Genomic DNA, 144,179 nt, shown 5'->3' on the forward strand with positions numbered 1-144,179 from the left:
AGGTCCTGTACCATCTTGGTTTCCCCAGGTTCACTTATCCAAATCCTTACCTGGCAGATCCCTGCTTAGCTATAAGAGCTGATGAGATGCCCACAGGTGCTATGACTGAGCTTGCAGAATAGAAGGCAAACCCTTCCAATGCCAAGGCTTCACCATAGTGTTGTTAGAAACTGCAACCCATCTCTCCCATAGTCTGCACCCCAGGTGTTAAAAGGGCAAGTGGACCCTTGGCAAGGGCTTTTTTACTATGAAGGCCTACATGGTTTTGAACAGGATACTGGGCACAACAGAAGGAGTATTATATCTATTTCTAAATGGTGATGGGCTGTGAGCTGGAGAGGGAAAGGAAACTGTACGCAAGGTACAGGTGCTAGCAGGAACTTCATTCACCAAGACCTTCTACCTCAGGGCTAAAGAGTTGGGGTTTTTTTTAATTATTATTGAGCCAAGTTTTCCTGGAACTTTGTGGCTTATGGGCTTGTTTACAAAGGGAAAGTTACCGGCAGAGCTATATAATTATACCAGTATAGCTCTGCTTGTAATTTTCCCTGCGTACACGAGCCCTCAAAGTTCCTGTTTTTCAACCTACTCTGAATGATGGGTGTAATGGTACCCACCTGCGTGTTAAAGTAATTTTTTCTTGCTAGTCAACTGGCAGGGCTACAATATGCTTTTATAGGTATAATTAGGTTGCTGTGTCCTTGTAGGAAGGATGGTGTGTGTTTTAAAGGTGCTGCAGGCTCCAGTCAGACAAATACTGGTTTACAAATGCCATTCAGGTGAACAGGCTGAAAGAAAAGGAATGGATGACTCAGCCATGGCACAAATTTGAGGAAGTTTATGGGCTTCAGTCCCACTCAGCAGCAGAAACTGAGAAGTTGAGATTTTCAAAGAAGTGCAGGGAATTCAGGCTAAGTCTGCAAAAGAAACTTTTGCGGGTTAGGAGTGTGATATATGTATCTTTTTGATACATTACTGTAAGGGCAGAAGTTTCTAGTGTAGATGCAGTTATAGCAGTATAAACATTCTTTTATCCTGGCACAGGAACTGGCATAAACTATACTGGCAAAAAGCACTTCCTTGCTGGTATAAGCTGCACTTACAATAGGAGGGTTTGCTGGTGTAGCTAAACAGGAATTTTCTAGTGTAGACCTCACCTTAGTCCTTTTAATGGCAAATGTTCCTAAACCCCCCAAGGAATGTAACTGTGCTTAGAGGATCAGAATTAGTCCAGGCTGACAAATGGCAAGTATTTTCCATGGAAAGTTATAAATGAAACAAGAATTTTTCATTTTGTTTAAAAAAAAAAGTCAAACAAAAGTGTTCCATTTTGGTTTGGATTTAATTTTTTTTGTTTCTTTTTTTTGTCATTTTTCCTTTCTCTCCTTTAAAAAGGGAAAAGGGGAGAAAGATGGGGAAAATGTTTTAAAAATAAACTGAAAAAAATTCATTTTTGAAAAATTAAAGAAAAAAGTGGAAGTATTTGTTTCCTTCAAAAGCCATTTTAATTAAAAATTGATAAAATTTTCAACCAGCTCTGATCAGAATTAAAATAGTGCTCGGTGGACAATTCCTAAAAGGTTGTTTATATATAAAGCTGTCACCTTCTCTTTGTTCAAGCTGTTCATGAAAAGATTGCATTTTTTTCCAAGCTTATTCACTGGAATTTAGCTGGAATGTCTGAAGGAACTAAAAAACATCTTGTTTTCTTGAATTTCCCCAGAAAGGGAACACACAGGGGTGTGGGTACACTTGAAACAATTAGTCATAATTATTTTTTGAAGTCTCATTTAATATTGGAGGGGGGCTATTTCCTTTTTTGTGGTTTTGGATGGTGGGGGGAGTATTGGCTAGAAAGGCACAGGCCAGAATGCAACATTTGCTGGGTGAAAAGAAAAGATATCCTGGATACATAGGAGTTGTCCTAACCTTATCACAAGGTTACTAGAGCCTCTTAGTCTATGCCAGTCGTTTTTTCTGTAAGGGGTAACACATCCTCTTTCTTGGATATATCACAATGCAAGCTGGTGTAACTTTATTTGTGGTCATAGGAGCAGCAAGACTTGCAGCCCTGCAAAAAAATTTCCCTTATTTATCTTGAAAACAAGAACAGCGCAAGAGTGGCTGCAGCGTATTACAGAAGAAACACAAAGACTGTGCTCTCTTGTGGAGACTTTACTTTTGTTCTCTCTCTTCTATCTGATGTAAAGCTATTTTAGACTTACTGTGTACAGTCACTCTTTTTATGGAAAAGCATATGTAACTCAAATTAACACAGTGTGGGTCCTCACTTCCCCTTAGTGGCTAGACTATATAAGTTTATGAGTAATATGTCCAATACTTCAGCTCAAGCTGCAGAGGTTAAATCTTTTTAGATCCAGGAGTCATGGGTTCAACCCCTGCAAACCATCCAGCTCCAGCCATCACTGCATTTGAAAGGATACAGCTCCAATGCCTCACATCATTCCCCTTTCAGGATCAGGAATTGCTTGGCACGCACCATGTTTTATTGAGTACACAAACTCTGCACTCACATTGCTCTTGAAATAAATCAACGTTTAATATTTTACAGTTTTCTTAAAAGTTCTTTGAACAATATTTTACAAATGATCACAGACGCACAAACTTGCTGATGTTCAACATATATACAGTTCAACCTGAAACAAACTTCTATCATTAAAAAAAAGCATCGTAGGCCCAAAATCCTTAATGGGGTTATACATTCCTAGAGTTTTGTGCTTGTTTTAATTTATCACAGGGAAATTCTGCTCTCCAATATTTTTGTGTGGTCAGCGAAAGCATCAGTGTTTACAATGTTAACAGGGCGGAATCTACTTAGCCATGGATGTCAAGATCACAGATTACACTGTTGTGACAGGATAAGGTGCAGCGATCCCCTTCTGGACTGGCAAAAGGGCGTTTTAGCCAGTGATTGAGCCTACCCTGGTGTTCAGAACCGCCTGCACACGTGAGGCAGCAGAAGCATGAGTGCTTTGGCGTGCTAGTAACAGGGCAGTAAGCCAACCAACACTAATAAATAGCTTTGTGGTGAAGAGTAGCAAACAAGGCTGTTCTACCTTCCCTTGCTTCTGTGGTCAGATTGCACCCACAGCCATTGCACCTTCTTGGCACCTTGCACCTACAGCCTTTTAACAAGAAGGGAGTTAACTGTCTCCTGCTGGAGAGAGAGGTTCTCTCAGGGAGCTCGGCATCCTATAACCGCTGTGTTACTAGTGTTTTTGGTTCCAGGGCCTTTCGCAGCAAAGCTGTCTCTCTGGTATATTTAAAATTGACTCCACTCAATAACGTGGCCTCCCCAGTACTCGGCTCCCCCCCTGCCCTGAACTGTGAGTGCAATTCCATCAGCACTATACATTCACCTCTCCAGGGTGTTTCTAACCCAGCATTCAGTGCAGGTAAGCTGGCCACGGGAGCATTAACTGAACAAGGGAGTTTGTGTCTCCCCCAGAATTTGTGCTTTCAGAGACTTAGCAGGACACAGAGGTTGATCACTCTGGTGACCTAGCTTTACAGTAAATGTAACATGATGCATAGACCAATGTATGCCCAGAAGTTGCCTATTGCACTAGATCACTGGCACCCAAGCCATGGTTTGCAAGCCACATTCAACTCCTTGCCCTAAACGCAGCCCTCATCTTTGTGCCTGTAGGACAAATAAGCCCCCAAATAATTCAGAGTAAACTTGTCCCTTGACTCCGAAGAATTTGTAACATTAACAGAGATCTTCAAATTTGCTTTGGGTGAAGCATCATCAGGATATTGTCTGGAGGTTAGTTTGAAACTCTCCAGCTGTTTAAGGAGACTCGTTATCTTTGTGTGTCCCCAAAACCGCCTATCACAATCTCTCCAGTATCTACACTGGCTGCAAGTACAGCTGATCAGGACAGTGGTACTCCTCTCCCTGCCCCACCCTGCTAACAGCAGCGCCATCTAGAGATGGCAAGGAACCCACTTCCCTCCCAGAGGCCATGAACTGTGACAGCTACCAGAGCTTTGAAGTGAGGCCTCCATTTCTCAAGGGCATGCTAAACGCAGGCCGGGGGTAGCTCATTCATTGTACTAATGCTTCACATTGCAAGATGGTTGGGTGCAGGAAGGTCTAGTTCCCTGACTCAAGGGAGTGCAATACATTTCCTCTTCCAGGGGCTGCTCTGGCAATTATCAGGATTGGCTGGAGGCAAGTCTGGTCTGAGGCGGCATGGGGCCTGGGAGGTTACCCTAGCCTTGCTGGTTCTTCTATGGCAGTGCGCCGCTGAAGGTGGCAATGGGCAAGCACAGAAGAGAACAAAGCTCAGGCTGGTCTTGAGGGAGGTGATCCAAAGGGGATGTCCTCAGTGTGCAGGGTTCACCATCCCTGGGTTTGTAGCACGCGGAGACCTCACACCTGCAGATAAAATGAGCAATGGAAATCACAGGGCTGGGACAGGCTGGGAGTGCAATAAGAACGTATGCCATGGAATTCAAGTTACAGGGACCATATGCGCCCTCAGAGAGGGGCCCGATTGGCAGAAGTGCTGAGCACCTGCCCAACCAACCCTTTTAAGGTTGTTCAGACTGGGGACCCAGAAGCAGAGGCATCCGAAATCAACAGGCACTTCTGAAAATATACACCCTAAAAAAAACCACAACACAAAACTTTTGCATTTCCTGGATTGAAGTGTGGAACACTTTTTCTTTTGCAGTCTCTGTGTCAAAGTTTTAAATGATTGCCTTTGGATCTTGCAGCAGTAAAAAGAATTAAGAGACGAGCTGGAGCATAAGTAGTTGAGGAAGAGCTTTGAGTAGCTCAAAAACTTGTCTCTCTCAGCAACAGAAATTGGTGCAGTAAAAGATCTTACCTCAATCACCTTGTCTCTCTAATATCCTGGGACTGCCACGGCTACAACACTGCTTACAGTCAATTTAAATGTTCATAGATTCCATTCATCTAGGCTGACCTCCTGCCCACACAGGCCAGAGAATTTCACCCAGTTACCCCGGTATTGAGCCCAAGTGAAAATGCACTACTCTGTGTCATGTCATCCGATCTCATCCCTGGTAATGCAGCTTGGTTCTCTCTGAGAAGGAGAAATACCCCACTGGAAACGATACCCTAGGCTATACTCATGGACAGACAGTCATTTGTCTTTTCCCCTTCCCCCTCATAACCTCCCCACTGAAGGGCATGTGGACTATCTGGGATGAGTGTACCAATACCAGGACAGAATCCCTGCAAGGTCTGGAAGCTGTCTGCTCCGTTTATATGCTCAGCACAGTCACTAGTCACAGTATTCATTGCGCCTTGAATTCCCCTGGTTGACTGATTAGTCCTGCTGGAAGATCTCTTTCTGCTTGGAGATCCTTGACTGCATTGTATCCCTAGGTGGGTGACTGAACGTTAGGAACTGGAGATCTTATTTCAAACCTTCAACCTCTTGGTAAAAGTTCAGTCTCCCAGTGTTCCAGCCTGGAGCAGAATTAGAAAGGAGCAGCAGAAGGACTGAGACCTTGGTGCTGAATCCATCCTGGGACTGAGGTTCCGCTCCTGCTTGGCTGTATTAGTTGTACCCACATCTGCACATGGCTGTCGTGATCTGAATGATACCGTGGCTCCTGCCAGGTCTCACGATCTGCAGCGCTGCTATGCAGTGCAGAGCGCCATTTAGGCCATCTAGCCTCTCAAATGCATGTTTACTGGAGCGTTGGCCACTGACAGTCCACACAGGTTCAGAAGGGTAAGCACCACATTTGGGTCTGGGAGGCCTGGCGGGTTAGTCCCCTCAGGGCTCACGTGACTTGTTGGGGGCACCTTACCCTACAGCACATGTCCCCAGAGGAAGGCTGGCCACAGCCGCAGAAAGACATACTGGCAATTTCCTACCTTGTGACGCTCTGCAGGATTTTCTGCTCATCCTGATCCAGGCACACAGCAAAGGAACAGTTGACCCCAATGATCTGGACCTTGTCTGCTTTTATTTGGGACACACTGATCTGCTGTGAGAGACAGAGAGAAACATCGCGAGTCTGGCACAGAATGCTCTCCAGCCAGCATAGCTTGGCCTCGTGGCGTGTGCAGCCAGGGGCCAGGATCCCATTCACTGTATGCTGCATCTTCTAGGGTATGTCTACACTCAGAGCTTGCCTAGACGTACTCGGGCTAGCTCTCCTTGAGCTACTGGTGTAGCCGCGGCAGCTCAGGCAGCAGCGACCAGAGTCATGGGCTCACTGTGCCAAACATAAAGCTGCCTGAAACCGGTAGGTATGCACTGGGGTGGCTAGCCCATGCCACTGCTCACTGTAGCCCTGATACCCCACGATGAGAACTAACCCGAGTACGTCTCTGCAAGTTGGGGAATCACAGCCCCAGCTCCAAATGTAGACATGGCCTTAGTGTTAGGGCTTGGCCCAGGGAGGGGCAGGGCTATGAAGCAATTCAAGAGGGAGGGTTTCACGGGCAAGAGACTCACACTGGACGTTCACGTACGCAAGGAGATATTTGTCTTCCTTACCGTAAAATAACATACTAGACTGGGTGTCCATGCTGGTGTAACCCACCACTGGGGGGTGGGCGAGGGGGTCCAGTCCATGAGGATACAAGTCTGTTAAGATGCCTGCTAGGGGACGTCATCCGTTAGCTCAAGCTGTAGCAGCTTGTTCTCTTAGCTCTGAGTCCCCAGTTACGAGAAAAGGCCTGGTCTCGGATTTAAACTGCTGGCCTCACACACTAACACAGAGGAACCTACCCAGCCTTGGAACAGGCTCTGAAAGCAGGATTTACACAGCTATCTACTTATACAGCTGGATTTGGGTGCTAGAGGCACAGCGGGCTCAGAGTCTCCCATCCAGGCTGTTAAAGTAACCAATCAGTTTTAAAATACAGTGGCCAAGATTTTCAGAGAGGGGCCCCATAATAAAGTCCCTCAGTCATATTTAGGTATCTGCGTACGTGATCTGTTCTTAAATGTGCTGAACGCTCGATAGCTTCCATGGACTTCAACAGGAGCTGTGAGGTGCTCAGGCCACATCTGCCAGAGACAGCACCAAATCCCAGTCCCCCAACACACGACTGCTCACAAGCTTAGGTACCAGTGCTGGCCGGAGCCAGCAGTGCATTGCTTCCTGAACACCCGCTGTGCTGGCAGGACGCATATGCCACCTGACTTCCAGGTGCAGATACAGCCCTGGGTACACAACAGGGAACTTTTCCAGCTCCAGCTTTGCCTGGCATTTTCCCTCTGCCTCTTGGCATCCTAGTTCTCATTATGCTGGTGCTACCACAAGCAGGACTCCCTAAGCCACGAGACTCAGCTACGGCTGCACAGGCTTGCTTGGCACAGTGAACACAGGCCAAGGGCAGGCACACGCAAGGCCTTCCTGCCAGTCTGGAAGTGAGGGCCCCAGAGTTCATGGAGATGGCAACTGTGATGGGATCCTCCGGGTGCAAGTTACTGGCCTCTCCGAAGCTCTCAAACCTTCTCCTCCCCCAACAGCGAACGAGCCACAGTTACTCCCTCCTTGCCAGCCTAGAGGAGGCTACAAATATGGCCAATCCAATTTACCTGATTGAAGCTTTTCTTTGACTTGGAGTTTTGCCTCTTGACGACCTCGGTTATGGTTAAAGTCAGACACTCTGTTTTCAAGTCTGGAACACAGGAGGGAGGCGTTTGCTTGGGTTACTCGAAAGGATTTGGATTTTAATTGAAATCGTCTCTCTGGCACCCGAGGCATAGAACTGCCATGCCTCTGGCTTTGTTTGGTCAGTGGCAGGTAGTAAAGTTCAGAGTCTCTGAAGGGAATTGGGGGGAGGGGAGACAGAGTCAAGAAGGGATCTCTTGACCCCATTCTCCACCAAGTATCTCTAACAAGGATCCGTCATGCTATCAGGATGGATATTGCACGAGAACAATATCCAAAATACACCTGCAACTCAAAGCAGTGTAGACGTTAGCCCATACCAGAGAGTCGGAGGGCTACCCTCATTCTGATAACCCCTTTGAATGGGCCAGTCCAGGGGTCCCCATACAACCCTGGAGCCTTAAAATGCCATCTGACTGTTGGAAAGGGAGATTATTACAGGAGTTTAGTATTATTATTGTTATTGTTTGTTTGTATTGGAAATCCCCAGCTAGACACCACAGCATTCCAGGACTGTTGTGAGCCACAAGATCCCAAATCTCAGCTCTACAGAGTTAATTATCTATCTTTGAATAAAGGGCACAAAAAAAGAGATTGTTCTGCTGCCACCTACAACAGCCTTAAGGTATACACTCTGAGCTAAATCAAACAGATGTTCCTTCCAGCCTTCCTCTTCCCCCGTCCGCCTCCCGACAGACAGAGAGAGAAAACCAGAAAAGCAGAAAGAAATACTTATCATTATCCAGCCTCAAATATGACCCACCTTTATAAACGTTACCCCGAAAGCCAATTAACTTAATTAAGGGCTAAAAAAAATTGGATCTACAAAAGCAACAATTGCAATATTGGCTGGAAGAAATTCTAGCTCCCTCCAGAGCTGGTGCAGGCCAAGTGACCTAAAAACTTTCATGTCTTCACTAGGAGGACAGATAGCTCAGTGGTTTGAGCATTGGCCTGCTAAACCCAGGGCTGTGAGTTCAATCCTTGAGGGGGTCATTTGGGGATTGGTGCTGCTTTGAGCAAGGGGTTGGACTAGATGATCTTCTGAGGTCCCTTCCAACCCCAATAATCTATGATTCTAAAGGCCTGACACCTTTCAGCTATTTTGTGAGCAGCTGGGTCTGCTTTGAGCTATTTTGTGAGCAGCTTTTGTCTGGAGCTGCAGTGACATCCTGTGGCCAAACCAGTGAATGTGAAAGATAATCCCAAATTTCTGTGGCATGTAGGGAATTCGAGTGCAGTGGGAAAACCTCTCCCTAGACATCTCATAGCCTGTAGAAAGACACCCAGAATTAAATCAGCTTGCAGGCAGACCAGAAAGTTAAGCTCCAGAAATAGAACAGAAATATATAGCTTTGTAATAGCTGCAGCCTGCAACATGATGCTGGTGAACAAAAACTAAGCAATAGCAACGCTTCAGCTTTTCCAGAGGGAGAGAGGGAAAGAGGGAGGTGTCTGAGCTGATGGGAGAGTTTTAGATAGAGAGGCTCCGAGAAGCGCCAGTTCATTGGCTATTGCTCCATCTGAATGGTTGGTCCCAATTGTTGTCTCTATAGCAAATTTACATGTGCCAGGCGCATCACATGGAGCATTTTAGTGAAACAGAATACTACAAGATCTTCTCAAGTGAATCTGCTGAAGCAGCTCTGTGCTCAAGCAAAAGAGCCATAACCTCTCATTAAGAAGACTACAGTGCTGAAACATTTATCATGGAAGCTCAGGGCACATTGTACTACCAGGGATCTAAAGAAAGGAAGAAATTTAACCAACAAAACAAACACACAGACCCAACTGCTGTGGGGGACCAGCAAGGAAATGAGAGGACTGGCCTACTGTGAGTTCAGTTATTAACTCTACTAGAGAGCGCACATTTCCCTGGTTCTTACATTGCACCTACAAGAGCATTATTTTCTGTGGTGCTTCTACCAAGGTGTTGTGCAGCCTCCAATGGCCACCTCTCTACCGCAGCCAATTCCTGCTCTGATCATCTTTGGCGAAGACCCCAAACAAGGGCAAACCCACCAAGACTCACACGTTTGGTACAACCCCAAAACTCAGGCTGGGTTCATCCATTCACAAGCCCAGCTCTTGGCAAAATATCAGAGAAGCTCTGGATTCAAACACCTCCCAAAGCTCTGGGTTGATTGGACCAGGCCTCATCTCCACCTTTGGTGAACCAGAGCACAGCTCTGCCTAATGGGAATTGCTAGACTAGGTCAGACTACTGGTCCGAGTCCAACATACTGCCTTCAGCAGTGGCTAGTGCCAGCTGCTTCAAAGGATGGCACAAGAAATTCTGGAATAGAGAACGTTATGTGAACTTCCACAGGAGAGGTTCTCCCTAGCCCCAGATAGCAGGCTGTTGCTTCTATAGCCATAATGTTACTATTCATATTATTTATTGGAGAGATCCAGGTCCGATACAGTTTGAATCCTGCTAAACTCTGGCTTCAGCATCCTCTGGCAGCGAGTGTTACAGGCTAGCTACTGTCAGCGTAAGGTGCAGATGGATTTACCGTTCCGTCTGGCTTTGAAAACGGGACAGAGCTGTGTTATAATCCCCAGTACGTTATATTTCATACCCTGCACTGAACAGGTCAGACAGGCTGTCCAATGGTCCCGGCACTGAGAGTTTCCGCTATAGCTCTTGTGGAAGTGATCCTGTTCAGCCCAATTAGCTGCTATAACCAGCGGGGCAGATCCCAAAGCTTGGCATGATCTATATCTTTTCCCCCTGCATCAGCAACACTTTCATGTTCCCAGGGCAAAAAAGCTGCTTCAGTAACATGGAGTCTGAGCCTTGGCCTGAAGGGACCTGACCCATATCGGAGGAGCAGTTCAGTAACGCGGCACCAAGTCTGCTAGGTTGGCTGTCCCTTAAGTGGGCTGGGATGAACAGCCGCACAAGAGGAACTCAATGGCAACACCAAGAGCACGTTCTCCTTGGAATGGGCATCGTCGCACCAGCCACAATAGTGGGCTGAGGTGTGAGCTGGGACACCCGGCAGTAAAACGGAACAGGCGCAGGCCACCCCATTGCTGTAGGGCTGCTGCCATGAAGGGGGGCAATGTTAGACTGCACAGGAAGCTCACAGAAACGACTATGCATTCAGGGACACCGTGCCCCTCTGCTAATTTGGCAGGTCCCAATTTCCCCTCTGGCAGCCCACCTGAGTGACAGGCAGTGTGGCAGGCTCTGGACTGCGTCACTGAATTGCTCCTTCTCAGACATGGGTCAGGTCCCTTCAGAGCAAGCGAGGCAGGGATGGCGAGGAGATGGCTACTAGGCAGATTTCACCCCCGCAACATCTCCACCCGGCAGTCTCTCAGCCAGCCCTGGGCCTCCCTCGGGACACAGAAGAGGTCTAGTTCATTCCAAGGACCCTATATAAAGTTATTGCAGGGCCAGGCAGAGCTTTGGGTCGAGTGCTTTAGCCAACAGGCCTGCATCTTCTCCCCAGGTTTCCACAGGCTTTTCCTGCCAGCCGGGCAGAGGGTCCGAATCCAGGGCTTTTACTAAGGGACTAACGTAACAATTCTCAGCACAACATTTCAACTAACAAAACATGCAGAAAAAAAAAACCCGCTTAGGGAAATCAATGCCCCGATCCTGTACACCATCCCATTCCTGGCCTTTGTTGCCTGTCCTAGGCATGCGGTATGTTTATCCCATGTACACCTGTCCGCCATGCAGAATAGTTTTGGAAACAATATTTAAGCCCTGGCTCTGAGGTTTGTTAACGGGACACAGAAGCTTTCACCTCTGTGACCCATTTCATCCCAGATCAGGTCAGCACAGACTGAAGGTCGCCACCCTCTGATGGCTGTTCTGCTGCCTGCATGAGAGGAGTTGCTGGTCTCAATAGAGAGACATTCATATCTCAGAGCCACATATGGCACCTTTTGGGGGAAGGCTCAGGGCAGTGAACAGAGTGCAGTGCCCTTTCATCCTTGAAGAAGGCCTTAAAGGTGGAGGGGACCTGAACCAGGATGGCATGGCTTGTTTTGCCCCAAAGCACATAGGCCATCTCTAATATCTTCTCCTGCACCACCGCTGTCTACTTTCCATCCTCTCCCACTGCCCCTGCGCAAAGGTTTAAGGGCACCAGCACTCACCTAGGTCTTCGTACTTTTTACAGGTCTTGCTGAGGTTGACAGAGGTGCAGACCTTTTCAATATCATTCCAGCGGCTCCTTCCACTGATTGCTGTCTGCAGAGACCAGGCACAAGTCAGAGAGACGGGTCACATTCCACCCTGATATTGCTCTGCTCATCTCTGACCTTCTGGCTGACATAGCTAGAGAACTGGATTTACACTGAGCTGGATGGTCCTGGTACCTTTAGCTAAATGTACTTGCTGCGTACTCACATTACCAGATGCCCAAGCTTCCCATCCATTCCAATAGTAGGTTAACACTCGATAGCTAAACAGGGTGCTGAATCGGCAACAACAAAAGGAGTGGTATAAGCAGGCGGAGATTGTTCTCAGGAGTTTTACTACTTTAGTACGGAAATCTACCAGCATGAAATAAGAGCCAGTATTTCTATAGGGCCTACCATACTTCCTGCTTACTTGGAGGCCACCATTGGTTATGCCAATAAATGAAGCAGAAAGTAGAGGAGAGGGAGCCAAAGTGCTTTCAGCTCATTTAGGCTGTGATCCAGCAAGGCATTTAAGTCCACAGTTAACTGTAAGCACCAGACTAGATCATTGAAGCCAACTCATGGGCTTTAATGTCAAGCAAGGGTCAAAGTAATTTGCTGGATCTATTGAAATGCAGCAAACACTATTAGTATTTGCCAAGTGCCAGAAGAGTACAAACTGCAACTATCCTTCAGAAATTCAGAGCCTCACATATCACCTTACTTTGGTTTCTTTCGGTCTCACATGAGGTTCCTTTCATATTCCAGAAACAAACACATGGAGGAGATGAGAGTGAGATATGAGCAGCGATTGGTAATTAATTTTTCCTCTTGGGGATTAAACTCTTGTCATTTAAATAGCCACCAATCCCATTCAGAAAGGGCCCAACAAGGAGAATCAATTAACTCAAAGAATTCCCCTTATCAGGCAACATGGCCATAAAGAACCTCTCTGCATTGCAAGTAGAAGAATATGTGGAGACCTGGTTACAGCACAGACTCTCCAGGGCTGCACCACAGCTCAGTATTAAGTTTAAAGTCCTGTCTACACTTCAAAATGTATTCATGTTGTAACCAGGTTCCCTGACATGATAGCCTGTCAGATCTCCCTCTCCATGCACGACCTATACCTGAAGGCAAACCCCCCCACGATGCACTTGGTTGTTCAGCAATATGGTATGAGGGACTCCTTCCCTACTCTGCAGAGAGGAAAGATCAGCTTCCACTCTGAATCACAAGATATTCTCCCTATCCTCCCTCAACGGATATTAACACACTCTCCTAATCATAGAAATGTAGGGCTGGAAGGGACCTCAAGAGGTCATCTCGTCCATCCTCCAATGCTGAGGCAGGACAAAAGCTAGACCATCCCAGACAGGTATTTGTCCAACCTGTTTGTAAAAACCTCCAGTGATGAGGATTCCACAGTCTCCCTAGGGAACCTGCTCCAGTGCTTAAAGTTAGAAATTTTTCTTAATATCTAACCTAAATCTCCCTTGCTGCAAATGATGCCAATCATGTCTTGTCCTGCCCTTGGTGGACATGGAGAACATTTGAGCAATTTCTCTTTGTTGTCTTTAGAACAGCACTTTGAAGACTGTTATCAGGTTCCCCCTCAGCTTTGTCTTCTTCAGACTAAACATGCCCATTGTAGCTCTCAGTTGTGTTTATTTCTCTCTCCACTTAAAGAGATTTCCTTCATATACCCTACTAAAATCTCTGACTCAGTGGAGGTCAACACAATGCTGAAGAAGTTCCTGCAGCCTCTGTCCCCATGGGACTACCACCCAGTTACCTTGCTATGGACGATTTGTAGTGTTAGAGGGATTGCTTCTCTGTCGCCGTCGATTCCCAGCCTTTTGCTGCCTGGACCTTTGTAATACAAAAAGAAGCTAAAGTCACACAACAGCCTTTTCTCTCCCTGCCCTTCAATACATGTTCACACCAATCTCTCCCACCTTAGGAAAAGCTTCCCCGTTTCTGAGGAGTTCAGCTTCTCGCTCTCTCTCAAGTCATGCGTCCTGCTGACAGCAGAACAAGTGGCCTTAGAGTACCTCAGCTTGCTACAAAGCAGAATGGGGCATCACTACAGATGGATGAACAAGTTCAGAGGAAAGACCAGCCATTCCTCCCGCTGCGTGTGGTGGTTTAGTTGATAAAGACTGCTGCCTATTAAGGACAGAGCTAACACCACCAAATACTTTACTTCAGACCGTCATCAGGACTCGAACCCTGGTCTTATGGGGCTCCACTATTCCATCCCAAGCCAGACATCCATTCCCACTTCCAGAAATCATTTCTGTGTCAAAACATGCTGTTCAGTATACCCAGGACAGCCAAGCAATGTCAAGGGGATCAGTGTTAACCTGTTTGTTATACTGAATCAAACGCCTTCCACTTGTTTTGTTGGAATGTGACAGAGGAGCAAAAAGGAAAATTACAGTTCGCTTAAAAGCTGCTTCACATGACTAAGCTAATGGGGGATTTTCAGCATAAATCACAATAAGTAGCCAGAGACCTCTCCACAGAATGAAAAAAAATTAAATTAAATTAGCAGGAGCTGTTGGGTAAGTGTTGTGTCTTGGGGAAAATACAAAGCTGTAAAGGGCTGGTTTACCAGCTGGGCTTCCTTTTTGGGGGGGGGGGGCATATTTTGTACCAATCATAAATTGGGCTTTAAATTTTGTGCCTGAAGTTCACTGATGCTTTTTCCAGACAAAATTATTGCAGGTGCAAAAGGGTGGGTGCAAAACTGCATCATCGAAACCCAGTTCAAAACTATGCCCTAACTGTTTAAAGATGAAAATTGTTGATGGGTTTCACTATTGAAGCATAACGTGGTTAAATCCATAGTTATGGGGATATGGCCAACCAGTTAAATGGAGAGAACTTTGTAAGTTTTGCTTGGAGACAGTAAGAGGAAGTTAGGGCACAGAAAAGGAATCAGTGCCAAAAGAAAAAAACAAATTAATAATGTGTTCGCTTGCAGTATATAATTTAGCCACTAGAGTCTGTGTGTGCTGCACAGAGCTCCAAACAGAATGTGGTCTCTGGTAAACAAGTGAGACAAAATTGGAACTGAAGCTGTGTGGATGCTTGCGTGTGTGTCCGTGGTTGTAGCTGTTTTCTATTAAATAATATTTCCTGTTTTAAAAGATCTATGAATCTATCCGTTTCTTTCCTTTGCCTAATTAAGTCTTACGAGACTATAACCAAGAGATTTTATAACTGAAGTATCAAGACAGAAAAAGAAACTGTGAGTAAAGACCAAAAAAAAAAAAACAAAAAGGAAGTGCTGGCTTCCAAGACACTGTACTGTGCCAGGACCTGACGAAGGGGAAAGGACCTGTTTTTAGCTATGCTAAAATAAATTAACTTTGGATCAAGGGGAAAGTTACAAAAAACTTCTTTGAGAAACAGAAATCGTAAAGACTGTTACAGAAGGGAAAATGTAGGTTTCTTGATGCTTTAGTTTCCAGGTTTGTAAAAATCCCTTTCTACATCCCAGCTCACTGACCACAGAGTTTATTGGAGAAACACTCTCCCCAGCCACCTGCAATCCAACCCAAATGTGAATCCGATTTCTCTGTGCAGTTCATCTGGGTTTTTCTAGCTCCCCTAAGGAGCTGGTTATTAAGCGTTCACCATCAAATCTATTTGTGCCCCAATTTCTAAAGCTGCCATTGTTTCACTACAGAACCTGTAATGCATGAGACTTTAGGAAAGCAAGGAAATACGTGTGTCCAGATCTGATACCTACCCGACGCCCTGATGGCCCGTGTGGCAGCGGAGTGGCCCAGTTCGAGGGAGTGAATGAAGACCTCAGTCGTCTTCTCACCACCAGTGAAGGTTAGCTGTTGGGGGAGGGGGAGAAGAGAGAGATGCGCAATGAATGCGCTGCACAATGAGGGAGCCGGGCATATTCCTAATAGCATAATGCCTTCAAATGAAGCAGTGCAAGGAGAGAGAACCCCTCAAGCTACAAAATCCTAGCAGGACAAGTCACAGCAACCTGATAGCAGCATTCCTACTCTCAGAAATGCTTGCTACCATTACTACCTATGTATTCATCCCACACTCATCACCTTGTTATCAGAGCACAGGATGACAAGAACCTTCCTCTCAATCTCTACATGTTGGACAGAGCAGGCTTTGGGGAACAGGCTCATGGCAGGGATTTCAGAAGGCAAAGCGTGTGTGTAATTGTTAGCACTGGTAAGAGCCACATATATATGGGGAAAGGAAGACAAGTTAGCTGAGAAGTTGTTCACGGGACATCCATCCTCTCTTAGGGACCAGGATATCGGGAGAGAGCAGTGGGGAGGTTGGAGACTTTATGGTGTGATCTGAACTATGCTTCAAGCCATCCCCAGGGATCTGAGAACCACTGCATTCTACAATGGCAGCAACTCAGTTTCTCTGGAGGTCGCTGTTGGTTAACAGGTGCTCCTGAAATAGCTTTATCACCCAGAAGCCTCCTACACCAGCTCTATCACCAGGATCAGCAGGGGCATCAGTCCATCATGAGCCATTAGCTAATGCAGGAAGGGGCAATTGTATACCAGGCTCTACCATGGTGATAAAGCAGAAGGAGATGGACTTGACTAATGGAAGCACACAGGGGCATGCACAAGGGGGGTGCGAGCAGGGGCACCTCTGCCCCCCCAAATCTCTGTGTGTTCCTGAAGCCCGGTGAGGGAGGAAGCAACAGGGCGGCTGCTGGCTGAGCTCCTCCTCCCCACACCCCTACAGCTGCAGCTTCTGCTTCCCTGCTGCTGGAGTCCCACGCATTGCCTCTGCCTCCAGCCCCTGACTCAACTCAGTGGGCATCTGCAGAGCAGGCAGCAGCGCTGGGACTCCCGCAACAGGGAAGGAGAAGCAGCAGGCTGCAGCTGTAGGGGTGGGGGCAAGGACCCTGCAGCCAGCTGCCTGGCTGCTTCCTCCTTGCTGGGGTTGGAGGGAATGGAGAGTTCCTCCTGCAGGGGGAGCTGCTGATGCCTCCTCACTGCTGGGCATCCTGCCAGAGGCGTCCCGAGAAACAGTGTGTGGGGAGGCGGGGCAGGTCACATGAACCTTTCATTTGTGTGTGTTTAACGTGCCCCTCCAAAAGCATTCAAATTTAAATTCCTGCACACGCCCCTGGAAGCATAGGTGCGGGGAGAAACTGGCCAAACCCTTGAGCATCATGGACGTATCAGTCCTGAGGAAACCTTTGCCTCGCAGAGGATGGTACTGGAGTCCTTAGTTGACCTATGTAAAGACAGAAGTTCTCACAAAGCCCAGTGCAAGGTGGGATGGAAAGGCCCAGTCCTGCATACCTCTGTCTGGTAGAGCTGCAGCAGCACCGGGCGAGCGGCGAACCGGCAGTAGTAAAGCACCATGTCAGCCAAGATGGGCAGCTGCTCCCTGGACTCCTCTGTAGGCTCCACCTCGGGTTTGGCAGATTGCTGGCATAGGCACAAGGAGGTGAAATGAAAACCCGCTCTGTACCTGCTGTTCAGCAAAGGGCTGGGAGGTCGTCGGTGCTGGGGAAAGGTGCTAGAGTCGCAGCCCTGGAGACTAAAACCCTTTGAGCAGATGCAGCGGCTGGGCGAGTTCCCCCCCAGACATACCTCCACCCCACCTTGCTGGGACCAGGTCAGCCTCCTTGGCCTCTCCGCTGAGAATGGCGCCCAGGGGATGACCAATGTGGGAAGTAACAGCAAGAACACAATTTGCGACCCAGAGTTTCCCCCAATGTCTCCCTATTGGCCAGTTAGTCTCCTAATGCACAGTCTCCTGTGCATTATCCTGTGAACAGACTCACAGAAGAGGCAGAGCAACAGGGTGGGTCAGGCTGGAACCAACCGCTCCCCAGAGGCTGGCAATGTTCACCCCCAGGAGAGCCTCAAGCTGACTCCCAACCTGGATCTCACAGGACAGCTCAAAACTAGACCCATCCTGGAGCAGACCATTGGCCCAGCTGATGGTCGATACTCCAGATGAAGGGAAGAGACACCCCCCCACCCTCGCCCCATGTCAACACCCGGAAAGGGACAGTGGAGTAATGACCCAAAGCCAAGCTCATTTCCTCCTGAGCTCCCGGACATACCTGACACAGGACATCCGTGGGCAAGTTAATCAGCCCGAAAACATTGCGTTCGTACCATGGGTCCAACATCCCAATGTAGTGGGAGATGTCGTTGGTGCTGCTTTGTGCCCCAGCTGAGCTGGACTCCTGAAACCAGACAGACAGTCACTCAGGGGATGTCTACATTGCAAACAAACACCTGCAGCTGGCCCACGTCAGCTGATTGTGGTGCATGGGGCTCAGGCTATTGGGCTGTTTAACTGTGGCGTAGACGTTCAGGCTCAGGTTGGAGCCCAGATTCTGGGACCTCGGGAGGCGGGATGGTCCCAGAGCTCAGCAGTTAAACAGCCCTGTAGCCCGAGCCCAAGTCAGCGGACATGGGCCAGCCACAGGTGTTCAGTTGCGGTGTAGACATACCCTCACAGACCAGTTTATTTCACTTATTTCACTTACTGCGGGTGGATTTTGAGCTGGCAGAAGATATTGCACTAATGGCCATCGAGAAGGCAGGCTGCCTACAGAACAGCTAGGGACAGGAAAAGCTTCCCTCCCTGCCCCAACCCTGCCAGCCTCAGGTGCCCTTGGCCTGTTCAGTACTTGGCCTCTCTGCTGAGTTAGCCATGAGGAGAACCAGTGAGGACCAAGTGTGGCGCTGCTTGTGAGATGCAGGCAGGTCTCTACACTAGGAGCTGGTCCGACAGCAGGCACAGCACATACCGTTTGTCCTGAGGCTCTCAGGTGAGGCTCTCCTGGAGAAGGAGGAGGATGTGTCAGTGGTGCATATGAGGTAAGGCAGCTCCTCTTCACTGGGATGTAGAAAAACTGCAACTTGAAGTACCTTGTCAGTAACGGGCAATCAATTTCTTGTAGTCTAGAACGGGGAAGGGAAGGAGAGAACTGCAGAGAGCCCATTGTGTTAGCACGAACGAGGTGTGGCTAGTGTCAGGTATGTAAGGCACGCGCGTGATCCCTACCCACACACAAACAGTTGTGTGCAGAGTGAGGAAACAGCGCAGAAGCAGCCCAACTCTTTACTTAGCTCATAAGCTCTCTGGGGCAGGGACCGGCCTTCTGTCAGATGTTCACACAGTGCATCACACGAGGAGATCTGCACAACACCACAGTACAAGGCACTGCCGCGTGCACCACGAAGGGACAGCACTGAGTGTGATGAAGGGAACGTCACTAGGCCTCAGTCCTGGAGGCTAACAGTGGGACCCCAATCCCTCATCATTGCCTCACAGCACAGTCTGCACTGGAGTACAGCCAGGGGATCTGGACCTACCTTTCATGGATATTAACAGAGCTACATCCATTGACACCATCAGAGGCCTGGCCCTTGGACTCCGTAAAGTGACGTGCGGTGGGAGGGCTGGGTAAATGCACACAAGGAATGGGAGCCAGGTTCCTCTGGCGCCATCCCACTCACCTAAGGTTCCTGTATGCCCGGGCCACTTTCCCTGAGATGCGGTCTGACCCAAAGACCACGACGCGCAGCGTGGAGATCTTGGTGTCCTCGTCGTAGCTCAGGAAGGGCCTGCGCTGGATGCACACGTTCGGCGTTGCATGGGGCTGCGGGAGCCGCTGACTCAGCACGTGCTGGGGCAAGGAAAGAGCCCTCCGGGAGCGCGCTGGGATACGGTGCTTGGCCTCCGGGTTGCACAGGCTCTCGGCCCGGCGCAGAGGCAGGGAGAGCAAACCAGTGTCGGGATAGTCCCTTACGTCTCTCCGCAAGACCAGATGGCTTTTGCTCTTGAACAGCTTGCAGATTTTGCTGGCCAGTCTCTGCCTCTGCTTGTGAACAGTTATCTCCTCTTTCAGGTCTGGCCTCCCCACCAGATCGAGAGAGCTTTCGTCGCTGTCTTCGACATAGCCACTGTCCATGCAGTCCTTGAGGCTAGACACAAAGGACTTCAAGGACCTTCTGGAGACCACCGACAGCTCCGAAATGGAGTCCTTGGAAGTGGTGAAGAGAGACATCCGCGAATGCTTCGACGCCTCCTCTGATAACTCCGAGTATACAGAGTCCTTGGAAACTGCCGAAATGGAGGAAAGGAGTGAGTCTCTTTGTGGAGAGCAGCCATCTGTTTCTGTCTCCTCTTCCTCCTCATCCTCCAAGAGCACCGGCTTGAGAACATCGCACTCCTTGTCAAGTATGTCTCTGAGGATATCTGAAAGAATCAGAGCCAGCACAGAAGCCTAAGCACCACAACATGGGAGATGGGAGAGGTATATCAGGCCTCTCAGCCCGTTCACCCTAGAGCCAGTGAAGAACTATCCTCTACAGTGTTGTTCTCCAGTACTTTGTCCAGCCTCATATGACCCCAGTGGTGGAACTTTCATCCCTTCCTTTCTGAGCCATCCCACATTAATACCAAATGTACTTGTGTCCAGAAGTTGACTTGTCAGACGTTGTCAATGTTTTCTGACCAAAAAAGCGTTTTTGGTGTGTGGGGGGGGAGTGGGGGGGGGGCGGAGGGAAGCAGTTTTGTCAAAATCTGAACACTTTCATGAAAACTGTTTGATTTCAATAACATTTGTTATGCAAAAAAAGTTTGAAACAAAAGTCAGTTTTCTTTCAAATGGAAGTTTTTGTTTTGTTTGTTTTCAAACACAAAAGTAAACTAACATTTGTTTCGCTTCCTTTTAACTTGGATTGTCAACTAGTTCTACTACTTACACCCACACCTCATTAAAATGTATTTTAATACTATTCAAGATAACCAGCCAGGTCGGAAAGTGATAATGCCACCTACAGGTGACTGGCTCCCTGACAAAAATGTACTCAGTGAGAAGAATGAAACAGGGGAGGAGAAGGTGGACCAACAGTTTTTCAGAGCGACAGAATTGATGTAGCTTTTTGGGGCCTGCTGCCATTGACTGCACAGAAACACAGAGATTTGCCATAAGCAGGGATTGGGAGTAAAAGAGAGGTAGCAGCTTTGCTTGCAAAATTGCCCTGCGCAGGAGGGGGGAGGAAATTACCAGGCCAGGCACAAAAACACCCTGCTCACTTGACCCTACCCTGAGGACAATGGAAACTCCCAGTATTTTGGTGCTCAAAGGGTATGCCCACACTGGAGCTGGAGGTGACATTCCCAGCTCGGGTGGACATACCCACACTAGTTTTCATCGAGCTAGTGTGCTAAAAACAGAGCATGGCCACTGCAGGGCGAGGGGCTAATCACTCTGTGTATGTACCCTTCCTAGAGCACAGGCACCGACTCAGCAGGGCTAGCCCTCCTGCTGCTCCAGCTATGGTGGCTGAACATCTGTTTTTAGAAGAGTTCTCAAACTGGGACTTGCACCTCCACCTCCGGTGTAGCCTTCTGCCGAGGGAGCTAAACTTACCCCCAAGCGGGCCACTACAATTTGGCAAAGTTGCTGTAGGACAGCTGGCCTGTCCAGCCTGGAAGGGCTGAAGCCATGCCCCAGGCCTCTTTCAGACTCTTGCGTTGTGCTGTGGTTTAGTCACTTGAACACAAAACTCACCAAGTGACACAGAGTTATTTCCCAGACCCAAGCAGGTGGCAGGGACCCAGGGGCCTTTCCCCTTGTGTCTCTCCCCACTACTCCGGGACCTGTCAGGAGCCAACTTCCTTCCTGCAGGCTCCCTCCTCAACTGAGCCCTTTCAGCACTTTACGGTAATCCCTGACCTCTCCGCAGCTGGCCACAAGCTCCCCGACTCTTAAAGGGGCACACCACCCTATTATAGTTGTATTATTATTAATTCTCTGTATAGTGGTCGTACCTAGGACCCCCGTCACGGACCAGGTCCCCATTGTACTGGGCACTGTACAGAGACAGAACCGAAAGGCAGACCCTGTCGCAGAGAACGTTCCATCCAAGTACTAGGTAGGTTCCAATAACGTATATTTTCAACATCAAGGGCCATTATTTCTCTTCACATTATCCACATTCTAGGAACACAGGAGGGTCCCAGATCAGCACAGGGCCAGGTCTCAGTTCTGCAAACACCCACATACATGCTTAACTTGAATCCTGCGAGGAGCACCAATGACTTCAACACATTTCAAATTAAGCACGTGCGTGTTTGCAAGATCGGGGCTTGAGAGCCTCTCTGGTCTAGGATACTGCCTCTGCCACTGGCCCCGTGCTTCTGAGGAAGTCAAACACGATACAGCTCTCTTTGCATGCCAGTGCCGTGGGAGGCAGGGGAGTTCTTCCTCAGTCAAGCTGGCAATCCACTGTAGGTGAGTTTTAGCCTTACCGAAATTATCCTTGTCCCAGCTGTAAGTGTAGCATCGAGCAACAGGGATGGGGACATTGTGGAGTTTATGTGACTGGGCCACCCCTGAGAAGAGAGAAGAGAAAGTGGCAAGTTAGGACCATACAGTGAGAAGGCATCTCCTCTCTGACTGAATCCAGTCCCTTGCTATTGCAGGCCCCTCCATATCATAATCCAATTCATATTCATTTATCTAGCTTCATCTCAAAACCATTTAGATTGTTCGCCTCCCCTCCCATTGGAAGGGCCATTACAGAACCTCTCTCCTCTGATGGTTAGAAACCATCTTTCATTTCCAGCCTAAATTTATTCAGGGCCAGTTTAAGTCAGCACAGGCAAGCGTTGACTGAAGTGAAAAGTTCCAACATCAAGGCCCCTCTTCCACTTGTGGGCCCCATCCCCCACTCCTCTCCAGCAAGTGATGCCACCAGCGATTCACTCTAACAGCCAGGGATGAATGTGGGGAGAGGAGGAAGCAGTGAATTCTCACTAGCTCCTCCCACAAAGTGAGCTCCACCTACGTAGGACAGCAACATGAGAATCTTCTCACCACAGACGGTGCACATGTTAAACAAAACAGCCTCTGCCAAACTCAGCTGAGGGGGCTCCTTGGGCTCTGTCCCCCCTCAATGGGGCTAAGATGCTGCTTTGTGCTCCATTCCGCCCCTCTGCCTTGCTGGGTCCAGAGATCAGGTTGGAATGGAACTCGCAAACTCCGCCCACAACCCACACCACACTCTGGCATGACATCACAACGAGCCATTGCTCACAGCCGATCACGCAGACCTTCACCATACAGTCAGGCATTCTCCTTGTGAGAGAGCTTTCAGCAGCAGCAAAAAAGGTTCAGAACATTGACATCTAAAGCGATCCATGCTAGGCATGAGTGGGGCAGTTCAGAGCTCTCAGAGCTATAATTTCAGGCTGTCTGCAGACCCAGGCAGGGGTCACTGTTACAATCGGTTTGTGTTATGAAAGTTTTCTTCCTAACCATAAGGGTTAGAGACTTTTTTTTTTTAATAAAAGTTGAGATTCTGGAGCAGAAAAAGAAACAACCAAGAAGAAAGCCCCAAGGACCAGCTCATCATGAGGGAGTGAGCCAGAACAGATTTTTTGTTCTGCTTTTGAAACGTAGTCCAATCAAGGATTTCATGCTTCATAGCATTCACTCCTTATCTCTCAAAACAGAGCAGCTAATGTATATGACAGACCAGGCTAGAGAAAGAAAAGTAGAACATTGTATAAATTAGAACAGGGGTCAGCAACCTTTCAGAAGTGGTGTGCCGAGTCTTCATTTATTCACTCTAATTTAAGGTTTCGTGTGCCAGTAATACATTCTAACGTTTTCAGAAGGTCTCTTTCTATAAGTCTATAATATATAACTAAACTATTGTTGTATGTAAAGTAAATAAGGTTTTCTAAATGTTTAAAAAGATTCATTTAAAACTAAATTAAAATGCAGCGTCCCTGGACCAGTGGCCAGGACCTGGGCAGTGTGAGTGCCACTGAAAAATCAGCTCGCGTGCCGCCTTTGGCACCTGTGCCATAGGTTGCCTCCCCCTAAATGAGAACAACCCCACTCACTCTCATACCTGTGATATTAGGAAAGCCTGATTCAGCCGCAATGTCCTGCAGCATGGACTTCAGCTGTTCCCTGGCTGCGACAGGGTCGCTGGTAACGACTGCCAGCTCCTGAGCTTCTGTGGTGTGAGAATGGATCTCTGAGAGCTCTTCTAAGGTCTTGGACTAAAGAGAGCACAGAGATTCAGAGACAGCTTGTCAACGTGTGGGTGTCTCTCCATGAAGCATCACTCATTTCTTCCAGAAATACTCCTGGGCAGAGGTAAGTGAATCCCCCATGAAAATTTTTTGGGGAAAATGTCTTAATTTCATTCAAATAAATCCATTTTTTTTTGTTTGGAGGGGAAATTTAAACTATTTAAAAAAAAAGAAAATGGGAATTTTTGTTAACTTTGAATTTTAGATCTCTTCTCTTCCCTCCCTCCTTTTTTGCCTTCTGACCCCTTTTTTCCAGTGGGTTAAAAAAATGAAAAGGCAGGGCAGGGCAGGGCAAAGAACTAAAGTAGTGAGAAAAAAGTGGGACTTCCCCCCAACCACAAAAAAGTTTCAAAAAATACTTTTAAATGTTTCATTATAAATTTAACAAAAAAAGTACAACAACACACTTTTTTCCTTGAGAAATCATTGCTGAAACCGTGTTCTGTTTGGTTTTAAATTTTGAATGACAACTCAACCAGCTCTATTCATCACTGTTTCCCATTGTTTCACTGTAAAATAATGGGCATGAAAAGTTGTTTCTACCTTCTGAATTGAACTGCTGCGAGATCTCACCTCCCTCTTGCAACTCACGAGACAATTTACATTCATGCAGCATCCCCAGAAGCACTGTGCAACCAAACTGATCCGTGAATTGCACAAGGGTCAGCATGGAAATGCAGCCATCTCTGGGATGGAGACCACCGCTTAACAGCACAGAAAAAAATCACCCTGTGCATCGGGGATAGAACTGCTCTCGTTCAAAGGCCTCCAAGCAGAATGTAGGACTCACTCTACCTTCAAGATGTTCTGTAAGCTGCCCAAATCGCACTTGGTCCCAAAAGTGGCCTGGTAGATGTGTCCAATTAGCATGACGAAGGTGCTGTGCTGGGTGTGCTCCATGGTGCTCATCTTCTTGGCGACAGACAGATATTCGCTCTGAACCTCAGAGGGGTTGAGCAGCAGAACCGTGCTAAAGGCAACACGAGATGGTGGTTCGTGAGCGTAAAATAAAATCAACCCACTGCAGCTTCAGGGTTAATTAAACAGCACTTTGCAAACTGAACCCTGACATGGGAATAGATATCATAAATAATAGTTGCACTGTTAGCGAGACCTGAGGAGCAGAGGAACTTGGGAGCTTTGTGTGGCATTTGATCAATTCCAAACTATTCCACCTATCAGATGGTGAAATCCTTCCAAGTTACAGGAACACGAGCCTGAGAGAAGCCCTTCACCTCATTATCCCAGTTTACTGTACACGCACAGCACTGCCGAGCTCCCCCCACCCTGCACCCTTATGCACTGTCAGCAATGGCATCTATAGACCAGCTTTGCTCTGTCAGTGCTTGGCAGATGGGCCCCAGCACTCTGGTCCCTGGGCTTCCCATCAGCACAAACTGCCAACTGTGCCAGGCCACAGGCTGTTTTACCAAAGCACAGGCTGGGCACGGAGCAGGAAGTGTATGTTGACAGTGGCCTAAATCTAGACCGTTGTGATTGCACACAGTGCTACGGCCCTTTCATCAGACAGACACCAGGTCCCTTCCGCAAACAGCCTGCAGTCTAAATGAGACAGATCACACACGACGGGGGAAGGACAGAAAGGACAATGGAGTAAGAGAAGAAAAACAAAACTTGCACTTGGGAGAGCATCTTGGTTAATGGGGCTGGCTACCGGATCCACATGAGATCTTGGCAGATGCACCAGATCCTTGCTAGCTTCCAGGTGTGACTGAACGTATCCAGGGCATGAGAGGGTATAGACCATACAAGACCTATCTCTCTCCCAATGTGCAGTTGCTGCTGCAGAGATTGACCAAGGTGCTCAAACTAAGAGTCCCTAGATTTAAATACCTGGGGTGGATGGTCTCAGAGGAAAGCCCCTGCCTTCGGAACTGGACTCCCAGCTATTTCACCGGAGGCGGAGGTTGCTAACCTCCAGGACACAGCACACAGTCTGAAGCAGAGCGGTGGGGAATAGAGGCACTCCTTAAGCACAGCAATGGAGTTTCTTCTCCATACTAACAGCAGCCTCTAGTTGCATATTAATTGCTAAGGCCCTGGTGCAGCAAGGTGCTTAAGCAGGTGATTAACTTTAACCAGGTGAGCAGTCCCGGTGTAATCAACAGGACTTGCTTAAAGCTGAGCACATGCTGCAGGGTTTGCAGGACCAGGGCCTCAATAGGCCCACAGTCTCAGGTAATGGGCACAAGCTTTGTATAATGCCCAGGCCTAGTCTATACACAGATTTTGTACTGGTAGAAATATGTGGGTTATGGGGTATGATTTTTTTTTTTTACCTACATAGTTATACTGGTACAACTGCTAGCGTGGGTACACTGGTATTAACACACCAAATATCAGTATAACTTAGTTCCTTTCCCATAAAGGGATAGCTAGCCTAGTATAAAACACCTTTATGCTTTTATCACTGCATCCTCACTGGGAGATGTGTTGTTGTACCATTTTAACCACACTGGTATATTTAAAGCAGTCCAACTTGCATACCGACAAGCCTGAAATAAAAAATGCGCACAGCAGGGGCACATGAGCCAGCAGTGGTTGCTAATAGCAGGCTAGAGAGAGATCAGCTCCATGTTCACACTTCCATATTTACAGATGAGGGTGATAGCAAAGGGAGAAAGGGATCGAAGGCCCAGATAAGTGCCCCACCTTCCTCCTCTGTCTCAGTCACATACTCCTGGCTATGTGCTGGCTTCTTTATTTGTCAAGAGACGGTGCTTTTATTGATCAAGCATGAACCCTGTCAAACTTCCTGCCTGGGATGGGATGAAGCTGTTCCCCTCCCTCCAACCTTTGCCCCGCACCCCTTCTGGCTAAGGCACGTCACCTTGGATTTTCTCTGCTCTCCAACTCATGGAAATTGGACCAAGTATTCTCTGGGCACGAGGCATGGATCAGCCCCTTCTTTTCCCCATCCTGTTCTCCTCAAGACCATGCATTTCCCACCATGGGGTGTCAGCAAACACATACGCACACACCAGATGTGGGGAGGGCCCAGGACGGTCACTATGGGAATGCTGTGATTTCTACTTTATCCCTATGCCTTTACCATTAGTTCGGTGCTGTTCTCCACTGCCCCTTCTCCCCCTGAACTCATACCCAGCTGCATCTAGGGTGACGTTCCAGGGGCTGCTTGCCCTAGCTTGGCATCTGCCCCTTGATTATGAGCACTTTGGAAAGAGCAGTGGTGGTTCCAGGGAGACCTGCTGCTAGACCACACTAAGCTGCCCCCATCTCCCCATAGCAGCACTCACATGGTGGAGCTCTGGCAGCTCTTCATGGACAGTCCCTGCTCCGCCCTCACCAGCCTTTGGTACGAAATCCCTGTGGGGAAAGAGAAAAGCAATTCACTGATGGCAACTTGGATCACACAGGAGCAAGAGAAGCCAGTAAATTGCTGCCATCAAGGCTGTCTCTTTAACATTTGCTGAACTGGCTGAGGTAAAGACCAGGAGGGCACCTGATCTTTTAAAATGCATTAGCTACCATATGCTAATGTCACATCTTCAGTCCTCATCTAGACAAGACCTGAGAGGTAACTTGCATTCAGAGGCTCACTCAACTCTCCAAGTGGAACCGACTGTACCTGGGTAGGTGTGTGGGGGGGGTGAGAACAAAGCCTATGGCGAAGTGATAGGAGATGACATGCTGGCGGTGAGTTACCAGCCCTACTTCAACTGTGCAAGAGCTATGGAGCGGGAATGGAGGGGTGGTCAGGACCAAGCAAGGATGAATGTGGGCAAGAGGCTGGAGCGATGGGATAGAAACCAAAGGAGATGGAGACAAGGTCAACCGTAAGCATGGAGCAGGTTGGGGAGCTCACACCAGGGGTGCCCAGAGGAGGGGGCAAGAGGGGCAATTTGCCCCAGGCCCCATGCTCTGCAGGGGCCCCCATGCGAGTTTTTTGGGGTCCCTGGAGCAGGGTCCTTCACTCACTCCGGGAGGCCCGGAAAACCCTTGCGGGACCGGGCCCCGGAGCTTCTTCCGCTCCCGGTCTTCGCCGGCGGGGGGGGTCCTTCCGCTCCGGGGCGGAAGGACCCCCCCGCCAGCGAATTACCGCCGAAGCGGGACCTGCCGCCGAAGTGCAACCTGGTCTTCGGCGGTAATTCGGCGGCGGGGGGCCCTTCCATTCCGGGACCCGCCGCCGAAGTGCCCCGAAGACCCGCGGCGGGGACCCCCCGCCAACAAATTACGGCCAAAGAGTGGGCTGCACTTCGGCGGCTGATCCCGCTTCGGTGGTAATTCGCCGGTGGGGGGCCCCCGCTGCGGGTCCCAGAACAGAAGGGCCCCTCGCTGCCGAACAGGGCCGGCTCTAGACATTTCGCCATGCGAGGGACGCCCTGCTGCTTGCCAGTCCCACGACTCCGGTGGACCTCCTGCAGGCGTGCCTGCGGATGCTCCACCGGAGCCGCGGGACCAGCAGACCCTCCGCAGGCACGACTGCGGGAGGTCCACCAGAGCCGCCTGCCGCCGACGGCCCCAGGCCCCCGGAATCCTCTGGGCGGCCTGGGCTCACACAGAGCAGAGGGGAGAAGTGTGAGGCGTATGGCAGTCAGAGCAGTGGGTTGCGTGTGAGGTGAGTATGAGATAGGAGAGATGGAGGTGAGAAGCAGGAGGCTGAGGGAGAAATCCCAGGAGCAGAGTGCAAGGGCACGTTGGGAAAAGACGAGGACACAAGATCTGAAAGACTGGTTGGCAAGCAGAAGAGCCGGAAGCAGATGCAGGGAGGAGGGGGCTATGAAGCCGGAGCAACTCCAGGGAGATTTGAAGGCAAGTCTAAACGACGTTCAGCTAACGAGAGAAAGTAAAGGAATGTGATGGAGAGCTGGGGCAGGGAGCAGGAGAGTACAAGAAGCACACAACAGAGAAAAACCAGTAGGTCACATCCCTCTGCCAGTGCCAGACTGTGCCCTGTGCTGTTTTCTACTGTTCTGTCCAATCTTCATTTACAGTGCCCCAGGATCCCCTCCAGCTGAGCAGACAGAGACCAGGAAGGTGAGTCACTGCTAAGGCGTAAGTTGTGTGGCCTCAGCCGGGTAGCTGCCGAGGCCATCAGGATCACATGATCATGTATTTCATCAATTTCATCCCATTGCACTGTCTATGCTCTAGCCTACACCAGTTCAGAGAAGCCACATTCAGCCCAGCAGTGCTGAGCAGCTCTGGATATCAGTGTCAAGAACAGTCTCTAGGCTGGTGGAGAACAGTCAGGTACCAAGGTCAGTGGGTTTCACTGTTCACCAGGTCTCTAAAGCACCATGGAGGGACTTGGGCACATGATTCCCAAAAGCAACCTCCACAGTCAGGAGAGGGAGAATTAAAGAAAACGAGCTCTTGATCTCCAGGCTTCAGGGCACCAGCTGATCAGCAGCAGGGAACCAGGATAAAATAAGGGGCTTTACACCAGGGTACAGTTCTGTCTCTGACACCTCTGATATGGGCCACTGCTGTGGGCAGGACGTTGTCCATTCCGGTGAGGCAATCCCATTGGCTTTAATAGGACCAGTCATGGGGAAAAATAAGCAGGGAAAGTTTTCCTACACCAATAAGATTCACACTACTGAACTACAACCAGCAACTACCTGCGGCTTCCACTTGCTTCCCCAGGACATCCACGAGGCCTCACTAGACGGAGAAGACTTTGCAATGATTTTCACTCATTTATTTCATTCAGTGTCTGTAACTTTAGGAACTAGGGGTCCCAGGTGCTGGGGGGAGGAGAGGGGACAAAATTCTCTCTCTTACCTGCATCCGATTCCCCCCTTCCCCAACATGACTTCTGAAGTCTTCTCAGGTTGTATGAGCAAATTCAGCACCTATCCGCCTGCGTTCTCAGCACTGGGAATAGGCTTTTTATTTGTCCATAGAACAAGTTGCCGTGCAGGCAGCAGTCGTGCAAGCTTCCCCTCTCCCACACAGCTTCCCCCCTGAACCAGAAGCACCAGACGGGCACTCAGTCCATGTGGCATGCTCATGCCCGGCCACCCCCAATGAGCCTCAAGCATGCTGACAGCTTTGTCGATCTGGATTTGTGGCTCCTGGGAAGTGGGCTGAGACTTATCAAATCCATTTCAGACAGGACACTAATCAGCTACCAGACATGGGCCTCGGAAAGCCCTTGCAGCAGCGTCCCCTGTTTGAGTGGTGCCTTCCTGTGCAATTTCCTGGGGCAGCCTGTGCGATCCAAGCTGATGTTTTGTTCATCGATTCATTTAATGATCGTGCTTTGCAGAACAATCCACCACCCAGGCTCTCAGACAATACCAAGGTTTATTGTACTCTTGGCAAATATTGACAGCAGCTTTGTCTTGGTTAATCTTTATCTCTTGGCTTTGACCTCATAAGAGATTCCCAGGAAAGCAGAAGCATTTGGACAGTATCTGGTGATACTGAACCACAAACAGCTCCGGAAGTGCCTGGAAAACAGAATGAGTCTATAAGGTCTTGATTGGATTTCCAATGGACAAATGTCATCTCCACAAAGCCATCACTGTTACTGGTGCAAACTGAAAGTGGAAAGGCCAAGGATCGGATGTGCCATGGAGAGAGAACGAGGCTCTGATCCCTGAAGGCGGTCCTTCCAGCTCCCGATCGGGGCACATCAGCACTGTCCTGTGCTTTATCTGTTTCCATGGCTGTCGAACCATCTGCCTTCTTGTAGGGTGTAAAGAGCAATTTGGCTCTAAGCCCCCAGCCAAGTTATTCTTGGGCATCAGTAGTGTAATGATGAGAGCAGGATTCACTGAAGGCTCCTGGGGATCTCCAGGGGTTTGCAGTTGTGTTTAAAACAGGCTTCCTGAACTGGTGTCACAGCGATAACGGACCACGGAGATGAGGCTGGGAGATTCCACAGAAGTTCAGGAACAGCATCATCAATAGCATCACCAGATCAGCCACATGGTACTTCTAGGGCCCATCCACACTACAGATACTGGAAGGTTCCCATCTGGTTTCAGCACAAAGTAGTCCAGAGGACAAAGTGCACCCAAACCTGGTTCAGATGGGAGGCTTTTTATCAAGACTGGGACTAGACCTGAAATTGATTTCCAACCACCTTCTCCTGTTCCATATTACACTGCCATGTTTCCCACAAACCACCCTCCCCAACATCTCCCACAACCTGGGGGTCAGGTCTGCAGGACAAACATCCCAGTCTGAACCTCATTCTGCAATCTGACTCTCACTGGCACCATGTCCCCCGCACCTGCCAGTCCAGGGTGCAGGAGAGACCCCTGTGAATGAAAGAAACTAGATTTCTCATCACAGCAAACCCAGTTTCCTGGTGAGCACCGTACAGTTCAGAGGGGGAAACATTAACCCTCTGGATACTGCACACACCACTCGGCAGCTTTCATCTGGCTGGCAGCATGGAAGAGGCAGAGCCCAGAAGATGAAGGAGGCAACTGGTGGGGGAGGGCATGTCAAACTGACATTTTAAAACAGAACTCATCATTTCGAGGAGGAGGTTATCACTAAGTCCTGCCTTCCTGCACGCCTTTGTCCCCCTACACACTCCCCACACAAAGGTAGCCCTGAGAAATCAGCATAATCTCCATCCCAACACCACGGCTTTCACGACAGGATACTGGGACTTGTGCTGCCGTTAAATGGGGTCAGAATAACACCATCTCCAGACAGGAACATGTAGCCCAGCCCGGCTGTCAATCAGAAAAAGGCATTCCCAAAACACACTGCTCCCTGGAGAATACTGCAGTTTCCTCCCTTGCCAGAATTTAGCATTGAGCCATGCATTCCATCACTGCTCCCACGCAACTGAGCGTCACGCCGCAGAAAACAGGAACTGGCCAACAGCCTGCACGGAGTTACAGAAGACTTCCCTGTTTTGCTGGTGCCGTTTCCCAGCTGTCACTGTCTGGCCTCATGCTTTTTCCTTTTATCCCTCCAGAGTCCTCAATCACTTGCTTTCATGGGAGCAGCGCCCATTATGGGGACCAGCAGGTCTGGCCAGTGCAGCCTGCTCTGTCGGGTTTGGTTCTCATTACAGGCAGTGCAGGAAACACCCTGGCCACAGAGATGTGCACAGCAGAGGGGCCAAGGCGGATTGATCATGATAAGAACGCCGGAGCCAGGCAGCTTTCTTTGGGGACCTTCGCAGTTTCTCTCGGGCCAAATCCAGAGCAGTTTCCCATCTGCTCGCCCTCATTTTAGGGGTCTGGATAAAATGGGACCCAGTTCTGAACCATCCTTGGTTCTGAAATTGCAGAATTGCAGCCCAGCTGTATGTGGCTTTGCCATTCCAGAGACCAGGCCCTTGCAGATGAGAGGGAAGAGCTGAAGAAGACCCCTTGGAAAGGTGGGGAATGCTTGGCCGGGTTTACCACTGCAGCGGTACCCAGGAGGGGCTGAACCCACTGGAGCTGGTTGCCCATTTAAGGTAAACAGATGTAAGCTGCCTTGCATCGACCTGACTCCATAATGTAAACCAGAGCCAATCCCAGCCACTGGGCTGCTTCACTGGAAACCCTGTTTGGGAGGGCCTGAGACCTCGGACTGGTGAAACGTATCCAGGCCCCCTTGCTGGCTGGGCCTCATTTGCCACCTCACTTAATACAATCAGTGCACTATTCGTAACATTATAGCCACAAGCCAGGAAAGGGCCTGAGGGCCTCCGGGCAGCTCTGAGTTGGGATGTGGTTTAGATGGAAGATTTTTTTTTTTAATCCTTTTCCTTCCCTCAAAAGCATCTTCTATTCACCCCCACTTCTGGTACCTCAGATTTCACCCCCACTTAATACCTGGTTAATCTCTACTTAACCCCTTGGCACTGGCTGATAATTTGCTGATAATTAGCCTGCAGTTGTTGCCAGTCACTATCACCAGCAGAAATTGGATCCCTGGGTAACATCACAGTTAAGAAGCACACAGTGTATTCCCGCACTGCCCCCCCAGAGAGCTTCCGCTCTGGAGTACGGGGCCTCCTCTTGGCTCTGTCTGAGCTAGCACATAGGGTGTTAGCTATGATGGGTGCCTCAGGGCTCATCTACACTACAGAACCTTTGCCAGTACACCTAGGATGGCAGAGACATCAAGTGGAGATGCAGCAGAGGCAGACAAGAAGGAGTTCTTCTGCCGCCAATAGCTACACCACTTCCTCAAACAACATTAGCTAAACCAACAGATGCATTCTTCTGTCGTCTCTATACTGGGAGTTTTGCCAGCAGAGTTATGCTGGGTGTGATTTATTCATAGCTATGCCAGTAAAACTTTGCTGTGCAGACTACTGTGTCCACATTACCACTTACATTGGCAAAATGTATGTAGCTCAGGGGTGTGAAAAAACACCCCCCAAGAGACCTAAGTGGTAGTGTGCACAGAACTATGTCAGTCGGAGAGCTTCTCCTGCTGACATTGCTACCACCACTCATTGGGGGTGGTTTACTTATGTCGACGGAAGAGCTCTCTCCCATCGGCATAGAGTGGCTACACAGGAAATCTTACAGCGCCGTAGCTGCATCGGGACAGCTGTGCCACTGTAAGGTCTCTAGTGTAGACATGGCCTGAGCATTGCCAACACAGGTTTTCAACAGCATGTCCCCTAACCCTGCTTAGAGCTTATCTAATCCTGCATCAGCAATCAAATGGTGCCAAGGGGCGATGTGGCGATTAACCAGATGTTAAATGGGTGTGAAATTCTACATCTGTTCTAATACAGTACTGAAGAAAAATGATTCTCTGTGTCCCATCCTAATGCGTAAGATTCTTTTTAAATGACCTCTTCTTTTAATTGGAATCAGGCCATCCACCAGCATAGCCTAATTAAGACGATTCTACTGCATAAAGATAGATACGATTACATGCTGCAGGTCTCGGCTGCAGCTGATCCCAAAGTCCAATTACACAGAGACAGCACCTCAGCCACAAAGCAGTAGCTGGGAGTTCCAGGGAACTGTATGAAAATTTTTTTACAAAGCAGCACTCAAAGACTAACGCCACCTTGATGGGAATGAATGGATTCACTGTTATAATCAAATTGTGCCGCGGAGTCACTTTTCCTTCTCAAAGCAAAGTTCAGGGCTAGCTGGAATAGCAGCAAGGAGCAACCAGAGCTGTTTTGCCATGCAAAAGATACCCCAGAATGAAGAGGCTGCAGTGGGAATGCTCATCTGCTTCGTTAATCCACCAAGATCACCATGTCTGTCTGAATTAAACATTCATGGAGACATGTCCGATGCCATGCAATACGGTTCCTCTACATTACAGCATTAATGCTAAACACATGCCCCTGGACACACAACTGTGTCAATTCAGCTTTTCACCTCTGGAGGAGAGTTGGCTTCCAATCTGTGTTAGGGCACCAGTGAAATGAGTTCATCAGTCTCAGCCCGCTCCTCCCAGAAGACAAAAGCCCATTCACAATTGTATTGGAAAACATAGAGCAGACTGCAGCAAATGGACCCACAGTTTGCTGCATGGCTGCTGGTCCTGAGCTTTGCATGATTTATTTAAACGCAACGTGTGCATATGAGAGCAACACTGGGAGAATTTCAGAGAGAACATTGTGCATGCCTGGCCATTGTGGTGAGCATTTCTGGTTTGGCATGAACAACAGTCAAAGTACTTCACCCAGACTCTCTGAGGCTAAGTTAGCTGCACCCAGCACCACAAAGACTACAGGTCAGAGGGACCTGTAAAACAAAGGACCGTTTGGATTCCTACCTGGTGCCTTGAGTTCATCGCTGATGAAGGTCAGTAGCTCCCGGTAGATGTTGCAATAGGGCATAGGCCAGGTAAGGAAGGTGTGGTAGGTGCTAATGGCCTTCAGAAGCAGGTCAGAGTCTGGTGGGAAGTGAGGAGTCTATAGGGGAAAAAGAAATAGCATGAGGATTACAATCCAAGGCGGGCCAAGGACACAATCATGGAGGCCTGTCCTTCCTCTTTGGCCTTGCCCCCCCCCGACACCACTCAGACAGATTCAGATCCTCCCAGGTCCCAAACTAGGCTCCCAAACTGAGCTGCTTGATAGCCTAAGTAAAAGAGGAGGAGGTTTCAGCGGCCATTAGCATCACGGGAAAGCAGGTATGTGGGCTGGCACTAGGAGGATAATAAAAAAAACCTCTCAGTCTCGATCAAACCAGAGGTCGTACAATCTACTCCCTGACTGTAGCTAGCACTGGATGCTTCTGAGGAAGGTTCAAGAAACCCTTCCCTGGACAACTACAGAATAACCTGCCTGTTGGGGTTGTTTCTTCCTAAGTGCCATCAGTTAGTGGCTTATTCTCCAAAGCAGGAGAGTTTCTCTCTTACTAAAGAAAACATATTCTTAGCAACCATGGATGTTCTCATCCTTTCAGATGCCTAACCCTTTTATGAATCCTGCTTAGTTCTCAGCCTCCATGAGATCCTGGAGCAATGAACTGCACAGGATAATTATATGTTGTGTGAAAAAAACGTATTTCCTTTTATCTGTTTTAAATGTGTTGCCTTTGGGTTTCATTAGAAGTTTCCTTGATTTGATTTATTATGAGAAAGAGCAAATGGGGCAGATTCACCTTCTATACAGATGTAATTTTGTACACTTCTATCATGTCCCCTCTTATTTGTCCCCTCTCTAAACATAAATGGACCCAAACTTCTCAGTCTCTCTGACCTATGCTATTTGGTTGCTTTTTCTGATCCCTTTCCACTTCTGCTAGATCTTTTTCCAGATGAGAAGACCAGGGCAGAGGACAGTACTTCAGGTGAGGTTATCCCAAAAGTATAACTGGGTTATAAAAAGAACTAGATACGTTCCTGGAGGACAGGTCCATCAATGGCTATTAGCCATGATGGTCAGAGATGGAACCCCATGCTCAGGGCAACCCTAAACCTCTGACTGCCAGAAGTGGGACAAGAAGCCGGAGTGGATCTATCCAAAACTGACCTGTTCTGTACACTCCCCTGAAAACCTGGTACTGGCCAATGTCAGATACAGGAAACTGGGCTAGATGGACACAGTATGGCAGCTCTTATGTCTTACATAACGACATTATTCTTCTTTCAGCTAGGGCAGTGCTCCAATTCTCAGCCTGTCCTTGAAGCTGAAGTTACAATCAGTTAAAAACTTTAGGACTTACACACAGAGCTGCAGAATAGAACAGCAGAGCCAATGGCGTGAGGAGGTCATAGTTGCCTGTCTCTTGGACCTGCAGGAAATACACAAGAGACGAGGAGGATCAGCTGTGCTACTTGGTTACAGAAATATCCAAAAGCTATCAGGAGATGGAAGGAAGCTTTGTAGGAAACCATGTGATCGCAAGATCCTGTCCAGCACCCCACTCAACGACATCAATGCTAAGATTCCCATTGACTTCAACAGGCACTGTACAGGTATAACAGGATTTTTCAGACCCCTGAGAGTGACATAGTTATACTGATATATGTCTGTAGAGTAGACCTGGCCTTAGGTTGGCTTAACTACACCGCGTCTACGCTAGGGATTAGGTTGCCGTACCTATGCTGGTCAGGAGCATGGATTTTTTTACATCCCTAACCAATGCAGCTATACCAACCCAGCTTTGTAAGTACAGACTATACCATTGGCACAGCTCATCCCATCTTTGTCTACTCCAGGAAAGTGAGGAACATTAGAAAATGTGTTACCTGCAATCTTTAAATTAACACTCTGTTAAATGCTACTTAGCGCCCAGCGAGGACAAAGATAGTCATGTTTAAAAATGTACATTAGCTGGTGCCAGTCAATCTTAGATTTCCCCTTGGAGGAATGAGCACCACATGAGTGCATAATGGAAAATATTTTTGCAACTATTCAAATTCAAAAGGGAATTTCTATTCAGCCAAGTTTGTGACCCTTTACATTTTCTGTGTGAGGGAACTTTATTCACACTTGTTGCAATGTGTGCTGTGCATTGAATGTAAATCATGCAACCAGATAACAGAAACAACACCAGCTAACTTATGTCACTAGGCAACATTGCGGAATTCTGTAACAAAACTAATTATGGCAATCTGCAGACTAAGAATTCACTGAGGAAATTCACCAATAATTATGAATCCATACAGGAATAGCATGAGGTGTTCCTGAACAATTGGACAAAAGGAGGGAAAAGAGTAAAGATTAAAACTAATCAACTTATTAGTTGCCATATTGCCAACCCCAGCCATTTAAAAATCACGAATCAGGCCAGGAAAAAAAAAAGAGACATTTTTGGTTCATTTTAGTTCTTTTGGTTGAGTCTTTAAGGGTAGGTACATTTGGGTCACGTTTTCAAGATTTTCTCCTTAACTAGAAAGGCTAGAAACTTGTTACAAAATGAAAGCTGAGATTCTCACTTACTCACATGAGTCTAGGAGCTGGGGCTGTAAGAAAAACATTAAATATTGCCAGACTCATGATAACATTGTGAGGGTTGGCAACACTGCAATGTGAATTATTTGCTCACTTGAACTCCAGAGTCCCTAGCACCACCTCCTACCAGGCTAAGGTCTCCCATCCAAGTCTTAAGGATACTTAACTTGGGAGAGTTGATGGCCTCACATCAGAAGACAGACTTGCTGAAAGTTAACAGTTCAGCAACTCTGATTCTTCACTTACCATACTTAGCTGGACATAGCAAACTCTAGCAGCCTGCTGCTTACTACAGCTGATAGCATTTGCTCAGTCCCTATGTTCCAAATGTATTTTTGGTTGCAAAGCAAACCAGAATAGCCCAGGCAAAGCTTCCATTAAAATAGCAGGAAGCCATCAATTCATTCTGAATTGGACAGGATAAAAAAGAAAAGCTTGCAACAAGGGAGGGTTTCAGGAAGTCAAGCCTCATAAATCCTAGCGCACCAAACCAACTTCAGCCCTGCCCCTAGAAACATGCATGCCTAGGACTCCTGGAACTGTATGGCTGGGATCTCCCTTCCCCGGCTTCCCTCCGCACAATGGCCAGCACACAATGGAGAATGAGACTGGAATCTGTGCTTCTCCCCAAGTGCATAGGAGGGCGGTCGCTATTGTGGGACTGGAGGTCATGCACATAGAAGCACTTCAGGAAGTAGGAAACCTCTCCTTGTGTCTTGTGATGCTATTCAAAGTGCAGATGTTCAGGCTTGCTCTTTTCTCAGTGCACTGCCATATCCCTTTTCTCTACAGTTCCCACATGCCAGAAGCTGCTCTCCAGAGGTCTGAGCTCAGATCAGCTCGATAATCTCCAGGCTCTGATGCTCAGTCACGTGTTATTACAACATCTGCTAAAAACTGAAAAATTCAAATAGTTTTGGCCACAGAGGCTGACACCTTTGCACACTGACTGCAGCGGGACAAGCTGGAATGGGGCCAACTCACGGCAAATCAGATTCACATTTGGGGGTCCGCACGCAGAGCTGGGTGTCTCTGGTGCTGAGAGAGAGAACACGGCCAACTGACCAGCAAGCCTGCAGGCCAGACACCAGCTTCTCTTTCACTGGGCATAACCTTCAGACTTCCTCCTGCTCACAGGCTTCCTTCCTCCACGGAAAGCAAGAGACCTAGCCGCGAGGGCTCATGGGAAAGGTGTCAGGTTGAGCTACAGGCTCCATTCTTCCCAAGCACTGACACCCTGTTCATGCTATTGTGGCCGACCTCGCTGGAGGAACGCGATGCTGCTTGGCATTTGGTAGCACATGTGGACTCTGTGCAGTCCACAAGTAAAGATGGGGCAAACCTCTCAGCTCAGGTGGATTGATTTATTTCACTGACAAGCATCTACCTCTTTGCAGGTGGTCTGTGAATAGCTTATGGTGTGACTGAATTTGTTGTTTGAATTATTTGCCAGTTCCTGTCAGTAATTCTTAGTGTAGTCATAGAGTTTCAGGCCAGCTGGGACGACCAGACCACCTACTCCGATCTCCTGTATACTGCAGGCCACCTGCACCCGCACACTATGCCCAACAACTGAAATCACCGAAGTCTTACAGCCCTCAGGAGACTAGATTATTCCATGACACACAGAGAGAACAGGCGGGACCAAGGCGCACCAGGCCCAACAGCTCTTAGTCATATTTCAGTTTTCTTTCCATCTTCATCTCCACAGTCACCCGGAGCTTGCTCATGCGCGCCTTACTAAGGCCTCACCACTCGTGTGCGATATTTGAAATTCAAGCTGTGTTGGTAAATTCTGATTGGGCACAAGTCACATGGTATGTCTCCATTGCCTGGCTGGATGTGCATAATTCTTAGAATCAGGTGCAGGATTTATTAGGAATTCAACGTTCATATTCTGCAAATGTTTTCCAACATTCACTTAAAATTCCCTGTTTCCAGGAACTTTCCTACCAGCGACTGTTTGAGAGAACTTTCACGGAGAAACACCACAAGAAGGACACAAAAGCCTTTGAAGGGATTTATCAGCACCGTGGGAACTGTGTTTTACAGCATCAACCACCCAGCTCCAGTCTCAAGCCATGCTACTAACTTGTTCCTACTAAAGGCAGGGAGGGATCTGTGAACATGGTTCTAACTGTTTGCTTCTGCTCCACTAGGCACTATGCTGAAAGCCCTATGGCCCAGGTTCTCAAAGGGATTTAGGCACCTAACTTCAAGGGGAATTAGGCACCTGGATACCTGTGAGGATCTGGGCCCAGCCTCTTGTCTAAGAAGGTGGGTGTACTCAACCTGGTTTGGAAGGGGTTTCACTAACACAGTCGCCTCTCACGCCTGTGAAGTCACCTAGCACAAGCAGGACTATAATATGGAAAAGAACTAGTACCAGAAATGATGCAAATGCCCTCAAATTCCTAGACTTCAAGTGCTCACTGAGATTATCATCGATATCACAACAGTGCCCAAAGATTCCAGTCAGGCTCAGGGCCCCCATTGTGTTAGGTGCTGTACATGCATGCGCATGTGCTCTCTCTCTCTCTCTCTCTCTCACACACACACACACTCCCTGTTTTGAGGAGCTTACTGTTAAAGATAAAAAGACAAAGTGTGGGGGAAGAGGATACAAGATATAAGTAAAGTGCCTTTTGCAAAACCCACTCCAATCCAACAGGAATGTTTCCATTGATTTCAGCGGGATTTGGATCAGGTTCCAAAGTGATGGTAGGGAACATCATGCTAGTGCAATAGTCCCAATGCTAGTACAACAGCCCTCACCTTGAACCTGGGCCATCCAGCTCTAAAAGCACCAGCTGCTACATCTTGAGCTACAGAGCCAGGGCTCCCTTGTGTGGCCTGTAACAGATTCAGATCCCCTGCAGACTGGGCACAGAGGGAATCTTGTAACATACTCACCAGTGGGTTACCCTAGCATTTCAGGTAACCCTAGCCTAAAACCCTTCACACATGCATCCAAATTATAAAGTATCTGGGGGAAGGGGCTTCTTTACAGACTTCAGAGCAGGACTCCCTGCCAGACTCCACCCTAATGACAACAAAGCACCCGTTGCCCCCTTCGCAGAAGACCTCCACCTCCTCCCTGCTGGGGCATCCTTCATCCTTGCTGGCAGGGCCTTACCTCTTTGGTTTTCTGCAGGATTTTCTCCAGGAGGATGAGGTAGTTTCCTGCATCTCGGCTGACCAACTCCTGCAGGCTCCAGCAGTTCAGACACAGCCCAGCTATCAGAGAGAGAAAGGAAAACCACATATCAAATGCACTAGGAATTCCAGAGCCGGCAGTAGCAGTGCACAGAAGGAACTGCTAACACGTGGAGTATGGGGCTAGCACTTTGTGTCAGTGAGAGCTAGAAACCCAGAATGTTCATTCTATTCTGTTCTACAAGGTTCTTATCCTTCCCTCATTGACACAGTATCTGAGTACCTTCCACTCACGCATTAAGTGACATGACTAATGTCTGTCACATGTGATTCATTGGGAATTGTTTTGGCAGTGTCCACGCTACTCTGTGGTGATATCAGGGAAGGCAAGTCAGGGAAGTGCACCTGGCACTTGGGAGGTTTGGGATGGTCCTCAGTTCCTGGAGGAGTCTGTTCCACAGTCTGGGACCGGCCCCGCGAAATCTCCATCTCCTGCACAGATGTGCTGTACATTTGTGGTAGAGAGCTCCACTGTACCAGAGCAACAGTGGTGTCACCCACACTCCTCATCCAGGAACTTTAGGCTCTTTCAAATGCTCTGGGCCCTGGCCCCTGAGCACCTTGAAGGACTTGAACTTGGCCTGATCACGATGGTATGTATGTGGTACGAAGGTCATGAGGCAAGTAACTCCTATTGTGGCCACCCAGGTATTTAATATCCCTCAATTCCAAGTCTCACACCATTATCACCACTCACCTTCTCATGCACGCAGCTAGCAGGTAGGAAAGCAGAGACATTCGAGAGAGAAAAGACCCGGAGAGTGAGCTGAGGGCAGAGTCCTCAGACAGAGAAAGCCTCCAATACATGGATACTGCCACTAATCTTACCCAAGAGACCTAGAAAACCGTCTCAGATAACTACCTTCACAGAGGCCTGTACACAACTTATTTCTGCCCTGGTATTAAATGATTTCTGCAGGAGAAGATGCAAAATTTATGAGATGCTAAGGGAGTGGAGAAAGGTCACAGAGGGAGGATAAAGAAGCCTCTATCCAGACCAATTGCAACTGCATCACCAGTAGTATACATCTCCTGACACTCGCGTCCTTCGTTATCAATTCACAGCCCTAGCGCTGACAACGGCTCAAGGCATTTTCCAGTTCCTTAGTTCTTCCTGTGTCAGCAACCAATCAGGTGGTCACTCAGTCCCCAACTCCTCCCAGACAGTCGCTGAGGAAATGCTCGGTGCTAAGATAGCCCCTGACCCGCTCCTGCACTCCTAACTGAGCGGTCCCAAGAGAAGAGATTCACTTGCTGGCTCGGCTGGTTTTGTATTTCAGCAGAGCAAAGATGATTCCAAAGAAAGCGACTGGTGCAGCAAAACTGCTGTAGGAGGCCTGCCCTGTGACCTACAAGGACCTGTGTATCATTTACACAGCCTCATATAGTAAAGCCGCCCAGGGAACGGAAACACCATACACTAGAACAGCCTGCATGAACCCTTTCATTGCCAGTCCTCCCCACTCCTGCTCATACCATCAACCATTAACATTCAGTGGCTTCGCTACTTACCTGGGCCACTGAGCAGTGGAGCTGTTGTTACTAGCAAAGCTATTTTACTGAGAAATACTCATGGAATTTCAAAGCACAGTCTTGCTCTGAAAAGTTATTCCGAAAAGGGGTATGGTCGCCAGGCTCCTTATTTACTGGATCTCTGTGACTCTGGATCAAGTATGATCAGCTGGCAAAGAAAAGGTATTATTTTCCTAACTGCCACCTAGAGTGACCAGGCAGCAAATGTGAAAAATCGGGACAGGGGTGGGGAGTAATAGGAGCCTATATAAGAAAAGGACCCCAAAATCAGAACTGTTCCTATAAAATTGGGACATCTGGTCACCCTACAGCCAGCTCACCCTGCAAGTCTGAGTCAAGTCTGGTTCTTTCTATGTCATGCATCATTGCCAGGCATCTTGACTCAGCTGTGGTATATTATTACTCCCGTTAAGCTATGCATGTCTGCCCCTAGAAGGAAAAGATGCTGCCATAGGAACTGAATTAAACAATAGAGTAAATAATGTGCAAACCAAACAAAACTGCAGCTCCCTCCCCAGTAGCTGCAATGGCTTTACAATGTAAATGGCAGAGAACCATATTATGGGCTCTAACGTCAGCAGCAGGAGTCTGAACACAGCAAGAGAACAGGTTTGCAGAATAAAAGAGCCCCCCCAGTCATTGTTCTAACTAAAACCTTTGCAAGTTGCTTCAGGACTCAGAGGCTGAGATTTTCAAAGCCACCAAAGGTGTCCAGTTCCTATTGATTTTAATTTGAAAAGGGTGATCATAATGCTTCAATAGCCTGTTGTTTTGGAACTAGTCTACATGCTCAAACCAGACCCTCCTGTCTTAATGATGAGAAGAGCTTGAATAAATGGTTTAACATAAACACGGGTGTCAAACCAGGATACATTCGCTCACCTCTCCTGTTTGTCATTGCCACTAACTTCATGACGAGAAGCGTGGATGAATACAACACAAGCCTCATGGTTTAATTACAATATGTTCGAAAATTTAGGTTTTGCTGGCAACACAGCTCTTCTAAATGGCAGCTCCACCAATATGTAAGCAAAGGACACCCAGAAGCGCAAGAAAGATGGATTTAAAAATCAGTTATGAAAAAACAGATCTAATGAGAACCCCAGCAACTCCCAACTCCCAGATTACATTAGAAGGCAAAGGAAGGTAAGAGTTCACATGTTTTGGTAGTAACATGCAAGCCAGTGGGGATGTCCAGGAAGAAATAATGTCACAACCTGGCACTTAACCAGTATAAACAAGATTTGGTCGTCAAAAATCTATCACTTAAAGACGAAACTACGAATCTTCAACTCCAATGTCACTGCCACCTTAACATACAGATGTGCAAGCTAGAAATCCTCCCAAAGGTAACGACATCTCAATGCCTCAGAAAGCAAATGCCTTAGGTATTAAATACAAATACTAGGTATTCACTTGAATGAATTTATAATAAATGTCAAGATCCATGAGAGTGTTCAACAACCCCTTATCCCTGAAGTTACCCAGAAAAGATGGAAATAGTTCATGTTGAGAATGAAGCCAGAGAGTCTGCCATTGTGCAGGAAATGCGCAAAACAGGACGACTGAGAGAATCCCTGTGTCGAACAGAGTGGAAAAGCTTCAAGGACTTAATGTGGCGGACAAGCAAAGAGCAGCCCAGGATAGACAGGGAAGATGGTTTATGCCCTAAGTGACATGTGACAGCACAAAAAGGTTTTAGACTGGTATGCTGGGTGTAACTGGATTCTGACTGTCTGGCTGTCAATGAAGTTACAGTTAAAGTCCTATGCAGCACATTATGCAGTAGGAACCTATATGGCAGAAACCCTTGAATTATGCCACCATTTGCTCCACTAAGCCCTCTCCTCCTTACTGCTTTGCTAAGTCCCCAATACCCCTTTCTCCCTCAATATTAATTTAATTTGCAATTCAAGGTCAATTGGACATTGCCCCTAAATTGTCAGTGGCTGCAGATTTTTGCACTGAACACACTGGACTGCTTTGTAGAGGTTGCTGGGTAACGGGGGCAGACGTTTGAAGTTTCTTTGTACTGGAGAGGTAGATGCAGCTCTTCTTTCCCTCCCCTTTCTGGGTAGAGGTTACTCCGAATTTGGAAGTGGGAGGGTCCGAATTCCTTGTTTTCAACCCCCTTCAAAGCTGAATAGCAACCAATCATCCCATTGCTCCCCACTGGCAACAACTGGCAGACAAATATATTAGCTTAACCTTTTTAATAAAATGATCTACAGTGAAATATTTGAAATGCCAACATTATCTTTCATTAATGCCAACATTAGCCTTCAGGATTAACGTCCCTAAACTGAGATTATTGGGGCAGTTCCTACCTCTTAGCTCTTTTGTTTCAGAAGATTTGCACAGGCAGCACTACATCATTACCCACGGGTCACATTTTGAAGGTTTTCTTCACAACCTTTAGTGGTTAAACACATTTGAGAAGAAAGACAGAAAGAAAGAAAGCTGATTCTGGAAAAGAGTTCTGCATATCCAGTAAGGAAGACAATTATGTATTAATTAATGTGGCTGCACAATCACATTATAATATACAACAAGGAGTCTTGTGGCACCTTAAAGACTAACAGATTTATTTGGGGATAAGCTTTCGTGGCTAAAGAACCTCACTTCTTCCTTGTTGTTTTTATGGATACAGACTAACACGGCTCCCCCCGATACATGATTATAATATACAGTATCCCAGTTACGCTTATGTCAGTGAAGTTCCATAACTGCAGGAGCCAGACAGGTTTGTCCTGCTTTTAGGCACAAATTCCATGTGATAACAGTGATAAGACACTCCAGGCTGCGTATTTCAGGGAGGCTGCATCATCTTTTCGGTGGGCAGGATACCACACTGTGAAGACCCAGATTTAGGGGTGTTGCAAAACCCCAACTTTCTGACCAGCTTCAATCCATTTAGATCTGCTTTAAGGCTGACAGAGAGATTGACAGCGTGAGGAACTTCCCTCTTCTGATCTAAGAGGTGATTGACAAATAAATACCGAACAGCTGCCTCATTCAGCGAGCCCTGAATCAGGCAAGGGGCTGCAGAAACGACATACGATTTCAGGGCAAAAGCCCTGCCCACTAGGAAGATAAATAACGTTGCACTTGTAACCTGACCTTTGGCATTGCCCAACTTCTGCCTGGTTTGCTTACAACATTAGTGCTGTGGTAATAAATGTGGTATTATTTATGATCTGATCTGTGTACACAGGAGGCATAGCCAGCAACTCAATGGTTAATTCAACAATGTTTCGGTTTTTCATTCAACGGTACCTCTGACCAGCTTGTGTCTCAGAAGCCAATGTGATTTGAAGAACACATTTCCTGAACTTCACTACTCTCTTTGCTGGGCTTTGGTAAGTCGCTGTAATCAAATCTTTCACACAGTGGGGTTTCCCTCTGTCATCGTCACCCTAGACTGCAGCACCTTCCTGGGAAAGTCCCAGGACACAAAAGATTTTCAAGAAAGTTGCTGTCCCAAGAGTGGGGCCCAGAGCTGCCGGGAACCTGGCTGATTTTGACAAAGCAAGAAGGATGTTAGGATCAGGGGACAGGTTGGGGCAAAGGCTGGGCATGATCTGGATTGATCTGGATGCAAACCACCTTGCGTTCGGCTAGACTGATTTGGACAGTAGGGGTCAGGTGGGTTTGCCTATTGCTAAGGCAAATCAGGCTGTTTGGAACAGACGCCTTTGAGACCAGATGCCTCATTGCTGAGAAGGGAAAAATCCAAGGCAACAAAGTGGAATTTACAAAAGCAGCGAGGACTGAAATACACCTCGGTAAATTGCCGGATGAGGAGAACTCCATTTCCTGTGCGAGCACAGCCATAAGTACAAATAACCCAATGAGGTGCATGCTCTTTCCTTCCTCTCATCACTAGCAAGAGAGAAGGAAATCACAGTGCTGACTGGCTGCTTTATTCTGGACTGAATGAGATGGGGGCCAAGGGGCTGGATTCCTTCCAAAAGGAGAGAGACAACAAGCTCTTAGAAAATGGACAACAGGGAAGGTGAGGAAGGAGGGATGAGGGTGGGGGCTAAGGCAAGTATCAAAGATGCTGGTTTGAGATCACATGAGCCACTCTTGTAATCACAGGGTCTCCCAGAACATAGGGCCAAACCCACGATAATGCGGCAAAGCAATATTCAAATCCTGCCCCAGGAGATAGAGTGGAACCTGTTTGATACAGGGAGCTGGATAATCAAAGTTCCCTCGTTACAGCAGGAACACAGATGACTCAGGCAGAGGGGACAGCTGCTGCAGAGCTTAGGCCAGCATAACTCCATGGGACATCCGCAGCCTTCACTGACCAGTTTGGTAAGCCAGGGCAGTGCTGTGTCCCTGTTAAAAATATATTCAAGCAAAAGCATTCCAGCCCTGAAATCCACGGGAAGCCAGGAACATGTGCCCAATGAAGCAGTACTGGGCCAGCAGTGACCACCATGGATTCAGGGTTCCAGGCCTCTGCAGGAATTCTGGACTCCGACCACCATCACCATGTTACATCCACACCAGCTTTGCATCATGGGTATTCAGGACCTTTATATGAGTGCTGGAGAGTCCTGGATCTCTAACCCTGTCACCGCACGCTACGGCTACATTTAGACACGAACATGCTGCCTATGAGGATTGGTCAGAAGATCACAGGCTACCTTTAAAGCAAGCGGGACATTTAGTCACAAACTCCACTTCCTTCTACAGGTGTCATCGAGGGATGCAATGCAGTCTGCCGAGAAGGGAGAGCGGAGCACACCTCAGTTCTGCTGCGACAGGAGGGTATTTTTATGAAATACAGCATAAAGCAATTCAGTGTCCTGTAATTCGTGATGTATCTGCTGTAACATGTAGACAACACATCCCAGTCATGCCAATAGCAGCCCCTTTCTGCAACTCTTGTGAACAAGCCTTTAAAGTAAGGCCACAAGCACCCAGCACATGTGACCATTGCACCATCGCCACATAATTAATGAACTTGTTGGGTAAGGCTGAATTCTTGCCCTCATATCCCCCCATTATAATCCACTGTTCTCAGGCAGCTTTTTGCCTTTCCTGGTGTAATAAGTCCTAAGGGTTTTCTTTGGGGATTGAACCTGGGGGCTCTGGACCTAAAAGCAAAGGCCACCCCAGTCACAGACTTCAAGGCCAGAAAGGACCATTGTGATCATCTAGTCCAGGGATCAGCAACCTTACAGAAGTGGTGTGCTGAGTCTTCATTTATTCACTCTAATTTAAGATTTTGCGTGCCAGTAATACATTTTAACGTTTTTAGAAGGTCTCTTTCTATAAGTCTATAATATATAACTAAACTATTGTTATAAAGTAAAGAAGGTTTTTAAAATGTTTAAGCAGCATCAAATGCAGAGCCCCTCAGACTGGTGGCCAGGACCCGGGCAGTGCGAGTGCCACTGAAAATCAGCTCGTGTTCCGCCTTCGGCACACATGCCATAGGTTGCCTACCTCTGATCTAGTCTGACCTCCTGTATAGCACAGGCCAGAGACCCGCCCCCAAAATAATTCCTAAAGCTGAGTTTTTAGAAAAACCCTCCAATCTTGATTTAAAAATGGTCAGTGATGGAGAATCCACCATGACCCTTGGTAAATAGTTCCCATGGTTAATTACTCTCATTGTTAAAAAATTATGCCTTATTTCCAGTCTCAATTTGCCTAGCTTCAACTTCCAGCCAATGGATTGTGTTATACCTTCCTCTGCTAGATTAAGGAGACACTTTTAAACATTTGTTCACCATATAGCTACTTATAGACTGTGATCAAGCCACCCCTCCACCTTCTCTTCGTTAAGCTAAATAGATTGAGTTCCTTAAGTCTCTCACACTGTAAGGCAGGTTTTCTAAACTTATAATTATTCTTGTGGCTCTTCTCTGAGCCGTCTCCAATTTAAAACCGTCCTTCTTGAACTGTGGGTACCAAAACTGGACACAGTATTCCAGCAGTGGTCACACCAGTGCCAAATTGAAAGGTAAAAACCTCTCTACTATTACTCAAGACTCCCCCGTTTATGCATCCCAGAATTGTATTAGCTCTTTTGGCCTCAGCATCACAATGGGAGTTCACGTTCAGCTGATTATCCACCACAACCCCAAATCTTTTTCAGGGTCTCTGCTTGAGGATAGAGTCCCCCTCCTGTAAGCATGGCCTCTATTATTTTTTCCTAGATGGATACATTTACATTTAGCGGTATTAAAATGCATATTGTTTGCCTACATCCAGTTTACCAAGCGATCCAGATCATTCTGTATCAGTGACCTGTCCTCGTCATTATTTACCACTCCCACAGTTTGTGTGTCATTTGCAAACTTTATTGGAATGATTTTATCAGGTCACTGATAAAAATGTTAAATAACATAAGGCCAAGAACTGATCTCTGTGGAACCCAACTGGAAATATACCAAGAGGAGTAAATCACCTTAGGTGGGAGACCAAACCTGAAAATGTGATTTTCCCAGCAAAGCCACAAATGCATGAACATAATTTTATCAGTGACAATGTTTTGCAGCCAGTGGCGAAGGCTATAATCACACCTTAATTCACGGTTATTGCGCTCAATACAGGGGTAGCTGCTGGGTGAAATTCTACAACCTGTGTTATAAAGGAGGTTAGACTAGCTGATCTAATGGCCCCCTCTGGCCTTAAAAATCTTTGAATTTCAGCTTGCCGTGGTCCAAATGCACGACAGAGACCCACAGTGAGGGGCACAGAAATTATTCATGCAGGAAACTGACAATGCTCGGGGGCCCGTCCTTTTAGGGTATCTATCTGACTTTTGCACCATGATTCTTCATTTCAGATTTAAATAATTCTCAACATAATAAGTGAAGGAAGCCAGATGAGTGCAGTGTGTACTGAACTTTGGGTCTGTAATGAGGGACATCCCTAGAAATGAGGCACGCTGGTGATACATGTCTGCAATCAGTCAGTCATTCTTAATGAAGTGCTGTTCTCAGGTGAAGACCAGCCCAGGCAATGTGTGAGCACTGGAGTTGGTAGAGAGAACACTCCTGTCCTTACCAACCTAAGCCCATTAGTGAGGCAGGGCCTACCTAGCTCAGGTTCAGGCACTTGCCAGCTGAGGGCACTGGAAAGTTAAATACAAAATCTGTTTAAGATCCTAAAGGAAAACGTTCCTTCTTCTAGGGCATGCAGGTGGGCTGACTATTCTCTCAGTTGGATGAGATGTGCAATCTGAAGCAATGAGAGCCCGTTTACATTGTTCTACAGCACACTGATTCTGGGCTGACCTCAGTGCAGAAGCGATGAACGCATTGCAGAGAACAGACGCTATATATAAGCTCACACAGTGACTTAGGACTAGTCCTTCTGCTCCAAAACCACACATCTCTGCCACCTAAACTATAGAAGACCCCAAAACAGGGAAATTGGAATCATGGTGGAACATCCTATAGCCTGTCTATGGGCAGGTCATTAAAGGGTAACATCATCCACGCACACTGAGTTGGAGCATTGCAGTGCAGCCACTCCGGCACACACAAAGAATTAAGACAGGCAAGAAGGTGGTGAGGCCTGGAAGGGTATCCCAGTAGCTCTGTTCCCTCCTTGGACACACTATGCTGAGACAAATGCAGAGCAGCAGCAGGGTTCTGTAGAGAGCTGTCCATTACAAAGACAAGACCCTTGCAAGTTTAGTAGGCAGGTAAATATGAGAAAACAGAGACAGATTATTAACAGCCTTGTCTTCAGAAGTGCTGAGCACTCCTGAGTCCCACGGTAGTTCAGCATCTTTGAAAAAAGCCAAAGTCATCAGCCACTTGCTGAAGGACAGCAAGTCAGTGGAAGAAGTGGGATTAGACCACAACGATCCTCACTTTCTGACCCATGCTCCAACCAGCAGACCACACTGCCTCCAACACCAAGTCAGGATAGGCCGAGCTGTTTTTTGCAGCTAAGAAATTAACAAGAAAGTCCAACAACTTGTGACTGAACAGCCAGTCCCAGAGAAATCTCACTTTAGTACAGGAAACAGAGACTCACCAGCTGCTCTTTGGGGCAGAGACCATCATTTTGGTTTGTTTGTATAGCACCTAGCACAACCGGGTCCCAGTCCATGACCGAGGCTCCTAGGTGCTAGGATAATACAAATAAATATTACAAACACTGAGTTTGGACTAGCGCCTGAATCACGTTACATAGACTTGTACAGAATAGCACCTTGAAATGTTTCTGCTTTGATCTCCAGTGTCAACAAAGATTACAACATCACACCTCGAATCGAGCAACAGCCAGCCAATATCAGGGCCGGGGGAGGTGGCTAGGAAGGATGAGGCTTGAAGGTTTCTTTTCTCAGAATTACACTGCAATACTTGGCATCAGTATGCCTTCTCCAGCGGCTGCTACCTCCTGAATTCTGCAGCTGTGGTTAACACTTCCCCTTTGCTTCTTGTTAAAATGGACAACTGTCAACTTCAAAAAAAAATAATAAACCAAACTCGCCACATGACTCTGAGCCAGCTGGTACAAGTGACACCCAAGATCAGTAGAACAGACACAGGTTGCCAGAGTGAAAAACATTTGTCTATTTTTTCACTTTGTTTCCATTGTGCACTTGATATCTCATTGTGACTAAATCAATTCACTGTAATAATTTGCCTGTGTGTATGAATCTTTAAAGTCTTGTAAGTTAAAGGAACATTGGGAAAAATTTTCAAAATGTGTCTAAATCCCGCTGAAAAAAAATCAAGTCAGTCAATAGGACTTAGGTGCTTTTGAAGACTGTACTCATTGTCAGGGTTCACATCCCTAAAATGTGTCCCAGTCCCCTCCCTTGATTTTTGTTCCACTGAGTTCTAGGTACATCTCCCACTTCTCCTTACAAGTCAAATATTTCAGTGGGCTTTTTTCTTTGATCTAAACAAAAGAATAGCAGTAACCCTGTATCCAGGGGCAGCCCCATGCTAAGCCAGACACTCACTATGGAGCAAAGGCTTGCAAGCATAGTACTGGAAAATAAAATACAGTATTAAATATGCAGATATGCAGAAAATTATCTGTGATCATAGAATCAGGATCAGGTATACCTATGTTTCCAGCACAAACAGTAACTGCTTTCCTTTCAAGTCAGTTACTTATTTCAGATTAAGGAACACAGCAAAAGCAAGAAAGAGCCAAAATAAATTGGCAAAGCAATTAATAAAAGGATGCAAAAAGCATCAATGCAAAACTGTGGTCAGTAGGCTTAAGGTTAAGAAGGAATTCTTTAAATATATATTAGGAATAAACAATCTCCTTGCAATAGTATAGGTCTGATACTAGACAAGGATGGTAAAATTGTCACTCATGGTGCAGAAAAAGCAGAAGTGATTCAATAAATATTTCTGTTCTGTATTTGGAAAGACGCACGATGGTGAATTCATATACCACAGTGATAATGAAATGCTTTCTATTCCATCAGTAACTAGGGAGGATGTGAAAGAGTTGAGGATGTTAAAGTTAATTTTTTTTTAAATCGGCAGGACCAGAGAAGTTGCTCCCAGGAGTAGCAAAAGAATTGGCTAATGAGCCTTTGAAACCATTAATAGTAATTTTTAACAAATCTTGGAACACTGGGGAAGTTCCAGAGGACTGGAAAAAAAGTAAATGTTTTGTCAATATTTTAAAAAGTTAAACAGGAGGATCCAGGTAACTATAGGCCAGCTAGTCAGATACTAATGCTCACTAAAATCATGGAAAAACTGACGTGGGATGCAAATTAGTAAAGAATTAAGGAATAGTAATAAAATTAATGCCACTCAACATAGTTTTATGAAAACAAGACTTGTCAAATTTCTGGGTTTTTTTTAATGGGATCACAAATTTGGCTGGTGAAGATAACTGTGTTGATATAATAGATTTATACTTCTGGATGATGTTTTAGACCCGTGTGACATTCTGATAAAAACGTAGCCCAAATTAAATGGATTAAAAACCCGTTAAATGGGGAATCATCATTGAATGGGGGTGTTTCTAAGGGGGCCCCACAGGGGTCTGTTCTTGGCCCAATTAAGTTCAATATCTTTATTTGTGAATTGGAAAAAATATAAAATCAATACTAGTAAAATTTGCTGAAGGCACAAACATTGATAGAGTGGTAAATAATGATGAGGACAGGTCAGTTATACGGAGCAACCTGGATTGCTTGGCAAGGCAGGGTCATTTGAACAACGTGTTTTAATAGATATAGCCAAATGCAAGGCCATACAACCAGGAACAAGGAATGTAGGTCATATTTACAAGCTGAAGGTATATATCCGGGAATTCAGTGACACTAAATGACTTAATGGCCATGGTAAAAATCCATTTGAACATAAGCTAACAGCATGATGCTGTAGCTAAGAGGTTGCAAGCAATCACTAGATATATACGCAAAGGAATATTGAATAGAAGTAAGGGGTTGATATTACCTCTATATACAACATTATCAAGATCACTACTTCATGCCATGCCCAGTTCTTGTGTCCAAACTTGAAAAGGGATGTTGAAAAATTGGAAAGCATTCAGAAAAGAGCTACAGGTTGAACCTCTTTAATCTGGTACTCCCTGATCCGGCAACATCCATGGCCCGGCATGGGCACTGACTCCATGGCTGCTCCAGGGCTGAAGCACCCATGGGGAAAAATTACTAGGTGCCTTCTGTCCTCCTCTCTCCATGCCTCTCGTGCTTACCAACTCCTCCTACTCCCTCCCAGCGCTTCCAGAGCTCCGTGAACAGCTGATTCACAGTGTTCAAGCTCCAGGAGGGAGGGAGAGGGCCTGGGACCAGTGGCTAGAACCCCAGGCGAGGGGCTGGCGGCTGGGACCTGGGGCTGGCATCAGAGCCCCCGGGGGCGGGGAGCAGCAGCGGGGCTCCCAAGCAGGGGGCCACACTGGGTGCAAAGCAGGGGGGTGCTGCTGTAGCCCCCGTAACCTACTTCCTGTGCTTATGGAGACCTGCTGGCACTCTGCATTGACCTCCCATAGTTCGGCAAATTATCTGGTTTGCACCAGTCATGTCCCAAGGCTGCCGAACTAGAGAGGTTCAACCTGTACAAGAATGATTCAAGGTCGGGAAAACCTGCCTTCCAGTGTGAGATTAAAGCAGCTCAATCTATTCAGTTTATCCAAGAGGAGGTTAAAAAGTGACTTGATCAGAGCTTACAAGTATCTATGTGAGAAGAGATTTCTGACAGACTGGTCTTTAATCTAGCAGATAAAGGCTTGACAAGATCTAATAGCCGGAAGATGAAGCTAGACAAATTCAGATTAGAAATTAGGCACATTTTTTAACACGTGTCATTACTCAATTTATCTATGGTTTCTCCATCATTTGAAGTCTTTAATTCAAAATTAGATACATTTCTAAAAGATATGATATAGCTCAAACCAAAGATATGGGCTTTATGCCAAAGTTTCAAGGTGAGTGTTTTTGGCCAGGGTTTTGCAGGAGGTCAGACTAGATAATCATTATGATCCATCTGGCCTTAGAAACCTATGAATCTAAAGTCTCCACGAAAACGTGCAGCATTCAACTCCTTGATAGCATACTGTATTATCTCTGTCTTACAAAACAGCAGCTGCAGACAAGCACATATCTAGAAACATAAAGGTGCCAAGTACTGAAAACAACCCGTGACAGTTGCACACACCAACACAGCAAACCCAAAGCTGGGACACACCCATTCTTTTTCCATTCCCCGATTTAAAGATGGCTGACTCAGCTGGCTGAAAAAGGGCTGTATACTTTAGTCATCTCAGGGGAAAGGGAAGAAGGTTGGTAGTTATCTCAGGCTGAAACCTGGCTCTAAGATCTCAGTCCAGAGTTACTGATATCCAAGTTATAAAACCCTGAAAATAAGGGTAGCAAAGACAGACAGTCCCTGAACTGCAGTGACCAGCGAGTAAAGCACAGAGATACCAGTAGCAAGACAGAAATTCAGGGCCAGTTTCTGACGTGCTTACTCACACAGAGTAATACTTTACTCTATACACAGTCTCCATGTCTTCAGTGATGCTGCCTGACATGACTAAACGACAGACATGGGAGGGGGAATATTTTAATGAGACGATGTAAATGCAGTTCCATGGAACCGTTTAATCTCTGGTTAACAGAACACCCACTCCCCCAGTTAACTGAATGTTGTCACACACCCCGGCACTGAATGCTAGGTGAGACTGCCAGAATAGTCAGTGCTGAGCTAACTCTGCTCCCACTGCAATCTACAGGAACTTTACCATTGACTTTAATGGGACAGAGCAAGGCCAGCACTGAGTCCCTTGGCAAATGCCATCCACCATGTTTCATTGTCTCCCTTGTCCCAAAACTCCAGTGAACACCCCCTACCACTGCCCTGGCCCCAGAAATACAGGTTTGAGCTGCGTTTGCCTCAAAGCAAGACCACACCAGCTAGTCAAAGAACAGGTGTCATCCCTTGTAGTGAATGGAGGTTCCTATCCTTTTCAGCCAGTGCTCTGACCAGTTCGCATACACCATAGTACTTTTACTCACTGCCTTAAACTTAACAAGAATCTCTCAACATCTTGGCACATCTTTCAAACTAGGTGAAGGACTTGGGAAGGCACAAGTGGGTAAGTACAGCAGACCCACCTCTAACTCATGTATTGAAGGGAAGGTGATTCTGACCCCAAAGTTGCTAGAGGAATGGGGTGGTAGTTCCTTGCCACATTACCTTCCTGCTGCTTGGGCAGAATGTTACCAGGAAATGGACAAGACGTACAAATATCAACAGAAAGGGCAGGAAGAATCCCAGGACATTTATGACACAAGGTTTGGTGAGGATACCCTGGGCCTTCATGGGTCACCTACCCGTCCATGTGGTGGAGGAGGCTGTACTTCTGCTCAGCCCATGTAGACATCTTTCCAATGCATGATGGATCCTGTCCTCTGTGCAAGTTGTGTGCTGCATTTTAGTTCATCTCCTAAATGGGGAGAGAGAGAGAGAGAGAAGAGTTAATATCACCAGGCCGTACCCAGGAGCACTCTGCTGAGCAGAGAACACAAAAGAACTCCCTGAAGTCTTGACAAGCAACGAGATCCACTTTTAAATTTCACCCAGTTAAGAGTCTCTTCCTGACCTTTTCAACTACCTTGTAATCTTTTTTGCCAATCACCTGTCTTCCCAACTGTCAGCAAAGCAAGAGACATTGTCAACTCAATCAAGAGAAGCTGCAGGGTCTCTTTGCTGTGACCAGGGGGCGTAAGATCCTCCAGAACTGCAGTACACGCGCGTGCATTTTCTCGCAACTACCTTTCCCTGGAGAGAGCAAGACTGGCTCATGTGTTTGCAATGATGAAGAAGTCTAGTGGCTACAGGCTGGCAAAGAGTCTTAACATAACTGACAGCTAAGGTAGTCTCGTGGCTTAGATGGTAAAGGGAGCGGATGGTTCCGAGTTCTTTCCATCCCACAGTGAAGGCATGTAATTTAAATGGTGACCGGGATGGACATTGTTGGTGGCTATGGATTCATCCTATGGTGCCTCTGCTAACAGATCATAGTTCTAGCCTTAGACAACCTGTGGGACTGCAAAGGGGAGCTGGGACTGCTCCTTCTCCAGCCACTCCCTGCTGCTGACTGGCCAACTTAAGGCAAAGGCCAAAAGGCTATTGAGGTAACACAGGACACACATGGCCATGGAATCTGGGCTCTAGGATAGAGCACCTCGTCATGCAGGATGGTCACAGCCATGTTGAAATAGCACATTGCACGCACATTTCACCATTGATTTCACCGTATGGAAAATACCCTTCCACCCCTACTACTTAGGGATCAAACCCACTAGGCAGGTCATCACATGATGAGTTGCACATGACGTAGCATCCTCCCTCTTACAGCATGACATCCAACTGAAGGGAGCGGCGGGTGACACAATGGTGGTAAGAAAACTAGCCTTTCAGTTAAGCATCATGGCAGTGATCATGTATCTTCTCCTATTACAAATAATGAAGAGACTACTGAGTTAAGGCCACCACCCCTGCAATCAGAACTGAACATTCAGATGGCTACTGCTGAGTGTGCACCTTCCCCTCTCTAGCCAGGGGCCTTAGTGAGGTCTCAGAGCTTCCTTGCTTCTTGATTAAAAAAAAAAATAAAAAAAAAAAATCTAAAATCCATCTCTGCTGGGAGGAAGATTTAGCCAGTGCAGCCTTTGCCTGTGGATGGCTGGAGCAGCCTCCTATTCATTCTCTACACACACTAGGATCCTAGAAGAGCCTCGAAGTGTTGAACTTGAGTCTGGGGCATCCCAGCATTTCTCTTGGCTTGATTCTCCAATGTATCCAAGCAGAACTCGGCGATCATGACTCTTCAATTCACAGCCACTGTGGGCAGCTTACGTTCAGTGGAGAACCCAGTGTAACAGAGCTGTGCTCCACCCTATGCCTCCCTGCCCACCCACTACCTCCCTCACGTCAGTAGGCAGGGAGGAGGGTTCTGGCACGGCAGAGCTGGCCTAGCCACACCATCAGCTGTATGCTGGTGGAGATTGCCCTGCACAGGGGAAGATCTCTAATGGAGGCCTCTAGCTGCGTTGGGCTCCTAAGCAGGGCAAAATGAACTTGGCGAGTTAGAAAATCAAGCCCCTATTCCTACCTCATACACACTTCAGAGAATCCACACGTGGGTCCTTCCAGGGAAAAGTGGCACTGATGCACAGGCATGGCAGGTGAAAGCACTCTGCTTTACTGGGACGTGAAGAGCTTCTTCGGCATGTTGGCACCAGACTCTGCCATGGACTGGGTTGGTTTCCTGTCAGCGAGCATATGCACTCCCACCGACTGACTCTGCTATGGCAGTGTAGGGAGAAGAGATTCTGCCACAAAGTGTCTGAAGTGAACAGACAGAGAGTATGTGCTCATCTTCCGATCCACTTGGCATTTCACTCATGACTCGTGGCAAGCGTCAAAAGGAAAGCGGTGACTAAGAAGGCAATGACTCATGTATCACCCAGCACATTGCCACAGGGCACAAAAATCCTATATGTCAGCTTGTTCGAGAACATAGCTGGGTCATCTGAAGAAATGCTAATGTTAGTCTAGTGTTCAACAAAGAAAAACTAGGAAATGTCTCTTGCCTGTTGAGAACGCCTGATCCACTCGCAACGCACTGTCCCAGAACGGCAGAATTCCTTCCCTTATGCCCCTGGATTTTGAAATAGGAAGCTGATGTTGGGACCTTAAGGGAAAGTTGTTACCGTAATTTTCAAACCACAAAGTACAGATGCATCTGTCTGTTTCCTAATGTGTCTATGGTGACCACATACGTCTCCAAGGCTTGTCATATTCAACAAAGTCTGTTGAAAATTTAATGTAAAAAGGACTTTGGAATGTGTCCAGAATGGTGAACTAGCAACATTTCATTCCCCCTCACATCATCCCCCACCAAACAGATCCACAACTTGTGCAAAATTACGTTACAGGGGACAGTTGGGAAAGTGCAAGTCAGACTTTCCAAGCGGCCTTGCTAAGGGTCTGCCTACATCGCAGAGGGAGGTAGATGTATCCGAGCTAGCTTTATTCTACTTAGCTCAGGTACTGGAGCAGTGAAGCCACAGTGACCCAGGCTGTACAAGCCCACCTACTCGGGCAGTAATCAAGATGGCCCATTTCAAATAGCTGACAAGAAGGTGTGAGTATGAGCAGGGAGGAAGCTAGTTTTTGTAGTGACCCAGCCATTCCCAGTCTTTATTCAGGCCTAATTTGATGGCATCCAGTTTGCAAATTAATTCCAGCTCTGCAGTTTCTCATTGGAGTCTGTTTTTGAAGTTTTTTTTGTTGAAGAATTGCCACTTTTAAGTCTGTTATTTAGTATCCAGGGAGATTGATTAGATTCAACTCATTAGCAATACAAAAGTGATTTTTCTTCCCTTCCTGTCAACTGTTGAGAATAGCCCACTTCCACCTTAATTGAATTGGTTCATTAGCACTGACCCCCGCACTTGGTAAGGCAACTCCCATCTTTTCATATGCAGTGTATACCTCTCTACTGTATTTTCCACTCCATGAATCTGATGAAGTGGGTTTTAGCCAAGGACTCCTCGTTGTTTTTGCTGATACAGACCAATATAGCTACCCCTCTGAAACCTGAGTCTTCTGAAAAGAGACAGATAATCTCACTAGACAGAGTTTTCTAGTGCAACTCATCAGAATAGTAGATACTGATAGCTGATCAGATAGGACAGACTTCTACCGTTATACATGCTTCCATGAAGAACCAGCCTCTCTCTTCCCCACTCATGAGTGGCACTGCACAACTAGATTAATTAATGAAGCAGCTTCTTACTGATCAAGGGGAAGTGATTGAGAATGAGAGGACAACAGGAAAGCTTAGAATCACTGTCCGCCAACTATGTGAATTACAAAGAAGTAGCGTGATCAGTTCACAGAAAGCAAGTTTTGCTCGGCATTTTAAACGCCTTTAACAGCAGCAACAACAAAATAAAGCTACGCTGCCTCTCACAGCAGCATACGTTTTTTGAGTACCAATTATGCAATGTTTGCTAGATTTAGTTTGGTTTTTGAAAGATGGGGTGTGGAGGATACAAGCTTAGATGGGCCCAAAGCAGAGCCAGAGCTGATCTAAGCCCCACTAAGGAGAAGTCTGGATTTGAATAGAGCTGGTTGGGAATTTTCTGATTAAATGGGTTTTTCCCCCCCATCAGAAAATACTGATTGGTCGACACCAAAATGGTTGGCAGGAAAGAGTTGGATCTGACAAGTTTCCCAATTTGGAAAAAAAAAATCAACTTTTTCCGAACCAAAGAGCTGTGAGCTTTGGTACAAAACAACTTTTTGTTTCAAAATGTTAGTTAATTTATAGTAAAAAAAAAAAAAAAAAAAAAAAGTTCAGTTTTTTTAAAAGGCCAAAATTGAAAGGAAACTTTTTGACTGACCCATTCCAAATTTTTTTTTGGACTGGCTGTTCACAAAACAGAATCTGAGATTTCGACTTTTTGTCCCAGAGGCAGGGCAGATAAATTCTCAATATCTTGAAAATTCTCATGGGATAGTAAATCAATTTCCCACCCAGTTCTAGATCTGAACCATGCAATTTGAGGCCACCTTTCAGTTATTAGCGGAGGGTTTCATCTCTATTAGCCAGGCCAGAAAGCACTGCAGAAATAGTCAGGTGGGAATGCGCAGGTTAAACATTAGGTGAGGGCATGGATTCCTCTGTATCCATGGTTTGGTTTAGTTTAGTTTCCATCCTTTGGCTCAGATCACAGAGGAAGTCCTAGTTTCTGCCATTCTTAGCAGCCCAGCTTCTAGGATCTCCTCCTCCTCCTGTGCACACAATTCACTAGGAGGGTGATGAAGCACTGGAATGGGTTACCTAGGAAGGTGGTGGAATCTCCTTCCTTAGAGGTTTTTAAGGCCCGGTTTGACAAAACTCTGGCTGGGATGATTTAGTAGGGAATTGGTCCTGCTTTGAGCCGAGTGTTGGACTAGATGACCTGCTGAGGTCCCTTCCAACCCTGAGATTCTATGAATTCCTAAGTACCAGGGTCAAAAGGTGGAGTCCCGGAGCAGAAAGCAGCCGTAGGATGTTTCTTGTGGGATTCGGAGCACAGCAGGGAGAAACCCACAATTTCTTATGATCCTCACAGCTCAGACACAGTCATCATCTGTGTTTACGCTCAAGTATGAACAGAGCATCAAAGTGCAGGGAGATGAATAAGATAAGAAGTTCGTTCAAACCCTGCAAAGGTGGCATATCAAAGGATCCAGAAGGCAACAGGTTTGACAAACATCCGCTTGCAAAAGGCAAGTGAACCATCCAAACACCCAGGCTGTAAACATTATTTCCTTATTGGGTCACCAGTTCCTGGCCTACTGAGGTAGGAAGTGAGCTGATCGGACAGCGGGGCTGTTGGAAGACAGCAGCATACAAGCCGAAGTATGCGACTGGGAGCAATTCTCTCCACTCAGACTGTTGGAAGCCAAGTCCCCCTGGTGACATGGGGTACTCAAATTTCATCACTGATCTGAGAATCACCACTAGCCTCAGAGGGGAAACCAGCATCTGACACAGAATCAGAGGGTCTTTCCCCACAGCCAAAGGAGGAGGGATTGCCTCAGTCACAAACCAAGCCCTTAACATAGCCTGAGAGTGAGGTCACAGTGGTCACAGGCCAATGGCTAGGAATGGTCCTCTAGAAATAAGAGAAGTGTAAACTTGTTTTGATTCATCATGTAAAAACCAAGTGCACAAGTGACTGTGTGGGCCCAGATGGTCTGTTTATAATAGCCAGGGTTGCCAAACCTCCAGGATTGGCCTGGAGTCTCCAGGAATTAAAGATTCATTAAAGATTATGTCATGTGATGAAATCTCCAAGAATACAGCCAACCAGAACAGGCAACCCTAATAATAGCATGGACACAGAGAGGAAGCTTGGGCCTAAGTCTGAAAATCAATAGCTCCTGGGTCTTCTTCAGGACTTCACTCATCTCCTGCTGAAGTCAGTGGGAGCAATACTGGGCCCTCACTGTGTAACCATCTCTGCTCCACTTTTCCTATCTGTACATTGAGGATGATACGATTATTTGAACAGGGTAGTGCCTATAGATCCCCAACCAAGAGAAGGTCCCTGTGGCACTAGATGCTGTACATACACATAGTAAGAGACAGTCCCCTACCCCAAAGAGGTTAAGATCCAAGGGGATGAGATACAAAAAGGATCATTATCCCCATTTTACAGATGGGGAAAATGAGGCACAGAGAGATTAATAGACTGGGCCAAGGTCACACGGGGACTCTGCAGTAGAGCCAAGAATTGAACCCAGCTGCCCTGAGCCAGAGTCTAGTGCAAGCCTGCACAACATGTGGCTCACGGAGCGTCACTGTGCAGCCCGTGGGGGGATTCTAAATCCCCTGCACAGGGTGCTCTGCGGGCAGCCCAGAGCCCTTTGAATCCTGGTCGCAGCACGGAATCAAAGAGATCTGCACTGCCCGCAGCTGCAGGGAGCCCAGAGCCCTTTAAATCTCAGCCCCAGCGGGCAGTCAAAGGGCTCTGCGCTGCCGGCAGCCGCGGGGAGCCCTGAGCCCTTTAACTCCCAGCCGCGGCCGGGAGTCAAACAGCTCTGGGCTGCTCACGGAGATTCCCAGCTACGCCTGGGATTTAAAGTGCTCAGAGCTCCCCATGGCTGCAGGCACCTCAGAGCCCTTTGAATCCCAGCCGCAGCTCTGGCGGTGGGGCAGGCTGGGATTTAAAGGGCTCAGGGCTCCCCGCGGCTGCGGGCAGCCCAGAGGACTTTGAATCCCGGCTCGCGGCTGCTGATTGCCCCCTCCCCGGATGCCTGCCCCAACTGCCCCCCCCAGGACCTCCACCCCTATCTAAGCACCACTGGTCCTTGTCCCCTGATACTCCTCTCCTGGGACCCCTGCCCCTAACTGCCCCCCAGGACCGCACCCCCTATCTAAATGCCGCTGCTTCTTGTCCCCCAACTGCCCCCTCCTGAGACTCCTGCCCCTAACTGCCCCTTGGGACCCCAGCCCCTATCTAAGCCTCCCTTCTCCTTGTCCCCAACTGCCCACTCCTGAGACCCCCTCAACTTCCCCCTAGGACCCCACCTCCTTCCTGTCCCCTGATAAACCCCTGGGACTCCCATGCCTATCCAACTGCTGCCTGTCCCGACTGCCCCCCAGAACCTCCGCCCCATCCAACCCCCCCGCTCCCTGTCCCTTGACTGCCCCCCGGAACCCCCTATCCCTTCTCCAACCCCCAGCCCCCTTACCATGCCACTCAGACCAGCGTGTCTGGCTCCGTGTAGCTCCAGACACGTTGCTGCCATGCTCCCCAGCGGAGGCCAAACCTTCCCCCACCCCACCCCCAGCACCTGCCTTCCAGATTTGAACACTTCAAAATTCAGGAGTGCTCAAGCTCAGTTTGGGCAGCTGTTACTTCATTTCTCCCCAATCAAATATACTGATCCACTGTAACTTGCTGTAGAAAAAGTAGGATAAAATTGAGCAAGAAATGCTTATTAGGACTGGAATTGCTATTTTCAACAGCCATTGCCTTTTTGGTTGTTTAAAAGGAAGACAGTGATATTGCATTGGTAAATTCCCCATAGAAAGAAAGAGTGGAACAAAAGAACAATAAAGGCACCTCAACTTTTCCTCATTTATGGAGGACAGTCTTATAATATGCATCCAGATATCCTCCAATCACACCAGCTGAAAATTGTTCCACTTTACTGCAGCTCTGTAACCATATCGGAACCAATCCTGTCTGTGTTTTGTGCACATCCAAAATTCCTGCTGAATGACCCACCCTGGGAGCGAGTTACCAGTGACTCAGGTCTGGGGCGGCAGGAGGTGTGGGGGGGGGGTTATGGGAGGGGGAGCCCAGAGCTGGGGCAGCAGCAGGGTAGGGGGGAGGGCACTAGTGGGGAGGAAAGGGGGAAGCCCAGTGCTGGGGAGGCAGGGGGGGTGGGCGGGTAGGGGGAGAGCCCAGGACTGCGGCAGCAGGGGGGTACGGGGGGAGCCCAGGGCTGGACGGGGGACAGCCAATTTTTTTTTGCTTGGGGCAGCAAAAAACCTAGAGCCGGCCCTGCCGGGTTCCCCCAGCCACCAGAGCCCCGGGCCCTTTAATTTGACCCTGAGGGCTCCCAGACATCTCTTCAGCTGGGAGCCCATGGTTGATTTAAAATAAAGTATCACCTCCCCACCCCCAACCTTTCTTTTTGTCCCACAGCTGTTTTGGTGGGGTGGCGCTGGGGAAGTGGGGGTTGTTTCCGCAGGGCTGGGCGGCCCTGAGGCCCTCAGCTGTTTTCTTTGGAGTAATGCGGCCCTCGCCGCTTTACAAGTTGTGCAGGCCTGGTCTAGTGCCTTAGCCACAAGACCACACAGCTCCATACTACTAGTCTACTTCATACTTCAAGGGCCATAGAAGACTTTAAGAGCAGGTCGTTATCTCCATCCCAATTAGGCCAGCAGGTGCCACTCACTCATGCTTTCTTCCTAAATGGAGCAAGAAGCCTATAACATCTTAACTTCAGTTGAGCATTGAGGCTGCTGAGCATCTCTCAGGCCTTAGTGAGCCAAGGATGTATGGCATGGTTAAGCAACACCTAAGTACAGGGAACATGGGTGGCCATCTACAAGAATCTCATTCCAAATATGGAAAGAAATTACATACTTCAGGGTGAGGGGATGTGGGTATAGATATATATGGGGATAATGGGGCAGAACTTAAAGAAATGAATAGTTCAGAATACAAGCAAAACTTTCCAACAGCAACAGCTCTGCAGCTAGTGATTATACTCCGCAAGGAAGCAATCCAAGTCCCAACACTGGGAACATTTAAGATTGAACTGGACAAAGCGCACACACACATGCACAGTATGGAATAACCCTGGAATAATTCTTGCTTTCTATTATCCAAAATGGAGACCTATGCTTCTGCTCTTCTCCAGTTTGTCATGTACACTGACAATGGAATGTCTTTTTAGCTAGTGGTGTATTAGATTTTACTACTTCATATTTATTTTCTGGCCACAGTCAAGCCCCGTAGAATATTCTACATCAATCTGCAGAGTGTTTTGCTACCCATCTAGATGAAATGTGCTGCAGAAATGTAAAGGCAGAAAGTTGCACCACCATGTGGATTACTGCAGCGTAAGAACAAGGCACGGGAGGGACTATGAATTGTCTCAACTCAACGTTATGGCTGTATTGCAGCTCAGCACTAGGTATCCAGGAAGTAAAAATCAACGGTGCCCTTCCACAGGAGGGGCATGTATTGTGATCATGAAAGAGAAGATTGGCCAAGTGCACTGACCTGCAAAAAAGCCAGAACATTATAGCGCAAATATTCTCTACTAAGCAGAAATACAGAAGGAAGAGCAACTTCCTGAAGCGTTACCAGCTGCTGGAGATAAATATTTAAAAAACACACACCAGTGAACCTGGGTGACTAATTTTCCAGCTCTGGATACCAAAGTGCTGGCCCTTTTTAATGAGTTAGTCATGTGTGGTTTATTCCTCCAACTTCCTCTGGTACAGCTTCTTCTGCTTAGCTTTCACTAAGTGCCTACAGATAAGGGGATCAAAAGGGAAAGCCAACAGGAAGCTGAGAGCTGCTTAAGAAATGTCATCACCACATAAATTCCTCTCTCCAAGCCTTTCACGCTGCTGAAAATAGGAATTATTGAACAGGATTTCCCCAATTCCACCCTGGAGATTAATTGCATCATCAGCAGTCGCTTAATGCTAGGATTCGTGCATCGGAGGGACCACAAACCTGCAAAACCAAAACTAGACACACTTATCAACATCAAATATCCAAGAAGTTGACGTGGCTTCCAGGGACCCAGAATATCTAGGTTCAGTGGCAGACTTTGCCAGTTTCCCTGTGTGACACTAGACGGGGTGGGTAATAAAACACAGACTGCATTCAGTTCCCAGCTCTGCTACGGGCTCTCTGCGGGTATGTCCACATTGCATAGTAAACCCGGCTCTGTGGGACCTGTGCCTGCAGCTCCTTCTTTCCAAGCTTGTGCTGGAGCATTCACACTGCATTGCTATGCGAGCCTCAAACCAGTGTCGCGGGCAAATAACGTACAGTAATATTTTCAAAAGCACCTAAGTGACACAGGACCCTAAATCTCATTGACTTTCAATGAGACTCAGTCTACGTCTACCCTACAAACAACTGGCGGAGGCAGGTAGCATATGTGCAGCTACATGCCACAGTGAAAGCAAGCTGCATCCACACTGTGCTGTATAGCTACAGTGGCAGTGAAAGGCTCTGGCAAAGGCGAGACTGCGAGAGTCACCAGCAGCAGGGCCCTGCCCAAGCCTTTCCCCGCTGCCAGAGGCTATTCCTGAGGCAGGGAAAGGCTCCAGCAGTGGGGAAACAGTGGGACACTACACTGCTAGAAAGAGCAGTGTAAACACAGACAGAGCTTGGGTGAGTGGAGAGCGATGTAGGGTGTGTACTCAGGTTCATACCCACATCCTTCATCCGTGTCTTTACTTACTTAAACCATGTCTCACTGTCTACACTGCTACTTATACCCATGCCAGGGGGCTACATGGGTATGTACCTTACATGCACTTTTGAAATTTTTACTTTAGCCTCTGGGCCAGATTTTTAAAGGTATTTAGGCACCTAAAGATGCAATGAAATCCATGGGTGTTTTGGCCCCTATGTGCTTTTGAAAATCCCATTAGGTGCCTAAATACCTTTGATATTTGGCCCTTTGTGCCTCAAATCCCCCATCTGTAAACTGAAGATATTTCCTTTCTCTGTTTAGTTTGTAAACTCTTTGGGGGAGTTTGTACTGTGCCTAGCTGCCATTGCACTCCGATCTTGGTTGGGGTCTCTAGCCATTACTGTAGCACAAATAATAATGGTCCTCCTCCTTTTTTTTTCTGCTTGGTTTCTTAAGTCTCTTTCTTCTCCAGGACTGCTTTTATAATCTTCTTATCTTCCTCTTAACAAAGAAACCAGGCGCATGAACCTGAAGACTTCATAGAATTCTTTTGTAACAGTGGATTCAAGACATCACAGCTGAATGTCTGTCTCTGGTATTTACCTGACGCTCCATGCCTGTAGTACCTGAGAGCCTCACAGTCTTTAATGCAGAGGTCGGCAACCTCTGGCACATGGCTCACCACGGTAAGCACCCTGGCGGGCTGGGCCAGTTTGTTTACCTGCCGCGTCAGCAGGTTCAGACGAATGCGGCTCCCACTGGCCACAGTTCGCTATCCCAGGCCAATGGGGGTGGTGGGAAGCCGTGGCCAGCACATCCCTCGCCGGCACCACTTCCGCTGGGGACGGCAAACCGCAGCCAGTAGGAGCAGCTATCAGCCAAACCTGCTGATGCGGCAGGTAAACAAACTGGCCCTGCCCACCAGGGTGCTTACCGTGGTGAGCCATGTGCCAGAGGTTGCCGACCTCTGCATTAAAGACTGTGAGGCTCTCAGGTACTACAGGCATGGAGCGTCAGGTAAATACCAGAGACAGACATTCAGCTGTGATGTCTTGAATCCACTGTTACAAAAGAATTCTATGAAGTCTTCAGGTTCATGAGCCTGGTTTCTTTGTGCCAGAGGTTGCCAATTCCTGCTTTAATGAATTTATCCTCGTCACATCCCTTCAAGGTAGGGCAGTATCCCAATTGCACAGCTAGGGAACTGAGGCAGCAAGAGATTAAATTGATTTGCTCAAGGTCACACAAAAAGCCTGCTCCTAAAACTTCTCATGAATGGAAGAACTTTTCAGTCATTTAACCACCTGGCTTTGTGGCTGGAGGGAAAGATGTAACTACAAGAATGAACACCAGCAGACCTGCAGAACAGAACTCCGCAAGCCTGTCAGGTCCCAAGAGAGCTACTGCTACCTCGACAGATGTCTCAGGGCAGGAAGACACTTGTCTCACAAGCAGAGAGCCCATAGTGGTGTTTATCTAGTAGTTCCTGTTTTTAGCTTTGTCTCTTTTCTCTGTCTTTGTTCCAAAAATTGAATTGTTGTGATGGTGATACATGGCTTGCCTAGAGAAGGGTGAAGAGGTTATGCATTTGGGCTTTCAACTTCCCTTCATTAATAAAAGAACTGAAGCCTTGACATTCAAACAAACCAAGTTCAGAACAAAACTAAAAGCCATAGTACCACACTGGTGGGTTTTTTTTAATGTACTGGAGCAGACAACAGCTGCTCTGGACTGTCTGGATTTGAAGGGACACATTCACCTTTGATGTGCTGCCACTAAAAGTCCGAGAAGTTATACCAGGGATGAACATGACCCTAAAGCAGCAATGAGGTAAGAGGCTCTCACTGGGGACAGGCCAGTTCAGCTCTCATATGTCTGAGTTTGTAGGATTTTTCACCCCCATTACTGGAAAGCAACCCATCCTTACAACTGCAGCTATCGTGTGAAGTGTGGATAACAACACAGGGGCGCTGCAAAGATAAATGCACGAGAGAGAGACTGTGACGCACCGTGAGATCTACTAATGACAAGTGCTCTGTAACAGCCAGCTATTATTGTTCTTGCCCATCACATGCTTCTGTTGTTGTCTCAAAAGCTTCCATTGCACCAGGCTCTTAGTTCAAAACTGCAGCGCTGTCAGGTGATGCACTGCTGACAACACATGCAAACCAGTCCTGGTGTCTAATTTGGCAGATCTGAAATGGTGGAAACTACAGTTACTTCAGCCAAGTGCAGAGGCTGCAGCAAGATGCCGCTGGCAAAAAGTGCTTTGTTTGTTCCATTTGTAGGGGCCCATCATTGGAACTCTCACTCTGTAGGCAGGAGCACAGGCAAACATCCTGATTGGCACCGGGGGGCAGGATCTTCACAGTCGGGTCGGCCGTGCCAAGGGTCTTACCCCAGAGCACAGCAGCAGTTTGAAGAAAGCTGGAAGCACCCTGGCAGATCCAGTTCAGCAGTTTCTCCTTTATTCACTCCCACAGACATGCTGTAGGGTCAAGGCTCACTCGTGTTCTTCCTCAAGTCTTTCTTGTGCATGGTCCCATCCCCCTCACCACCCAATCCATACCCTGACAGACAGGCAGACAGACAGCCAGATTTAATCCTTTCCAGGCAGGTCAAATAAGGGCTACAGACTGAGCCCGCCCTTCACATCAAGAGCTGTAGCCCAGTTGCCGAAAAAGCAAATCTTTCCACAAACACCAGGCCACAAACACAGATGTGGCTAAGTTACGCGTCAGCTGTCCCTCACATGAGCTTGCTGAAGAGAAGCAGGACTCTGAGAACTTACAGTTGGGTGCCAGACTCTGAGAATCATTGGAGGCTACACACCGATATCGCTTCAGCACTGTCCCTCTTCTGCAGCCATGTTTCAACTCCTCACCTTTGTTTTCAAGGCCCTGTGTCTCTGGGTTCTCCCTTGTATTCGACAAGAAAGGGCTCTTCAATCTAGCAGACAAAGGCGTAACAGGACCAATGGCTGGAAGATGAGGTTAGATAAATTCAGACAGAAATAAGGTGCACATTTGCAATAGTGAAGGTAATTAGCCATTGGAACCACTTACATAGGAAAGTGGTGGATTCTCCATCACTGGGCATTTTTTAAGACTATTATCTGAGCACCTCTCAGTCTTTAATATATTTATCCTTGCAGAAAGTCAGGGAGTGCTAGTATCCCCAGTTTATAGATAGGGAACTGCCCCAAGTCACGAATGGAGTCTGTGGTAGAGCGAGGAATTGAGCCTGGGGCTATCACGTCCCAGGTTACCGCCCTGTTGGGCTATTCTTCCTGCTTCAATAAGGGTATAAAACCATGATTTGGGGTTCTTGTTCTTCCTCTTACTCCTCCTCCTCCTCGTATTTTATTGATCTATGACCCTCACTCCTTGTGTCACATCTGAATTCAGCTGGTCACTCTTTGGAATAGAGACTGTTTCTTTATTTCAGTGACATGCCTAGACACACTTTGGGCTGCTCAAAAGAAGCTAAATAGCTCAGGTGCTGCAGCCCAGCACCATCGTGTCTTGTTGTAACACAACATCTAGGAGACTCAGAGAATGAGCCTGCAGTGTTACCAATTCCAAGCATTCAAAAACCACAAGTGAGGCTTTCCTCCTCTCTCCCCTCTCCAAAAGATTTTAAGCCAAACAACTTTTAGTATTTTGATTTGCCTTCTGGTGTTTGAACCTTCAGGGGTCACATTTTCCAACTTTTCTCTGTAACCAGGAGGATTAGGATCATAACATCCATTAAAAAGAGACATCAAATATCACAAAATTCAATGAAATTGACAAAGCTAGCCACCCTCCGGTTGTTCATGTGCACCACACCCTACTTTCCAAATAACCATGAGATTGCATAGGGATTGAACTAAATAGCTACTACAATCCCCAATCCTTTTAGCAAAGAAACTCCTTAGCACCTAGTGTTTGCATCAAACAGCAATTTACTCTTATGGCAGAAAACTGATCGTCCATTTTCTGAGAGGACAAATGTTATGCTACATGTAAATTTCTTTTGTCACATCTTTTGTAAGTTTCTAACCATTCATCTGCAAAACTCATTCCAGTAACTGTACCAGCTGGGAGAATTTCCCCATCTGTCATACTTAATGAGCACAAATTTAACTATCCTCTAATCACCAAAGGTATTGTTCTTGGTATCAGCCAGAGAAGAGAGAAAGATGCCTCAAAATGAGTCAGCAGCAGGAACAATGTGACTAAAGGATTTTTTATTTTTTGGGGGGTGGGGGTGGGGGGAACTATTGATAATCTTGCATACAGCAACTACCATAATTCCCTCATCTGTTGCAGTGGCAAAGCCGCATACAGAGCCCTGGGGACATGATCAGAGTGGTCATTTCCTTGGAAGATCCTGATTGGCTGGCCCAACAGCAGGCCAGGCCATATTTTAGGGTCTATCTCTAAGAGTTTCCAAAAGGGTTGAGAGATTACGGGTGCTGAGCCCCAACCCTGTGGAAATCAGGCTCCTTTAAGGGTGTCTCAGCCCCTTTCAGCCAACCCAACAGTGCAGAGCAGATTTAAAGCTCCAATAAATGCCCAGCTATGGAGTCCATCTGCATAGAGGAGTCCTTTAGTGGCATAGAACAGGGCCTATGCAATCCCCAACCTTGCAGCCCCTGGCACAGGAGAGACAATCCTGGAAAAGGGGGCAAGGACAAGAGCCCCTTTGCTCTCCAAACCCATGGAGGCCACTCCTGCTGGCACAATTTAGCACAGTCTCAGGTTGCTCTAAGCTGCTCCTTGGTAGAACCAGACTAGCAGGCCAGGGAATCAAATGGCTACAGACCAGCCCCAGGATCTGGCCTGTGTAATAACCTTAGTCCCAGATTTGGACCTTAGCGTCCAAAATATGGGGGTTAGCATGAAAACCTCCAAGCTTAGTTACCAGCTTGGACCTGGTACCTGCTGCCACCACCCAAAAAATTAGAGTGTTTTGGGGCACTCTGGTCCCTCTGAAAAACCTTCCCTGGGGACCCCAAGACCCAAATCCCTTGAGTCTCACAACCAAGGGAAATAATCCTTTTTCCCTTCCCCCCTCCAGGTGCTCCTGGAGAGATACACAGACACAAGCTCTGTGAAACTACACAGAGTGAATCTCCCTCTCTGTTCCCAATCCTGGAAACAAAAAGTACTTTCCTATTCCCCCAGAGGGAATGCAACATCAGGCTAGCAATCCAACACACAGATCTCCCCTGATTTCTTCCTCCCACCAATTCCCTGGTGAGTACAGACTCAATTTCCCTGCAGTAAAGAAAAACTCCAACAGGTCTTAAAAGAAAGCTTTATATAAAAAAGAAAGAAAAAATACAAATAGTCTCTCTGTATTAAGATGACACAATACAGGGCAATTTCTTAAAAGAATATTGAATAAACAGCCTTATTCAAAAAGAATACAAATCAAAGCACTCCAGCACTTATATTCATGCAAATACCAAAGAAAAGAAACCATATAACTTACTATCTGATCTCTTTGTCCTTACACTTAGAAACAGAAGACTAGAAAGTAGAACTACTTCTCCAAAGCTCAGAGAAAGCAGGCAGGCAGACAAAGACTGAGACACTCAATTCCCTCCACCCAAAGTTGAAAAAATCCGGTTTCCTGATTGGTCCTCTGGTCAGGTGCTTCAGGTGAAAGAGACATTAACCCTTAGCTATCTGTTTATGACACGCCCCCCAAATTGCAGACAGTGGGGAAGCTCACTGGCGGCGATTTCCTTCTAGAACTTGAAAATAAACAGATTAATACAACACATACACCTTTACATATACTCCTAAGTATATAACTAACAGACTTCTACATTTTAAGAACACTTTTTAACTACTGAATTCTGGGAAACTCTCACGGGAGAGTGCATCAGCAACTTTATTAGAAGCTCCTGTGATGTGTTGAATTTCAAAATCAAAATCTTGGAGAGCTAAACTCCAACGAAGAAGTTTCTTGTTGTTCCCCTTGGCAGTATGAAGCCACTTTAGTGCAGCATGGTCAGTTTGTAGTTGGAACCGCCGTCCCCAAACATATGGGCGTAGCTTTTCCAGGGCGTACACAATGGCATAGCATTCCTTTTCACTGACTGACCAGTGACTTTCCCTCTCAGACAGTTTCTTACTGAGAAACACGACAGGATGGAAGTTGTGATCTGTTGCTTCCTGCATGAGCACTGCTCCTATACCACGCTCAGATGCATCTGTGGTTACTAGGAATGGCTTGTCAAAGTCCGGGGCCCTGAGCACAGGGTCAGACATGAGCGTTGCCTTAAGTTGGGTAAAGGCCTTTTGACACTCATCAGTCCACTTAACGGCATTTGGCTGGGTCTTTTTGGTCAGGTCAGTCAATGGGGCAGCGATTTGGCTGTAGTGTGGTACAAATCGCCTGTAGTATCCGGCCAAGCCTAAGAAGGATTGGACCTGCTTCTTTGACTTTGGGACAGGCCACTTTTGGATAGCATGAACCTTGGCCTGTAGGGGGTTTATGGTTCCTCGACCCACCTGGTGCCCCAGGTAAGTCACTCTGTTTTGGCCTATTTGACACTTTTTGGCCTTAACAGTTAGTCCTGCCTGCCTGATGCGCTCAAAGACCTTTTCCAGGTGTAGTAGGTGTTCGGGCCAGGAGTCTGAAAAAATGGCCACATCATCGAGGTAGGCAACTGCAAATTCTCCCAGTCCAGCTAGTAGACCATCTACCAGCCTCTGGAAGGTGGCGGGTGCATTTCGAAGGCCGAAAGGGAGGACATTGAATTCATACACCCCCGCATGGGTGACGAATGCTGACCTCTCCTTGGCAGGTTCATCTAGCGGTACTTGCCAGTACCCCTTGGTTAAGTCTATTGTAGAGATGAACTGGGCACATCCCAACTTTTCCAATAGCTCATCGGTACGTGGCATTGGATAGTTGTCCGGACGAGTTACAGCATTTAGCTTACGGTAGTCCACGCAAAAGCGTATTTCCCCATCTGGTTTGGGTACCAGAACCACTGGAGATGCCCATGCACTGGTAGATGGGCGGATTATACCCATCTGTAGCATGTTCTGGATCTCCCGTTCTATAGCAGCTTGGGCATGAGGAGACACTCGGTAGGGTGGGGTTCTGATTGGGTGAGCATTACCTGTATCAATGGAGTGGTATGCCCGTTCAGTCCGTCCTGGGGTGGCTGAGAACAATGGGGCGAAGCTAGTGCACAGCTCCTTGATTTGTTGCCGCTGCAGACGTTCCAGGGTGGTTGAGAGGTTCACCTCTTCCACGCCACCGTCTTTTTTCCCGTCGTAGTAGACACCGTCAGGCCACTCAGCATCCTCTCCCTGGACTGTAAACTGACAAACCTGTAAGTCTCTGGAATAGAAAGGCTTGAGAGAATTAACATGGTACACTTTAGGCTTTAGTGAGGAATTGGGAAATGCTATGAGGTAGTTTACAGCTCCCAGGCGCTCTTGGACCGTGAATGGCCCTTCCCATGAGGCTTCCATCTTATGGGCCTGTTGCGCCTTCAAGACCATAACCTGGTCTCCTACCTTGAAGGACCGATCTCTGGCATGTCTGTCATACCAGGCCTTTTGCTCTTCTTGAGCATCCTTTAGGTTCTCTCTAGCAAGGGCTAAAGAGTGTCGGAGGGTGCTTTGTAGGTTGCTTACAAAGTCCAGAATGTTAGTTCCTGGAGAAGGCATAAACCCCTCCCATTGCTGCTTCACCAACTGTAATGGCCCCTTAACCTCGTGACCATACACAAGTTCAAATGGTGAAAACCCTAAACTGGGATGTGGTACAGCCCTGTAGGCAAACAGCAACTGCTGCAACACTAGGTCCCAATTATTGGAGAATTCGTTGATGAATTTTCGTATCATGGCCCCCAAAGTTCCATTGAACCTTTCCACCAGGCCATTGGTTTGATGGTGGTACGGGGTGGCAACCAAGTGATTCACCCCATGAGTTTCCCACAGTTTTTCCATGGTCCCTGCCAGGAAATTAGACCCTGAATCTGTAAGGATGTCAGAGGGCCAACCTACCCTGGCAAAGATGTCTGTTAGGGCCAGGCACACAGTGTTAGCCCTGGTGTTGCCTAGAGCGACTGCTTCTGGCCATCGGGTAGTAAAGTCCACTAAAGTCAGTACGTACTGCTTTCCTCTGGGCGTCTTTTTTGGGAAAGGGCCCAGAATATCCACAGCTACTCGCTGAAATGGGACCTCAATTATGGGGAGTGGCTGGAGAGGGGCCTTGACCTGGTCTTGAGGCTTTCCCACTCTTTGGCATACCTCACAAGACCGGACATACTTGGCAACGTCCTTGCCCATCCCCTCCCAGTGGAAGGACTTCCCCAACCGGTCCTTGGTTCGGTTCACCCCAGCATGGCCACTGGGATGATCATGGGCTAAGCTTAAGAGCTTCCCCCGGTACTTAGTTGGAACCACCAACTGTTTTTGCGGCTGCCATTCTTCCCGGTGTCCACCAGAAAGAATTTCCTTGTATAAAAGTCCTTGGTCTATAACAAACCGGGATCGATTAGAAGAGCTGAGAGGCGGTGGGGTGCTCCGTGCCGCCGCCCAAGCTTTCTGAAGGCTGTCATCTGCTTCCTGCTCAGTCTGGAACTGTTCCCTTGAGGCTGGGGTCACCAGTTCTTCCTCAGACTGTGGACTTGGGCTTGGTCCCTCTGGAAGCGATGTAGGTGATGGGGTTGTTTCCGTTGCTGGTGTACCGCTCTCCGCTGGTGCACCTGAGGGTATTTCAGGCTCTGGCTGAGCCTTTTGGGTATGGCTGTCTTTTGCTTCTGCCAGTTCTGGCTCGCTGGCGCCCTCTGGCGTTGAGTTTGAAGATGGGGTTGCACTTGCTGGTGCTGGTTGCTGTTCCAGTTCCGGGCCTGGGACTGGAGGTGCTGTGGCTGTTTCAGTGGTTGGCATGGAATCCGGGTCCACTACCTCTGTCTGGGTCTCTGGTAACACAGACGGGGCCTCTGTGGACGGCTCAGGAACAGGAAGGGGTCTGGAAGCTTGCCTGGTTTGGCTACGTGTAACCATTCCCACTCTCTTGGCCCGCCTCACCTGGTTGGCCAAGTCTTCCCCCAGTAGCATGGGGATAGGATAATTGTCATAGACTGCAAAAGTCCACATTCCTGACCAGCCTTTGTACTGGACAGGCAGTTGAGCTGTAGGCAAGTCTACAGCTTGTGACATGAAGGGGTAAATTGTAACTTTGGCCTTTAGGTTGATGAATTTGGGGTCAACGAAGGATTGGTGGATAGCTGACACTTGTGCCCCCGTGTCTCTCCACGCAGTAACCTTCTTTCCGCCCACTCTCAAATTTTCCCTTCGCTCCAAGGGTATTTGAGAGGCATCCGGGCCTGGGGATCTTTGGTGTGATGGTGGTGTAATGAATTGCACTCGCATGGTGTTCTTGGGACACTTGGCCTTGATATGTCCCAGTTCATTACACTTAAAGCATCTTCCATCTGATGGGTCACTGGGCCGAGGTGAGTTACTGGAGACTGGTGAGGTTGAAGGGTAGGGTATCTGTGGCTTTACTTGGGTGGTATGTGGGGTCTTTGGCTGTCCTCGGTTGTAGGGTTTATGGTCTGTGTGCCCCCTGGGGTAATCGTTCCCCTTGACAGTAGCTTTCTTGCTTTCTGCCAGTTCCATCCATTTGGCTCCAATCTCCCCCGCCTCAGCGATATTCTTGGGGTTTCCATCTTGTATGTACCGTGTGATGTCTTCAGGAACACCATCCAAGAACTGCTCCATTTGTATGAGGAGGTTCAGTTCTTCCAAGGTTTGAATGTTGTTTCCTGTTAGCCAGGCCTCATAGTTTTTTGCAATGTAGTAGGCGTGTTTGGGAAATGACACCTCTGGTTTCCACTTTTGGGTTCTGAAGCGCCGACGGGCATGATCTGGGGTTATCCCCATCCTGTATCTGGCCTTGGTTAGAAAAAGTTTATAGTCATTCATTTGGTGCTTAGGCATTTCAGCTGCCACCTCTGCTAAAGGTCCACTGAGCTGTGACCTCAATTCTACCATGTACTGGTCTTCGGGAATGCTGTACCCAAGACAGGCTCTTTCAAAATTTTCCAAGAAGGCCTCGGTGTCATCACCTGCCTTGTAGGTGGGAAATTTCCTGTGCTGTGGAGCAATAATTGGCGCCGGGTTGTTAGGGTTGGCTGGAGTCTGTTGCTTAGCCTTTTCTAATTCCATGGCCTGTTGGTGGGCTTCCCTCTGGAGTTCCATCTGTCTTCTGTGGGCTGCCTCGTCTTCTGCTTGTTTCCTTCGGTGGGCCGCCACTTCTTCTTCTAGTTTTCTTTTGTGTGCTGCCTCTTTGGCTGCCTGTTCTCTTTGGTAGGCTGCCAGTTTGATGCTTTCTTCCTTTTCTTTCAGCTCCACCTCTTTTTGTCTTTTTTCCAGTTGTCGCCTGTGTTCAGCTTCTTTGATTTGTTCCTCAGCCTCCATTTTTGTCTTGGTAGACATGGTTCCTGTTTTCTTGTGTTGGGGTGCCCTCCGGTGTTTATCTTCTGAACTGCAGGTTCTCTGTTGCCTCCTGAAGTCTGCCTAGCAACAGTGCCTTTAGCTAATCTTCAATGTCAAGTAAACCTGAAAAACCACTTTATTTGCATTCATATAGTGCTGGTATGACTCTCAATGGGAGTGCTATTGTGTGACAAAAGACTGTTAATAGTCCTTAACGACTTCTGCTTAACATGCAAGCCACAAACTGCCAGAGAGAGCAGAAAAAAAAAATTTCTCTCTGGTTCCCTTTTAAAACCAAACTGTTTCTCTCTGCTAAAAAGCCCTTAGCAGAGAAAAGAAAAATATAATATTCCTACTGGCTTCTGGATTCTGTCTATATCCCACCGCTGCTACTCATGTAATAACCTTAGTCCCAGATTTGGACCTTAGCGTCCAAAATATGGGGGTTAGCATGAAAACCTCCAAGCTTAGTTACCAGCTTGGACCTGGTACCTGCTGCCACCACCCAAAAAATTAGAGTGTTTTGGGGCACTCTGGTCCCTCTGAAAAACCTTCCCTGGGGACCCCAAGACCCAAATCCCTTGAGTCTCACAACCAAGGGAAATAATCCTTTTTCCCTCCCCCCCTCCAGGTGCTCCTGGAGAGATACACAGACACAAGCTCTGTGAAACTACACAGAGTGAATCTCCCTCTCTGTTCCCAATCCTGGAAACAAAAAGTACTTTCCTATTCCCCCAGAGGGAATGCAACATCAGGCTAGCAATCCAACACACAGATCTCCCCTGATTTCTTCCTCCCACCAATTCCCTGGTGAGTACAGACTCAATTTCCCTGCAGTAAAGAAAAACTCCAACAGGTCTTAAAAGAAAGCTTTATATAAAAAAGAAAGAAAAAATACAAATAGTCTCTCTGTATTAAGATGACACAATACAGGGCAATTTCTTAAAAGAATATTGAATAAACAGCCTTATTCAAAAAGAATACAAATCAAAGCACTCCAGCACTTATATTCATGCAAATACCAAAGAAAAGAAACCATATAACTTACTATCTGATCTCTTTGTCCTTACACTTAGAAACAGAAGACTAGAAAGTAGAACTACTTCTCCAAAGCTCAGAGAAAGCAGGCAGGCAGACAAAGACTGAGACACTCAATTCCCTCCACCCAAAGTTGAAAAAATCCGGTTTCCTGATTGGTCCTCTGGTCAGGTGCTTCAGGTGAAAGAGACATTAACCCTTAGCTATCTGTTTATGACAGCCTGACTTATCTAAGTTAGTGGAACACTGCACGCTTTGCAGAAAAATAGCACAGGTGGGTGTCACCTTACCCAAGAACTCCTATAAGGCTACACAACATGCTCACCATGTGCCATAACCCTCTCTGTTACATAGGCCCTCTACCCTCTACTACATATGTCCTTTGGCTCCCTACTGCTCTTTCACCCCTAACTAACCTTTCCACCTAGGGATTTGTGCACTTTCTTGTGAGCATCTAATGTTCATTATGCTTCACGCAGATAGCAGACTACACTTGCTTGTTGTTATATTGCTGACATTTCTGGAAAGTTAAGATTTAAAGTTGGTTTATTTTTTTAAGAATTGCTAGCCTTACTCTCTTTGGAAGTTCCTTTCAATTGCATCCCTGCGGCAAGTGAAGAGTGGGTCTCAACATCTCAGCTGCAAGAAAAGGCTCTGCCTGTTATTGTGATCAATTACCAGCCAGCCATTACAAGGAATTCCACTCCTGGGTTATAACACGGCAATTAAGTTCAGATACTGCAAAAATGATCTGGGTTGAATACCGCGACCTGCCTGACCACTAGTCCAAAGGCAACGCACAGCGAATCTAGCCTGCACTTAGACGTAATCCTTACAGAGAAATCCTGGGCAACCATATGGAAGAGCAGCTCTCTCATTTCATCCTCCAAAGTGTTACGTTGTAAGACGCATACACACACACACAGCAGATCGACTGGACTTGGCGACACATCAAAGAGGAAGCACAGTCCAATGGTTTGGGCTCTAGGCTGGGACTCCGAAAATGTAGTTTAGTTCACCGCTCAGCTCAAGGTCACCCAGGAAGTCAGTGGCAAGTCACTGAGTCTCTGTGCCTCAGTTTACTGTCTGGGAAAATGGGTGTGGGTAATGGTAATAACAGAGCTTCAATAGCTCTCAGAAGTGTTGAGAAAATAAACATTAAAAACTGAGGTGTTCCAAGACTATGGTATTGGGGGCCAGATAAGTACCTAAGACAGAGAGAAACCCTAACACTGTCTCCCCAACAACCTAGTGTACTGTCCAGATGTCATAACTACAGTAAGACGGTGTTGCCTAGTGGCTAGAAGGGGAACTGAAAGTCAAGACTCCTAGCTTCTACTTCTGACTCTGCAAGTGAGTCACTGCACAACTTAAGGTGATGTGTCAGTGCCTCAGTTTACTCTTCTGTGAAATGGTGATCTCCTACATGCCTCACAGGGGTGCTAGGAGGCTCTGATAGTTAAGGCTTGCAAAGCAGCACAAGAGTAGCAGATGAGAAGCATTATTTTTTCTTACACCATCTTGTTTTTAGTGAGAATAAAGACCCTTCTTTGACCTTAAAAGGAGCAGGGTGCATACATTGAAAGCTTCTTTTTAAAAAAGACAAACAAACTATATTTCATAGAGGTTTTTTTCTAACCCACAAGAACCACTTGTTTTAACCAAGACATCCTGTCAGGGGTACCTCAGAAGCAGTACACACCAATGACTGAAGCTTTAAAGTCATGTAATTAGGTTAAACACTCAAATACACAAAAGAGCTCAGATCACTTCAACCAAGAAAGCAAAGCTATGCTATGCAAAGTTATCTAAGGTCAGATCCTGAGCTGGTGTAAAACACAGCAGGTCCCCTGAAGTGCACAAAGCTATCCGGACTTAGGACAGCTGAGGATCTGGCCCCTGGAGATTTCACATTTCCACTTGCGAAATCTAATTCATGAGCAATGAAAAGTTTAATTAGTTTGCTAGCTATTTTGCCCACTATTGCCAAATAGATAAATAAAAGATTTAGCTGTGGCAATGGGCTGGCCTCTACTCCAGCCAAGGGAGCTAGGAACCTGGTACAGAGCACGCAGGAGCAGCAAAAAAAAAAAAAAAATTAGAAAAAACAAAACAGATTAGTGTTTTAAAAACACAAGCATATAAATCTGCTTATCTCTTATATAAAGCTGTGCTAAAGTGGGCAGAAGAGGGTAAGACCATAGGCACAGCACCCCAATAATGCTGTGCACAGTACACCAGTTAAGCTGCATTTTGCTTGTGGTTGGGAATCTAACAAAATGCAAACTGTGACGGGGAAAAAGGACTTGTTTTAAAAGTAGCATTAAGATCCTAATTTTGTACAGAAAGTTGTTGGTTAAAGAAAGCCTGCCAAAGGCAGGTTTCAGAGTGGCAGCGGTGTTAGTCTGTATCAGCAAAAACAACAAGGAGTCCTTGTGGCACCTTAGAGACTAACAAATGTATTTGGGCATAAGCTTTCATGGGCTAAAACCCACTTTGTCAGATGCATGGAGTGGAACATACCAAAGGCAGGAAATTCACAAATACTCTTAAAGTTTGAAAATACTGGAATGCAGCATTATGGTTACAATGCCTCCTTCAAGGGAAAGGATGGTGGGGTGGTTATGGCTCTGGGCTAGGACTCAGAAGATCTGGGTTCAAATCTAGCTCTGCCACTGACTACCTGTATAACCTTGGGTGAGTTACTTACTTTCCTTGGCCCTGACTCCTCCTCTGAACATTAATGTCAAAAATACTTCCCTGGGAGCATATGAGACTAAATTCAGTGTTTGTTAGATGCTCAGATACTATAGTGATAGGGCCCATATAAGTACCTAGCTAGACAGAGATCGATCTTTACTCTGCCACTTTGCAACCCTCCTCATTCTCTACAGGAACTCAGTCTGTGATCCACACAAAACATTATCATTAACACAACAATAAGGCTGGGAAGTCAAACCCTGAAGAGACAGGACACAGTAATAGGCTGAACTTTACAAATACAGCGAGATGGAGTCCCTAATTCAAATGGAAAGATCGTTTGTTAGTTGATACAACAGTGCTGTGCCACGCTGGAGTTTATCACAGACAGTGAGCTTCAGGAGCTGTAGCCTGAGATCTTGGCTTGGTATTTAAACCTCAGTGAAATCTACAAGACAAGTGACTAAAGAAAAGTAAACCAATGGCTTTGAAGTTAGGAACTTGGAAAAATCAAGTTGAAAATTCTTCTGGATCAGCTCCAATCTAGAGTGTTTTAACACTGACTGAGCTGAGACTCGTCAGCAGTGAGAGGATCAATACCTTGAAATCTATTACTATTCTATGGATTCCAGCAGCCTCTGGAGGTTCCAGCCGAGATCAGGGCTCCATTGTGCTAGGCAGTGTACAGACATAGAGGCAGGGCCAGGACTTGGAAGGCTTTGCTGGTATAACTATGCCAGTACACTATACTGGCCAACTGCTGCTACTGAGGACAAGGTTGATAGCGGTATTGCTTATTTCAGCTCCCTCAAGTGAAATAAACTATACCAGCAAAAGTGCAATTTTGCCAGTATAACATAGGAGTCTGGAACAGCAATGGAGCTGCAGTTCATCACAATCCCGACCGTCGTAGATGGGCCAGCAAAAGTTTTCAGTATAAACCTAGCCACAGCGAGAGACTTCCTACCCCCAAAGTGCTTACAGTCGCAACAGAGCAAGATGAAGGTTGAAAGAGGAAACAGAGGTGCAGAGTGGGAAAGTGACTTGCCCAGGGCCTCACAACAGGACAGTGGCAGAGCTGCGAATAGAACCTGGATCTCCTGATTCCCACACCACCCTGCCTAGCTAAAAGCTCTTTTGTGACTGCACCTGTTGGTTCTAGGAAATGCTTCCTCCTCCCCAGGCCTTCCAGGTCTCTCTTCCCCTTTGTACACACCCATAACATGTCACACCCCTTCCAGCTCTGTGGACGGCAACATAGCCAGGACACAAAAAGGGATGACTGATGACTAGGCAGGGACATGCTCTCTTCCTCCAAGCTGCAGGAGGCACTTAATATAACAAAAAAGAAGGCTCTTATATTTAATCCTTGGTGCTCTAAAGATGATGTTTGCATACAGGGTGCTGCCAGGCAGGTAAGCATCATTGTCCCCACCTGTACCATGGGGACATGGAACCTGAGAGAGGTTAAGGGACTTATCCAGGGTCACACAACAAGCCACTATCAAACCTGGATCTCCAGAATCCAAAGCCAAATCCAATCCTCAATCTCACCCTGAGGGAACTTATTTACTGCATCTGTGTCTCAATTTTCCCATAACAAAAAGTTGGGGCCAACCCTTGGGTTCTGAAGGTGGAGGAAGTAACCAGGGGAACAGCCATTTTAGACTTGATTCTGGCCAACGGTCAGGAATTGGTTGTGAATTTGAAGATACATTTCACGATTCTAAGGAAAGGAAGGAGTGAGAAGCAGAATAAGGACAGTGGACTTCAAATAAAGCAGGCTTCAACGGCCTCAGAGAGCTGGCAGGTAAGGTCCCATGGGAAGAAAATCAAAGGGATAAAGGTGTTCAGGAGAGCTGGCGGTTTCTCAGGGAGACAATATTAAATGCAGAACTACCAACTATCCCGATGGGAAGGAAAGACAGGAAGACTAGTAAGAGGCCAATATGGCTCCATCAGGAGCTCTTTAATGACCTGAAAATAAAAAGGGATCCTACAAAAGGAGGAAACATGGCCAAATTGCTAAGGAGGAGTACAAACGAGTAGCCCAAGCATGTAGGGACAATACCTAAGGTACAAAATGAGTTACACCTAGCAAGGGATATAAAAGACAATAAGACGAGGTTCTTTAAATACATTAGGAGCAAAAGAAAGATGAAGGAAAGTGGAGGTCCCTCCTTGGCAGGGAAGGAGAGCTAATGACTGATGGCATAAGGTGGCTGAGGTGTTTAATGCCTATTTTGCTTCAGTCTTCACTAAAAAGGTCAGTGGTGACTGATACTAAACACAATTACTATCAACAACAATGGGCAAGGAATGAAGCCAAAATAGGAAAAGAACAGGTTAAAGAATACTGAGGTAAGTTAGATGTATTCAAGTTGGCGGGGCATAAAGAAATTCATCATAGCGTACATAAGGAACTAGCTAAAGCAATCTCAGAACTATTAGCAAGTATCTTTGAGAACTCATGGAGGATGGGTGAGGTTCCAGATGACTGGAGAAGGGCAAACAAACATAGTACTTGTCTTTAAAAAGGGAACAAAGATGACCCAGGGAATTATAGTGCAGCCAGCCTACCTTCAATACCTGGAAAGACACTGGATCAAATTATTACTTATCAATTTGTAAGCACCTAGAGGATAATAGGGTTATCAGGAATACCAACATGGATTTATCAAGAACAAATCATGCCAAACAAACTAATTTGCTTCTTTGACAGGCTTACCGGACTAGCAGATGGGGGAAGCAAATGATGTGATAGATCTTGATTTTAGTAAGGCTTTTGACAGTCCCACATGACATTCTCATCATGAAACTAGGGAAATGTGGTCTGGATGAATTATTATAAGGTGGGTGCACAACTGTTGAAAGACTGTACTTAGTGACAAGTTATCCATTGTTCACTGCCAGACTGGGAGGGTGAGTCTAATGGGGTCCCACAAGGGTCTTTTCTGGGTCTGGTACTACTCAATATTTTCATTTATGACTGGGATAATGGGGTGGAGAGCATGCTTATAAAATTTGATGACACAAAACTGGGAGGGGTTGCAAGAGCTTTGGAGGACAGGATTCAAAGTGACTGACAAATTGGAGAACTGGTCTGAATTCAACAAGATGAAATTCAATAAAGATAAGGGCAAAGTATGATACTACATGATGCTCTTCCGCTAACATAGCATTGTCCACATTGGTGCTTTTGTCAGTGAAATTTGTGTCCAGCAGGGGGGGCCAGGAGAGTGGGTTTCACACCCCAACAAACAAAAATGCTAGTGTAGACAAAGCCTAAGATTAGATACCAGGAAAAACTTTCTAACAATAAGACTAGTTAAGCTCTGGACCAGGCTTCCAAGGGAGGTTGTGGAATCCCTGTCACTGGAGGTTTAAGGACAGGTTGGCCAAACACTTGTGAGCGATGGTCTAGATTTATTTGGTACTGCCTCAGTGCAAGAGGCCGGACTTGATGACTTCTTGAGGTCCCTTCCAGCCCTACATTTCTATGAATCTTATGCACCACATCAGCCCCATTTGTTGTGGGATGGGAAACCATACAAAAACCTTACAGAATCAGTAAACCCAAGTTCTAATCTTGGTTTTGAAAACAACTGGCTGTGTGACTTTGGGTATGTCACTCACATATCTGGAATGTGCTGGCTTCAGATATGTATTTGCATATGCTACTTCCCTGTGTTGTTTTTATCCGCTGCTCAGAAAACGTAGAGTTGAGTAATCAAATTACATCAAAGAAAACTCCAACAAAAAAAAACCCGACATGTCAGCCTTTTCCCCAGTTGCGACAATGATGAACAAATTGTTGACATCCTAAATAGTGCAATAGCGGTCTGTTAATTCGCTCCCTTCCCCTTTGACGAGGGAGAAGAGAAACTGTGGACACAACCTGAGCTGCCATTTTGGGTCCAGAATACACCTGAAGAGTTTACACTCTACAGCAGACTAGACTTCAACTCAGGACACAGTTCAGTGGCAGGTGGGGAGCTTTCCCCAATAATTCCCAACAGCACTACGGAAAGAGACTCTTCAAAGAAAACAGTCAGTTCCTCTCAGCCTCTTTCATTTTATACTGATACACTTCCTGTCTGAAGAGGAAGCCACAAGCTGTGTGGCTGAATCCATCCTCATGAACACATGTACCAAGGCCAAAATGCTTTGGAGCCTGAAGAGGAAGCTCCCATTAGCTAAAAATGGTTTCCACCAGTATCCTACACTTCTGCATTTTCTGAAGAGATCCTCTTATTTCACCTTCTCATATGATCACCCAAAGGAGAAGCACTCTGGATTCAGAAGGAAGTTCTGCTGCAGTTTCCTATTCTGGGCTATGACTTCAGCCTCCTCCCACTGCTGAGCTGCACGCATGTTATCCCTTTGCACTATGCAGCTGATCTGTGTGGTCACTAACAGTCAAGGACTTTGGTCTAGTCTGTACAGTACCAGGAAACATAGAGAGAGTGCGTGTGTGAGTATTCAAGAGAAAAATAAACCACATACAAGTTATTCAGAGCCAAGAAATAACCACATTATCAAAAGGCAAATCACCCAGCAGGTTACTTACCAAGAGAATTATCCAATTCGCTACCAAAGGAGATGCGGGATTTAAGTGGGGGGTGGGGGGAGGAGCCTGTCAAAGGTGGGCAGAAGCTTGGACAATGAAACTGATACAGACACAGGAAGTGAGAGGATTCACAGCCAACACCCCATGTCCACAAATACCATCCCTCCTCTACAGCCATTGATACTCCCCACCCTTGCAGAACCAGTGTGGTTGCACCATACAGACATAGGGCATAATTCGGAGAGCCAAGAAGTCAAAGGATGCCCTCTCCTTGCACTAAGAGAAATACAGCTTCCCCTCGACTCCCTGCATGTTGCCAGGCAGTGGGGATTGGAGACAAGGCATCCACCACCTTCCCTGCAGAGGCTATTCCAACCTTGACATCAGAGTAGCAGTTGCAGATTGGCTGCCATAAAGTGTCCTAAAGAAAAGACTCCTTCCATCTCCATACCCAGAGGAATTCCCTAGGGCGCAGTCCTTCTGCTCAGCCTATGCACTGAGGCCAGGATTTGCAGTGCCTCAGAGAGTTCAGGTCTCACTGCTGTTTCAGGCTGTCTGCAAACTCAGGTAGGTATCACTGCCTCAGTTACACTAAGAAGGCTTTCGTCACAACCATAGTCGCTTAAGTCCAAAAGAGTCAGATGGGTAGATCCCCTGTACCTACTAGGGAAAATTTCTTGCTCTCCAACCTGCCAAGGGGATTTGTCCAGAAGAAACCTTTTTATAGCAGAGCTATGTGTCAGGTTTGATTCATAAAATATTCCCTGCTTCAAATTTACTGTTGTAGGCTCATCACCAGATTCACATGTCTAAATATTTTTAGAGGTAATAGTTCCTAATCACCCTATGACTCTTCACTATGGGAATTACAGTGTATTAATTGGCAAGCAAAAGGCCAAAGACCTATGCCTGTAATTCACACCTTATTTAGTCTACTGCATAATTAGGAAGTGTGAAAATCTGCCCTTGGACTGAAGACGCTAGAAAGGCAGGTGTGTTTTGTCATAAAAAATTCCTTAAGTCAAGCAAACCTCTCACAGCACACTTATTTTCTGTCCCTGCCACCTGTACAGAACACGTGGTATGGAACAAAGGTTTTACTGCTGAGTTTGGGATGTCCAGATTCCTCATAGAGGCAAATCCAAGGAACATGGTGAGAACACAGTCCGCTTCACCTCCATTATCACTGGCAATACACTTCCAGCTTTTCAGAACCATCATCTGGCACTTCTGAAACAAATCTAATTGTGGATCTGAGGGCTGCTAAAGGAAAAGGCCCAAATGGTCTTGTTAATATCCAAAGGCTTCTCTGCCTGTGCACGAAATTGCTAGTGTTATGGATAAGTATTAATCTGTATTTCAGTTGCAATGGCTCCACCTACTCTTGACAACTGATACAGTCTCTCAGGATTGAAAGTGTGCATCTGACCCCCTGGGTGATGGGGCCAGTTCTTCATGGCTGATTAAGGACAGTGGAGATATTAGGTGTCTATTACTGATAAGTGTGTCCCTGTGAAGGCCAGTCACACTTACACAAGTTACAATAAGACCCTTGCTCAAGAAGCCATCTTTAATGACCACGTCATGATGCCAATGCCCTGTCTTGAAACTCTCTCCTTTGGGTAAAGTTTATGAGTCATTTTCTTGACCCATACCAGTATCAGTTATGGGTATGGACACTAGATGGCATCGATATCAATAAGTGCTTATGAGCTACCAACAGCAAAGGTAATGATACGTGCAGCTTTTATTAGCTTTTGATTCATAAACAGATTCAAAGATTCCAAGGCCAAGTGATCATCTACTCTGACCTCCTGCATGACATAGGCCATAGAACTCCCCCATAATCATTCTAGAGCAGCTCTTTTAGAAAACATCCCATCTGGATTTTAAAATTGCCAACGATGGAGAATCTACCCCAGCCCTTGGTATATTGTTCCAATGATTAATTCCACTCACCATTAAAAATTTATGCCTTAGTTCCAGTCTGAAATGGTCCAGCCTTAACTTCCAGCCACTGGATCCTGTTACACTTTGTCTGATATTCTGAGGATCCTGTTTTGAAACATTTGCTCCCACTAGACAAGATGGATCTTCCAAGATGGACTGAGAGACTCCCCAATGGGCTCTTTCCTCCCCAAGCAGTCCCCAATTTGAGGTTCTGCAGGGTTCCATTTTGTGACCTCCACTCTGTTCAATGGGCACGTGAAGCCATTACGGGGAACAATAAATAACTGTAGACTGCATGGTCACCCATATCCTGACGGCCAGCTTTATGCATCTTTTTCGGCTACCCAGACTCTGGTGTCACTACACACACACACTGAGTGTCTGACCAAGATAAGGATCCAGATGAAAGTGAACTCTTTACAGCTCAACCCCGAGGGTTTAAAGGAGTACTGCTTGTTGGTAGGAGGTCAGTTTAAAGGGTCACGGCTTCATCTACATCATCTATTGTGGGCACATACATACACCTTTTACGATAGTGATTTATAGCTTTCGTCTCCTTTTGGACTCATGAATGCCCCTGGATTCTCACCATCTATGCTAAAGTCTCTGCAAAGGCTTCCTGTTCATTTCCAGGCACCATTCAAGGTGCTGGTGAAAAATCTTTAAAGCCTTGAATGTTCTTGGAGCCAGTTATCTAATATACACTATGCACTATATACTGTCACGCAATGCCTCACGAGTGCAGTTAAGATTGGCTGGGAAGCTGTTAAAATCTGTTCCAAGTTCTCCGTACCATCACAGCCAGAACACAGCAAAGTATAAGGCTATGATGCAAGATATTTAGGGGGTAAAGGTCAAAGATGGTCCAATGCTCAGGGAGTCACCTAGGTCTTGGGAGACCCAGGTTCAATTTCCTGCTCTGTTATATGCTTTCTCTGGGACCTCTGGCAAATCACTTAGGGTGGGATCCACGAAGGTACTTAAGTCCTAATTTTAGGCAACACTACAAACCACAAAACTCCTCTCAGCTGCCGCCTAACCCTGTGGGTGCTGAGTGAGTGTAGGCACCCAAGCTTTTCCTCTCGGCATGCACACTGCAGCCTCCCTCTAGGCACCTGGGAACCTGTCTCCCAACTAAGCCCCACAGCAATTCACAAACTCAGATAGATAGGTGTTCTGCTGCCTAAGTTGCATGGGGAGGCCCTGTCTAGCAGGCAGCTTTTGAGTATGCCTACCAGATCAAGCCCCTCAGGCAAGTACACGCAAAATAGCTGGGAAGCTTTGTGGAGGCCCTCTCTTATAACCTTTAGACTAGTGGACAGGGTACTCACCAGGCTAGGGGAGACCCTGGGTTCAAGTCCCCTCGACATCTGAAGGGGAGAAGGGATTTAATCAGGGATCTGCTACCTCTCAGGGGAGTGCCCCAGCCACGAGGCCACAGGATAATTCTGATGTGAGGCTCCCTCAAGCACTCCTATTGAAGTTGTTTCATTTTAATTAAACAATGGCATACTTAAATATTACTTAGGCCAGAGAAAGAGTTGGAATGACTCTATAGCCTAGTGTCTGGGGCACCCAACTAAGAGATCCCTGTTCAAATCCCTTTTCCCTCCTTCAGTCACGGGCACTTGAATGGGGGGTCTCCCACATCCTGGATGAGTACCCTATCCACTAGGCTAAAGGTTATAAGAGAGGTCTTCCTTCTCCTCCTGCAGCCCCATTTGGTTTAGGTCCCGACTGCAACTTAGGCTGCCAGACACCCATCTTCCTCCACTTCTCCACCAGTTCATGAATCGCAAGCAGAGATAGGCATTTCCCGGTAGCCCAGATTTAGGTACTTATTTCCAAGAGAGGAGCAGGGCCTAGGTGAGGCCCCTCTTGTCAGCATCTCTTATTGGCTGGCTTAGGCAGCTCCCTGCCCAGCATGCTGGATTTTGTGAATTGCTTAGGCTCCTATCTCTCCCCGTTCACCCTATAGGGAGCCTAGGCAGCTAACTCAGCTTGGTGGATCGCACTGTTGTTCCTATGATTTTCTAGATACCTAAAAGTTAGGTGCTGCAATGCCCAGCATTGTATCACTTAAAGTCCCTTCATGGATTCCACCCTTAGTCTCTTGGTGCTTTAAGTCTGGATCTGCAAAATGGAAATAACAGCACTTCTCTACTTCACAGAGGTGTTGTGAAGATAAACCACATTAAAGACTGGGAGGAGCTCAGACATTACAATACAAGTGTGCAAGATAGATTCATCTGGTTTTGCTTTAACTTGGTGTGTCTGCAAAGTTTGATTTGTCAAAAATGACAACAGAAGTCAATCTTTCTGTAGGTGGCCACAGGAGCTAGAGTTCTCCAAGGGTATCCACTATACCTTCACTTTTGGACAAGTGAGGTGTAAACTTCGTAGAGACGCATCCAGCTACTGGTAACGAAGAGCCATCTATAAATCGGAGAACCAGGCAGGTAGTAAGATGCGTACGACATGCAGATTCCTACCATAAAAAACCCCAAGCTTGCTCCCACATTCATCATAAAGAATTTGTACTTCATAAACACCCAGGGTCGATTTTTAATAGACATTACATGGAAACCTTATATTAGATGACTGACCGTGTACCCAAACCAAAGAGTGAATAAATTCCAAATTAAATATTACTTTAGGGCTGACAAAAGGTTCTGGATTGACAATCCTGGTTGACAAAGTCCAACAGATACACAACAGGCAGCACAGACTTCATCTCCCCATGGGCCCCATCACAGATGTATGCCCTGGAGACACCAGGCCATAGGTGAAATCCTAGCTCCACTGAACTCAATGGCAAAACTCCTGTAGACTTCAATGAAACCAGAATTTCGCCCTATATCTTCAATGGATGCAAATCAGTGTAACTCAATGGAGTTACACCAGTCTGTCGCTACTGAGCACCCAGCCCAGCCCCTCTAGAAAAGAAAGATAGTCCAATCTTTAATTCGATCCTTTACACCTCTATTGAGGCTACCAGTAAGATTGCCAATGACAACTAAGGTCTGAATCAAAAAGAGAGGCTCAATATACCCCAACCCTCTAATTCACTCAGTCCCCCAAGGGTTGTACAGGCAACAGGGTTCTTCTTTGTTCTTGTTTTAAGTAGCTCTCTGAGCTATTAAGACTATAACCCTGACCTCATAGAACAGCTTACATTCGCTTCTTGGTGGGAAAGTTTAGAGACAGGCAGGCAGGGTTGCACCAAAAGTTAGCAAAATGTGACCACAGCACCATTTTAGTTATTTCAGAGTAAAACCACTCGTATAAAATGGACAGAAGCATTCACATTATAATTCTGTTGATTAGACTCAGTAGCCACTGAGGTTTGCTCTAGGGCTTTTAGTCCCTTCAGAAGTGGGACAGGATGCCCCCACTAAGGACTGAACTGAAAGTCAGAGATAAAGATTTCTCTTTGCAATGGAGCTACTGAACTGGAGGGATCAGAAGAAAAGTGCTGGCGCCAGACTCTGTTCTCAGTTACACCAGGTAATTCTGGGGTAACCCCCTGGCTTTAATAACAAAGCGATTTTACTTCCATGGAATAGCTCTGGGTTTGCACCAGATATCAAAGAGCAGAGACTAGCCCCTGGTGTCTTGCATAACTGCACGGCACAGCTGATGCAAGAGGTGCTATCACAGTAGCACGAGCCTTTCCAAAGTGAACAGTCTGTGTAGCAGAGCTGGATAGTGGTGCTGGCACCTCACTGTGAGGTTTCTGACCTGCAGAGCTGCTCCGGGGGTCCTGGTGCCCTCCTTGCAGACAGAGCCTTTGGGCTACCAGGGTATATTTTTCATTTTGCAGGAAGAAATTGGAAGGGGCCAAGAGGGCTTGGAGGGCAGGGAAAGTGGGGCTGGAATCCTACATGTGTTAAGGAGGGAATGGGGCTAGAACCCCACATTTTGGAGGAGGGGAGCTGGAGCTGCACGTTCTTAATTCTCAGCCGAGGGCCCCTAGCTACAGAACCCCCTCCAGAGAAGATTAAACTGAGCCCAACCCTCACTGTGCCAAGATCCAAATGCCAGCCAGCCACAACTGTCTGATAGAGACATTCCCCCCTCCCTCAAAACGACGTCTCCCTCCAACAGACCCACATGGGAACAAACAGGAGGGAGGAGAGGAAACACCACAAAGTGGGAGGATCTCTCCTCTCAAGGGAAGGATGCTTGAGAATATCCCTGAGGAAAGGGGATGCTAAAAAAGCCCAGGCCTTTGTGGGCTCAGTACTTCTCACTGGTTGCCTGGCACCAGATGCCCAGGTGCCAGGGACCATTGGGGTACCCAATATTAAATTGATGGGGAATTGGTGCATGACAGAACCACATGGTGGGAGCAGCGGATGAAGGGATAACTGGTGCTGTCTAGAAGATCTTTGTACTTGTAACATGCTAGGCTAGCAATGTGTAGGCATGAGTTCCGGCAGGTCACCAGGGACAGGTTTTCCCTCTCATGGTGTGTGCAGATGGTGGGAGGAGAAGGGACAGATCAAGCAGTGAACTCACTAGGAAGGCATTTAACATGAGCAGGGGTGAGGAGCTGTGTATGGTCTGTGACTCCCCCCCTCTGGCCCCTCTGAGACAGTTTCCCACTCTAGACTTCTGCTTTTGGTTTCGGGCACAATTGCTCACACCCCTTCGAACAGCACAACATCTCTTACAGCCCTTTCCACCATTCATAACTAACACCCCAAACGCAGAGCAGTTACAGTTTTACTGGGCCCAACCTCCTCAGCCCCCTGCCACCCACCCCAATCACATGTTTACGCCGGTCAATTCAGCTTTCCCCTCCTTTGATCTCCTCCCCTTACTCCAACTTGGCAAATTATTACAGACGCAGAGATCACACTGATGGGTGGAGCTTACCCACAGAGTCAATTGATAGAGCAGGTTGTGAAACACAGGAACTTACATGATGTTATCACAACCATCTACAGAGTGTGGCATAAATCTCTCTAATTATTGCACAGATATGTTTGAATTCACTGCAGACAAAATGAGAGCAGTTTTATGGGAATACAAAAAGAGTTAAATTCACACAGATCTTTCTAAAAAATCACTTTCAGAAATCTAACAATACGTATGACTTGCCCCCTGGCTCTGTAGGCCACTGAGGTCCTTGCTGCTCTCACAATTTGTCCCACTTCTCTCTGTCAAGGCTTCTTTTCCCCAGTGATGATAATTTACATTATAGCTATTAGAATTTGTTCAGTATTATCCCTCAGGGCCGGCCTTAGGGAAAATGGCGTCCTGGCTGAACTTGTATTTTGGTGCCCGTCGCTCCCATGGGTATGGTGCCCCCCACTGTCCCTGGCCACTGTGGACTTTCCAGGCTCCTCAACTCCTGTGCCCCCCTACTGCACCCCTAACTCTGATCACCCCTCCTGCATTCCTAACCTCTGCACTGTGCCCCCTTTGCCCCTAATCCCGGCACCCTAACCTTTACAATATGCTCTCTACACTCCCTTCCTGTGCCCCAAACCACTGCATTCTGCCGCTTCCACCTCTAATTCCTGCACTCCCCGCCTGCACCCCAACCCCCTCTGCCTGTGCCCCTAATCTGCACACTGTCCCCATTCACCCCAATCCCTCCTCACCTGCATCGCTAACCCCTACACTGTGACCCTGCACTCCTAACCTCTGCCCCTCTCTTGTGCTCCAACCACTTCACTGTGCCCCCTTTGCCCTGGATCCCCCTGTGCCCACTTGGGGAAACTAACCTGGATGCATGGAGCAGCTGGCATTGTTGCTCATTCACCCTCTCCAATGCTGCTCCTCAGCGCCCACCTAAGGGCTGTGAGGGAGCAGGGAGTGAGGAGCGACATCAGGGCTCCATGCATCCAAGTCACTTTTCCCACCTTGGCTGCATAAGGGGAGGGCAGAGAGCAGCAGCTCCTGATGCTTGCCTCACAGCACAGCCCAGGTGAGGAAAGTGACCTTGATGCATGTAGCTGTTGGTCTTTCTCCTCGATCCCCACCTCACAGGCCCCTGGGGGGGTACATAGGACCACTGGGGGGAGCAGTATCTGCACCACCTCTTGCCCTGCCACCCCATGTTCCTCTGCTGTGAGGAAGTAGGGAGAAATCTGGAGGCCCCACCACCAGCCGGGAGCAGTTTCTGATTTTACACCAGCAGCATGCACTTCTGAGCTGCCACATGGCGCCCTCTTGACCATGGTGCCCCTGGTGGGTCACCTGGGTGGCCCACCCTTAAGGCCGGCCCTGTTATCTCTCCATCTTCTCCTTGGTTGGCCATGAGGTTGGACACCATAAGAATATCCTTCTAAGAGAAACTTAGCTGATCATCATCCTAACCCTATCCCCTAAAGCTGCTTCACTGCACAGAACTCCCACCATTCCCTATTAGATCTTTTCCACACATCATTTTCCCTTACTGGACCAAAAATTCATCTCAACGCTTTATTTCTGAAGGAATTTAGTGGTTTTTCTTCCTTCTTAGTAAGTGCCCAGGTATCCCATCCATAAAAAACAACAGACCTTATCATGGTCTCTTGTTTATCCGAAGCTTGGTCTTTCTCAGAAGTTGGTAGCTGAAAATTCTCTGCAGAGAAATGTAACAGGCATTCCTGCTCTCCATCCGTGCTTTAATTTCCTCTCTCATCAAATTGTTGTTGGTAATTAATGCTCTTCGGTATTTTAAATGGTTTAACTTGTTGATATCTAGGAGTACTGACAGCTAGGTAAGCTTGTCCAAGATTTTCTCACCAGCTCACAGCCATATATTACGTTTTATCTTCATTGACATAAGCTGCATATGTCTTGCTGCTTCCTTCACATCTCCAGTCATCCTCTGTACCACATCATCTCTCTCTCTCTTACAATAGCCAGGCCACTAGCATATCCAAAAATGAGGTACAGCTCATTTAAATTCACCCCATCCTAAGAATTCTGCAATGATCGTACAGCTTTCCACAACCAAATTAAAGAGTATGGGGGATTGTGCATCTCCCTCCCTGAATCCAGTGTTGATGTCAAATAGGGCAGATTTCATAGAGTTTAAGTCCAGAAGGGACCATTAGATCATCTAGTCTGACCTCCTGTATATCACAGGCCATTCAATTTCACCTACTTACCCCTCTACTGAGCCCATGAACTTGTGTTTGACTAAAGCATATTCCCTCCTCAGACTCTACTTTTTGAACCCTCAAAAATATGTATTGATAGGACGAATTATATAAGGCAACTGGGGAAGACAAGACTTCAGTGTCATCTAGGAGTTTGGGTGACATCCAATAACAGGGGCAAAGGAACCAGGAGTCTGGAACCTCCAGTCTGGCAGTTCAAATCCAGCCTAGCTTTGTGAAAGAGCAAGTGATTAAAAACTGGATATAATTTGATGGCGGTTCAGTGGATCCACTGCACAAGATCTGCCACCATAATCTGCAATGTCACGAACAACCTCTACAGAGAAGCAAATGACTAAACAGCTATGGAAAATGGAAAGTGAAAAAGTAAAGGAGAATGAGTCATGTACCTGGGAAATTGATAGGAAAGAAAGGGAGACAAGATAAAGGGGTTGTCTAAGTGCTCATCTCATTCTCAACATGCAATTGATGCCAACTGCACTAACTTCAACATGAGTCTGCTTCTGAGACAGGTCACCAGCTGGTTCATTACTTGGGAAAGGCTGGTGCAATCTACATGATGGGTGGGAAATACAATACATTTAGCCACAATCCAGGTGCAGCGCTGCCTGAGGCAAGCTTTCTACAGCATGGATCTGTGCCCCATTCCTGACCAGGAGATGTGCTTCTACCTGCAAGAAGGAAAGTCTCTATCAAAGAGCCACTGGGTCTTTGGCTTCTGTGCCAAGACCGTCAACTATGGTCACCTAGTCAGAAGTTACCAGTGATAGAGAGTGTCCAACTTCAAACACCTTAAAAGGGCTGGATCTTCAGGAAGTGCTGAGCACTCCTCCTCTGCAAAACAGGCAGCAGCCCCTTCTAAGGTGTCTCATATTGAACATCCAAAATCAGTAGCCACTTTTGGGAATCGTGGCGCCAACACATCTGTCAGCTAGGAGCTAGAATGAGACCAACACCCCATTTTCACATTGAAAAAAAATCTATATTGACGTGAGCTGGATTCAAACTAGTGCTTTGGCTGTTGCAACTATATGCTTCCATGTTAGGGACCCGAGTTCAGACATAACCGCATAACATCTTGTCCACAGGACTAGTGAAGTCTGGAAGCACCATGAGGTACTTTGCAGGCTTTCAGAAGTTAAAAGACACTAATCAGGGGACACTTTCTTCCTAGCAGACAACCTCCCCACAATTAACTAAGCAACATGAATTATGAGATTTCACAGAGAACAGGTCTAGCTTTAGATGCTAGCAGCAAGAACGTAAGAATGGCCATACTGGGTCATACCCAAGGTCCATTTAGCCCAGTATCCTGTCTTCCAACAGTAGCCAATGCCAGGTGCCCCAGAGGGGATGAACAGAACACAATCATCAGGTGATCCATTCCCTGTCTCCCATTCCCAGCTTCCGGTAAACGTAGGTTAGAGATACTATCCCTGGCCATCCTGGCTAATAGCCATTGATGGACCTATCCTCCATGAATTTATCTAGTTCTTTTTGAACGTTGTTATGGTCTTGGCCTTCACAACATCCTCTGGCAAAGAGTTCCACAGACTGACTGCATTATGTGAAGAAATACTTCCTTTTGTTTGTTTTAATATTGCTGCCTATTAATTTCATTTGGTGACCCCTAGTTCTTTTGTTATGAGAAGGAGTAAATAACACTTCCTTATTTACTTTCTCCACACCAGTCATAATTTTATAGATGGGGCGACCACATCCACACGCAGACTTTGGGGAATCAGCACAATGTGGTACTGACCAGGACAGAACTGTTTGCAGAATGGTTGCAAAGGAGATGTGCCAACTATCACTTCCTCCAGGCTTATTTTTAAAACATCTTTCTTGGTATTAGCACTGTCACAGGACAGCTCTATTTTTGTTTTTGATGTACAGAAAGATAGGGGGGGAATTCCACTCCCGACCCTTCTAAAGCGACAAAGGAGGATTTTGATCAAGCTGAGAAATAATGTTGCTAATTTTGCCCCATCAAGTCATCTCCAGCACAGACTGCAACAAATCCATATCTTGCTCACCAGACCAAATCTTCCTCCAAGAGACTATCCTCCATGTAAGCTATTCCACAGAGAAGCACATAAATGTTGGGCTGGAAGAAACCTTGAGGGGCCATCTAGTCCAGCGGTTCTCAACCAGGGGTCTGCAGCCCCCAGCCGCTTTCAGGCAGAAAAATCAAAGCCCTGAACCCCAGCACCCCAAAGCAGCAGCCCTGAGCATCCTCTGCCAGGCCCTGGAGCTTTTAAAACATGTTGGGGGGGGGGGCTCAGGAAAAAATAAAAGGTTGAGAACCCCTGCTCTAGTCCATCCACCTGCACTGAGGCAAGAACATGCATACCTAGAGCATCCCTGACAGGTGTTTGCCCAGCCTGTTCCTAAAAACCTCCAGTGACAGGGATTCCACAACCTCTCTCGGAGCCTATTCCATGGCTTACCTACCCTTAGAGATAGTAAGTTTTTCCTAATATTTAACCAAAATCTTCCTTGCTGCAGATTAAGCCCATTACTACTTCTCCTACCTTTTGCGGACATGGAGAACAATTGATCACCATCCTCTTTATAACAGACCATAACATATTTGAAGACTGTTATCAGGTCTCCCCCTCAATCTTCTTTTCTCAAAACAAAACATACCCAGTTTTTTTAACTTTTCCTCACAGATCAGTGTTTCTAAACCTTCTATCATTTTCGTTGCTCTCCTCTGGGCTCTCTTCAATTTGTACTCATCTTTCCTAAAGTGTGTGCTCAATACTGGACACAGTACTCCAGCTAAGCCCTCACTAGTGCCAAGCAGACAGGGACAATTATCTCCCATGTCTTACATATGACACACCTGTTAACACACCCCAGAACATTAGCTTTTTTTGCAACTGCATCATACCATAACACATATGTGATTCACTATAACCTCCAGATCCTCTTCAGCAGTACCAGTCCGTCAAGCCAGTTATTCCCTATTTTGTATACAGGGACTTGATTTTTCCTTCCTATATGTAGTACTTTGCATTTGTCTTGACTGAATTTCTTCTTGTTCATTTCAAACCAGCTCTGTAATATATCCAGCCTGTTTTGAATTCGAATCTTGTCCTCCAACAAGCTTGCAACCCTTCCCAGCTTGGTGTCATCCATACATTTTATAAGTGGAAACGAAAATATCGAGCCCAGGACTGACCCCTGTTGGACCTCACAAGATACACCCTCCCAGTTCAACAGCAAGCTATTGATAACTACTCCTTGAGTAAGTTTTTGTCAACTGGTTTTGCTCCCACATTACAGTAATTTCATCTAGACCACATTTCGCTTATTTCCTTATCAGAATGTCACGTGGGACTGTGCCAAAAGCTTACTAAAACATCAAGATATATCATGCTAATCTCCCAACACAGAGCAGTCTTCAAATGGCAGACGCGCTCACTTTTTGTTTTTGTTTTTATAAACAAACATGCATCTCGTCAGAAAGCAGCTAAATGCAGAAGAGACATATGTTCTTCTCACCAGCTCTGTATTCTAGATATCATTTCTAGGAAGAAGGTATTCCCTCCCATGCTACTTTATTAGAGGATTTCTTCCAACTGTTACAAGTGTCAAAAATTGAGGGCAGTCAGAAAAAGACAACTCAGCCCTTTAGATTGATTCATAGCATAGAGGTAACATTCTAATATCTTAATAAGGAGATCTATTAGTCTCTGAAATAAGCTCCTAAGGGAAACTATGGAAGCCCTATTGCTGAAGAAATTTAAAAACTAGACTGGAAAAGACTGCTGTAGTATATGCACTGCACAAATATGCATAAATATGCACCGGTAGAAAATGGGTTAGATGTGGGAGATAGAAAAGACCTAATAGGTCTCATCTACGGTTACTTAAATGCTACCACTATATGCTGGGTTTTCTTCTTTCTGAAGTGCAGCTCTACTCTGAAAGGTAACGTTGTAAAAACAACACCATGGGGCTCCTTGTTTCTTATTGCACAGTAATTCTAGATCAATTGTGCTCAATTTACAAATCGAAAGATGTTTTAACTGTCAGTCCTGCAGATTAAACCTAGGATCTGAGAGTCAAGCTGATTTCTTCCTTTCTCAAGCATCTTCAGCGGTAATAAAAAGTCACATAGTATAAGATGTATCCTCGGCAACACCTGTCCTCACAAAAATTGCTCTCAGTAATACCTGAGCAGTCCCACTGCCTTTTATGGAGTTGCAGAGGTGTAACTGAATTCAGTAACCATCCTGTTGAACACAATCCATCTCTGTGTGTGATATGTCAGGCTAACTGTGGTGTGTGGCAGCTTGTTCTCCTCACAGCAGCAATGACTCCAAACACAAACACGTATCTGATTTGACGATTAAGTAAAGGTCAGTACATAGTCACTTTTCTGAGAGACAATTCACTTGTTCCTGGAATCAATTACAAAAAAAGAAACCCACCTTGGAGACACCATGGAAGAGTTAATTTTAGCACATATCAGTCTTTATCATAGCCAAGAAGCTTAGTTTCACTCAGTATGATACTATCAACTACAACTTCAGTATCAAGCCTGAAGAAGATTTAACTTGAGATAGCGGTGGGGTTTGACAGTTTCACTTCGGGGATTTAGCATTCTGTCACTGGCACGCAATGGAAACTCCTCCATTGCTATTCACAGGGCATAGAAAAGGGAAGAATTGTTAAGGAAGTTATAAAAGTGACCAGGTGCTTTATAATACCTAGCTTCTTATCCTGCTAAAGCAACACTCCCTAACCTGGGGAGCATAGAGCAGCAGGGTTGGGGAACACTGCAGGACCCTGAGCCTGCCCCAGACCTACTGGGAAAATGTTTAAAAGTGACCCAAATCCATCCATAGAGTCTAAATCCAGAAGCACTACCCCTAGAGTCTAACGGATCACTGCAATCATCTAGCCTGAGCACCTTTTTAAACACAGTCAACAGAAGTTCTCTGAAATAACTCTTGTTTGAACTAGAGCCTATCCTGAAGGCACAGGACAATTACTGGCATTTGAAAAGGCTTGCTGGGGATTTGAACCCAGGACCTCTCCCACATGCTCGGTAAGAATTATATGTTTATACCAACAAGTTACTCATAGGTGACAGGTGAAGCTTCCCCGGGGGAAGGCTAACTCCCTGCTCCACCTCTTCTGCCCTCGACCCCACCCCAGGCCATCCCCCCCCCCACATGCCGTGTCCCGCCACGAGACCCCCAATCTGCCTGGTCCCTCCTTGCCTGCCTCATCCCTCCTCACACACCCCCATCTGCCGTGAGACCCCTCTCCCACTTACCCACCCACCGCTCTCTGCCACCATTGGCTCACTGTATCCCTCTTCACACCTCCTGCCCCAATGGAGGAAAGGGGGTGAGGAGGAACGCAGCAGAGATCTCTGGGAGGGAGGGGTGGTGTAGTGGAGGAAGACTTACCAGGCAGGCAGCAAAAGCAGGCGGTGGGGGACTCAGAGAAGGGGCAGAGCAGGAAGGGGAAGAGGCATGGCCACCATGATCCAGGTGTCTGGTGGTGATTGCACCAGGGAAGGCTTAGCCTTCCATGGCCTTTTATAACCCACCGCCCATGAAGCTACTTCCCATGATGGCCTCAACACATCCAGCCACAGAAGCAGCTCCCCTGGGTCAAGCTTTGCTTCCCTGCACTTGTGGCACTATGCCCAGCCACTTGCCCAAGTTCTGCCCAGCTTCAAGGGGTCATCCATGGATACCCACAGCAGCAACAAAGGAAAGATAAAAGAAGAGGGCAGAAGAAAGGACACATGGCAACAGCTCCACCACAACAGAGCATTAAGGGAAAACTAGAGTTTTAACATGAGAGGTACATGTGGGTGGTCCCATCATGTAGGTTTGCACCAGGAAGAAGTGAAAACAGTGACACTGCAATACCATGTAATCATCCCCCTCCCATTATTTCACTGCTCCACTGGCCATCCAGCTTCAATTCTCTCTCCAAAGTGCTCCTGTCTACAATTAAAAGCCCCCGAGACTTTGCACATAAAAGATAACATGGTACGTCATTTCCCTTCCTGCCAATTGGCTGTACTGTTTGCATTATGGTAGCACATCGAGACCCAGTTGAGATCAGGGTCCCATTCTGCTGGGTGCTGTACATATGTATAATAAGAGACATTCCCTGCCCCAAAGAGATTGCAGTCTAAAAGGCAAGACAGACAAGGAGGTTAGAGGGGAAAAAACAGAGGATGGTTAAGTGAATTGCCCAACACCACATAGTGGAGTGGGGAATAGAACGCAGATCTCCCATGTGACTGTCCAGTGCTCTACACACTATTCTACATTGCCCCTCTTTGCTGAATTCCATGGTATGAATATAGAGTGATGACTTTGCCCAATTTAGTTATTTTTAAAAACAAGCTTACATATGCAGTTTGTGTTGGCTTAAGTTCTCTAACGGTGAAACGAAGACACTGCAGGACAGAATGGTCAGGAAAAAAACCCAGCCCTAACGTTCCTGAGTGTTTTTTTTTTTAAACTCCTAAGGTACTAAATAGATATGCTTGAAATTTAATGGAAAAACAAAAAACAAACAAAAAACAAATTAAATCTTTACTCTAAGGCCCTGTTTCTACAACTCCCTTTGTGTAAACATTTCCAGGGCTGCCCGGGGGGGAAGGGAAGGGGAGGCAAGTGGGACAATTTGCCCCTCAGGGGCCCCACGAGCCCTGGCCCGGTGTCACTCTGCACCTTCAGCAGCATTTTGGTGGCAGGGGACCCTTCAGCGCTGTCAAAGACATGGAGTGACTGAAGGGCTCCCTGCCGCCGAAATGCTGCCAAAGACCTGGACCGCCGCCGGGTGAGTACAAGCGCCACAGCTCCCCTGCTTTGCCCCAGGCCCCCTGAATCCTCTGGGCGGCCCTGAACATTTCCCACTGAGAGGGAGCCCTAAGTGGTAACACAGACACTGTTTCAACTGCTGCTGTAATTGTTATCAATCTTTTAGATTTGCTCCTAGCAAGGTTAAACTGAGTGGTACTGAAAGCCATGTCAAAAGCCAAAACCTCATCTATGCGAGGGTTCCTATCACTACTGATCTTTGGCTATGCCACTATAAGCAACACTGAGACATTTTTCAAAAGTTCCCCTAGTACAGACAGACCCTGAGAATAAATTGTAATTCTGATCCACATTTGTTTTCATGGCTGACAAAGGGCTTTAAACCCAATTTCTCCTGCAAAATTGCATGCAACTGCACCTATGGATCTGACAGCAACACCTGTACAGTCTACAGCTGAAGATGAAGCCACTCCACCTTCTGACCTGGAGATGGGCTACAGTTAGCATGGTCTTCCTAATTTCTAAAGATGAGGTGGGTTTTAATATCCAACACCCATCCAATTACCCACCCGCGCAAGCCAGCATCAGCCAGGGCTCCTCAATACCAAAAGAATAAAGGAATTCTCTGTGTGTCACCTTCAGCATTCTCTGGACCAAGAGAGTACAAGAATAGAAGGAGTCTATACAAGCCCAGGTCTGCTTTTTGGATTATACATTATCATAATACAAGGAGCAGCTAGGGAATGAAACATGTTTATATACCAAAGCTCCAGTCCTGAAAAGTTGTCTAGATGAGCAGATCTCAGCACACACCTGAAGAGAGGAAGGATGTCCCAGGGGTTAAGGTGCTAGGACTTAGAGGAGGGACTTGAACCCAGGTCTGTTATTATAGACTACCTGCGTCACCTGGCCAAGTCACTTTGGTTCTGTCTCCACTGCAGTCAGAGGTATGACTGCAGCACATGTAGAAATACCCCTGCTATCTTTCATCTAGCTAGCTCAAATCACAACAGCAGCGAAGCTGCAGCAACATGAGCTAGCTGCTTGAGTACACATCCAGCGTCCCGGATGGGCTTATACAGCCCATGCTGCCCCAGCTTCACTGCTATTGTCATTGGAGCTAGCAAGAGCAAAGCTGGCTCGGGTACATGCCCGCATGCTTCAGTCACACCTCTGATTGCAGCACAGAGATACCCTTAGTCTCTCTTTTTCCCAAGTCCCTCATCTGTACAGTGGGGATAACAGCATTTCCCTATCTCACAGGGGTGATGTTAGGCTAAATATCCGGCAGGAGAGGGTAGACAAAGATTGGAAGGTGCTCATACTACGCTGCTGAGAGCCTTCAATAGTTCATTGCAGGGGAGGAATTTTAGGGACTGAGATGTTACCTATTTTTGCAAACATCTAGAACCTGAGGTCACCACCACCAGCACTCACAAAACTTTTATAAAGGTACTTTACTGATAACAGTTTGGAGCAGGGTGGTCACCCTTTAAATAGTTAGTGAGCCCACTATGTTCTACTAAAAAAAACTCAGCCAGAGCTGCAGCATGTCTGAGTAATTGGGCCCCGCATGTTGTGTTCAATGAGTTATTTGGAGCCCATTGTGCCCCTGTGGTTTCTTCAGATTACTGTGTCTTTTGCCCGTCACCCAGCAACAACAGTGTTCCAGACTGGATCCACCTTAAAATGAATCTAACCTGATGGAGAATCTCCTATGGACTCTCAAGTGTCTCAGCAGCAATTTAAGCCCTGATCTTTCAACTGGATCTATGTGGCCAGATAAGGAGAGCCCTACATGCCTAGAGCATTCTGTGGGGAGTCCATCTGCACAGAACCAATGCAGGATGGCTGCCTCTTTGTATTAAAAAGGCATGATTTATAGTGCTATAATATGTTCAGTCAGAATCGCAGTCCTATCTTAACCCAAGAACTGCAACTTCATTACCCAAACGGATCATTCTCCCTCTTGTATTAAGGAGCTCACCCTTCCTCAGTTCACACTGAGCCATTATTTGCCAAGTTTAGCAACACAAAAGCACTGCTAGTGAAGAAACACATGTGCAGCTTCACTTATACAGATTGCCAGAAACAATGAGAAAAAGGAAATGCCACCTGAAAGGATGAGAACTTGTTTGTGGCGTAGCCTCTGATTCAAGGATATGGTTTAAATAGACACACCATCAGTGACTGAAGGAATAGGTTAAGGGACATACAATGTTATCAAGCTACCAGTTAGAAAGAAAGAAAACTCTGGGAGACACATGTTTGATCAAAAAATAAAAATAAAAAAAGATACAGAAAACTGGAAGACAGTTACATCCTTCCTAATACAAGGACAGCTGAGAACTGTGTCACACAGACAGCAGCATTTCAATAGAGCTTTCCCTCTGTGGATCTACCGTGAGGATGACCTATAAGTAGCTGGCCAAGTAACATTTGGCATTTTCCTATTTAACTCCAAAATTGACATATTCTCATATTAATGGCATAAATACATGTGTTCTGCTTTTACCCATTGTTCCCCTGCAAGACCAGCACAACTGGGACAGAAAGACCACACTGGAGTTTATTCCTTTTTGGTCATAAATTGATCACCCCTTTAACTGGAGCTTAGCTAACCAATTAGTTACAGGTGTGCATGCAATGCAAACAGTGAGGTTGCACAACTGTCCCAGAGAAGAATTTGAATCTTTATTACAGGTCACGAGGCATGAAAGACAGAACCCAGCTTAACTCCCAGATTCTGGGAGAGATTTCAGGGCTGTCATTTAGATAAGCCACCTTTCTTGAAAATGGAGCACACTGGGCACCAAAACAATCAAGATACAAACATGACAACCCATTTTTTACAAAACTACTTTTCACAGGGTAACTGCACCAATTTCATACATGAAAGCTCCAGCTACAGTTCTCTCAAATATATTTTAAAAGTCAGCTATGCTTTTGCCAATAGAATCTCTAGGGGGAGATCATTGAGAGATGGTGATATTGATGATAGGGACCATCTTGCTGCAAATGTAAGCTGCCTTTTAAATGGTAAAGCCTGAAAACAAAGACTAACAATCCAGGAGGAGTTCATGTAGTCCAAAAAACATGTGTTATAACCACTGCTTGCCAAACAGGACACAATTAGTAGGAAAACAAAGTGTTTATCTGCAAGCTTCCAAGAGGGTATCAGAAACAATGAAGAGGAAATACAAAATTAACACTACAGAGGCGCAATTGGCAGCGCACTGCAAGAGCCTGTTCTTCCCCATGAGGCTGCCTATTCAGTAGCTTTCATTAAGAAAATTGCATCTCCAAAGTATTCCTGCCAGCATCCTTATTTCCTAATGAAGGCTTGCCAAAGAGCTGTGTCTTTTAGCTACTGCACAGCGTACATTCCATGTTCATCGCTTGCTAACTGCTCAAACCTCTGCAATTAAAACACCCGAGGAGTCCCATGGAAACATTATTAGGGAGACAAGTTCTCATGCTGGGTTAACTGGCAGGCAAAGACAAGATCATCAAAACATAAAAGCCCCCTTTTGGTGTCTATAACAGAAAGTGAGTTTGGAAACTGCATTTGCTCTCCTCCCCCCTCCTCTCCAGAAGGACAATAAAAATGGATTTTTCCCCAAAAACTAGGCCCATGACCAGGAGAGGGAACAGAGGGGGGCAAGAGCACAGCACGATGACGGCACCAAGTTGCCTGTGCAACAGCCATTGTGTGTCTTTAAGTATTTCACTACTGCATGGCATTCACAGTATGCAAGGCAAGAATGCTACTTCCAACTACTGCCCATTCACCTGAGCAGCAGCTCAGCAGGCAATGTGGAAGCAGGCTGACCAAAACCACACAGCCCTGCAGCGCCCGTGCATGTCACTGTGTGATTTCAGGAAGTAGCTGGTAGAGCAGCCTGGTGATTTTAGAGCTAACTCATCACACTTTCATACATTTAAGAGCCCCAGGCCCAGGCCCCTCAGTCACTGGGCTGGTAAAGGATGGCAGTGCTGCAAAGAGAGTTTGCTCAGTTCCTGGATGGGGAAGGACCGCCACACATCAAGCTAAGAGTGGCATTCATGGACTCTGTTTGGCAATGGAAGATCACCACCCTCCAGGCCCTTCTGAGGAAGGGGAGAGGGAATTTTCTTTGAGTGAGAAGAAAAAGCATGAGATCAGCGAGTGTATCAATGAGCAGTACTATTTCCCAGAACCATCAGGATGAAATTTTCAACCCTAAAATCTCCCCAGCTAAACAGCTCTGTGAACCACACAACTATGCATCAAAGTTTCAGCTGGTGATGAAAAACACACCCGTGGAGTGAAGCCAGTGGGGGAGCCCCTGTTTCCATAGGAACCTGATCCAATCCTCTCACCTATTCCAGATAATGGAAATACAGAGCTCTGAAGCATTTAAAGAGGAACGGAGCTTAAAAGTCAACAGAATCTACACTGTTCCAGGCACGCACTTGAAAACGTTCTTGCAGGGCTCAGCCCATGGTCTCATTGCCCCACGTCTGGGCACCCACTTGAAAGTTTACAAGGAAAACTCCAAGACATAAATTATTCACCCCACACATTAGGGGCAGGTAAATGTCCACTTTATTAAATAAACAGCAAAGTTGAAACCTAGTCCCACTTGATCTGTGGCTGTAGCATACAAAAGCTGCAAGCACTTCTGTCTGTGAGCTGACACAAAGACAAAGGTGCCCCAGTCTTGTCTCTGCTGGTGTCCACAGTGTTTCTTCCACTAGCGGAGCTACACCAGTGGTATAATTACAGCTACAGAGTTTGCTAGTTTATTCAAAGCTGCAAGCACTCGCCTGCTGTTGTTAAAGCCAGGCTCTTCTGAGAGCAGAGTGTGGTAATTTTCCTAAGGCGCTTTCATCTAGATTCAGTTCTTCTTTTCAATCACAACGTGAAATTTTATTTATAAAGTTAAGTAGAAGAAGTCACAACATAGTTTCATTTTGCTTCTCTCCTTGCCTCCTATGCAGTTCCTCTGTTTGGTTGCCTGTTAAGAACCTCAGGACCCTGCTCCAACATGTTTGCTGCCCCCTCCCATCACACCAGGGATGTCCAAACTTTGCCCAACTGACAGGCTGTGCTGGCATCTCAACAGGAGCCCAAAGGCTGCATCAAGTTTACATGAAGTGACGCAGATAGCAGCTGCCTTCATCTTTAATTCACAGGCACAATCCATGGAGGCTGTGTAGCCAGGCATACAAAGGGGCCTGAACACCTGGACCAAGATGGAGCATTGCATGCTTGGATCTGCTGTGTTTCCACACCACTTCTCCTCCGTCATAAAGAGCAGGGCACCTATGGATTGTATAGCAAAGATCCAGGAGTTATATTTGTCCAGCTGGCTGTAATTTGAGCACTCCTGGGCGGAGGGTAGGGGAGAGTCAGGGGATGGTGGGGCTACGGGCTTCTGCCCACTGGGGAGGGGAGTCTAGGGGCTTCAGCCCCACAGGAGGCACCTGCCAGGGCTGGGGGCTTCAGAAGCTCTGAGCCCTGGCAGGTGTGCCCACCTCTCAAATTTCTGAAGATTATCATATGTGGCTCGGAAGATGCCAAATATAAATCTCTTTATATTTTTATACTCCTCCCTTCTAAATTTCTCATTACAAACTCTGATCTGAAATTCAGACATCTGCTTCATGCTCTGGAATTGTTTGTATTCAAACTTCTGCACCAGTTTTCAGAGCCACCTCAGTATTACTATAAAAAAGTGAAAGACTGAAATAGTGTCTTTTCCCCAAAAAATGTAATTTTTTTTTAAAAACGGCATTTTTCATTTTCCTGAATGGAAGCTTGCAGAATATATATCAAACATATTATTTTAAAAACTCACTACTGAATAATAACACGGTCGCTGCTTAGCACTACCAGAGATCCCATGACACAGCAACGCAGGCAACTCCAACCTTCATCTCACACTGTTGCCCCATGACTGCTGGCAGTGACAGCGGGGCACACTGCTACAGACAATCAGCCAGTGAAGCTGAGCTAGTGCTAGTAATAGTGTGCAATTTTAACAAACATGCTAGTGGAGATAAGACCTGAGAGGTTGTGTCTGTATATCTCTTACGCTGCAGCTAGTTCGATCAACTGAGTCTTTTCCTCCTATAACATCTGTGTTTAAGCCTTTCTAGGAGGCAGTCAGCACAAGCAAGAGCAAAACAGGCACCAGCCTGGATCCAAGCTCCAGCCAGTTGCAGCTGTATAGCGAAGTGATCCTTGTGGTGAAGTTTAATTAGGGATGGGAGACTGACACACTAAAGGAGAGTAGCTCATTGGTCTCCATTAGATTGGGGGAACTCCTGCCACAGAGAAAGATGAAGGGATGGTGTCCAGATTTACACTAGATTGGATGAAGCTCCACAAGGAACAATCCCATGCTGATAAGAATATGGATGTAAAAGACCTGGTGGGTCTTGTCCGCTTCTAGACTCTATGTTCCTAGGAATATGATTTACTCCTGTGTCCATCTGGGCAGAGTCCAGAACCACATTCCATTCCCTATGTGCCGTTTTTTGATAACTTCTGTCTCCATGTTAGTGCCTACCCCCATCTCCTCCCGATCCCTGCTGCTTCGGAGAGGAAGGCAGCTCCCCCCTCACAAATCACACATGGATTAGGACTGATCAAAAGCATGTGATCCCAAATGCTCTCCAGGTATTTCCAGGGTTCGGGGCCTGGGAGAGCCAGTGCACTCAATCCTGCCATAACAGGCCACTGTTTAACATCCTCCTGCAGTAGGGGAGCAGGTCACTGCTTGCTCTCCCACCTGGGGCAGCAGAGACAGGGGCTCAAAAATCCAGCCACTGCAATGACAGGCTGGAGAGCCCCTGGAATTTCCCCACCGGCTGGCAGGGCTGAGCTGGGACATCCCCACCAAACCGGGTCCCACACCTGGGATGGCCCATAAACAACCCAGGAACTTTTCACACCCACCCAGGCTGGTAGAAAAACAAGCTTCAGAAATGACTCACCTCAGTATCTCACCACCCTGGGCCTTTCCCCATCGGTCCTGTCAACAGGCGAGACCTCGCCCAGCCTGCAAGTCAGACCCCCCCCCCCCACGCAGGGCGTCCTTGGCCTGGCTGCAGGGTGCTAAGGGGGTCGGGGGGTGGGCAGCACCCGGGCTGAGGAGAAAAGTCCGGGCAGGGGCAGCTGGTGCCTCCCCGCTCGGGGCCCCCCTCCCCGGGTCCTGCCGGGACGCCAGCCCCACCAATGCCCCAGCCGGGCTCCGGGGCGCCGCTCACCCACCTGCAGGGCAGCTCCCGCCGGGGCTCACTGCCCATCCTGGGGCCCGCGGCAGCGCTACAGTCCGCGGCGCCGGGCTGGGTCTCCGCAGCGAGCAGCTTCCATGGCCGGGATGGAGCCGAGGCAACGCAGCCGCCGCTGGGCTGCACCAGCGAGGGACCGGGACTGGCTGGGCGGGGGCGGGGGCGGGGCTGAGCGGCTGCCTCTGCCCTGGAGCGCAGCCGAGCCCGGACCCGCACGGCACGGCACGGCATGGCACGGCACGGCAATGGGGCGCCAAGGAGCCAGCGTGGGGAGAGAGACCACCCGGGTCTGTCTGTCCCAGACACATCCGTCCTCCACACCGCTGTCCGTCTGGCCCCAGACACCGCTAGCTGTGTGTGCTCATGCACACTGGGCTGTCTGTCTGCTCATACACACGGGGCTGTCTGATTGTGCCCAGAGACCGCTCTGTCTGTCTGTGCTCATACACACAGGTCTGTCTGTCTGTCTGTCCCCATACACCTCTATCCTCATACATACCTCTCCATCTGTCTGTCCCCAAACACCTCCAGCTCTTTGTGGTCATACACCCTGATCTGTCTGTCTGTCCCCATACACATCTATCCTCACACACACTACTCTGTCTGTCCTCATATACCTCATATACACCTCTCTCCCCCCATACACGCTGCTCTGTCTGTCTGTCCCCATACAAATCTGTCTATCCTCATACACACTGCTCTGTCTGTCCTCATACACATCTATCCTCATACATACCGGTCTGTCTGTCTGTCCCCATACACATCTATCCCCATACACACTGGTCTGTCTGTCCACACACAGATCTGTCTGTCTCCATACACACCATTCTGTCTGTCCTCATGCTCATTTATTTATCTAATTGTTTGTATACACATCCATCTGTCCCCATACACATCTACCTATCCTCATACACACCTTCTGTTTGTCTGTCCTCTGCCTTGTTCAGTATTTTATATAATCTCTTTTTCTCCTCTCTAGATCCTAGAACACTGGTCTCTCTGGCTAATCGTTTCTTTAGGACTCTGCAACTCTTTGGCTATTAATATAAAAGCATCACAAATCCAAAAAAATGCAAATATCTGGTTCTTCCAGTGGCCATATCTCATAGCGCTCACCCACTACAGACACATATAATAATAATAATAATTTATTTATTTTTCAATTCATCATTAACTGTAGGCATACCGCCAATCTTGCCCCTGATCAAAGTGTCTGGAGTGCTGTACAACCTAATAGAAACAAGTGCACTAGAATTAGCCTGCCTTGAAATGTTAGCTCTGAATGTACGAACACAGAATGGGCCCAGTCCAGGGGACGGATTGAAAGAGAAGAAGGATAAATGGTCAGTCCAGGTTATTGAAGAAACTCTGAAGAACTTTACAGTCACTCCTCAAAGTGTGCAGAGATGAAGTTTAGTGGGTTTCAGTGGCGAGGGATTTTCACCCTGGAGGGCTGAGCAGATGCACCATCACCTGCTGACATCCAACGTCATGCTGCAGAGGCCAGCTGTGCCACACTGTACAATGCCACTGTCTGTGTCACTGAGACATGACTGAGTTATCGTTCCTGTGGGATCAGAGATGGGCAGATGCTGCACTATTCTGATTCAGACAATATTCATATTCAGGAGGCTTAACTTTCAGAACCCCACATGCAAAATATCATCAGGTATCAGCCTAGGCCTACTCTGCAGACCTCTCTTGCTCCCCAGTTCCAATCCTTCCCAAACCCAGGTTGCTTTAAGCCCTTTCTCTGCAGTGGCAGGCCAGGGACCTTCTTCTTATCTCCTCTCCAGTGTCTTCAGAGAGCGTCTAATTGGCCATCTCCCCCATCTCCATCATTGGAGGCTTTTAAGAACAGATTAGACAAACACCTCTCAGGGATGGTCTAGTTATTACATAGTCCTGCCATGAGTGCAGAGGACTGGACTAGATGACCTCTCGAGGTCCCTTCCAGTCCTACAATCATATGATTCTATGATCTTCAGTCTTCAGAGACCTCTGCCATCCTCTCAGCTACAAACAGGGGCGTTAGGAGTGGGGGAAAGGAGCATACGTCCTACTTGCCCCCCTCCCTGCCATCATGCAAGAAACATGTTCCTGTTGCTGCTGCACTGAGACTGGGTCACAGGAGGCCACAGCTAGCAAGGTGGGTAATAACTAGGGATTTTGCATTGGGTTTCCGTGCGGTTTTGGTTTTTCTTAAGAAAGCGACCGTAGGTGGTTCGTGTGGCAAGATCCGAAAGAAACTCGAAGGCTGAAATAGACGCAGGTTTCAGTGTGAGATTCCAGTGAATTTCAAAAGAAGCCGAAAGAGACAGAGAAAAAAATCCCCACTTCATTGATTACACTGACACATGTGACTTATAGTCATAGATTCTAAGGCCAGATGACACCACTGCGGTCATCTAGTCTGACCTCCTGCATAACACAGGCCATAAGACTTCCCTGAGTGAATTCCTGTTTGAACTAGAGCAGATCTTTCAGAGAAACATCCAATCTGGTTTTTAAATGATGGCGACGCCACCTCAACCATTGGTAAGTTGTGCCAGCGGTTAATTACCCTTGCTATTAAAAATTGGTACCTTCCAGTCTGAATTTGCCTAGCTTCAACTTCCAGCCAATGACATGCCAATGAAATGGGATTCTGGAGCCCTTGGGTTCTGCCACCTCTGGTTCATACAGTCACCAGAACAGTACAATGGCAAATGATTTCTACGGTTCATGTAGGGAAAAACTTTACCCCAGAGAATATCCAAGGAGTGATGTGTCGGGAGCGGCGCTCTAGCCCCGAGGTTTAGTCTACACTGGCAATTTTCAAGAAATCTCTACCAGTGAAAATAACAGTGGAAACTCTAGTGTATACAGGAGGCTGGTGTGTTTACCACCACGAAGTGAGATTTTCACCAGTCCTCAGCATTAGCCTAACTCTGTGCTCACTGGCAAAACTGCAATGAGAGCAGATTGGGCCAGCAAGGAGTGATTTAAAAATCGGGCCCCATGCAACCCTGCAAAGACAGGCGATATCCTGTGAAGATTCTGCATGAACAACAATGCATACAAATACACTTATTTGAAACCTTGGTAACAAAGGTCCCTGAATCTACCAGGCTATTTTCAAAAGCTAAGGCCCCAGTCATGCAATGTGCTCCAAGAGGGCAAATCGCTGTGACTGAGCAGAGCTTTGTTGATGTCAGAGCTGCATGGAATGGGTGCAGAAGTGTGTTTGCACTGAGATCATTGCAGGGGTATATCTATACTGCAATTAGACATCCACAGCTGGCCCATGCCAACTGACTCAGGTTCGCAGGGCTCATGCTAAGGGGCTGTTTAATTGGGTTGTAGACATTTGTTCTGGCTCGGGCTGCAGCCTGAGCTCTGGGACCCTCCCACCTCACAGGGTCTTAGAGCCCAGGCTCCAGCCCGAGCCTTCATGTCTACACCACAGTAAAATAGCCCCTTAAGCTGAGCCCCACATGCCTAAGTCAGCAGGCATGGGCTAGCCGCAGGTTTTTAATTGCAGTGTAGACATACCCTGAGAGTGTAACTGCCTTTTTGACATGGCTCTTCAGAAACAGATCAGGAAAGCTAGCTAGGGGCTGAGGGGGAGTGGCTTGTCCTGGTATAGATGAGGGTCAGGCCAGTACTTGGGGACAGATTCAATGATGGTGAAATCTCATCATTCATTCTCAGAAGATTTCTGCCATCTTAAGCCACATCCAAACTGGAACTGTTACCCAGGGTCTTTTTGGTTTGGGGTGTGGTCTGTGACCAAAAACATGGGCCCAGGTTCAGATATAGGGATTCAGATCTGACCTCCCCATACTCCTGAATTCAGAGGGGTCTGGATCTGAAGTTTCAGTTCAGGCCCATCTCTAATCAAAACCAATCAGGCAATGTCTAGGGAACAGTTCTGAATCTGCAAAGAATTGTGATCATGCACCATTTGTGTGCATTGCAAAATAATCTCTGAATACACTCCAACTTCCCAACCTGACATACTCTATGTATTGTAACCTGTGTGTTTTGCTTCCTTGTGTGTATGCGAGCTTGAGGAAATTACCAAACATGGGTATTAGTTCAAGGGGCTCCGTCTGAAGGAAGGATGTGGAGAAAGAGCAGAGAGGTATAATACCATAGCACATGCACTGCTGGGGAGCCTGCTGCAGTGTGCACTGACAAGAATTATAAACAAGACACACACAAGATGACATCTCCCATCCTGCTGGACTGTAGCAGAGATCTCAGAGGAGGAGGCTGCTGGTGGCTAGCTCCTTGCCTTCTAGAAAAAGCTGAATCACAGGGGAATGATTAGAGCTACTCAGGAATTTTTCTATGAAACATTTTTTCATCAGAAAAAGCTGATATGGTAAAACTGAAACTTTTCACAGGAACGGACCAGTTTTGATAGGCAATGACCCCGTGATTAGGGTAGTCACTTGGGTTGTGGGAGACCTAGGCTCACATTCCTGCTCTGCCTGATCTGCAGTAGCACCTTGAAGCCAGGTCTCGCTCTCCCAGGTGAGTTCCCTAACCACGGGGCTATTGTGGGCTGGGTCTCAAAACTCTCAATCTCTCTGTTGGAGCTTTGTACACATAATGAAGTAGTCATTGGAGCAGGGATTCCCCCCACAGCTCAGGTGAGGGCCCCATGAAAATAGCAAAAAGTCTCACTGTGGAAGAGGTTTTTCTTAAAATCTCACAAATGTTCTTGGGACATGAAAGCTGTTTCCTGCCTAGCTCTACCGGTGACACAAATGCAGCCTTTGGAAACAACAGGACTGTGAAGGGAGGGGACAGCCAGAATCACAACTGCAGGGTGCTCTCTGCTTCCTTTTTCAAACTCCCCCACTTGGGGAAATCCACTGTGAGCTTTGAATGGACATTGAGTAAGATGAAAAGCTAGGCTGAGCCTGGTGAGCATATCATGTCCAACTTTGGCTGGTCTTATGTGACCCACCCCAGCCACCAGAAGCTACCCTGCTCATACCTAACACCTGTAGAGGGCTTCTGCTCCACAGACAGCAAAGAACCTGACAGTGGAGAGTAAACAGCATTAGCCCACTTTTCCTGAGAGGGAAGCTAAGATGCAGAGACTTGTTCAAAGTCTCACCATCTCCCAGTCTGGGGCTACGGCCATAGGATTGCTCTGTTCCCCATACAAGTGGGTATTTGCAGAACTGTCAGCCATGGGGATAACAGCTCCCCGACAGTGAGAGACATGGAAGTCAGGGGCTTGGCAGAAAGTAATTAAGACTAGGGTAAGGTCCTAAGTGACTCGGGAGCCTAGATCCAATTTTCAGAAGTGACTTAGACACTTGGGAGCCTAAATGTTATTGGACTAAGTCTCATTGGACTCAGGTTCCTAAGTCACTTTTGAAAATGGTACTTAGGCTCCTATCTAACTTAGGACCTTTTGAAAATGTTGCCTCTCCTCTATATAACATACATTCATAAGGATTCTGCAATACAGAATGAATTAGGCCAGATCACTTGCTTCAATACAGTTGCCACCCATGCAAAGACCCTAAGCAACCTTTAGTTGCAGGAAGTGATTTGCATAAACAACATTTTCCTTATCTAAACAAATCATTCTGGAATATGCAAAGGGATCGAACTGCATGAAAAACAAGCAGGCTGTAAACATTTCCCTTAAAGTGAAAACATTTCCCTTCAAGTGACAGTCATTTTAGCTCAAATAAAAGTTTTTTTCCAGTTAAAGGAACATTAACAAAAATCCATCTACTCCTCTTGCCCCACCTGCTATTTGTAGTGTCTCATCCTCCAAGTCAAGCAGGCCCCATTCAGCACCAGTAAAATTGATAATGTGACTTTTGTAAATGGGATTTAAGCTCCTAAATCTCTCAGTTGCTTCTGAAGATGTTATTGTGCAGGCTTACATGCCTCTCTATTCCGCAAATCACTTTAACCCCATGCTTAAGTGCTTTGCTGAACAGGGATGGACTCCTGAATCAGGGCCTGAATTACTGAGAAGAGTGTTTGCCATTTTGCACAATACATGAAATTTGGTTCTGTGCCACAGCTTTTGTAATCTAAATTTCAGCTGAGAGCACAGTGTTTACAATCAAGGTATAAGTGACCGATCCACAGCCCATTGATGTTAATGGACTGGCTACCGCCGATTTCAATAGGCATTGTTTTTGTTTTTTTTTTTTATGGTGGATAAAAAGAGCCTGATAGGGGTTTTGTCTAGTTGTTTTATTAACATTAGAATTCAGGTCTTGTCAACATCATTTTCCCTAGAGCACTCTATGGACACTGGAGAAGTGGCAAGATGGTGGTATCATAAACACAAGGTGAGGGAGACTGTATTGACTGTGAAGGGGAGTGGTTTGTACTCAGACTGTTTGGAGTTCTTTGGTCTGAGGTTTTTTGAACATCCATTTAACTAAAAGACTGTCACCCTGGCCTATTCCATGAAGAGCTGCGAGGCTCCAGATCCTCGTCTCCGTGTTCTCCAAGGGATACTTGCTGCAAAAACAGGGAAGGAAAGACTTGATTTTCCTGGGGTTAAAAAACAAGCAGACAGAAAAAAATCTTTATAGAAATCCCTTTCAGGCCTTCTTTATACACCCTAATGGAGTCAAAAAGGGCACACGCCCCGTTCCTGTATCTCTGGATTTACAGTGGCAGAGTTGGCAGGTCCTCTACTATGGGATCAGCTGGGTGGTGACAGAGTAGGTGCAGGAGAAGCAAAGGGGGCGTATAAACACAACTACCAGTCTGTCCCTCCACTACTCGCTTTGGATGATGTTACAAACTGTAAGGAGGAAGCTCATTTCACAACCACCACCTTCTCTGAGGATTTGCATAAGAGCCTGTTGTTGCAGTACTAGGACCTTTTACATGCTGTGTGTATATGATGCCATCCATTGCGGGCAGAAAGCTAAGCAGCAGAGTAGCCGAGCCAAGTTATAACTCAGTTATCCAGTGGGTTCCTGACTCTTATATGTAACTGCAGCGGTTCACCAGGTTAGGAACTTGACTGCACCAGCTAAGCTCCAATTCAGCTATGCACCTCCTGCACTGTAATGAAGAGTGAGCTCACTCATCTTGCAATCAGGAAAATAGTGTGCACAGCCAAATGGGAAGTGGGCAACATGTGGCATGGTACCCAGCCCAAAGACTCAACTTCAAGGTGGCAAGTGCCACAAGCCTGAGCCTGCACTGGTGTGTGCACCAGGAGCTGGGAACAACTGCAATAATTAGTGTGTGTCCCTCCCACGGCTTTTTATACATGGTCTAATCCACTACCTTGGCCCACTCCCAATGGACAGTAAAATGGACCAAGCAATGGGCCCAGTCTTCTGCATAGTGAACCAGACGACAGGAAACCTGCATCCTATTCCTGGCTCCGCCACCGACGTTCCGTGGCGGAGGTCTTGGGCCAGTCATTTCACTGCTCTGTGCTTCACTTTCCCCATTTGTAAAATGGAGACACCTGTCTCTTCTTTGTAAAGTGCTCTGGGGCTATTAATGGAAATGCTGTGGTGTCAGTATTAGTATTCTCCTGGAGGGAAACACATGGTCCTGGGAGACCGGCACTGTTATTTCACTGTTATAAAAGCAAGTATAGCAGAAGCACGCAAATGCATAAAACAGCATATTAAGGACTCACTCTGGACCCATGTGGAGAAGCAGCCAGCAGAGTATGAGGAGCGGCAGGCATGGAGCTGATATTCTCAAGCACCATCCAGGTCAGACCAGGACTAGGCTTGCTGACCACCCCACGGGTGCTCTCAAACCTGCTGTCTAGTCACTGCGTTAGCCTGCTCCCTGATGGTCATTGCAGCAGTGTGTGTGTGCGGCGTGCCAGATGGGGCCTGCAGCAGAGCTGAGATGTGCTGGGTTTATCATCTATGGGGGATTTTTACACAAAGCTGAGCTTTCATTTTGATACTTGTTTGTTCTTCCCAGGAACACAAGGGGAAGGTTCCTTTTTCCTAGGCAGCACCTAAATCAGGCAGCCAGCAGGATCCCCTCAAAAAACAGCCCCTGCACAGGCTGTGAACTCCCCTTCCCTCCTCAACCTCCACACCTTAGGGCCACACCCCTGGCTCTGAACCCCACCCCCAGCTCAAACCCATACCCACACCACATGTTGACATCTCCCTAAGGCTGAAAAATATCTCGCCTTTCACTCAAGGGCCCTGCCAGTCAGCAGAGACCTCAGAACTGCCCTTGCTTGCTGGTGGGCCTAAAGAAGCAGGAGCACAGTGTGTGTGTGGGGGGGGGGGGAGAGGGGCATGCCTGCCTTGGAGGAGTTAATCTGGATTAGCCTGGAATCCTTGCACTGAACCTGCTGCTACTGCAACTGCCTTTTCCAGAGACCAGGTGTCCCCCATGTGCCAGAGGGCAGTACTGCATCCTGCAGTACAGAAATCACACTAGAGACTGCAGATAGCAGAGGCCAGATGTAGCCAGTAACGGAGGCTGCTGAGACAGGTTATTGTACATTATCCAAGGAGCATTAAGGATCAGGGTATATAATCATGGCCCTTATTGTGGGAGCAGCTGCAGAAGCAGCTGAGAGTGCTGCACTGGTGGGGAGAGGGTGAAATGGGACCCGCTCCTCCCCCCAGCACCTTTGGATCCAGAACTGCAGGGGAGGCCTCACCCCCACCAACTCTGGGGAAATTGCACCCAAGTAGTGCCTCCCCTTCCCCATCTCTTCACCTTAGCATCACTGCACTCTTACCCTCTCCTCCCATGCCCTTTTATTCTATAGCTGATCCCCTCTGAACTAAACCACCCAAAACAAAAAAATAACTGTGGCACCAACATGCTGTTTGCTGCCATCACATTGTTCTCTCTGCTGGTGTGTTAGACCCCTTCTCCTGCGCCCTGGGTCTGTCTGCTACTGTGAGTTTATACAGCGCCTAGCACAGTGGGGCCCCAATCTTGGTTGGTCCTTAGGTGCTACCATACTAAACATGATTAACAATACATACTAATGTGGCTCACAGGTGAGGTATCATGGTGGCTCTTAGGCCCACCAGCCCTACTGGCCATCCCACTGGAAGCTGTCTCACTATAATAATATAGTTCACAAAACAATTACAGCCCAGTTTTGTTGGAGGAAATCTAAACAAAAAATCACGAGAGCTGCCTTGTGCTGAAGTTCTGAGCAAAACAGAACTCTTTGCACTCCTTAAAACAGTTGTTAATGTGATGTATTGTAAACTGAGTTAAAAGCTACCACTTTAAATTCCAAGGCATGTCCTGGTCTTGCCTGCAGGCTAGGGGACCCCAAGGAAAGTGTTCAATGATCGGTGTCAATCTGTATCACCCAGCCTAGAACAACATGAAGTGAATTGTGTCCCTCTGCTTTAGAGAGCAGCCTGCTTTGTCTCTCTCTGTTTTGGGGTTCTGGTGTGTTATTGTACTGAATTCCTGCAAATAAAGTTGTGTTACGTTGCACCCTTTCAGCTAGAGGATTTTATGTTTTCACCTAGCTTCTCTGTGTGTATGCTGGGAACTTAACAGTTAAGGGCTATGCTTTTTACTAGGGCTGTCGATTAATCACAGTTAACTCATGTGATTAACTCAGAAAAATCAATTGCAATTAATCACAGTTTTAATCACACTGTTAAACAATAGAATACCAATTGAAATTTTTTGAATATTTTGTACATTTTTCTACGTTTTCATATATATTGTATTCTGTGTTGTAATTGAAATCAAAGTATGTATTATTTTTATTACAAATATTTGCACTGTAAAGATGATAAATGAAATAAATAGTATTTTTCAATTCACCTCATACAAGTACTATAGTGCAATCTCTGTCATGAAAGTGCAATTTACAAATGTAGATTTTTTTTTTGGTTAAATAACTGCACTTCAAAAGAAAACAATGTAAAACTTCAGAGCCTACAAGTCCATTAAGTCCTACTTCTTGTTCAGCCAATTTCTAAGACAAACAAGTTTGCTGACATTTACAGGAGATAATGCTGCCCTCATCTTTTTTACAGTGTCACAGAAAGTAAGAACAGGCATTTGCATAGCCCTTTTATAGCTGGCATTGCAAGTTATTTACATGCCAGATATGCTAAACATTCATATGCCCCTTCATGCTTCAGCCACCATTCCAGAGGACATGCGTCCATGCTGATGACACTAGTTAAAAAATGCATTAATTAAATTTGTGACTGAACTCCTTGGGGGAGAATTCTATGTCTTCTGCTCTGCGTTTTAACCACATTCTGCCATATATTTCATGTATAGCTGTCTCAGATGGTGACCCAGCACATATTGTTAATTTTAAGAACACTTTCACTGCAGATTTGATAAAATGCAAAGAAGGTACCAATGTGAGATTTCTAAAGATAGCTACAAGGTTTAAGAATCTGAAGTGCCTTCCAAAATCTGATCAGGACGGGGTGTGGAGCATGCTTTCAGAAGTCTTAAAAGAGCAACACTCCAATGCGAAAACTACAGAACCTAAACCACAAAAAAAGAAAATCAACCTTGTGCTAGTGGCATCTGACTCAGATAATGAAAATGAACATGCGTCGGTCCATACTGCTCTGGATTGTTATCAAGCAGAACCCGTCATCAGCATGGACGCATGTCCCCTGGAACAGTGGTTGAAGCATGAAGGGACAAATAAATCTTTAGCGCATCTAGCACATAAATATCTTGCAATGCCAACTACAACACTGCCATGAGAATGCCTGTTCTCATTTCTAGGTGACATTGTAAACAAGAAACAGACAGCATTATCTCCTGCAAAAGTAAACAAATTTGTTAGTCTGAGCGATTGGTTGAACAAGAAGTAGGAGGACTGAGTGGAAGTGCAGGCTCTAAAATTTTACATTGTTTTATTTTTGAATGCAGGTTTTTTTGTACATAATTCTACATTTGTAAGTTCAACTTTCATGACAGAGAGATTTCACTACAGTACTTGTATTAGGCGCAAGTTCCTATTACGTGTGGCTATTCAGCACCTACTGCTCTGACGGTGGTCATGCAACTGGTTGCAAAACAGTTTCTATTCTAGTCCTCTGTCTTCACACTCTCTTAGCTTCCTGGAGCTATGACTGAAATTTTCCATGGTTGGATTCTGTCACAAGGGGTGGGGGGTTGGGGTGGGAGCTGAGGGGTTAAAATTTAAGTACAATTTTGGATTTAGAACAAGGCCAAAATATGTTTTCCCATTACAAAATATTGCTAATAATAATTCTGGCTACTTTTATTTTTCCACAGGGTTAACTCAAAAACTGCTGAGCTCAGAAACTGCACACTTCGGGCTGGCTCAGTTTCATAGGAGCAGATGATGACAACGATGATCGCTGTAGCATGTAAGAGCTGCACTGGGGCCCCACAGCACAAGCATGTAATAGAAAGGCACCATCAGGATCTGCCATTGTGGGAGCAGCCCCATGTAAAGCACATTGCAGTAGTCCAGCCTGGATGTGACAGCTATTGGGAATGTGTGACTCGGAGAAAAAAAGGCTGCAGCCAAAGGTTACAGCTAACCAGCCTGTGGTATTTGGGACAGGGCCAATGACAGATTCTCTAAGACCCCAATGCTAATAGCAAAGTCATTGCACAATTGTCAGGAGTTCAGCTCTGCAGCTGCACCTGCTTAGTCTCCTAATGAGTCCTGATCAGCTGAGGAAACCAGCAGACTGGTTCTTAGCCCAGCAGCAGCAGTAGCCCTCTGCTCACCCCACTCAAAGCCCTGCTCCAGAGTCCAGCCTATACCTTCCCTGCACCCACCCTTGTTCCAGTCCTGTTCCAGCCTCGTTCCTGCCTTCACTGACTCCAGAGAATCCAGTTCTGAACCTCGGCTCCTATTCCTGGCTCTGATTCTATCTCACCCCTGGGCTCTGTTATTCAGACTCTGACTACTGTTCTGACTTTTGGCCCTGGTTCCTGGTGATGACTGGCTCAACCCTTAGCTTTGACATTCAGATGCTGATGCCTGCTCTGACCATTAGGCATGACTCCTGCTCTGATCTGGTCTTCTGACAACATTAGAGGCACATACATTGCACCCACCCATTCCTCCAGATGTTCCCCCCAGCCAACCAGCATCACTTCTGAACTGAGCCTTACCCAGCTTCCTTTTATCCAAGTCCTGGTCTTGGTGAAGCACTGGGTGTGGGATCATGTAGAGTCAGATTCACTGCCAGTGAAACTCAGTGTAGCTATATTGACTTTCATGGAGCTACATCAGTTTATGCCAGATGAGGATCTGGCCCATGGATGTTAGAATCTGGGCTCAATGAAAAGGAGACAGAGAGCTGAGTATCAGTATCATACTGGTGGCACTGCACCCTCCATCACCTGGCAAACAGACCTAGTGGCCTCACATATCCATAAGCAAGAGGAATGATGTAAGGGAGCTCAGATGTAGGAGAGGAATTACTTAGCACTGCCCTCTGCAAACTTCCGAACAGGAAGGAGCAAACCCAGTGTCAGGCAGTGTTCCATGTACCATGTGTTGAGTAATAACATGAGGGAACGCCATGCTTATAAAATTAAACTGGCTCTTTAGTAAGAAAAGGATATACAGTAATGCTGCAACTGCAGCTAGCATTCCAGCCATGTGCACACAGACTGACTTCCTGGTACTTCCTCCACACCCTTCCTTCCTGCAAGCTGTGTGCCTCCGTCCAAGTTCCATTGAGGTTGCTACGGACAGCCTCCTCCATCACTTCAAGGACACTCACACAAGCCAGTAGGTGAATCCAGTGTTGTGTTCTGAATTAGCTTTGCACTCTGTGCTTGCCTATTACAAACCTTGTGAAAATTGCGTATCAGGCTCAGAGCAGCCAGATCTAGCCATGATTCATGTCCTGCCTACAGTGTAGCAGTCATGCATTTCAGGAGCAGGTGTTCTAGCTGCTAGCAATGCTGTTTGTACCATGCACAGGGTAACAGCTAGGTCATTCACTGGAATTTTTGTGAACCTTTTGGTCTGTGCTGCAGGCAAAAAGCATCCATTATCTAACCAAAATCAGGCTGTGGATTTTGACTGGTTCCAAGTGGAGACAAAGGATGCCAAACCCACATCATGTACCGACACTATCATTGCCTGCTATTAGGATGGGCAGGAGTAGAACAAGTTTTAATGCAGGTAATTGGCTGGCTGGTCAGGCTAGGCTCTGAATCCAAATGAAGTTGTTCTCTGTTGGGATTGTATGGAAACAAACAGCGCTGCAACACTAGCTCCAGATGAGATGTATGGTCCATGGGCGCTGTCCAGAGTGCTAGAGAGAAGCAAAGTGTTCTCAGTTGGCTCTGACAGTCTAGCCATAGGATTGTAGTCATTTTTTAAACTCCTTGGAGGAGATAGGACAAAAGGGGGTATTTAGTTTGTGTGCGTAGATTTATAATAAACCACAAAGGAATGTCCCCGCTGTATTGCTCTGCATACTTGTGTTATAACTTCAGTGGGACTCCACGGCAGATACAAGGGTTTGGCCCTGTGAATCAGATTGCAGGATCTGGGCCTAAGCCAGCAGCCAGATTTGAATGAGGATGGGAAGGTGGCTCGGTGAGTAGATCTAGGGAGGGCATTTTCCACATGGGAGAAGGCTCAGAAATGGGCCTGAAAATGAAGGGGGCACAGAAGTTCCAGGCACAAAGGAGGAAAATGAAAGGACAGACAATCAGAGATAGAGGACTGGCCAGCCCAAAGCAGTAAGCCAAGAGGAGATGGAACTAAAACGGAGCAAGATGAGAAAGGACACAGCCCATCCACAGCCAGGTTCATGGTCAGGCAGTCAGTGGGGACCGCCAGCTATGGTGGCGGTCACATCTGCCAAGATTTGCCAACAATTTGTCACCTCCTGATCACTTGGTGCCCTGGTGTCCTGTTGTGGAGATCATCCCCACACAGGATCAGATAATGTCTCCGAGGGACCACAGTGCCCCATCAGTCTACTGTCACCAAAATAACATGAACAAGTGGGGCTGGGTGACTTGGAGAGGTGAATGAGCCACATGGGGAACAGGTTGGTCTTGCTGAGGTGGTGCCCATGGCAGTGAAGATGGGATGCTGGAACTGAAGTGAAACAGGGTCAAGGGTGAAGTAATTGAGTATCTGTGAATCCCCTGCCAGGCTAGGGTATAAGTGGAGTAACTGGAATTTGTCTGAGTTACAGACAAGAGTGTTTTCTGTAGAATCAGGTCCCAAACGCAGCTAGTGTGAGCAGGAAATGAAGAGCAGAGATACATTCCCATGAGACTTAGTGTCACAACTCCATCTCGCAGTGCCCCCCATTGTTTGTGTGGTAGTTGGTCCCATCTCATACTTCATGGCTTCTTTCTCCTTTCTTCTCCTGCCACAGCTTCTTTCTCCGGTCTACTGAGTGAGCTGCTTTCTACGGTCACTCGTGCTCAGTAATACATGCCTGGGTCCCGGGCCAGAGCCAGGAACAGAAGCCCCCACACAGCTCCCATTGCACAAATCAAGTAAAGGAGAACAGGCTTTGCCCCCGGCCTTCGCTTTAGTATTTATACTTCTGGGTTCTGCATGAATAAAGCCCTGAAAACTGACTCTCATTTCAGAGAGCAGGAGAGAGACTGAAGCCTCAGAGCTCTTGGACCATTATTAACATAGGGAAACCAGCTCTAATACGCACCAAATCTCATTGTAATTGTCTCCTCCTCCTCGTCTGACACAGAGGAGAACCCACTATCTCTGCCATTAAAGGTGATAATGACGGGGAATTTTCCAGAGGCTTTCAGTTAAACTGCAGAAAGAGCAGCCAGAGCTGGGCACGAGGGCATCTTTCTTAGGCTTCGTCTACACTGTCACTTTCGTCATTAAAACTTTTGTAGCTCAGGGATGTGATAAAACACCTCCCTAAACAACAAAAGCTTTAACGACGAAAAGCACCAGTGAGGACAGCACTTCTTCAGCAGACGCCGCACTCCTGGTGATGAAGCTACCGCTCCTGGCTGGCTACACAGCGCACCTTACAATAGCGCAGCTGCAGTGGCCCAGCCGTGCCATTGCAAGGGGCGCAGTGTAGACATAGCCTTATCGCATGGTGTAGCACCCAGCTGCCATTGCAGATACACAAGGGGTCACTGTGGTGTTGGAAGGCTTTCAGTGTCATGCCATGAAAGTCATGCAATGTCCTCTACCCCCACTGCTCCGCTTTGCTGCACAGTGCCCTCCTTACAGCAGTCTGGTGGCTGCCAGCCTGCGACATGTTGCCATATCATTGTGGCAACTAAGTACTTTTAAAGCAGATACTAAAACATAAAGGGCTTGATCCTGCCAGCACAGGTGCAGAGAGATGCAAGCTGTATAGAGACCCTGATCCAGCATTAGAGAGAGTGCAGCTACGCATCCAACTGGTTACTCTGGCCAAGGAGCAGAAGGGAGGCCTGAGAAGGCAGGCCATTGCTAAGCAGTGAGGATCCCCCTTGCACTAACATCCTGGCAGGCACCTCCACTCTCCCTCTAAACTCACTCCCTTTTTGCCATGCACTCCACAGTTGAGGAGTAAGAGTCCTGCAGGACTGAGATTCACAACAGCTCAGTGGGGAGGGCTGCATCTAGTACTGCTAGGGCCTCTCCCTGCATACTAATTGGAGCACACTAGCCTTGTACTGTAAATGCTAGCTCATGTGTATCTGGAGCATGCTGCTGCTTATGGCTAGTGCCTGGGTACTGAAGCTATACATGCCTCACTGCATATACAGCAGAGGATAGGGCATGTGTGTTGGTTAGCAATGCTGATGCAAAAAGGGGGGCTAATATCTAACAGACCCCGATGCCTTTCTGAGAAGACAGGACACACTTAAACCCAAGAAAGGCACAGGAAGGCCTGGGTCCAGATTATTTAAATTGTCAGCTCTTCGAGGCTCTTTTTGCTCTGTGTTTATACAGCACCTAGCACCATGGGGTCCTGGTCCAGGACTAGGGCTGCTAGGCATGACCACAATACAAACAATAACTAACAATTCTCACAGCTATGCCAATTTACACAGGCTGAGAAAAATACCACCACTGCCTAGCTCTGATCTAGTGCTTCTCATCAGTAGACCCCAAAATGCTTTACAAAGATAGCAAGCACCATTATTCTCATTTTCCAGATGAGGTAACTGAGGCACGGGAAGTTGAAGTGATTTGCCCAAGGTCACCAAATAGGTCAGTGGCTGAGCCAAGAATAGAACCCAAGTCCCAGTCCAGTGCTGTATTCACTAAGCCACACTGCCTCTCTGGCAATGGTGTATCCTTGCTAGTATAAATGCATCCTTGACACTGATGCACAAGCTGGAGCAAAGCTACAGTTCCACAGATTCAGCCCTGATAAAAGGAGGAGACACACAGGAGTTCCTGAGCCATAACTACTTATTGGGTGCTGTCTTTGGGAAGCACAGGCTCTGCCTCCCTAGGACACATGGCACCAAAAGCTGAGACTGTATCCTACATGGGGTGCTATGCTGAAAGGTGCACACTCCACTTTCCCATCAGCAGTGCCTGCTGGGAGGGAAACAGTGACAATGTAGGTGAACATTAATATTTTTATTGGTATAACACAGCACACAGAGGGGCTGAAAGAGTTAACCCATAGAGTGAGGTATCTGTATCTAGTGCAGATTTCACAGGGATAACGATAATGCTGCAGTGTGTACAATAGGAGAGCTGGTTTGGCAGCAGATATCCCTGAGCAGCTTCTTTCACTGCTTCAGCATAGACCATTTCTTGTACTAGAAATGAGGGTTTTCCAGCCCCAGCAAGTGTGTTGCCACTATCGTCTCTGTGGTTAGATATTGATAGATATTTGGCTGTATGTGTGTTCCCTCTGTGTGCCACCCCAGCCCCACACACACAGCTGGCATGGCAGATCTCGAGCAAACCACCCAATGACCACAAGATTCATTAAGGGATAAAGGCACCCAGCCAGGGTTATTGTTGACAAAGCACGGTACTAGTATCCCACAGACTCTACTGGACCATTAATACATGTATGCTCGTAACAGTGGACCAGCTCAGTGAACGGCAAGACTTTCTGTTCCTCCCTAAGGCCAGACAAAGATATTCCCTCTGAGATGCATCTTTATACCCCGATACAAACAAGTTAGTACTGCCCCTTTAACACAGTTAGTTACCACCCCCTGACATCGCTAGTTATCACCCATCATCTTGAACATGTTGGTTCAATCAAAACATCTCTATTACGTACTATCATCCTGACCTTATCTTTTAGGAGAGGTCAGTGTGTTCCTGTTATCCTTGGGGAATGTTTTTGTACCATCCTTGATACTGGGATGTTCTGGTACCGCTTGATATTGGGATGTGTTTGTGTGAGCATTCTGTGACTAGCACTTTTTAGGAATGTGTCTTTCTGCAATATCAGCCCTGTTTTTGCCAAATTCTGTGAGCAGGTCCTGCCCTGTACCAGGCCTTTGATACAAGGGCTTATGTCTCAGGCTCTCTTCCTCCTACAGTCTCCTCCACCTTTTTCCTGGGCTGTGTATCATGGTCATTTCCTGAGTACGTTACAGCATCTGAGTTCCCTGCGTCTGTTGCTCCCAATACGTTTCAGAACCTGCCCTTAGGAATCCCACACAGAAATCGCTGGAAATGGAAGACAGCCTGGTCTGGAAGTTGGTCCAATAAAAGATATTACCTCACCTACCTTGTCGCTGTTCTGGAAAAGCAGGTGACCTGTTTCTGGCTGGTAAAGTCTGACACACAGTGGTCCAGGTCCTGAACTGCACTAGGATGGGGAAATGTAATTAATGTAAATAATTAATTTAAATTACTTGAGCAAGACTGGCAGGTGCAGACAAGCTCTGCTTAGTACCACTGAATTGGGGGAGCTCAGAGGCCTCTTTCCACCTTCCTGACCCTGGGTCCATCCCTGGTACAATTTGGCCCCTGGAGTAACTTAGTGCAGCCTCAGGGCTGCTTTAAATTTTGTGAGCTGGAACGATTCCCTAAAGATCATTCTGGCAGTCAAGGATCATTGGAGCTCCATTTGTTCCCCTCCACCAGCAAGCCTCCACCCACTCCCCAAAGAATAGAGAAGGCTGGGGAGCTATGTTGGGTTCCCACTACCTAAGGATTCCCTGACATCAGAGGAATTCCCAGCTGCCCCTTTGGAAAGGCTTTCGGGCTGGTTTGTGTTGCTTCAGCAATATGAAGGGGCTGGCATGGGGGCAAGAGATGAGACCCATTGCCCCTACTACATGAGTCATTAATAAAAAGGCAAAGCAAGGTGCCCAGACAAAGGCTGCACCTTTAGAGCATCAGAAAGAAACTGGCCTCCCTCAGCTTCTGGTCAACATCCAATGCAGCCTCCCCTGACAACTCAGCTAGCCGGTCTCTCTCTCTCTCCCTGGCCTCCCTCCTCAAGGAAGGCTCTGGAAAAGAGCAACAAAGATTCCTGTGGCATCTTATATACTAACAGATTTATTGGAGCATAAGCTTTCATGGGTGAATACCCACTTTGTCAGACACATGTGGATGATGAAGTGGGTATTCACCCGCGAAAGCTTATGCTCCAATATATCCATTAGTCTATAAGGTGCCACAGGACTCTTTGTTGCTCTTTTCCAGAGCCAGACTAACACGGCTACCCCTCTGATTCTGGAAAAGAGGTGGGTCTTATAGGATGCCCTGATGGCAAAGCCAAGCTCTGGGAGAGCAAGTTCCAAAGCCCAGGACCCCATCATAAGAATGCTCTGCCTTCAAGAATTTCCACTTGTTTGTACCTTCAGCATAGGTGCCTTAGATGAGCTCAGCTGCAGAGTTCACATCCCAGGAGAGAGACCATCTCAGAGAATAAGCTGAATGCTGCGGTTTGTCTGGGCTGTGAGAAATATCCACAACCACAGAACCTGTGGTTTTCACAGTTCAGCTCTGGATGATCCAGACTGACCCCACTTCATGGGAGCCCTTTTAAATATTGCATTGCATTGCTGGCACAGAGCACAGTTTTCACCCAGTTTGTAAGAAAGTAGCTCAATGACTACTGACATTTCTAAATTCCATGCACTGATTCTTGCAACAAAATATGTGGAACTTCAAAAGAGTGACTGTCTCAGTGCCATACCTGCCACTGCACAAAAATATTGTAAAATTGCTAAATTTGGGGGCTTCACAAGGGTTCAGAGTGAAATGGCAAACATTTCTGTGAAAACCAGGTAGGAGTTTGTTGGTTGGTCGATTTTTGCAGTCTCAGTCACAAAGCTGATGATGAGGATAACAAAAGGAAGGGATAAAAAAATATTTTCTTTGGACAAGATGCCTTCCAGGGCTCATACACCAAAATATTCTGACCTGGGTGCCTAAAATCCATACTGAGGTCATGTAAGGGTGTTGATTCACCCCTATGGCACCTCCTGCTGGTCATCCTCAGCAATTAGTTCATTTTCCAGCAAGGAGCACCCTCTGCAGGTCAGTGATCCACCTTACCTCACTCTGGCTCCTGTGTCCCTCCCAGTGCCCCTTTAATTGGGTGCTGCCCCCTAGCAGTACCCCCATAGTTCTGGGTCTCCCCCTCCCAGGGGAACCCCCACCCACTATCCCCACTTCACCTCAGTCTTAGGCTATTGTCAGTCCCCATCTAGCCCCTGCTCACTGGGGCAGATTGCAGTGTACATCACCCATCATAGGCAAAGGGGGTTTTGGACCTGCTGCCTCTGCCTACCCATGGGCTGTCCCCTGCAACCCAGTACCTAATAGGCCTTACCAGGCCTGCAGCCTGGGGCTCTCCTAGGCCAGAGTGCCCAACTCCTCTGGGCCTTCTCCAACTCTACTCCAGTCTAGGTTCCTTACTTAGCACCTTGCAGCCAGGCCCTTCTCCCTCTACAGGCAGAGGGAGACTGACTAGGCTCCTGGCTCAGTGCCTCTTGTAGGGGCCAGCTGGGCCTGATTGCGGCTTGGCCACAGCTAAGCCTACCTTCCCTAATCAGCCCAGGCTTCTTGCCCCAGCCCCAGCCCTCTCCTGGGCTGTTTTTAACCCTGTCAGGGCAGGAGTGGGTAACCACTCAGCTACAGGCCACTACACAGAAACAGACATATTTCCAGAAACACTGTGTATCCCCAGCCCCCGTGAAGTTCATATGAATTATAGATGCTCACAGTACCGGGTTTACAACAGTGCCAGTGGTGCCATGGTGCCAGACCCATGCTCAAAAGGGTCCCTGGCACAGCTTGCTCCACTTGCGCTGTGCCCCAAACTGCTGGCTCCCCTCCACCCCCTGGCTCCTCCCCACCGTTTGCTCCTCTCAGCTGGCTGGCCAGCCCAGGGCTCCTCTCCACCCTCGTCACTGGCAGGCAAATCCAGCACCTCAACTCACAGAGACCTCCTCCACTGCCCAGTGCCCCCCCCAACAGACCCTCCACTGCCGAGCACTCCAAAACACACAAACGTTCCCCACTGTCGAGCACCCCTCGCTTCCTCACAGCCTACACACACACCCAGCAAGGTCCAGGGGGCACTGGGCATAGGGAGTCACAGGCTGTTGGGTGAGGGACGGTCTGGTGCAGCACAGGCCTGTCCGTGAGGGGAAGAGGCATGCTGGCAGCACAGGGCCAGGCAGGCCAGTGTGTGTCTGGTGGCTGCTGATTTGTAAACAGTGCCCTCGCATTAGGCTGGCCAGAGCAGGGCCACCCCCGCCATGCCATGCCCCATTGCCCCTGGCCAGCACCTAGCTCTGGGGACCAACCTTCCTGCACCGTGCTCCATTGTCCCCATGGAGGCCCACAAATATTTTTGGTGCCAGGCCCACAAAAGGTTAATCCAGCCCTGGATGCACCACAGTTTTCTCTTTAGGGGCCTAAATATGGATTTGGGAGTCTAATTTTAGGCACATAGGTTTGGGAAAGGTTGGCAGTAACCAATAAGCTCATGCTTCATGCTAGGCCTGGGCTGCATCACCTAATTGCCGGGAGATTTGGTTTTGATGTCTCTATTGGTGGCAAATTCGACTGGTGATGTCAAGTAGAGTTCATGGGGCTTGAGCTAAAGGGTACACAGAGGCCTCGACAGTCTCCAAACTGACAAACGAGGACACTTCGCTAGTGCTAAAATCCACAGGTTTGTTTAAATAGCGTGTTAGATATTAACACGAGACAGGCAGTGTGGTCAGATAGCTAGGACATAGGAGTCTGGAGACCTTGGTTCTAGTCCCAGCTTTGGCCTACTGTGTGACCACCTCCTGCCTCTGTTTCCCCTCACACCCTTTGTACAGCACCCAGCACAGTGGGGCCCTGATGTCAATCCAATTTTCATGGGGTAATACAGATAGCGATAACATAGAAGTGTGTTTTGAATATAAGTTGTATGACGAATGACCACCACACTGGAAATAATCTCACAAGACGTCATCTAAGAAAAAAACCCAGAGACAAACATGGGGGCTGTGAAGGTTTCAGGGTCCATGGCCCTGTAGCAAATTCTCTGTCCCTCCAATGCAGATAACATTTCTCAGCTGGGATGTCTCCAGCTGAAGAAGGGTAATCCACCCATCAGTCCTGCCTGCATCTGACAGCAACAAGGCAATTAACATTCATAAAAGAAGAACTGATACCCTGGGAGGAGGGAGTGAATATTCCAGCAGACCAACGTATTTAGCCATGGCCTGGTAGGTTCTGCATTGCCTTCCCCAATCCTCTGAAGTTATTGCAGGCATCTGTGTCTAGATAGGAACATTTTCACACCACCATCCACAGCACAGCCTGGCCCCTGTCAGATATCAAAGTCCAAGTTATATTTTCATCTTCTGGCCTCCTGACCAGTCACATCAGGCTGTATCATCCCTGTTCGCCAGCTGGATGCTATGGAAGACAATCAGTGTCCATTCTACAGCATTCCACTAGATGTCAGTACAACCTAAGGAGGGAGGATGGCAACTTGCTTATGGCATTGTCCCCAAAGGTTCAGCAAACATGGAGTCATGCAGCAATATCAAAGCAGCACTAATGACTTAGGAGAGAATTGAACTGGTCACAGCAAAGCCAATTCTTCAGTGAGGCCCAGAAGCAGCCTGGTCTAATGGACTAGATACAAGCCTGGCAGCCAATTCAGTTCCCAGCTGTGTTGCACACTTAGTGTGAGGCCTTGCACTAATTGTTCAGGGTCAGGTTTTCACAACCATTCAGCACCCACAATTGCGCTGGATTTTCAAATCCTCAGGACCCAGCCTGCACCCAGTCAGCTGAGCGCTTTCCAAAAAAACAAGACTTTAATCCATATGTCATTCGGCTTCCCCTTCTGTAAAATAGGAATAACACAACCTACCAGACAGGTGTGGTGTGAGTTAGTTACAGGCTGCTTTCCAGATGTAGTGAATGCCTGCAGTGCCCATTGACTTCTGTGTGATTTATGGGTCGCCAGTGCTGCAGAAAATCATGCTACTAATGTTTGAACAGTGCTTGGTAGATAGGACAGTGGAGATATTACATTGTAATGGTAATAACTGTATCCTAGACTGAAACATGTCTGCCTTCTGCTGTTCTGCACCCAGGTTTTGTCCCAGTATAACTATTTCAGTAGGGGGTGATTTTTTTTTAACCAAACTACTTACACCAGTACCAGGGCCACCCGGGGGGGGGGGGGGCAAGTGGGGCAATTTGCCCCAGGCCCTGCAGGGGCCCCCACCAGAGTTTTTTGGGGCCCCTGGAGCAGTGTCTTTCACTCACTCTAGGGTTCCCAGAAAGTTTCTTCTGCTCCGGGTCTTCGGTGGCAATTTGTCGGCGGGGGGTCCTTCCTCCCCAGGACCTGCCACGGAAGTGCCCCGAAGACCCATGGTGGGGGGTCCTTCCTCCCCGGGACCTGCCGCCGAAGACCCCAGGCCCCCTGAATCCTCTGGGCAGCCCTGACCAGTACAATCCCTAGAGTGGACATGGTTATATCCCTGAGGGAATAAGCTGTATTGGTATAAGCACCTTTATACCAGTATAACTTTGTCCACACTAGGAGGCTTGTACCACTTTAACTCTACCAGTAGAGATGGGCTGGAACTGTTGCTGTTGTTGGTAAAGTCCAATCCCATTTTCATCTCAGGCAGTGTGGGATTCAGCGAGAGCTGGTAGAGGTGGTGATCTCAGCTGGGTAAACTAATATCTAACCCTTTTGTAGCACCTTCCACCTGAGAATCTGAAAGCACCTCAGATTGGAAATCTCACCCATCGCACTCTTGACCGTCTCAGAAGAAGAGTCTGCGTGTTTCCAGACCCAGGCAAATCCAGAACCCATGGAAACAAGCCAAGCCAGGCCTCCCACTCTCCCCCACCCAAAAAATCTACAATATTAGCAGTCTTTGAATCTCAATGAGATTCAAAGACTGCTAATGTTTGTAGAACTTTTTGGGGTTTGGCGGAAAGCTTTGGATCTGTCCTGAGCTTATCTGAATTTGCATGCTTGCAATTAGATGTAGATGACTTAGGTGAGCATCTTGTTATATCTATGCTTAAAAGGACATGAAATTAAAGTACTGTGATACTAACATAAGAACCAATAGTCCATCTAGCCCAATATCCTGTCTTGACAGTGGCTGGTGCCAGGTGCTTGAGGGAATGAACATAACAGGGCATTTATCAAGTGATCCACCCCTTCTTGTCTATTCCCAGCTTATGGTAAACAGAGGCAAGGGACACCTAGAACATGGGGGTGCATCCCTGATCATCTTGGCTAACAGCCATTGATGGACCTATCCTGCATGTACTTATCTAATTTTTTTTAACCCAGTTATAGTTTTGGCCTTCACAATATCCCCTGACAATGAGTTCCACAGATTGACTGTGCATTGTATGAAGAAGTACTTCCTTATGCCTGCTGCCTATTAACTTCATGGGGTGACTCTGCTTCGTGCATTATGCAAAGGGGTAAATAATACTTCCCTATTCATTTTCTCCACATCAGTCATGATTTTATAGACCTGTGATCATCTCTGGAGACTTTTTTTTTTAAAATTGGCATCACATTAGCTATCCTCCAGTCATCTGCTACAGAGGATGATTTAAATTAGAGGTTACACACCACAGTTAGTAGTTCTGCAATTTCACATTTGAGTTCCTTCAGAACTCTTGGGTGAATCCCATCTGGTCCTGGTGACTTATCACTGTTTAATTGATTAAATTTGTTCCAAAACCTCCTCTGCTGACACCTCAGCCTGGAACAATTCCTCAGATCTGTCACCTAAAAAGAATGGCCCAGCTGTGGGAATTTCTCTCCATCCTCTGCAGTGAAGACCATTGCAAAGAATTAATTTAGCTTCTTTGCAACAGCCTTGTCTTTCTGAGTGCTCCTTTAGACCCTTGATTGTCCAGAGCCTGACTGATGGGCAGGTTTCTTGCTTCTCTTGTACTTAAAAATTTTGTTGTTAGTTTGCGTCTTTTGCTAGCTGCTCTTCAGATTATTTTTTGGCCTGCCTGATTATACTTTTATACAGGACTTGCTAGTGTTTATGCTCCTTTCTATTTTGCTCAGGAGGATTTGATTTCCAGTTTTTAAAGGGTGTCTTTTTGCTTCTAACTGCCTCTCTTTTACTCTGTTGCTAAGCCCTGGTGGCGTTGTGGTGTTTTTCGGTCTTCTTACAGGTTTTTTTATATGGGGTATACATATAATTTGAGCCTTTCTTATTGTGTTTTTAAATAGCTTCCAAGCAGCATACAGGCATTTCACTCTTGTGACTGTCCCTTTTAATTTCTGCTTAACTTGCTTACCCATTTTTTAAAAGTTCCCCCTTTTGAAGTTTAATGCTACTGTGGTGGGTTTCTTTGGTAATTCCCCCCTGCAAGGACATTACATTTAATTTCATGATGATTGCTATTTCTGCGCGGTTCAGTTAGGCTTTGTCTACACTACCAAGTTGTGCCAGCTACACTTATATTGACACCCAAAAGTTGAATTAATAAAAATCAGAAAAGATTGCTCACACCAGCACCCTCTGGCAACAGATCACATCCACACTGGGGGAACCATCATCAACAGTGTGAGCAATGCACTGTGGGTATGTATCCCACAGTGCAGGGTGACACTTTCTGTCACTGGTGTTGTGGGAAGGCGGAGTGGATCACGATGCATCTTGGGACCGTGTTAAATGTCTTCTCATGCATTGCTTTGTGTCCAAGCCCTCCATAGGCTTGCGGCTTTCTTTCGTGCCATATTTTCAATGACCATTTTTTGCTACGCAGCCTGGCACCTGTAGTGAGAAGGAATGGGGGACCCCTCACTTCTATCCTATGCTCTTTTAAGTGTCATGAGGACATCATGCATGGCAGTGCACTTAATCGTGAAATTACTGACAGAGGAAGACTCACAGGTACCTGACATTCTGCGTGATATGGATAGCAGTAACTTTACATTGCTTTTGGGTACATAGAGTAGATCATCACTTTTGGGCTAGGGAAACCTGCACTGAATGGTGAGATTGTATCATCATCAGGTGTGGGACGAAGAGCAGTGGCTACAGAACTTTTGGATGTGTAAAGCCACGTCTTGGAACTGTGTGCTGAGCTGGCGCAAGGACACCAGAATGAGAGCTCCCCTCTCAGTGGAGAAGTGGGTGGCAATCGGTGTCTGGAAGCTGGTGACTCCAGATTGCTACCGGTTGGTCTCAAATCAATTTGGAGTGGGGAAGTTGACCACTGGGGCTGCATTAATGCAAGTGTGCAGGGCAATAAATCACATCCTGCTACAAAGGACCGTGATTCTGGCAAATGTGTGTGAAAGAGTGGACGACTCTACAGAGATGGGTTTCCCTAACTGTGAAGGGGTGATAGATGGCACACATATTCCAATTTTAGCACCAGAACACCTTGGAACAGAGTACATCAATAGGAAAGGGTACTTCTCCATGGTGTTGCAGGTACTTGTGGATCACCATGGGCATTTCATAGACATCAATGCAGGGTGGTCTGGAAAGCTGCATGACACACGTATCTTCAGGAACACTGGCCTGTACAGAAAGCTGTAAGTGGGGACTCTCTTTCCAGACCACAGGATTACAACAGAGGATGTGGAAATGCCCATAGTGATCCAGGGAGATCCAGCTTACCCCTGACAGCCCAGGCTCATGACACTTTACACAAGACACCTGGACAGCAATAAGGAGCATTTCAACAACAGGCTGAGTAGGTGCCGGATGACAACTGAATATGCCTTTGGCAGATTAAAGGCACGCTGATGTTGCCTTTATGGCAGGTTAGACCTTAATGAGGAGAATACGCCCAGGGTCATAACCGCATGCTGCACTTTGCATAATGTCTATGAATTCAAGGGTGAAATGTTTGCTCAGGGGTGGAGCGCTGAGGCAGAGTGCTTGCTTGCTGAGTTTCAGCAGCCAGATACCAGGGCTGTCAGAGGAGCCCAGAGAGTGGCAATGCAAATCAAGGAAGCTTTGATGAAGTACTTTGACAACGAGCAGCATTAACATTTAGCTTTGCTTCCATGGTGCATTCCAGATTTTTTTCCTCAGAGGCTATGTTGACATTTGGGGTCGCATATCTCAGCAAGAAAATGATTAAAATGTCTGTACATGTACTTGTAGTGATTGCAGTGTGAATTTATAGAAAACAAAATAAAGATAATTTATCATTATAAAGCTTTGCCTTTATTGATCAAGAAAAAGCACAGTGATACTCAAACCATAGATGCTTGCTGGGAAAGGCGGGACTGGGAAAGGGCAGACACTCACAACTGTGTGTCAGTCCAGCTATCATTGTGAAAGTTGTGCGAGGGGGTGGAGTGAAGGCAAAACTGAGGAGTCCCAGAAAGTGGAAAGGAATGTGTGGGCAGAGTGTGGGGGATGCGGTCCTGGTAAAGAGTTGTGCATGTGCTGCAATGGAGGTTGAGCCTGGGCCTGCTCACTCTGCAGCATTATTAAAGACTTGAGCATCTCTGTTTGCTCCTCCATTACTTTTATCATCTGCCTAGTTGCAAATTCTTGACTCTCTTTTCTCTCCTGCCTTTTGGCTTCCCAGCACTCCTTTCATTCCCTTTTCTCTGTAGTGGAGCACTGCAGTACCTCCCAGAACATGTCGGCTTTGACGCATCTTGGCCTCTTTCTTATCTGGCAGAGATGGTCGGCAGGGATGTGTGGCGTGTTCCTGAAGGCCACATCTGGTGAAGCACAGGAGACAATGCACAGAAGCGGGATTGTTAAATTCAAGCACAGCATTGAAACATTTAATTTATATGCCCCTTTTGCAACATACCAATCACTTTCTCACTGACCCTTGCCAGGCACACATCTCTGCAAACATCCAAAACATAGTGAGCCTTGGTCACGGGGGCTGCATCTGGACAGAAGAACATATAGTCTTTGAAGGGGTTGCAGTGCAGCTTTACGGGGAAATAATTCTAAAATTATTTCACACTTTTCCACAGGCAGGGGTCATTCTAGCAGACATCTCACTGCTGAGGGTAAGCAGGGAAACCAGGGTACATCTACTGCATGCTTGGCAAGTTCCACCTTGCTCTATACAGCTCACCTTTGTGCAGGAATCAAAGCAGCACATGTGATTGCCGAATGGCGTGGGAAGTGTCCTACAATGGGGGAAGGAACAAAGCTGCTCTGGCACAGAACCTGCAGCAGAGGATTGGCAAGTACCTCTAGGAAACTTTCCTGGAGATCTTGCGGGAGGATTCCTGTGAGAGCTCAATGTGCATCAACACCCTGTTCCATCTGTGGCCAAGTACCTTCTTCTCCTCAGCACGCTCAGTCCTTTTTAGTCTTGGAGACACAGGCTTGAGCAAACCAAATCCTTCCAGGTAGCACAGGGTCTGGCTGATCCTTCCCTCAGTCAGTCCCTTGTGCTTGTTTTCTCCCTTTCTGAGGACAGAGCGCAGCCTTCCTTGCTGGAAGGGTTCAGAGCCTTGCTTCACCTAACTTGCTGGCAGCTTCTCTCACTCTCCTCCCTGCTTCCAAGCCAGGGAGGGTTTAAAAAGGTCTCCAGCAGTTGGAGCCAGCTGAACCTAATTAGTTCCCTGGTAACCCCTTTTCCAGCTGAACCTTATTTCCCCATGGCTCTCTCTCCTCAGTGGACTGGGAGAGGCCTTTTAACCCCCTGGGACTAATTACTACCCCTCCCTTTGTAGCCATTTGTCCTGGGTTTGCCACATACTGTACCAATTAGCTACACAGGGAAATGTCCAGCTCACAGAAACACAGTCAGACTCTTACATTTCTCTGCCCTGAATCCACCTCCGCACTACACAAGCCACAGTCACATACTAGGCGTCTCATCTCCTGCTTCTTGTTTGCTGGAGAGCAACTGCTGAGATTGGCTAGGCACCTCAGGAGTGGAGAAAAGTTCTTGGCTGCCTGCCCCACCGGGCAACCCTGCTGGGAGTTGCACATCCTCGTCTAGCTCCACCTCTTCATCAATAACTTCATTCTCTAGGTTAGGTCCTCTTTCCGACACTTCTGTTCCCTCTGAAGTATCCACGAGGCTCTTGGTGGTGGAGGTGGGATCACCACCAAGGAGACAGTCGAGATCCTTATAGAAATGGCAGGTCTTAGGCGCAGCACTGGAGCGACGGTTTGTCTCCCTCACCTTATGGTACACCTGCCTCAGCTCCTTTATCTTTGATCTGCACGGCAGCGTGTCCTCATCATAGCCTTTTCACACAAGCCTTGAGAAATGTGCCCATAGGTATCCCAATTCCTACGGGTTAAGTGCAGCTGGGACTGCGCAGACTCCTCTCCCCATACACTGATCAGATCTAACAGCTCCACAGTGGTCCAGGCAGGAGACCGTTCAGTGCAATAGCCAGCCATGGTAACCTGTGAAGACATGATGAGACCTCCTCATACTGAACCAGCAAGCAGGAAATGGAATTTAAAATTTCCAAGGGTTGCAAGGGGGAGGGGCAGATTGTTGTTTACCTGGCTGCAGGGCAGCGGAGATCAAACTGCTGACCAGATCGGTCAGGGTGGGCATTGTGGGACACTTCCTGGAGGCCAAAGTGATGAAAGCAGGTATGGTATCTACTCTGGCTCTTCGTCAATAATAAAAGGAAGGGAAAAGAAAAAAAGTTTCTCGTAGGGGTGGAAGTTTTTTGTCACCGAAACTGGGCATTTTTCCTGACAAAAGTTGCATCGCAGTGTGTAAGCACTCACTGTTGTCATCAGAAGGCAGTTTTTGGTGACATAACTTGGTAGTGTAGACAAAGCCTTATACTCACCTTTTGGACCAGATCCTGTGCTCCACTTGGGACTAAATCAAGAAGTGCCTTTCCCCTTGTGGGTTCCAGGACTAGCTCTAAGAAGCAGTCATTAATATGATAAAAGGATGAATGAAGTCCCAGTGAGCTTGCAAGAATCAAACAAATGGTGAGAAAGCAGGTATCCATCCCCTGGATAAGTAACCAAGTATTTCCCACCTCAGCATCATTCAGCAGACCACTTATGTCCCATTGACTTCAAAAGATCTCAAGCACATGCCAAATATTAAACATGGTTAAGTGCTTGGCTGAACAGGAACGGATATAAGCATGTGCTTAAACACTTTGCAGAATCGGGGTTGTAATGACAATAGCAGCCGTGTGAATTAATCATTAATTATCCTTCGCTGGCATTGCTCATTGAACCAGAGGATGGCCAGATGCTAGAGCTGATTTAAGTCAATTAGCTGGGTCTCTTACCCAACCCACCCCAAGATGCTCTTCTGAGACTCAAACTGCGAACCAGGGGGCTGGGTCCATAGGCAGTAGCTCTTGCAAATGAGCCAAAAGTGAACCTTCCTTCTGCTGAACCCGTTGAAGCCATACTCCGAACAGCTCTCACTCAGCATAGCCAACAGCAGAGGAAGAGCCTGCTTACTCACTAATCCACTCACATGGTGAACTCTTCAGTGCAAAACCACCACCACGGTAGGCACAACCCTGGGCTAGATAGCTGGAACTTGGTGTGCTCACCGCACAGAAGAAGGCAAGGACACATGGTGCTGGTTTTAACCAGGCTACAATGTTACTAGTCAAATTACATGAGGGACAGCCTGGCGAGTCACTCACACCCCCTGGGTCCCTTGCCAATCCTGGTGGTTCCTACCCTAAGTGGCACCAATCATCACACTAGAAGAGTCTCTGGCTGCTTTCGCTCACCCACTAGCACCCCTTCCCCCTTCTGGGGGTTGAGGCAAGAGGGGACCTTGCCCCCCAGGCAGGACCACCATCAAGCGTATAATGTGGATCAAACATCCCTATTCATTATTTTGTTAAACCATTTTATCTTGTGCTACGCTGGGATACATCTGTACTAGTGGGAATATTTGTACATAAATCTCTAGTGCCTAGTACACTAGCAACAATTTTGCCAAGTTCATGTACTGAACAGAGAACTTGTGAGCATCTGCTCTAATACATGGCCTGGTTTTGATTTTACAGCCCCTGGTTTAGGCCTCAACTCTTGCTCCAGGCCCAGCGCTCCAGACTCTTTCTCTTTACTACATATTGGAGTAGTTCCCTGGTCCCTGGTTTGTATTTGCTCCAATGCCCCAGTCTCATAAGGAGATGCCCTCGGCGTGCCCACTATGTTACCTTTTTGGATCTGGAGCCTAAATCAGTGAGTTCCTGCACTGGGCACCTGCCAAAAGTTGCGACAACTAAATGACTCTCACATTGACATTCTCTAAACTGTTTGCTCCAGCAAGGGGAGAATTCCAGCCCTCTAGCTTCATAAAACTCAGCCAGAGGTGAAAGTAAGCCAAGCCGGTCTGGTCTGGCCCGGCATACCGGCAAGAGGCAGGTACGCTGTGCTGGACCGCACTGGCTTCCATGGCAGGGATTGAAAGGGCTCTGGGCTCCGCGGGCAGCCCAGAGCCCTTTGAATCCCAGCCGTGGCTGGGATTGAAAGGGCTCAGAGCTCCCCGCCGCTGCGGGCAGCCCAGAGCCCTTTCAATCCCAGCCGCTGCTCTGGCAGCCAGGCTGGGGCCGGGATTTAAAGGGTTCAGAGCTCCCTGCAGCTGTGGGCAGCCCAGAGCCCTTTCAATCCCGGCCACCACTCTGGCAGCCGGGCTGGGGCCAGGATTTAAAGGGCTCGGGGCTCCCCTCAGCGGCAGGAGCTCTGGGTCCTTTAAATCCCTGCCCCAGCCCTGCAAAGCTCCGTGTTTCCCCCAGCCGCTGGAGCCCCGGGCCCTTTAATTTGCCCCTGAGGGCTCCCAGCCAGATCCCCTGGTTGATTTAAAGGCTCTGGGTCTCCCAGCCAGAGCTGGTGCCCTAGGGCCTTTAAATTTTGAGAAGCCACACCTCTTCCAGATAAGGCCACGCCTCTTCTGGATGAGGCCACGCCCCCTCCGGACTCCAGCAGTACCGGTAAGTCCTGTAAGTTACTTTCACCCCTGAACTCAACCCTTAGGTTTCACTGCCAGGAAGGTAAAAAAAACCCAACCAGCATTAGCAGCTACGGGGGGCGGGAAATTCCTTCCTAGTCCCAAAGCAGCATCTAGCACAGCCTGGTGAGAGGGTTAGCTCCTGGAAACCGGTGAACAGGAAGTGGCTCTGAGCACATGGCTCTTATCATAGCTCCAAAACTCATGTCAAATCCCATGAGACCTCAAACTTACCCTGGAAGTCTCACAGGACTGGGCCCATCCTGTCCTTCCTCCCCCACCCTCCCCATCATGGGAGCCAGTAAAATACACCCCTCAGGAGGATTGGGGCCCTCAGCTCTCTCCAATGGAACAGTGAACATGGTGTGGGAAAGAGAAGAAGGCAGAAAGGAAGACGTGCATTTATCTATAGAACAGAATAACACTCCCATGGAAAGGAAGAGAAACTGAGTGGGAATGTACAGGGGTTGGCATTAGCCAGGTGCTCTCCTCTGTTAGGAAACTTGCTGGGATATTTAAACCTTTCCTTTTGAATCTCGGGGAGCAGGTGCAAAGCATTAAGCAAGGGCGTGGAAGGTGGAATCTGAGCAGCCCTTTGTCCTTGATCTCAGCGCGGAGAGATTACACCCCCAGAAAATAAAAAGCAAAGGTTTTAGTGTAATCCTAGTGTTGAGGAGCTGCAGTCACGAGCAGGCTTGGAAAATTAACAGGTCTAATCAAGGTTCTGTACCGACGCTCTTCATGCAAATGTGAAACAGCTCCACACGAATGCAATTAGTGTCCAGCGTTTATCTCACGCTGGTAATTTTTTTAGTGCTCTCATTCCACAGCTACCTGGCAAGATTGCTTCCATGCCAATATTGATACTAAATGATCTCCTGTCACCACTGCAGTTCTCTAGTACGATTGCTTTTCTAGTGCAGATAGCTCCTACTGTGATAGTCTTCTCCTGCATCAAGCGTTTTTGCCAAGGAAACTCACTTTCTAGAGGCTTTTCTGATGGGAGCAGGAAAGTCAATTGACAACTCAAGGCAAAGATGAAAGTGATGTTGTACCAAAAAGAGTGAGGTGTATACATTCAGGGACACTGCACCAGCACCACGTGTCCCATTTAGTCTACCTGGCCCACTTATGAGGGTACCTTACAAGCTTTAATGTATTTACCCTCACAACTAACCTGCGAGGTAGGATGGTGCTATTATTCATGTGGTACAGACAGGAGACTTAGGCACAGAGCGGTTACATGATTCATCCACTGTCTCCCCCTGAGGTTGTACTGACATCTAGTGCGATGTAGGAAATCTGCAGCAAAGCAGGGACTTGAAGCCAGGTCGGCCAAGTCAGCCCCTAACCCAGGGGTGGGTAACCTGAGCCTGAGAGAGAAATAGAATTTACCAAAGAGCCACAGTAATACATCATCAGCCTCCCATCAGCTCTTTCCCCCACCCTACTGCTTCCAGCGCCTCCTACCCACCAGCAGCCCTGCCGATCAGCATCTCCCCTTCCCTCCCCGCACCTGCTGATCAGCTGTTTCATGGTGTGCAGGAGGCGCTGGGGGGAGGGGAGGAGCGACGGCATGGCAGCCTCAGGGGAGGGGGCAGGAAGCAGTGAAGGGGGGCAGGGCCTATGGCAGAGCCAGGGGTTGAGCAGTGAGCACCCCCTGGCACATTGGAAAGTTGGCGCCTGTAGCTCCATCCCCAGAGTCGGTGCCTATACAAGGAGCCGCATCTTAACTTCTGAAGAGCCGCATGTAGCTCCGGAGCCACAGGTTGGTCACCCCTGGCCTAACCACTGGCCTGTCCTTCTAGTGAGATGCAGGGAGTCCAATGTAGCATAAGAAGGGGAGAGTGACAACACTGGGGGCCATTTGGTTTTCAGAGAAGATGATTACAACTGAAACTCACCCCTGTGCCAAGGGGGCAGTACAAGGGCTATGCACTGTTTGAGTCCCTCTTAAGCCTGATATAAATGGCTCATAGTGTTAGTGCAGGCTCCCTGCCCAGGAGTGAATTTCACCCTCAGGATCTGTGTCTCATTTACACTAAGGCCAGATTTTCAAAATTATTGAGGTAGCTAAAAATGCAGATGGGGACAAGGGGGAACTAGACTCCTAAGTGCTGTTGAAAATCCCACTAAGCACCTATTTGCATCTTTAAGTGCCTTTTAAAAATCTGACCCCTAGTGTTTAAACAACCTAAAGATTAGTATAAAATTAAGCCTGCTGGTCTATCTGAGGTTGGCTCACACAGACCAGAATTAAAAGTGTTTATATTTATTCCCTACATTAAAGAAAGGTTATTTCACAGATGGGGCAGGGAATTTGTGGGATAGGTTTCCTCTTGATCAGATAGAACCTAGCAGCACTGATGCACTGAATTGATAGTCAATGAGTTCACTACATGGAGTTTAGTCTATTTAAGGGGGCATTCGTGAATTCTGTGTTCAGAACTAGGAGCCATACGCTGCTATGGGGGTTGGGAGCGAATTTAGGATGATTGTGCTGTTTTCTATCTGGACTGAAAACGGAGGCTGGGTTGGTTGTGTGTTGGCAGGGGAGTGTTTTTTGCCTGTCTCTAGCAAGGAAGGAACGTTTAAGAAAAAACTCACCCTGAATATCTGAATAAGCCTCCTCCTTTCCCATATTCTGTTTAAGTAACCAACCACTAACCCAGCCCGGTTGGCAGGAGGCACTGAAATACTTCACCTCTGGCTCAGGCAGCAGGTTCTGTCTGTCTCTTGAGTTCTCAGACCACGTCACCATGCAGATGTGAAAGATGCATTGCCTGTACCTATTCTTATGTTACTATGGAACCATGTACAGTAACTCTATGGAGCCTGGTTCTCGCTCTCTGTGATAAATAGTGGCACTGCGCTTTGCATCTATAGCCCTCAAAGAGCTTTAAAAAGGCAGGTATCATCCCCACTTTACAGATGAGGAAGTTGAGGCAGAGAGGTAAAGTGACTTGGCCGAAGTCCCTGGCTGAAGCCTTCACTCTCCACACAAGGTTAAGGACATGAGGAAATCACACAGACATCTAAACAACTGTGAATTCTAACTATATGCAAGCCTAGCAGGCCTAACTACCTACATATATACACTGTTGCTATAACAGGTGGCTTCTGCCATAAAACACAGGAACACTGACTAGCAGTGGTGGGAATAGATCCCAGGCCTCCTGAATCACAGTCCAGCATCTTACCATTGCTGTCTCCCACTATCTTCAGCTCACCACAGCTCACTTGCTACTAGCTCAGTTGGAATCAAGTTGAGCTCAAACCATTTCTGCCAGCAGGAACTGTGTGTACACAGTGGGGAGAGGACAGGGGTGGGAAGGTAGGTGTGTGACAGCCGGAGCAAAAAGCTTGGAATTTGGATTGACAAACAAACCATCTCAAAATGACTTTGTTTTTGCAAAGAAGATGGATCAGATTGGGTGGTACCCACCAAAACGTGCCGGGCATTGACAACCTGCTGTGTTTGGGCAAGGGGGAGCTCACTCAGGGTTATCAGCTGTAACCAAGAATGATGCAGGCCATTATTGCACTGCACTGAGCACACCGCCAGGGCAAACACAGAGCTTTGTTCACTCTGCTTGCTCAGAGCAGATGCATCCATCCCCTCTTGCTTACCCTATTGATGGGCACTGATTAGCCAGGCTTGGACAACAATAAGAATTAATTAAACTGATAAAGAGAGGAAGTTATGAGACAGCCCTTAGATAAGGCTTTGTTCGGACAGTGCCATTTCCAGGACCAGCGGTAGGGAGCTCTTTGCAGCCAATAGCTTAGTGACTTTTCACATCCAACTTGATCGGTCTATCTCCTCGGAACAGGAAATACAGGAGGTCTCCCCAACTGGACATTGTTATCTCCCTTCCACAAGCAACCCAGCTGGTGTGAATGAGTTACACTCCACTCCATCCTCCTGGATGTGTGTTCCTCTTTCAAAAAAAGGTTATATCCGCTCCAAGTCCACTTCATCTCCACTTAATAAATACGTAATTAAGCAAAAAGAGAATTCTGGGTAAGGCTAATGAAAAACAGGTTTCCCACTGTCCTGTTCCTTCATTTAGACATATCCAGTCACCGTAGGCAGAGGGTCTAGCTCCTGCTCTCATCAAGTCAATAGGAGTCAATGCCTTGAGTGTGGGCAGCCTTGCTTCCTAAAGGTATATTAAAAGGACATGAGGAAAGTCCACCATGGCTCAAGAGTTGTAGCGTTGCAGTCAGCCTAACTGGGTTGTTCTACTGCCTTATCGGAGGCAACGGGGCCCGCTTCCAAAGAGAAAGGGGTTGGTTTGCTGAGAGCTACGCAGCCCGGAGCCAGCACAAAAACAGGAAGAGAACCTGATTGGGACACCCCTGCTCTCAGCCCAGGCCTCCAGATTTGATCAGACAGTGGAAACGTGTTGGGCCGAAGAACAAGGTGAGTGTGTTCCTAATGAGTCTGTGCAGGTTACAGAGACATCAAACAAAACCAGAGCATTTCTTGCCACTGCCAGCAGCTTAAGCCTGACAGGTGACAGGGGCCTTTTGATCCATAGGTGGCAGGAGGGAAAGTGTTAGTCATCAATCTGCATTATTATTATATTACCACCTTTGCTTCTAGGAGTCTGCATGGTACTCCACTCCTGCTGTTTGAAGAGATCATCTCACAGCATCCAGCAACCAAGATGGCTCCATTTGCTCTGTTTAATGCATGGGCAGTAATGTCATTGGCTCTTTTCTTTTTTTTTAATTTCTAATTTTGAAATTTTGTCAAAGTTTCAAAATTCAGAAAACATTCCCCAGCTCTGCAAAGCCCCAGACATAGCCTGCTGTACCATGCACCATGCTTCAGGGCTGCCCATTATATTTCTAACTGCTCCCTAAAACCCCTCGTCTCATCTCAACACTATAAAAATAGACATCAGGATCCTGCAAATGATTTCTGGTGAGGTAGAAACTTCTTAACCCAGGGAGAAAAATGATTTACAATGGATTCAAAGAAGGAAAACTTAGCAGAAGCTAGTTGAGCCTCCCAACTACCATGGCTTGTCAGTCATAAGCCTTTCTATAATACATATCAGGGATGGGCAACTGTCAGCCTGGGGGTCACATCCAGCCCACCAGATCATTTTATTTGGACTGCCACAGCCAAGTTCAGGGCAGGCGACCCAGCAGCACCAGGGCCAGGAAGGTAGCAGGGAGGGGTATCGCAGGGGGAGGGCCTCACCTGCACATGGACACATGTGAGTGTAGGAAAAGCTAAATCCCATCCCATCCCCAGGGACCTGGGAGCTGGACCTGACATCCGCCCCCAGCATCACACCCCCAGCCAAAAGTTTTTAGTGGCCCTCTAGTACCTTAAAGTTGCCCATCCCTGATATATATCACCATAGTATCGTTTTATTATATTGACTGTACAAAGGTGGACTCACCGCTGGAGTGCCCCTATGTGGCTGGGCAAGCCTAGCAGGATCTCTAGAGTCCCCTGACAATGGCTGCTCCAGTTCTGCAGTGGTCTGTCTCTAGTGCTTCAGCCCTCCACCCAGGTCACCTCAAAGTGTGGGATATCAATGTCCCAAAGGGCAGTGTGCCACATGACACCAGTCATCGGTCTGACCACTTCCACCTTTCCAGGGTCCCGCTCTTTTGGGAGACTCATGGCCTCAGGGCTTCTCCCTGGAGTCTTTACATCAAACTCAGAAGTGAAACACAAACACAACAAAAGCAACCTCTGCCCTCACCCTCGGGCATAAACTTTTAATGCATCCTCCCCAGCCCTCAGTTCTTCTGCAGCACACTGCCTCAAGAGTTCCCTCTCAAGACTCTTACCTCCACTCTGCATCCTACACACTCACCTATCCCCAAGGCCATCTGCTTTCTCCCAAGCCCACTCCAGGAGTCTACTTCACCCCTGCTGGCCTCTCCCATCAGGGCCCAACCCAGTGTGTAAACTCCCTCCTGAAGCTCTTCAGTTTAACACCTCCCTGAGTTTCTTCCCCGGAGCTCCAGGTCCTACTCCCCACCAAAGCATGCTCCACTCCAGTGGCTTCTCTATCTCTCTCTGGGTTCACGGCTCTATTA

General features: G+C 47.2%; 1 protein-coding gene across 1 annotated transcript; it reads right to left on the minus strand.

Moving 5' to 3' along the window:
* Positions 1 to 2,535: 2,535 nt before the first annotated feature.
* On the minus strand, positions 2,536 to 106,930 carry PIK3R5 (phosphoinositide-3-kinase regulatory subunit 5). Its single transcript, XM_050919244.1, has 19 exons — positions 106,812 to 106,930; positions 54,774 to 54,886; positions 40,344 to 40,444; positions 35,976 to 36,044; positions 34,579 to 34,717; positions 27,156 to 27,225; positions 24,673 to 24,847; positions 23,691 to 23,844; positions 22,081 to 22,164; positions 19,278 to 20,019; positions 18,566 to 18,719; positions 17,870 to 17,995; positions 17,097 to 17,225; positions 15,539 to 15,632; positions 13,574 to 13,650; positions 11,752 to 11,845; positions 7,560 to 7,642; positions 5,882 to 5,994; positions 2,536 to 4,405 (listed from the first exon to the last, which is right to left on the minus strand). Exons 2-19 carry the CDS (start codon positions 54,871 to 54,873, stop codon positions 4,258 to 4,260), a joined length of 2,652 nt encoding a protein of 883 aa, XP_050775201.1. The 5' UTR covers positions 54,874 to 54,886; positions 106,812 to 106,930; the 3' UTR covers positions 2,536 to 4,257.
* Between the last annotated feature and the right edge of the window lie 37,249 nt (positions 106,931 to 144,179).

Source organism: Gopherus flavomarginatus, chromosome 12 (assembly GCF_025201925.1).
Source record: "Gopherus flavomarginatus isolate rGopFla2 chromosome 12, rGopFla2.mat.asm, whole genome shotgun sequence".
Lineage (NCBI taxonomy): Eukaryota > Metazoa > Chordata > Testudines > Testudinidae > Gopherus > Gopherus flavomarginatus.

Coding starts and splice junctions, on each gene's coding strand:
- PIK3R5 (XM_050919244.1), bottom strand. CDS start 54,873: ATGCAGCACACAACTTGCACAGAGGACAGGATCCATCATGCATTGGAA. Junction 22,165..23,690: donor AGGCTTTCCTAATATCACAG/GTATGAGAGTGA, acceptor CTCTCTTCTCAG/GGGTGGCCCAGTCACATAAA. Junction 13,651..15,538: donor ACGGGCCATCAGGGCGTCGG/GTAGGTATCAGA, acceptor TGTATTACAAAG/GTCCAGGCAGCAAAAGGCTG.